Genomic DNA, 144,179 nt, shown 5'->3' with positions numbered 1-144,179 from the left:
GCGGACGTCGGCAGCGCTGGATTATAATATAAAGGTGAGGACATCGGCAGCGCTGGATTATAATATAAAGGTGCGGACGTCGGCAGCGCTGGATTATAATATAAAAGGTGAGGACGTCGGCAGCGCTGGATTATAATATAAAGGTGCGGACGTCGGCAGCGCTGGATTATAATATAAAGGTGCGGACGTCGGCAGCGCTGGATTATAATATAAAAGGTGAGGACGTCGGCAGCGCTGGATTATAATATAAAAGGTGCGGACGTCGGCAGCGCTGGATTATAATATAAAAGGTGAGGACGTCGGCAGCGCTGGATTATAATATAAAGGTGAGGACGTCGGCAGCGCTGGATTATAATATAAAGGTGAGGACGTCGGCAGCGCTGGATTATAATATAAAGGTGCGGACGTTGGCAGCGCTGGATTATAATATAAAGGTGCGGACGTCGGCAGCGCTGGATTATAATATAAAGGTGCGGACGTCGGCAGCGCTGGATTATAATATAAAGGTGCGGACGTCGGCAGCGCTGGATTATATTATAAAAGGTGAGGACGTCGGCAGCGCTGGATTATAATATAAAGGTGCGGACGTCGGCAGCGCTGGATTATAATATAAAGGTGCGGACGTCGGCAGCGCTGGATTATAATATAAAGGTGCGGACGTCGGCAGCGCTGGATTATAATATAAAAGGTGCGGACGTCGGCAGCGCTGGATTATAATATAAAGGTGCGGATGGCGGCAGCGCTGGATTATAATATAAAGGTGCGGATGGCGGCAGCGCTGGATTATAATATAAAGGTGCGGATGGCGGCAGCGCTGGATTATAATATAAAGGTGTGGACCTCGGCAGCGCTGGATTATAATATAAAGGTGCGGACGTCGGCAGCGCTGGATTATAATATAAAGGTGTGGACGTCGGCAGCGCTGGATTATAATATAAAGGTGCGGACAGCGGCAGCGCTGGATTATAATATAAAGGTGTGGACGTCGGCAGCGCTGGATCAGTACAGGATAAGTAATGTAATGTATGTACACAATGACTCCACCAGTAGATCAAATAATTCGTCAGTTGTCTTGTACTGATCCTGAGTTACATCCTGTATTATACTCCAGAGCTGCACTCACTGTTCTGCTGGTGCAGTCACTGTGTACATACATTACTTATCCTGTACTGATCCCGAGTTTTACAGCAAGACACGGAGGCTTCATATTGCTTTCTCCTTCTTTACTGAACCACCAATAGCAGCAAAGAGAAAAAATTTACATACAGGGAACCATAGCAACCAAGGTCCCTCCCCACTGGCCCCTATAATAGGCCGCTCTTAACTTCCTCTTTCTTTGCTGCTGCCACCAAGTTAAGTACATCTTCTTCTATGCATGCGTCATTGATGTTTGGTGTCTTTTGCGCTGTTTACCCAGGGTGACTAACCCTGCTTGCTCGCAGCGCTCCCTTTGCTTTATGCGTTCTGCCTATTGCTGGGGCGGATAGTTTTAATTTCCCTGCGCTTATCACCGCGCTTGATTGCTCCCGTTGCCGCCTACCCGCGTCTTCCCCCCTTCATTTCCCTTCTCCCTTATCCCAGAGAGGTTTCGCCGCCCCAATCCACTTCTTTTGGGCCCAGATGGTCCTACCTGTTTGTTAGTGCGGTTCCCGGTGTTCGGTGGGCGGGTCCTCCGTCCCTTCTAGCTACCGCACCGTCTCTGACACTTCCTGATCAGTGGGGCCGCGAGATCTCGGCGGCCATCTTGGGGTTGGCTGCCGCGATTCGCGGGCTTCTGGGGGGGCGGAGCTTCTGCGTCTCCTGTTCATTCCGGTCATTCGCTTCCTGCTCACAGCACGGTCGGCGGCTCCTGCTCCCTCTGTCAGCTAGCGTCCAGCGCTTCTCCCAGGCATCTCTGCTCTACCCAGTGAGTTGCATATTTGTCCGGTTTGCACCGTAGCCATTCCAGATTACAGATATGTCTGTACCTACTTCCCCTCAAACTGCCAGTAGGCCCCCCTCCCCCCCTGAGGGATCCAACTCCACTCATGTGGATGCACAGGCGCTGGCCCTGCAGCGCTCTGTATCGGATGCGATCATGTCAGCCATGGGCTCCATGTCATCCATACTTTCACAGACCATTACTCAGGCCCTGTCCGTCCCACCTTCCAATGTTCCTTTGCAGGACCCCATTACCACACCGCAGCCTACCTCCAATGACTCTCCCATTACTGAGGAGGTTTTGACTGGTGCGCATCTTGCCACCCCAGAGACCGTGCTTAGATCACGGAAAAGGGACTCTTCCCGCCAGGCAGAACGGGCGCGGACATGGAAATGCGCTAGAGCGCAGTCACCGGAATTGTCTGACTCTGACAGAGCTTCAGACGAGGAGGCATTTGCGGATATGGATTATGAGGCAGAGGAGGAGGTCACCCCCCCAGTTCAGGGCCCCTCGGCTGCCGCTGCGGCGACCTCCTCTGCCAAGGATGTGGTGTCCCCTTTTAACGCTACCCACTCTGTGGCGGTGCTAGATGATTCAGGAGAACCTATGTTCGACCCTGAATCTTTACATCACCCGCGTTCGGCGGAATGGCTCCCCTCCCCTCATGTGGGGGCTTATTTGGAACACTGGGTGCGTCACACGCTTTCCCGCGATTCACGCAACAAACTCAGAGCTGAGTGTCCCAGGCCATTGGTACCCAATAAGGTGTGCGAGACCCCAATAGTGGATCCCAAAATGGCTCAATTTCTGGCCAAAACTGTCTGGAACTCAAAAAAGGGACTGGATTCAGCGCTCCGCAGCTGCCAGGACAAGATTTTAGATGTCCTTGGTCCACTGACCAAGATCTTGGAGATGGCCGAGTCAGCTAGGAATGAGGGATCCCCGATAGACCCCGAGGAATTACGGGGCTGGACCCAGAGGGCCATATGCCTTACAGGTAACGCCAATACAGCAGTGGCGATTGAGAGGCGCAAGTCTATCTTATTTAAAATAGACCCTAAGCTAGCTAATTTGGCGCTCACTGAGGCGGGAAAGGAAGCCCAGGGCCTCCTTTTCGGCGAGTCCTTCATCAAGGACATGAGCCGCTTTGTGGGCACCTTTACTGCGCTTGACAAAGCCCAAAGTTCGTTGCGCAGAGTATTTCAGGGACGGGTCTCTCATTGGGCCGGCAGTGGTAGGGGCCGCCTGTCCGGCCGTGCTAGTTTCCAGGCCCGCGGAGCGAATAGAGGTTCCGGTGGACAACGTCCATCTTTCCAGGACCAACGTAATCCGTCTCCCTTCTTCGCCTCCAGAGGAAATCAGTGGCGGTCTCGCTCCTTCCGGGGCAACCCCAACCATCGCAGACCCTTGGGTAAGTCTTCCCCAGATTGGGGATTCTATAGTACCTTGTGTAGGGGGCAGACTCCAACTCTTTTTTCATGCTTGGAGTCTCATCACCTCAGACCCGTGGGTGCTGTCCACGGTCAGGGGATTTCACATAGAGCTCACGGGGTCTCCCTACCTTATTCCCTCCCCCCCGCCTGTCCCCCTGTCACACCCAGATTGCGCTCTGGTGGACGCGGAGCTGTGCTCCCTCAGACAGAAGCGGGCAATAGAACGAGCGTCCCCTGCGTGGGGGACTGTGATCAGCAATATATTTCTCGTTCAGAAGAAGGGCGGGCAGATGAGGCCAGTCATCAATCTTCGAGCGCTGAATGCGGTAGTTCGCTACCGTCATTTCAAGATGGAGGGGATCCACCTTCTGCGGGACTTGCTAGTTCCTGGGGACTGGATGGTAAAGCTGGACCTGAAGGATGCTTACCTGACGGTCCCAGTGGCCACTCGTTCCAGGGACTTGCTCCAGTTCAGGTGGAATGGCGAGGTCTGGAGGTTCACCTGTCTGCCATTCGGACTGTCTTCAGGTCCTTGGTGCTTCACCAAGTTGCTGCGTCCAGTCGTGTCATGGCTAAGGACTCGGGGCGTCCGCCTCATCATTTACCTGGACGACATCCTTCTGATGCACGAGTCCAGGGTGGGATTACTGGAACATCTCCAGTGGACATCGGATTTGCTTTCGGAGCTCGGATTCCTCCTCAACATAGAGAAGTCCTGCCTCATCCTGGCTCAGAGGATGGAGTTCTTAGGATTCACGGTGGACTCTCTCTCGGAGTCCCTCAGTCTGCCGACGGCAAAGTTGCGGGCAATCCGCAAAGAATTGAGACATGCACTCCTCATACCCCATCTCTCATTGCGCCACCTGGCCCGCATCATCGGGCTGTTGGCCTCGTCCATTCAGGCGGTGTTTCCAGCCCCGTTACATTACCGGGCGCTTCAGCGACTGAAGATCGCCCATCTTCGGACCGGTGCTTCCTTTGCGGATGAGGTGGTTCTGGACGCGGAGGCCCGAGAGGAGTTGAGTTGGTGGATTGCCAATCTGGAGGCGTGGAACGGCAGAGCGATCTTCGGGTTCTTGCCGGAATTGACGATAGAATCAGATGCGAGCCTCCAGGGTTGGGGTGCCCATTGCAATGGCGTTTCCACGGGGGGCCCCTGGTCAGCGGAGGAGTCCCTCCTGCACATCAATGCGTTGGAGCTCCTTGCGGGATCTTTTGCGGTGAGGAGTTTCTCCAACGGGATCGCCAGCGCGTGCATCAAGTTACGGATGGACAATATATCGGCAGTCCAGTATGTCAACCGGTTGGGGGGTACCCGCTCGGCAACTTTGGCTCGCTTGGCCAAAGACTTTTGGTCCTTTTGCCTGTCCAGGGACATCATGGTGCAGGCGGAGTACTTACCGGGGCTGAACAACGTTCAGGCGGATTGGAATTCGCACTACCTGTCGGATGGCAGCGATTGGCAGTTGGATCCTCGGGTCTTCTCAGCAATTTCGGAATTGTGGGGTCCGTTGTCCATCGATCTGTTCGCATCTCGTCTGAACAGACAGCTCACCCGGTTTTACAGCTGGCGTCCGGATCCGGAGGCATTAGCAGTGGATGCGTTTCTTCAGGATTGGTCGGTATCCCGCCTGTACGCGTTTCCTCCATTCTCGATGATTCCGAGGACACTCCTGCAGGTGATTCGTCATCGGGCGGACCTGGTTCTGGTGGTCCCATTCTGGGGGTCTCAGGTATGGTTCCCCTCGTTGCTGAGGATTCTAGTGGAGATTCCTGTTCTTCTCTCGACCCGGTCGGATCTCCTCCGCAACCCTCTGGGTCTACAACACCCTCTTCTACTAGACGGATCCCTACGGCTGCTGGCATGCCGGATCTCCGGACACCTGGATCGTTCGAGGGAGTTTCGGCAGCAACTCGACAGCTATTGGACAGTGCATGGGCTCCCGGCACCAGGAAGTCGTACCGGGCAGCCTGGAGAACTTGGGCTAACTGGTGCGTGGAACGGGACTTGGATCCCGTTTCGGCACCTGTAGCCCACTTGCTAGAATTTCTCACCTCTCTATTTGAGGCGGGGAAGGCACATCGGACCATTAACCTTTTCAGGTCCGCTATTTCTTCTACCCACGCGGGCTTCGAGGGTGTCGCGGCTGGCCAACATCCTTCGGTGTCCCGCCTCTTAAGGGGGGCTCGTTTGTCTCGTCCCCCGCGACCTCGTTTTTCTACTACATGGGACGTCTCCCTGGTTCTTACCTTCTTGGCCTCTTGGCCCGGGAATTCTGACCTCACAATTAGGCAATTGTCAGCTAAATTGTTGACGTTATTTTGCCTTATCTCATGCAAGAGGGTCTCGGATGTGAGGGCGCTTGATCATGATGCACGCTCCTTTACCCCGGAGGGGGTTACCTTTAACATCTCGCGTCGCACCAAGACTAGCATCCGTTTCGTATTCTATCCCAGTTTTCCTGCCTCTCCGGTCTTATGTCCCGTGGCGTGCCTGAAGGAATATGAGTCCAGGACGCTGGCGCATCGGTCGCCGGCCAGCTCTCAGTTGTTCATTTCTATTCGTCATCCTTTTGGACCGGTTTCTAGCCCTACGTTAGCACGCTGGCCTAAATGGGTCATGTCATTAGCGGGTGTTGACACTTCTGTCTTCACAGCCCATTCTGCGCGTGGGGCCTCTGCCACCGCCTTGGCGGTTTCGGGGGCCAGGTTGGAGGATGTTATGCGTCTGGCTGATTGGTCCAATGTTACCACGTTTAGGGAGTTCTATTTCCGTCCTCCACCTAATTTGTTTTCTTCTATCATAGACGGGCTTTGAACATGCAATACGAAGCCTCCGTGTCTTGCTGTAAAACTAAATGATTTTCCTATTTCATGACGTAAAGTCATAGTTTTATTAAAGACACGGAGGCGAGTATTGCCCACCCTTTTCCCTCCCTTGGGGTTTGTTTCTCGCGGTTTTGTGTTACAGGGGTCATGTATCATTACCTCTATGTATTACTAACCTTTTAAGTTATTTTGCTTTAGGTGTTTATTGTCCTATTGTTTGTTTCATTGCCATTGTTTGCATGTTATTTATTACAATTGTTATTGTTTTCTGTCATTTTACACCTGTTGAGTCAGGTGCGTAGATGGCTTCCGGACATTCTGTCCTGACATGTTGGTTTCACCTAGACCTATGGTCTGTTTTATTTTCCAGGATGAAGCTATTTCCGTTATCAGATGCCGTGTTACCGGTTGAGGTCTTCTACAGTTTAGCCAGGTTGGCTTGTTGGTTGCGCTACATGGGCGTTGGACTTTCCGTTCCAGTTTAAAGTTCGGAGTTATCGTTGGGATATTCGGGATGTCAGCATCAGTTGTCAAAGAAAGAGGAAGTTACAGAGGAAGAGCGGCCTATTATAGGGGCCAGTGGGGAGGGATCTTGGTTGCTATGGTTCCCTGTATGTAAATTTTTTCTCTTTGCTGCTATTGGTGGTTCAGTAAAGAAGGAGAAAGCAATACTCGCCTCCGTGTCTTTAATAAAACTATGACTTTACGTCATGAAATAGGAAAATCATTTAGTTACATTCTATATTATACTCCAGAGCTGCACTCACTATTCTGCTGGTGCAGTCACTGTCTACATACATTACTTATCCTGTACTGATCCTGAGTTACATCCTGTATTATACTCCAGAGCGGCACTCACTATTCTGCTGGTGCAGTCACTTTGTACATACATTACATTACTTATCCTGTACTGATCCCGAGTTACATCCTGTATTATACTCCAGAGCTGCACTCACTATTCTGCTGGTGCAGTCACTGTGTACATACATTACTTATCCTGCACTGATCCTGAGTTAGATCCTGTATTATACTCCAGAGCTGCACTCACTATTCTGCTGGTGCAGTCACTGTGTACATACATTACTTATTCTGTACTGATCCTGAGTTACAGCCTGTATTATACTCCAGAGCTGCGCTCACTATTCTGCTGGTGGAGTCACTGTGTACATACATTACTTATCCTGTACTGATCCTGAGTTACATCCTGTATTATACTCCAGAGCTGCACTCACTATTCTGCTGGTGCAGTCACTGTGTACATACATTACATTACTTATCCTGTACTGATCCTGTGTTACATCTGCAGCAAGCCGGGGCTCCCTATGGAGGATGTGCGCGAGCGCACTAGTGATAAGGTGCCGAGGATAGTACAGGTGAAACTCGAAAAATTTTAATATTGTGCAAAAGTCCATTTATTTCAGTAATGCAAATTAAAATTAGAATTTTGTGAAATGGTTCAATATTCTAGGCTCAAAGTCTCACACTCTAGTGAGCTAATTAATCCATATCCGCTGAGCAAAGGGGACCTCAAAATTTAGACTTTGGGGTTTCATAAGCTGTAAGCCATAATCATCCAAATTATAACAAATAAAGGCTTGAAATCTCTCACTTTGCCTGTAATGAGTCTCATATGTTAGTTTCACCTTTTAAGTTGCATTACTGAAATAAATGAACTTTGCACAATATTCTAATTTTTCGAGTTTCACCTGTAGTACTCACGGTTTAGTTGTCCCTTGGGGCCGGCAGTGCAGTGGATGGGAAGACAGCACGAAATCCTCCGGGGCACTCTCGGTTGCAGGGAACTCCAGCCAGATGTTGGTTGAGATGCCCTTGATGGTGATTGGTGTAAAGTGCTTTTGCGGCTGGGCCCCTGATTCATGACGCCAGCACCATTAGGTGCAATGAGGAGGAGAAGTGGAATGATGAGAGAGGCAGTAGTTGAACCAGGCAGAAACTTTACTTGTCAGATGTAGTAAGGCTTCCAATAACATCACTTTGTCTTTCATACAGATGGCAAAAAGGGCAGAGCTGCAAAATCCTAATTAGCAGGCTACTTATGGTGAAGTGCATAGGTCACCTCCAGCCCACTTGAGTGAAGGCGATGTTCTTACTTGTGCTTGGTTCCTGGTCTTGCTCTGATCCCTCAACCTTTCGCTATTAGTTTAGATCCTCTGTAAAGGAGTTTTCTGACAGATGGCCTTTCTGTCCTTGATTATGGTGGAGCTGCTGGAAGCTTAGAATCTCTCCACCTGATACAAAGGAGTCTGGAGTCTGATAAATGACAGTTATCTTCCTTCGCCTATAGTCTTTAGTTCAATGAGCCAACAACCCAAGGGCGATCTCCCTCATGGCAGGCAAACACTCTGCTTCATTATTTGAAAAGGTTGTGGTCTTCAGAGTAATAATCTACTTGATACCCCAGAAGGGTACTCTACAGCGTAGGATCCTACAGTCCTAATCTTTGGACTCAATGGTTGAAACCAGTTAGTTCTCCTGGGCTAGGCCCAGGAGTACAGAGACAAGACTGTCTCCTCTCCTGCCTCCTAACTCCTCCATTCCTATTCTCTACTCCCCTCTCACTTCCTGCGTCTGCGCTATATAAGTAGTGTGTTAGAGACCCCTAGTGATGAAAAGTATGTAGTGCAGGTTACCAGCCTGAAATATGGATTTAGCAGCATAGACAAAGAAATAGTGTAAAATTACACAACAATTTGGAGTGGACCATACACACAGGAGTGGGACACTACACATCCTGTATTGTACTCCAGATTATTATACTCACTATTCTGCTGGTGGAGTCACTGTGTACATACATTACTTATCCTGTACTGATCCTGAGTTACATCCTGTATTATACTCCAGAGCTGCACTCACTATTCTGCTGGTGGAGTCACTGTGTACATACATTACTTATCCTGTACTGATCCTGAGTTACATCCTGTATTAAACTCCAGAGCTGCACTCACTATTCTGCTGGTGCAATCACTGTGTACATACATTACTTATCCTGTACTGATCCTGAGTTACATCCTGTATTATACTCCAGAGCTGCACTCACTATTCTGCTGGTGGAGTCACTGTGTACATACATTACATTACTTATCCTGTACTGATCCTGAGTTACATCCTGTATTATACTCCAGAGCTGTATTCACTATTCTGCTGGTGGAGTCACTGTGTACATACATTACATTACTTATCCTGTACTGATCCTGAGTTAAATCCTGTATTATACTCCAGAGCTGCACTCACTATTCTGCTGGTGGAGTCACTGTGTACATACATTACTTATCCTGTACTGATCCTGAGTTACCTCCTGTATTATACTCCAGAGCTGCACTCACTATTCTGCTGGTGGAGTCACTGTGTACATACATTACTTATCCAGTACTGATCCTGAGTTACATCCTGTATTATACTCCAGAGCTGCACTCACTATTCTGCTGGTGCAATCACTGTGTACATACAGTACAGACCAAAAGTTTGGACACACCTTCTCATTCAAAGAGTTTTCTTTATTTTCATGACTATGAAAATTATAGATTCACACTGAAGGCATCAAAACTATGAATTAACACATGTGGAATTATATACATAACAAACAAGTGTGAAACAACTGAAAATATGTCATATTTTAGGTTCTTCAAAGTAGCCACCTTTTGCTTTGATTACTGCTTTGCACACTCTTGGCATTCTCTTGATGAGCTTCAAGAGGTAGTCCCCTGAAATGGTTTTCACTTCACAGGTGTGCCCTGTCAGGTTTAACAAGTGGGATTTCTTGCCTTATAAATGGGGTTGGGACCATCAGTGGCGTTGAGGAGAAGTCAGGTGGATACACAGCTGATAGTCCTACTGAATAGACTGTTAGAATTGGTATTATGGCAAGAAAAAAGCAGCTAAGTAAAGAAAAACGAGTGGCCATCATTACTTTAAGAAATGAAGGTCAGTCAGTCAGCCGAAAAATTGGGAAAACTTTGAAAGTAAGGGCTATTTGACCATGAAGGAGAGTGATGGGGTGCTGCGCCAGATGACCTGGCCTCCACAGTCACCGGACCTGAACCCAATCGAGATGGTTTGGGGTGAGATGGACCGCAGAGTGAGGGCAAAAGGGCCAACAAGTGCTAAGCATCTCTGGGAACTCCTTCAAGACTGTTGGAAGACCATTTCAGGGGACTACCTCTTGAAGCTCATCAAGAGAATGCCAAGAGTGTGCAAAGCAGTAATCAAAGCAAAAGGTGGCTACTTTGAAGAACCTAGAATATGACATATTTTCAGTTGTTTCACACTTTTTTGTTATGTATATAATTCCACATGTGTTAATTCATAGTTTTGATGCCTTCATAGTCATGAAAATAAAGAAAACTCTTTGAATGAGAAGGTGTGTCCAAACTTTTGGTCTGTACTGTACATTACATTACTTACCCTGTACTGATCCTGAGTTACATCCTGTATGATACTCCAGAGCTGCACTCACTATTCTGCTGGTGCAGTCACTGTGTACATACATTACTTACCCTGTACTGATCCTGAGTTACATCCTGCATTATACTCCAGAGCTGTACTCACTATTCTGCTGGTGGAGTCACTGTGTACATACATTACTTATCCTGTACTGATCCAGAGTTACATCCTGTATTATACTCCAGAGCTGCACTCACTATTCTGCTGGTGCAGTCACTGTGTACATACATTACTTATCCTGTACTGATCCTGAGTTACATCCTGTATTATACTCCAGAGCTGCACTCACTATTCTGCTGGTGGAGTCACTGTGTACATACATTACATTACTTATCCTGTACTGATCCTGAGTTACATCCTGTATTATACAGGGAGTGCAGAATTATTAGGCAAGTTGTATTTTTGAGGATTAATTTTATTATTGAACAACAACCATGTTCTCAATGAACCCAAAAAACTCATTAATATCAAAGCTGAATATTTTTGGATGTAGTTTTTAGTTTGTTTTTAGTTTTAGCTATTTTAGGGGGATATCTGTGTGTGCAGGTGACTATGACTGTGCATAATTATTAGGCAACTTAACAAAAAACAAATATATACCCATTTCAATTATTTATTTTTACCAGTGAAACCAATATAACATCTCAACATTCACAAATATACATTTCTGACATTCAAAAACAAAACAAAAACAAATCAGTGACCAATATAGCCACCTTTCTTTGCAAGGACACTCAAAAGCCTGCCATCCATGGATTCTGTCAGTGTTTTGATCTGTTCACCATCAACATTGCGTGCAGCAGCAACCACAGCCTCCCAGACACTGTTCAGAGAGGTGTACTGTTTTCCCTCCTTGTAAATCTCACATTTGATGATGGACCACAGGTTCTCAATGGGGTTCAGATCAGGTGAACAAGGAGGCTATGTCATTAGATTTTCTTCTTTTATACCCTTTCTTGCCAGCCACGCTGTGGAGTACTTGGACGCGTGTGATGGAGCATTGTCCTGCATGAAAATCATGTTTTTCTTGAAGGATGCAGACTTCTTCCTGTACCACTGCTTGAAGAAGGTGTCTTCCAGAAACTGGCAGTAGGACTGGGAGTTGAGCTTGACTCCATCCTCAACCCAAAAAGGCCCCACAAGCTCATCTTTGATGATACCAGCCCAAACCAGTACTCCACCTCCACCTTGCTGGCGTCTGAGTCGGACTGGAGCTCTCTGCCCTTTACCAATCCAGCCACGGGCCCATCCATCTGGCCCATCAAGACTCACTCTCATTTCATCAGTCCATAAAACCTTAGAAAAATCAGTCTTGAGATATTTCTTGGCCCAGTCTTGACGTTTCAGCTTGTGTGTCTTGTTCAGTGGTGGTCGTCTTTCAGCCTTTCTTACCTTGGCCAAGTCTCTGAGTATTGCACACCTTGTGCTTTTGGGCACTCCAGTGATGTTGCAGCTCTGAAATATGGCCAAACTGGTGGCAAGTGGCATCTTGGCAGCTGCACGCTTGACTTTTCTCAGTTCATGGGCAGTTATTTTGCGCCTTGGTTTTTCCACACGCTTCTTGCGACCCTGTTGACTATTTTGAATGAAATGCTTGATTGTTCGATGATCACGCTTCAGAAGCTTTGCAATTTTAAGAGTGCTGCATCCCTCTGCAAGATATCTCACTATTTTTGACTTTTCTGAGCCTGTCAAGTCCTTCTTTTGACCCATTTTGCCAAAGGAAAGGAAGTTGCCTAATAATTATGCACACCTAATATAGGGTGTTGATGTCATTAGACCACACCCCTTCTCATTACAGAGATGCACATCACCTAATATGCTTAATTGGTAGTAGGCTTTCGAGCCTATACAGCTTGGAGTAAGACAACATGCATAAAGAGGATGATGTGGTCAAAATACTCATTTGCCTAATAATTCTGCACTCCCTGTACTCCAGAGCTGTATTCACTATTCTGCTGGTGCAGTCACTGTGTACATATATTACATTACTTATCCTGTACTGATCCTGAGTTAAATCCTGTATTATACTCCAGAGCTGCACTCACTATTCTGCTGGTGGAGTCACTGTGTACATACATTACTTATCCTGTACTGATCCTGAGTTACCTCCTGTATTATACTCCAGAGCTGCACTCACTATTCTGCTGGTGGAGTCACTGTGTACATACATTACTTATCCAGTACTGATCCTGAGTTACATCCTGTATTATACTCCAGAGCTGCACTCACTATTCTGCTGGTGCAATCACTGTGTACATACATTACATTACTTACCCTGTACTGATCCTGAGTTACATCCTGTATGATACTCCAGAGCTGCACTCACTATTCGGCTGGTGCAGTCACTGTGTACATACATTACTTACCCTGTACTGATCCTGAGTTACATCCTGCATTATACTCCAGAGCTGTACTCACTTTTCTGCTGGTGCAATCACTGTGTACATACATTACATTACTTATCCTGTACTGATCCAGAGTTACATCCTGTATTATACTCCAGAGTTGCACTCACTATTCTGCTGGTGCAATCACTGTGTACATACATTACTTATTCTGTACTGATCCTGAGTTACCTCCTGTATTATACTCCAGAGCTGCACTCACTATTCTGCTGGTGGAGTCACTGTGTACATACATTACTTATCCTGTACTGATCCTGAGTTACATCCTGTATGATACTCCAGAGCTGCACTCACTATTCTGCTGGTGCAGTCACTGTGTACATACATTACTTATCCTGTACTGATCCTGAGTTACAAACTGTAATTGATCCAGAGCTGCACTCACTATTCTGCTGGTGGAATCACTGTGTACATACATTACTTATCCTGTACTGATCCTGAGTTACCTCCTGTATTATACTCCAGAGCTGCACTCACTATTCTGCTGGTGGAGTCACTGTGTACATACATTACTTATCCAGTACTGATCCTGAGTTACATCCTGTATTATACTCCAGAGCTGCACTCACTATTCTGCTGGTGCAATCACTGTGTACATACATTACATTACTTACCCTGTACTGATCCTGAGTTACATCCTGTATGATACTCCAGAGCTGCACTCACTATTCGGCTGGTGCAGTCACTGTGTACATACATTACTTATCCTGTACTGATCCTGAGTTACAAACTGTAATTGATCCAGAGCTGCACTCTCCCAGCATTCTCTGCTGTGTGCAGCTTCACTCAGCTAAAGAGCTGCGCCTGACAATAAATCTACTGACTGGTTCTATCTCTTCAACAACCATCTGTTAATCCAGAATATTTGATAATCTGACACCTACCAGATCCCATTGCTGTTGGATTATAGAAACATTATTACTGATTATATTGTTATCATTACGGTTGATGTTTTTTATCCTGTAGTGGGGGCGTCCGGCGGTGAGTCGCGGGGGTTGATCACAGGTATCTCTCGGGTTCACGCCCCCATGATGCCGGGTCTCAGTCACTAAGTTTACGGATATAAGGAATTTCATTCCTCTCCGTGAAATTCTTTGTTAAACAGATTTTGTCAGCACTGTAGTGAGAGTGCGCTCAGCGCGGGGACGGAGCAGGCTCGCTGCTGTCTGTGAAAGTGGGGGGCGTGCGAGACGGCGGCTGAAATGCTGGCGCCAGCTGCGCCTGCCAGCCACTTCTGATTTAAAGGGCACTGTCACCAGCAATAGATACAACAGCTCAGCAGACAGGATCATACATGATAGGTTTACATACACTCACTTGGGACACTTAGATACACTGGCTTACCAAACGGTATCACACATAACAGGCTTAGATACACTGGTTCAGTAATGATGATCATACATGATGGGTCTAGATATACTGGCTTGGTAAACAGTATTGAGCATGATATACTTAGATACACTGGCTTAGCAATCAGAATTACAGATAAAAAAAACTGTATCCCACATGATAAGCTTAGATACACTGTCTCAGCAAAGATTATCATACGTTATAGGTCCGGATATATCGGTTTAGTAAACCGTATCACACAGGATAGACTTAGATACACTGGGTTAGCAAACGGAATTACACGTGATAAGATTGGATACACTGGCTCAGCATACTGTACCACACATGATAGGCTTAGATACACTAGCTCAGCAGAGATTATCATACATTATAGGTCTAGATATATTGGCATAGTAAACCGTATCACACATGATAGATTTAGATACACAGGCTTAGCAAACAGAATTACACATGATAGGCTTAGATACATCAGCTCTGCAGAGAATATCACACATGTATGCTTAGATACACTGATTTAGCAAACAGTATTTAGGCTTAGATAAACCAGCTCAGCAGAGTGTATCACACACGATAGGCTTAGATACACTGGCTCAGCAGGGTGATTTGCCAACTCTTCCATAAGTATGGAAGGTCTCTTCCTTTCTCCGGGAGCCTCCCGTATGTTCAACAGGAGGGTTAGGCCTTTTTCACACAAAAGAATTGGTTCCGTTCTGCGCATTTGGCACCGGGACAGATTCAGACCCATTCAACTTGAATGTGTCCGTAATCCGTCCGTTCCGCGAAAAAAAAGATCGAACAAGTTCTATTTTTTGCGGAACAGAAGCATGGATCGGAACCCACGGAAGCACTCTGTAGAGCTTCCGTGGGGTTCCGTTCAGTGCTTCCGTTCCGCACCGCACCTCCGGATTTGCAGATTCATTCAAGTGAGTGGGTCCGTATCCGTGTATTGCAGAACCGCCCGCAATACGGCCACGGGAGCACTACGGCCGTGTGAAAGAGGCCTTAGTAAGTATGGGGGCATGGGGATCCACACGCTTTTGTACACTTTCTGCAGATGATTCTAGAGAATAGACAGTAACAAGTCTGTATGCGGGGGGCTCCCGATGGAGGAAGGTCACCGGAGTCACAGGGATTCAGGCCTCGTGATCTAACACCACAGTGAAAAGAAGCTGCGGAGCAGTGGTAACGTGTGAGTCATTTACTCAGCCTTGAATTCCTTAATCGGCAAAGTGCGAGCAGCGGGTCAGAAGCTTATCAGAAACGGAGAGAAAAACACCCCACAGCCTGATCCAGTTATGGCGCTTAGGGCTCATGCACACGACCATGGTTTTGGTCCGCATCCGATCCGCATTTTTTTGCCGATCAGATGTGGACCCATTCATCTCAATGGGGCCGCAAAAGATGCATCTGTAAGTCGGTTGCACGGCCCCGCAAAAAAAAAAGTGCAAGCAGCGGGGCATCTCCTATTCTTGGGGGACAAGGATAGAACATCAGTGAAAGAGTGGGGGGGGGGGAAACTACGCTGTTTTTAGAAACAATCCCTAGTATGTAATATGTAGCTCCCCTTTAAGGCCTTTTGCACACGACCATGTGCCGCCCCCGTGGCCGTATTGCGGCCCGCATACGGCGGGTCCGCAATACACGGGGCACCGGCCATGTGCATTCCGCATCACGGATGCGGACCCATTCACTTGAATGGGTCAGCGGAACAGAAGCACGGAACGGAACCCTACGGAGTGCTTTCGTGGGGTTCCGTTCCGTGCTTCCGTTCCGCAAAAAGATAGAACATGTCCTATCTTTTTGCTGGAAGGACGGATCGCTGACCCCATTCAAGTGAATGGGATCGCGATCCGCAATGCAGTTGGCCCACGGTCAGTGCCGCAGCAATTGTGGTTCGCAGCACGGCCACGGGCAGCACACGTTCGTGTTCAAGAGGCCTAACAACCGCACTAAAAAGAAGCGAATACTATCCAGTTCATTCTCTCTCTGTCAGCTTAATTACAATGCACAAAAAGTTTTTTTTTCCAGCGCTCACAGCTGCCTGCAGAGCATAATGAGGCAGAGGAAAACATTCGCTACGGATCTCACTTCACTCAAACACCTTTCCCCTATTAAAAGAATTTGCTTACGCTGCAGCAAGCACGATACAGGATAATATGGCTGAAAGCGAGATGAGAAGATCTGTATCCCGGCCAGATGCCAAATAATGGTGCAATCAGAAGACGGGCGGTGCCTGCCCCCCCCCTTATCCTCCTCGTGACATCACTAATAACCAACTGCCCACAATCAGGTCACAATCAGGACCTTCCTGATGGAAAGGAATCTTATGAATGTAGAGAATGGATTTTTAAAGAGGAAGTGCCCCCAAAAATAAAATCGAAAAAGTGAATTAAAAAATAAATTGATTCAGTGCCGTACAATAAGAACATCAGGCGGCGGACAGAAATTGGCATCACAAATGGGACTGGTGCTGAGTGGATAACTAGAAAAACATGGCTGCCCTCTTTCAGGGGCACAGCCACAGCTGTCCGTGGACTGGGTTTGATGCAATTCCACATGGTACTATTTTTGGAAGAAAGCTGCCAGTTTTTTCTAGACAATTGCTTTACAATTGCCTAGAAAAATCAATACATCGTGTGCACAATTATCAGGCATATTGTATATCTGAAGATAAATTTATTCAACAACTACAGTGATGTCAATCCAAAAAGTTATTAAACCTCCATCCTGAATATTTAAGAAAGTAAGGTTCGGGCTTTCTTAAGAGAATATCAACCATATTCTTGAGACTATAAGACGCACCCCATCAGTGCGTCTTATAGTCCGAATGGTAATGAATGCTTTCTTTATTGAAGCGGTCATCAGCATGCGGGAGGCGCGGGGAGCGGTGGGGGAAATGCTGGCTGTACTCACTCTCCCTGGTCTTCTTTCAGGCCCCGCTCTGCAGTGTGTCCTGACTGCGCACAGCGCCTGGACGTAGTGCACGTAGGCGCACACTAGGATTTGACTTTGTGCGATGTCAAGTCACAGTGCAGCACGGGCCGGAAGAAGACCAGGTTCATCTGGAGCAAGCGAAATAAGATTTTTTTAGTCTGATAGGGTTCTGATCTGAGGCTGATGGTGGTTGGGGGGGTCTGATCTGAGGCTGATGGGGGTCTGATCTGATGGTGGTTGGGGGGGGTCTGATCTGAGGCTGATGGGGGTCTGATCTGAAGCTGATGGTGGTTTGGGGGGTCTGATCTGAGGCTGATGGGGGTCTGATCTGAAGCTGATGGTGGTTGGGAGGGTCTGATCTGAGGCTGATGGGGGTCTGATCTGAAGCTGATGGTGGTTGGGAGGGTCTGATCTGAGGCTGATGGGGGTCTGATCTGAAGCTGATGGTGGTTGGGGGGGTCTGATCTGAGGCTGATGGGGGTCTGATCTGAAGCTGATGGTGGTTGGGGGGGTCTGATCTGAGGCTGATGGTGGTTGGGGGGGTCTGATCTGAGGCTGATAGGGGTCTGATCTGAAGCTGATGGGGGTTGGGGGGTCTGATCTGAGGCTGATGGGGGTCTGATCTGAAGCTGATAGTGGTTGGGGGGGTCTGATCTGAGGCTGATGGGGGTTGGGGGGGTCTGATCTGAGGCTGATGGAACTTGGGGGTCTGATGAGGGTCTGATCTGAGGTCTGATGGAGCTTGGGGGTCTGATTTGAGGTCTGATGAAGAATGGGGGTCTGATGAGGATTGGATGTTTGATCTCAGGTGTGATAAAAACATATTTTTTTCATTTTCCTTCTCTAAATCCTAGTTGCGTCTTGTAGTCCGGTGAGACTTATAGTCTGAAAAATACTGTTTATAATTATTGGGAAGCTATTGGTGTGCAAAATTATTTTGTAACTAAATGAAAAAGGGAAATGTTTCCATCTCATTTATTAATTTCCATCTGTTAAAGTGAGAATAATTTACAATTAAACATTTCTGACAACTCCAAAATAAAAAAAAATCAGTGGCCAGTATAGCCCCCCTTCTTTTCAATACCAGTCATAAGCCTTCTATCCATGGAGTCTGTCAGTTTCTTCCTCTGTTGTGCAGCGACCACAGCTTCCCAGACACTGTTTTCCTTCACCGTAAATCTCCTGTTTAAGAAGGGTCCACAAGTTCTCAGTAGGGTTTGGGTCAGATGAAGAAGGGGGCCATTTATCTTTAAAAGGCTTTCCTGAGATTTTTATACTGATGACCTATCCTCTAGATCAGGGGTACTTAACTGGCGGACCGCGATCCGAAACCTGATCGTGGTTGCCAGCTGTCCAGACCCCTGCATGCACCCAGGTGCCACCTCTCAGGGGGTGCCACAGTCCAGAAGCAATGAGCGCTTCCATCAATACAGATGGAAGCACCCATTGCTGGAGCGCTGGGAGCTGCGGCCCTGTCCCTCACCGCTCAGCTCCCCGCGCTGCTCCCCTCCTTCAGGCCGGCGGCGCTCTGAATGGTGAAGCAGGAAGACTTCTCCCCGCTCCACCATTCAGCCTGCAGGCACGGATTAGCATTATTACTGTGAAGGGGCATAATGGACATTATTACTGTGAATGGGCACAGTGGGCATTACTACTATTAAGGGGGCGCAATGGGCATTATTACTATTAAGGGGGCACAATGGGCATTATTACCTTGAAGGGGGTACAATCGGCATTACTAGCACCGAAGCCATTACTACTATTAAGGGGGCACAATGGGGATTTCTACTATGGAGGGGGCACAGAGGGCATTATTACTGTAAAGGGGCACAATGGGCATTATTACTGTGAAGGGGGCACAATGGGCATCATTACTGTGAAGGGGGCACAGTGAGCATTACTATTATTAAGGGGCAAAAGGGGCAATAATACTATTAAGGGGGCACAATGGACATTATTACCTTGAAGGGGGTACAATCGGCATTACTAGCACCGAAGCCATTACTACTATTAAGGGGGCACAATGGGGATTTCTACTATGGAGGGGGCACAGAGGGCATTATTACTGTAAAGGGGCACAATGGACATTATTACTGTGAAGGGGGCACAATGGGCATCATTACTGTGAAGGGGGCACAGTGAGCATTACTATTATTAAGGGAGCACAGTGAGCATTACTATTATTAAGGGGGCACAAGGGGCATTAATACTATTAAGGGGGCACAATGGGCATTATTACTTTGAAGGGGGCACAATGGGCATTACTACTATGAAGGGGGCACAAAGAGGGCATTACTACTGTGAAAGGGGCAAAGAGAGGGCATTACTACTATGAGGGGGAACTTAGGGTATTCATACTCTGTGGGGAGGAACTAGGGAGGCATCGCAATGTGTCAGGGGCACTAAGGAGCATCATAATGTGCAGGGGCACGAAGGGATCACCCTGCTGTGAGGGTGCACTTAGGGGAATCACACTCTGTGGAGCACTAAAGGGATATCATACTGTGTAAGGGGCATCATTATTGTTAGGGGGCACGGAAAGGACATTCTTACTGTTTGGTCGGCAGAAAGGCGATTAGGTGGGCTCGGAGGTGTGGATTATTGTAAAAAATAATAATAATACAGCGCTACACGCCAATGGTGTTGTCCCTCCTTATATATATTTTTTTTGTTTTGCAGCTCGGACCTTCATCCTACGGCAGACTCGGGTATGTGGACCTTTACAAAAAGTACTTGAGTACCCCTGCTCTAGATAAAACATTAATATCTGATCTGTAGGGTCTGACACCCGGGACCCCCTGTGAGTGCCGCAGCCTTCTCTCTGCTTTTCCTAGGCTACTGACATCACGTTCATCGTTCCCGTGGCCTAGGAGTAGCTCAGCCCCATAGAAGTAAATAGGGCTCAGCTGAAGTACCAAGCACGGCCACTATACAATGTACGGCTCTGTGCTTGATTAGCTGTGAGAAGTCTGCGGTGCTCACAGGAGCGCTGTCACAGTGGGGAGTGGGGGAAACTGCCACCACATGCCATAACACTGCCACCACATGCCATAACACTGCCACCACATGCCATAACAGCAACACGTTGCCACCGGCAACCGCAAGCATGGTACAAGTGTCACGGCGCACACAGCAAAGGCCGTGACAAGCGCTGCTGCCGTGTCAAAACAGCTGATCCTCGTCCCCTGCCGATCGGCCATAGAATCTCTATGCACCAACCCCCCCCCCCCCCTAGTGGCAGCTAATGGAAAATACAGTATATCTACAGTATGTTGGGAACAGGAGGAGCAGTTCAGACCTCATGGGTTTGGCCGCACTCACCGGTGATTAGTGTATACAGGTTACACAAAATTCAACTAAAGAAAAAGCCCCAAACCAATGTTGGACAGCGTTATGAACCCTCAATAAGCCCACTCATGTCAACACAAAAGAAAAAAGGCTCCAAATATATAGTACATTTTATTCAAAAACGTATACAAAGCGTTATTAAAATAGAGACAAAAGACATCAAGAATAAAGTGCGGTATACGCCTGAGGTGATTGTATAATAAATATACATATCGTATGAGAGAATTAACAGGTAGTTAAGTATGTCTGGTAAATATCAATGCATATACACTGTGTATAAGGTTTACATATAGTTTGACCAGATGCAGACCAATGGTCGTGAAAAATCATATGTATGGTAGTTAGTGACCGTATGATAGATGCTAATGCATCACAGAGTAACCATACACTAATAAAATAATGTTCAGTATCCCCGCACCAATGGTCCGCATATGGTCAAAGTGTACCAAATAAACGTAGGCATATCGCAAAATACATGCCAAATGGCATAAAACACCCTTCATACTGACTGTAACAAGTACAACATACCCATAAAAGTGGGAGACTCACTTCAGGGGAACCGCACACCTCGACGCGCGTTTTTGCAACACCTTCCTCTGGGGGTACGGCTCTCCTTGAAAGTGTGCTCCATTTAAATCCACTAAGAACCAATCAATGATCATCAATTTGTTTGGCATAATTACATCCCTATGTGTGTGCTCATAATAAATTCCACATTGCACCTGTATAATATGGCGCCATCCACTTCCATCGAGCACCCGATCGTCCGCATAGCTCAATTTCCGTGACGTACGGCGGACACGTGATGGCCAATTACGCGACCGCCAACGTCACAAACAAAAGCTCAAGTAAGCACTTAGGTGAATGAAATGCGCAGCGGTCACGTGGCCGATGTAGCGATCACGTGACCAAAACGAATCACGATCGCAAGCGGCAGGATGGAAAGCGCATATCTCGTAGTATTAGAACAGGTGCGATATTAGAATGAATGGCATTGGATATAATGTAAAAATATAGATGGAAATATACAAAAGGCGACATAACATAAAAATCTAAATCAAAATAATACACCATGATTTATTTGTTATAAACATATAAAAAGATATATTGAAAACTAACAAAAAAAAACATGTTCCTGAAATACCAAATAAATAAATGAACAATAAAATATAAATGCATCGTCAGTGAATATGGGTGAGGAAATAGAAAATGAACACATAATTATGTGGATTATATGAAAAAATAATAAACATAAAAATCTGTGGATATAGGTGAAAAATAAAAATCTAAAATACAAAATTAACAAATAAAAAATAAATAATAAATGATAAAAGCATGATTTTTGAATTTTAGAAATAAATAAACAAACACATGATTGTACGAATTATGAGAATAAATGAAAAAATACACTACAACTATATATGTGTACTAATTAATTAAGTGTGAGTTTACACATGATGTGAATAAATAAATAAATACATATAAAAAAACATGATGTGGATGAAAGTGAATATATGAATGATTGCATGTCAAACCCTCCCAAAAAAATAGATAAAATAGACAATTCATGAACTACATAAATATTCAAAAGAAAAGGGCAGTTTCATAGGTCGTCTCCCAGAAGTTCCATTCTAAGATAAAGTCAATGTCCGTATTCGAAGCAAGAAAAAAGCGCACAATGTACATGGAGATGAAAAGATGAAAAACACAAATGCGATGTAAGTATGGACAATAACCAGAACATAAACAGCACAAAAACAAGGATAAAAATTAAGATAAAAATTAAATAATGAATCCACATATTTAAAAATAATATAAATATTCAATGGTGCGAAACTCAGAACATCATTTAGGCCTTTGGGTTGCATCGTATCCAGGGGCCAAATCCACTTTGTTTCTCGCTGCGCTAACAGCTTAATAATATTGCCCCCTTGCATTCCCAGATCTACATGGTCAATTCCGCGAACACTAAAAAAGGGAGGGGTTCCCTTCGTGACAAGTCCTAAAATGTTTGGGGATTGCTTTCAAATTAACCAGGTCATCATTTTCCATAGCTTTCACTATGTCACGAACATGTTCCCTGACCCGTACCTTTAACTCCCTAGTAGTTAGACCAATGTAGATCTTTGGGCATGGACAGGTCGTGTAATAGATCACAGCTTTAGTTGTACATGAAATATTGTGGGTGATCCAGTATTTTCTAGTCTGGGAGGAATTAGTAAAAATTCTGTGGCCTTCTCAATGTTTGGACATACAACACATTTCCCACATGGGGAACATCCCCACCTCGATCTTTTGATCCCAAAAGGTACTGTCAGTCCCCGGGGGGAATAGTAGGATCTAACAAGACAATCCCTCAAGTTCCTTTACCTCCTAGCCACTAACGCTGTGTGGGGGGTCAGGAATTTCGCCAAAATAGAGTCAGTTTTTAGAATGGGCCTGAATCTCTCCATCAAGTTACGCATATTTTCCCATTGTGAATGGTAATTGGTAATATATCTTACCATATCTCCTTTTTAGGTTTAGGATGGATCAGACTTTCACGTGTTGTATTCTTAGCTCTGTTATAGGCTCTCTTTATAGATCTCTTACTGTATCCCCTCTCGAGAAAGCGTTTTCTCAGGAGATCCACTTGACGTTCAAAGTCAACGTTCTCTGAACAAATCCGTCTGATTCGAATAAATTGGCCAATCGGGATCCCCCTGATTGTTTGTTTAGGATGTGAAGATGTTGCGCGTAGTAGTGCATTCACCGATGTCTCCTTGTGATAGACAACCATCTGTAGAAAGCCAAGTTCATCACATTTAATTGTGACATCCAAGAAATCAATACACTTAAGATCGGAATTAAAGGTCAGATGACTGTTATATTCATTATCATTGAGATCCTTCATGAATCTCTGAAGAATTTCCAACGTGCCATCAAGATCAAAAAAATGTCGTCGATGTACCGGGCCCAAAAAATTACCCGATCCATCGACACATTCCGACCTGACATGAAAAGCTCCCTCTCCCAGAGCCCCAGGAACAAATTAGCATACGAAGGCACAAAAGCAGCCCCCATAGCTGTCCCCTGAGCTGCAGGTAGAAGGAACCACTGAAAGTAAAAAAATTATGTGTGAGCACAAAACGCAGCAAGTCAACGAGACACTTTGACATTTGCTCATCAATGTCACTCATAGATAGAAAATAGAAGACTGCTTTGATCCCATCCTCATGTCTAATGTTGGTGTAAAGTGACTCAACGTCACGTCGCCAACATCATCACTGGGTCCAAGTGTATACCTTCTATCTTTTGGAGTAAGTCCACAGTGTCCCGAATGTAAGATGGTAAGCATTCGACTAAAGGTTTCAATTTATAATCCAAAAACTTACAAACATTTTCAAAAAGTCCCCCCCAGCCAGATATTATAGGCCTACCTGTTGTTTTTTTTCACATTCTTATGTATTTTGGGTAGTACATACAGTATTGTTGGATTCGTAACGGTCAGTGCTTCCTGTAGTTGTTGGGATATTATTCCATCTCTTCTAGCTCCAGTCAAAAAGTCATTTAGCAGTTTGCTGTAAGGCGAGGGGGTTATAGGTAAGTTTCTTGTAACAAGACACATTTATCAACTGGCAATAAGCCTCCATCTCATACATCTTGAGTGGCCAAAGCACCACATTACCGCCTCTATTTGCCGGTTTATAGATTACGTCATTCAAGGACTGTAATTTTTTCAGGCTCTGACGCTGATCAAATGTCAAATTATCCTGTGCCCTGTTCTTTGACATCACCAAAAATTCATTAGCAACAGATTTAACAAAAAGATCCACTGCTGGACAGATGGACAAGGGGGGGGGGCGGATCCTGAGCACCATGGGGACCTTACCTGATTCATCCACACGTTGCTCCTGTAACAGATCTTACAAGAACTCTAAAGCTTCCCTTTCCGCAGGCGTATTCAAATCATTGTCTCCATCAGGTTTGTAAAACCATTTCTTAAAAATTAAGGACCGTCCAAAAAGATGTAGGTCCTTTATTGCTGTGAAGACATCAAAAGGGGCACATGGTGAAAAGGTAAGTCCCTTTTGTAGAACAGAAATATCCGTGTCAGAGAGCTGGTGTTCAGACAGATTTATTACCTTTAAATTATTAGAGTCCTGGTGTCCACCACTTCTCCCCTCTTGTCTCTTTTTGTTGGGTTGTCCCCCATAATCCCATCTTCTCTTATTTTTGCCTCTCCATCTTGTCATTACACCTGTACTTGTCTGATGACCAGTATAACTGCTGGTGTCACTTGCTGCTGATAATAAAGACACAGAAGACGTACGAGCTGTTGTATTTGTCTGTTGTATATGTCTCCATCGGTGCACCCTCTTCAGTTGTACATTATTCAGGTCCCTATCAAACTTCTTCGTTTTTAGCTATTGTATCTCTTTTTCCCATGTGACTCCAACTGACAATTAAAAGAGCTCCATTCATCATTTGTCATTAGTTCCTTCAATTGGCCCTGTGTGGATTCAATGTCTTTATCTAATGTTGACAACATATCGGAATTTAAGCCTACAAGCAACTCCATAAATTTCAACAAACTCTTAGTGCAGACATCCTCCCATTTCTCTATGAATGTTTCATCCGAAATTGGAAATGACGGGAACACCTGGATACGTAAACCCCTAGGGATCAAACCCTGCTGTATATAATTTTCTAAAAAGGCCTTCTTCCACCATATTTTTATTCTACGGTGGAAAGGCAATTTTAGTGTGTTCCGAAGCTCGCTCACATTCCTCCGAATATTAAAATCATCTGATGAGTTTGCATCTCTAAATACTTACGCAAGGCGAGATTGCCAGGTACGTTCTCTTGCCTTTAAATCCAATGGGGTCCGTAACCAGGAAAATCTGTGGGAACCACAGCAACAGCAATGATTAGTGTATACAGGTTACACAAAATTCAACTAAAGAAAAAGCCCCAAACCAATGTTGGACAGCGTTATGAAAAACAGACATGTCAACACAAAAGAAAAAAGGCTGAGTCTAAAAATTTTATTCAAAAACGTATACAAAGCGTTATTAAAATAGAGACAAAAGACTTAAAGAATAAAGTGCGGTATACGCCTGAGGTGATTGTATAAAAAATATACATATCGTATGAGAGAATGTGTATGTCTGGTAAATATCAATGCATATACACTGATATAGTTTGACCAGATGCAGACCAATGGTTGTGAAAAATCATATGGGTATGTTGTTTATGCCATTTGGCATGTATTTTGCGATATGCCTAAGTTTGTTTGGTACACTTTGACCATATGCGGACCATTGGTGCGGGGATACTGAACATTATTTTATGATGCATTAGCATCTATCGTACGGTCACTAACTAGCATACATATGATTTTTCACGACCATTGGTCTTTCTGGTCGGTGGAGTGGGGTTGGGTGTCCGTACTGCTGGGGAGACCCGATCTAAAAAAGAGTCTTCGGTCAAATTGGATGGAAGGGCTAGAAATTGGTCAGAATTGGATGGCGATAATGAGTAAGTGGAGATATTGAGATTGTCCTCTGATAATATTGTGATAGGTGTGTCCGGACTAGGACTAGGGGAGGGCTGTGCAATGTGAGTCCCCCTTGTTTGGAATTCCTTCTCATTCTGATCTTCAGTATTTGTTAGGCCTCTTTCACACGGGCGTTGCAGAAAAATGTGCGGGTGCGTTTCGGGAACACCCGCGATTTTTCCGCACGAGTGCAAAACATTGTAATGCGTTTTGCACTCGCGTGAGAAAAATCGTGCGTGTTTGGTACCCAAACCCGAACTTCTTCACAGAAGTTCGGGCTTGGGATCGGTGTTCTGTGGATTGTATTATTTTCCCTTATAACATGGTTATAAGGGAAAATAATAGCATTCTGAATACAGAATGCAAAGTAAAATAGCACTGGAGGGGTTAAAAAAAAATCAAAAATCATTGAACTCACCTTAATCCACTTGCTCGCGTAGCCCGGCATCTCCTTGTGTCTCCTTTGATGAAGGACCTGTGATGACGTCACTCCGGTCATCACAAGGTACGTCACATGATCTTTTACCATGGTGATTCACCAAAGGAGACACAAGGAGATGCCGGGCTACGCGAGCAAGTGGATTAAGGTGAGTTCAATGATTTTTTATTTTTTTTTAACCCCTCCAGTGCTATTTTACTTTGCATTCTGTATTCAGAATGCTATTATTTTCCCTTATAACCATGTTATAAGGGAAAATAATAATGATCGGGTCTCCATCCCGATCGTCTCCTAGCAACCGTGCGTGAAAATCGCACCGCATCCGCACTTGCTTGCGGATGCTTGCGATTTTCACGCAACCCCATTCACTTCTATGGGGCCTGCGTTGCGTGAAAAACGCAGAATATAGAACATGCTGCGATTTTCACGCAACGCATAAGTGATGCGTGAAAATCACCGCTCATGTGAACAGCCCCATAGAAATGAATGGGTCCGGATTCAGTGCGGGTGCAATGCGTTCACCTCCCGCATTGCACCCGCGCGGAAAACTCGCCCGTGTGAAAGGGGCCTTAGTGTTCCAATGGCATGGATGATGTCGGTGCTAACGTTGTGGCTAGATTCTCTGGGGATCGTTTTCGGGGATGTAGAGGACCCTGTTGTTTCTATCTTAGTCGTGGAAGTGGAGGTATAGAGATGTATTCGTAAATCTCCTAGAGTCGGGCTCCTTATTATGGAAGATCCAGTAATTGTAGGTGGAAGATTATAGTGTGTGTGATTCACTGTGCGGATAGGATGTTTTACACACTGTTTAGTTAGTTGAGGGACGGCTGGAGACGTCCTATTAGGATTATTATATGGGATGTTTTTTATGGGTGTTGCTATTGTGGAAAGTCACCTGGTACCTGTGAGTCCCCTTTCCCTTAAACCTGTTTTCATCAAACTATTCCAATTACGCTCCTAATCCATGTATTGAATATGCTATGCCTAAGGCCTCATGCACACAACAGTATTTTTTCACAGTCCGCAAAACGGGGTTGCGTTGTTCCGTGATCCGTTTCCGTTTTTTTTTCCGTGTGTCTTCCTTGATTTTTGGAGGATCACCAGACATGAAAAGTGAAAAAAAAAATCTAAGTCAAGTTTGCCTTGAAAATGATAGGAAAAAAACGGACGCGGATCACGGACACGGATGACAATCTTTTGTGCCTCCGTGTTTTTTCACGGACCCATTGACTTGAATGGGTCCGCGAACTGTTGTCCGTGAAAAAAATAGGACAGGTCATATTTTTTGGACGGACTGGAAACAATGATCACGGACGCGGATGACAAACGGTGCATTTTCCGAGTTTTCAACGGACCCATTGAAAGTCAATGGGTCCGCAGAAAATCACGGAAAACGGAACAACGGACACGGAACCCAACAACGGTCGCGTGCATGAGGCCTAATACTAAGGGAGTGGCGCTAATCACCTCTTATCTCACGGACACTTACCGTCAGACTGGTGAGACTGCATCACGATACGGCGGTCTCTGTCACATTTTCTAACTACTGACGTTCAGGTGTTTGACTCTATCAAACACTCTCATTATCAGCTGCCTTCTCTGACCCAATTGTACAGTTTCTTCAGCCTTCACTATCCCACCTCTGCCGGCGCCTATATCATCTTCATACCCTGTGGGATTTCACGATCAGTGATGGCCAGTTCGCAGTGTTCACCAGCGAACACATGCGGGCTTCCATCTTGACTCACAAGTCCGGCGATGCACAGGTAAGCCCTTACCTGTGCCTGTGCCGGTCTGAAACAAATGCGGCGGCTGTTCTCGGAACTGCCTGCTCCCAGTGACCGCATTTGATTTGAGACCGGCTCGCGACACAGGTAAGGACTTACCTGTGCCTCGCCAGACTTGTGAGTCAAGATGGCAGCCTGCATGTGTTCGCTGGCGAACACTGCGAACTGGCCATCACTGTTCACGATCCCTTACGATTGGAATAACTTCCTTTTTTTCTGTTTTTCACTGTCACAACAATGTGAAACATACAAGTGGTACACGTACATTTTATATAGGTGTGGAAAGAAGAACATATCACAGAGGGCATTAACCTGAAACTTAACTTTTAATACATCTAATCCTAAAAAGGGGTCAAGATCAAAGCCCAAAGAGAACCAAAGTGCAACACCGCTAAATAAATCCAATACAAAGTAGGCACAGAAGTACGTGGGGGTAGGTAAGGACATGGGGAGATAACATTGGAATACTATCCCTATGCTTGCCCTTAATCTTAGGGTACTTTCACACTAGCGTTATTCTTTTCCGGCATTGAGTTCCGTCCTAGGGGCTCAATACCAGAAAAAAACTGATCAGTTTTAACCCTATGCATTCTGAATGGAGAGCCCATCCTGCTATCGTGTGTACATCAAATACAAATAACACTTCCCAAACTATAAGAAGAAGGTTCATCAGGGGACAAAATAGATAGGATGGTAAGTAATGGTGAGTATTGATATAAGAGTCCTCAATGATGCACCTGTGTCCTATGTGGAACTAGCATATAGCCATACGAGCGCAAGCTAAGTACATTGATAATAGCCAGTTAATCGGCAAAAAATAACGGTTAATGTCCTCTGTGATATATTTTTTGTTTGCATTATCTCCTCTCAGATCATCGATTATTACGTTGAGTGTAGAAAGAAGAACCCATGAGTGTCTGCGACTCATATCATGTCCTTGACAAGGATGTGACAGACCTTGCAGTGGACTGACACCTAAGTGGTTAAAGAAGGGGAGGGGGGCTCCCTCAATGGGATCACGGTGTTCCCATGGGTCGATAGTCCCCATTCACACGAGCTCGCGGGTGCAATGTGTGACGTGAACGCATAGCCCCCGCACTGAATCCTGGCCCATTCATTTCCATGGGTCTGTGTACATGAGCGTTGTTTTTCACGCATCAGTTCTGCATTGCGTGAAAATCGCAGCATGTTCTATATTCTGCGTTTTTCACGCATCCCTGACCCCATAGAAGTGAATGGGGCTTCAGTGAAAAACGCATTGTATCCGATAGTAGGTGCGGATGTGATGCGCTTTTCACTGATGGTTGCTAAGAGATGTTGTTTGTAAACCTTCTGTTTTTTTATCACGGGCGTGAAAAACGCATCAAAACGCATTGCACCCGCGCGGAAAAAACTGAACGCAATCGCAGACAAAACTGACCGAACTTGCTTGCGACATGGTGCGAGATTCACTGAACGCACCCTGAACGCATCTGGACCTAATCCTTCACACTCGTGTGGAAGGGGCCTAAGGCAGCCCAAATCCTAAAACTATTGACTACAGGGCTGCCAGGTAGGACCTAATATCCTGCCTGTCAGTTTGACACTCATAGGCAGTGCCATGCAGAGGTATTACAGTCCATTCTATTGTAAAAGTAAAAAAAAAAAAATGAACTTAAAGGGAACCTGTCACCTGGAAAAGACAATTTACACTAATCACAGTACCTTAAAGTATCTCTCATAGTGTGCCCAAAGATGTATTCATATCTTCTTTCTGCGTTGTGCTGTCTCATAAAATCGACTTATAAAACTGTGTTTGGCACCTTTTTGAAGTCGTGCTGAAGTCACGGGGGCAGCGGCCTCCTTGACTCAACCGTCGGATAAGCCCGCCCCTATGCCGCTCCTCCGCATAATGATGGACATTTTTCCCTGTAGCCGTGACAGCGCTCTTCTCGCGCATGCGTCGTGCGTGTGCTGCCACAGCATGTTCTCCTAATATTATCCGAGGTGGATCTTCCCGGCATAAATCCTGATTGATCAGAGTGGATCACTGAGGTTATCGCCTTATTGAGTCTGTTGGCTAATATTCTAGTCAGGATTTTATAATCCAAGTTCAGCAACGAAATTGGACGATAAGATCCACAGTCCAGCGGATCCTTGCCAGGCTTCAAAATCAAAACAATGGAGGCATCATACATAGAAACTGGCAATGAGCCGCCGGAGTGCACCGCCCCATACAGCTTTACTAGTTGTGGCGCCAGTACCTCCTTATACTTTGCATACACTTCCACCGGAATGCCATCAGGACCCGGGGCTTTCCCAGCGGGGAGATCCGAAATGGCTCTCTCCACTTCCTCCAAGGTGATGTCCTCTTCCATAATACCCCTATCCAGGTCGCTAAGTCGGGGATAGGTGACCTCAGTGAGGTACGCCTCCAGGTCCTGCTCAGTATAATTTGCCGCTGACTTATATACGTCCGCATAGAAAGTGTGTATACAATTTAATATATCACGAACCGTCTTGACTATGCGACCATCGGTCTCCCTAAGTCCCCCATACATAGTAATCGAGCACTGGGATAGTGAGTTACAAAGCCCACAACTGACTGCAATAGGGAGACAGAGGCAGGGGGTGAGTTATACAGGTTAACTATCACATAAGGGACACAATCAACATGAGCAAATAAGAAAATGTATTGACCTCCTGGATCAATCATTGAATGATGGATCTCGCATCGCAAGCTTCTGTGAAGCAAGAGCGCCACTCCCCTAGAGTGCGAGCTACCATAGGCATTAAATAGGTGCTGGACCCAGGGTTTTTTAAGCCTATGTCCCGTTTCCGGGGTGAGATGAGTCTCCTGGAGACCTAGAATGTGGGGACTAAAGGACCGTATCTGAGAGAACACAGCTATCCGCTTCTTTGGGTCACCCAGTCCCCTGACATTCCATGACATAAGTCTCAAGGAGGCCATAAGGGCGTAGCATCTATATCCAGGCTAGGTAACCCCTTAATCACTCCATTCCTCAACATAATTTGCATCTGCTTAGAACAATACATCAATCCTACTACAGGAAGGTAATAGACATTAGGCCATGCTTGATACGAGTGTGCATATGCGTGAAATAAAAGAACATATAACATCAACTTGAAAGACCTGAGGTTATCAGGTACAGGACCATAAAACGTAATGGTCCTAAACTCGGGGACCTGTATGGTGTAAATGGTTGGTATTACCACACAGGTGCCGCTCCAACCCTCATTACAATATAATCGTGAAAACTGCCACCTTTGGCTTAAAGGAGCCGAGCTCAATGACACAGTGTCCCGTCTAGCGATCCTGAAGCTCCACTCCAGGAGAGGCGCTAACATATAATGTCCAGATCGTCATGGACTGCATGACACAACACTGAAGCTGTAATACTTGCAAAAACGTCATTAAGCTCTAATATCGCTCCTCTCACAAGGGGGGAACAAATTATACTTGCTGTGTCCCTAGGAACCCGCTCATCGCTGAGGCGGGCGAGCCGCCACTCTCGAGGCCCAATCCTCAGCCTCTCTGGGGTCGCTGAAGAAGATGGTCTTTTCACCGTCTATCACTCTAAGGCGGGCAGGGTATGCCATAGAGTATTGCAGGTTCAACTCCCTTAAACGGCGCTTCACCGCCACGAATGTAGCCCTTCTCTTCTGAAGGTCCGCCGAAAAGTCAGGGAAAAGAGAGATCCTGATGTTGTCATGCCTGATATCTTGTTTTTGTCTGGCTTGACTGAGGAGTAGATCTCGATCTCTCCAATTCAGGAGACGAGCCAGAAGAGGCCTCGGTGGAGCACCCGGTGGAGGTGGCCTGGCAGGGACACGGTGGGCCCTCTCCACAGCATATGCTGATGTGAACGGCGCTTCAGGAAACTGCTCCTTGAACCAAGTCTCCAGGAACGCTGCCGGATCTCTTCCCTCCGTCCTCTCAGGTAGGCCCAGAATTCTTACATTATTACGGCGCGACCTGTTTTCTAGGTCGTCGCATTTCTGCTGCCAATGACCCATCGCCCTCTCCAGATCTTGCACTCTCCCCTCTATTGGTCTTGTCAGGTCTTCTAGGGCTGAGACGCGATCCTCAGTGGTTTTAACCCGGTCACGCAGCTGCTGCATGTCATGGCGGAGTAAGCTGACGTCCACTCTTACCTCCTCCAGCTTCCCGGTCAGCGAGGACTGGCACGAGGAGATCGCCACTAGTAGCTGGTCATAAGCTGCCTTTAGGGTGAACTCAGGTTCGGTTGGCTCGTCCGCCTCCGCTTGTTGAGCAGACTGACCTCTTGTGCCCGCAGCGCGCGACGGTGAAGCAGACGCGGCGCCATGCTGGGCCTCAGATCTGGCAAATTCCTTTAGCCTCTCCGCCGCGTTCTGAGCTTTGCTGGGCCCCATCGTCGGTGTGCGGGGTCTTCTCTTGCGTCTGCACACCTTCCAGTCGGTGTCTGTGGTAGACAGTTTGTCAGGATGAAGTAGGATTTCAGAGGGTTATCGGAGCTGCTCTCAAACGCGTGCTCTCATGCCGGCAGTTGGCCATGCCCCCCAGCCTCCTCCCTTTTACCTGCTTCAGTTAATGATATAGGACTCGGTTAGTTAGTTCAAGAACTTGTATTGATATAATGGAAATAACAAAAAACATAACATAATATATTTTACTATAATAACATAACATGGGTAGGGAATCCAGTGCCGTTGTGGAGGCTATTGGAAAATCCAATTACCGGTAAGAGTAATCGTCTCTTTTCCCCGGCGCCTCCACAACGGCACTCCAGGAGGATTAATAGAGAAATAAACTCTAGGGTGGGACTACTGCAGACAGCACTTTTCTGCCATATAATAAATCACGATTTTGCAATACATCTAATTTATAATGTTTAAAGAAGGTATTTGGGTTCTTCCACGTGGCTGCTCTGCATATTTGTTCCACCGAGGCAGAGGCATTTTCTGCCCATGAGGCCGAGACGGCTCTAGTAGAATGTGCTTTGATCCCTTCAGGGGGGGTCAGGCCTTTTTGGAGGTAACAGAACTCGATGGTGCTTCGGATCCATCTGGAAATGGTGCTCTTGCTTGCCGCCAATCCCTTATGCTGGCCTTGATACTGAAGGAGGAGATGTTCTTGCAAGTAAGTTAACAGGCATCTTCTGACATCCAAGTTATGGAATTTTCTTTCCAAGTCGGAAGCTGGATTTTCACAGAAGGATGGAAGCGACACCTCCTGTTGGCGGTGGAATCTTGAGGCTACCTTGGGTAGGAACATTGGGGTGTGTCTAAGGACAATACAGTCCTCCAACACCGTGAGATAGGGTGCTTTGCAGGAAAAAGCCTGAATCTCCCCTACTCTTCTAGCAGATGTTATTTCTAGTAAAAAGGTAGTTTTTAGGGTTAGAAGTTCAAGAGGGATTTCCTGCAAAGGCTCAAATGGTGCGTCCATTAGAACTTCTAATACTAGATTCAAGTCCCATGGAGGAATGGTAGAATGGACAAATGGACATACTCTGAATGCTCCTTTTATAAACCGTTTTATCAACGGTAAGTCTGCCAATTTCACTTCAAGAAAGTTACTCAAAGCTGAGACCTGTAGTTTTATGGTATCTGGCCTGAGACCCTTGTCAAGGCCTGCCTGGAGAAAATCTAGTATGAGAGGAATATTAGCTTCCTGACTATAGTACAGTCTGTCCCCGGCAAATTCCAAAAATGCTTTCCATGTTCTTCTATAGATCCGAGAGGTAGAGTCTTTATTGGAATAAAGCAAAGTGGATATTACCGACTCGGATAGGCCTCTTTGTTGTAAGTGGACCCGTTCACTTTCCAGGCTGTTAAATGTAGTTTCATTACATCTGGATGGAACACTGGAACCTGGTGTAGTAGTCCCGGATACGATGGGAGAGACCAGAATTGACCTGCCAACAGATTGTAGAGGAGGGGAAACCAGGATCTTTTTGGCCAAAATGGAGCTATCAGTATTAACTGTGCCTCTTCTTCTATTGTCTTTACTAATACCCTTGGAATTATGTTGTAAGGGGGAAAGGCATACAAGAGATCCTTGGGCCAAGGACAGGACAGACCGTCTACCATTAGTCGGTGATCGCTGCTGGATAGGGAACCGAATAGATTGAGTTGTTTGTTCTTCTGATTTGCGAAGAGATCTACTTTTGGTAACCCCCATCTGAGAGAGATTTGTTTGAACATTTTGGGATCCAGTGACCACTCTCCCACCTTCACCTGTTTTCTTCACCCTTTAGATGGACAGCTACCAGGGACTTTATATTTTTTTCTGCCCAATTGAAAATCTTCCCTGATAAATGTTGTAGTTCTCTGCTTCTTGTACCTCCTTGTCGGTTTAAGTAGGCTACTGTGGTTGCGTTGTCGGACAATATTTTTATGTGATGAGAGGTTACATACGGCAGAAGGCGTGTAAGAACCTTTAGAACTGCTGACAATTCTCTCACGTTTGAAGAGGCTGATGACATTCCTGGGCTCCAGGTGCCCTGTACCACCTGATTTCCTGAGTGACCTCCCCATCCTTTGCTGCTGGCATCTGTCGTTATAACGGTCTGATCTGTTGATCGCCAAAAAAAAACTCTTTGGAGATTCTTTTTTATCTTCCACCAGAAGAGAGACATTTTGACTTTTTCCAGAATTTTTACTTTCCTGTTTAAAGAGCTTTGGTTCCCATCCCAGCATTCCAGAAGGAATTTCTGAAATGTCCTTGTATGATGCTGGGCCCATCAGACTGCAGGAATAGTAGATGTTAGATGTCCCAACAGTCTCATGATGTCCCTGATGGCCACTCTTCTGGAATCGCAGAACTGGGAGATTTTTTGACTTATAACTGTTTTTCTGGCGGTAAAAAGGACATTAGACTGTGTGAATCTAGGAGGGTTCCTAAGAATTTCTTTTGTTGACTGGGAACTAGATCGTACTTCTGGGTATTTATTAGCCAGCCTAATTCGATCAGCTTTCCCTGCACCGTCTTCAGATGCCCCTGGAGGTCTTGAAGGGAAGAACTTGCTATTAACAGGTCGTCTAGATATAGGACCACAATTATACCTTGGAGATGTAAATAACCTGTCACCTCGGCCATAATCTTCGAAAATATTCTTGGGGCTGAAGACAGCCCGAAGGGTAGTGCTTGAAACTAAAAGTGGTACTCCTGATCTCCTAGGAATATTGCGAACCTGAGATATTTTTGGTATGCTCTGTGTATGGGAACGTGGTAATATGCGTCCGAGAGGTCTATAGTTACCATGTAACAATTGTGAGATAGGAGATTCACTGTGGATCTGATTGATTCCATCTTGAATCTTTTGTAGGCCATATATTTGTTCAGCTTTCTTAAATTGAATATTAGTCTGTAGGATTCGTTTGGTTTCTGAATAAAGAATATGGGAGAATAAAATCCTTGCCTTTTTTGATCTTGTGGGACTGGAACAACTACGCCTTTATTTATTTTTTTAGGAGAGATAATATTTTCCATTCTAAGGCTTGGTGTTTTTCTGAACCCTTTAATGGCCTGTTTATGGTGAAAAATTCCGGAGGAAGCGTGACGAACTCCAGTTTGTACCCCATGCATATGGTGTTTATGACCCACGGGGAGGAGGAAATTTCTTCCCAAGCCACGGAGAACATTTTTAACCTGCCCCCTACTTGAGGCCTGGCATCATTGGCCAGGTTTAGAAGTGGATTCAGGGTTGAATAGGAATCCCTTTCCTCTTCCTCTGGAGGGCTGCCATTTCCTAGTACCATCTTTTCTCTTCTGGTCGGGTCTATTTCTTCTTTAATTCCGAAAGGATTGACGCTGCTGATAGAACCTTGATTCCGAAGGGAATCCTTTTTTCTTGTCCGATGCTTTATCTAGAATGTCCTCCAGGACTGACCCGAACAACTTATCCCCCTCGCACGGAATGGAGCATAGCCGACTCTTCGAACTAGCATCACCGGACCAGGATCTGAGCCATATCGCTCTTCTTATAGAATTTGAGAGGGCTGAGGATCTGGCAGAGAGTTTTACTAAGTCTGCGGATGCATCCGACAAGAAATGACATGCCTGTTTTAAGATAGGAATTGAGGCCAGGATTTCCTCCCTTGGAGTCCCTGCCGCCAAGTGTTCCTCAAGCTGCATCAACCAGACTGACAGGGATCTTGAAGTGCAGGTAGCGGCTATGCTGGGTCTAAGCATGGCTGTGTTTGTTTCCCATGCACGTTTTAGCAGGCCCTCACATTTTTTATCCATGGGATCTTTTAAGAGGCCCATGTCTTCAAAAGGGAGAGAAGTCTTTTTAGAAATCCGGGCTACAGTCGCATCAATCCTAGGTGTTTTGTCCCACAAAACCGAGTCTTCCTCCGTAAATGGATACTTCCTCTTAAAGGAGGTGGGAATTACGTTCTTTTTTTCCGGTTCTTTCCATTCTTTTTTAATCAGCATCTTTATATTGCTATGCACTGGAAAGACCTTTCTTTTCTTTTCTCCTAGCCCCTGGAACATCCTGTCTTGAATGGACTGAGGTTCCTTAGTTTCTTCTATTTTCATTGTAGCCCTAATGGTTTTTAATTAACCTTTCTGTATCTTCTGGGCTGCAAAGGGGTCTCCCTTATTCATCGTCAGAGGATTCCGATTCTTCCAGAGATAATACCTCTCCCTCCTCAGAGTCAGGCTCCAACTGCAGATCCGACACCTGAGATTTTTGAGAGGTAGAGGGCTGAGGAGAATGCGGAGGCAATCTTGTATCAATTGCTGATTGGACCTCTTCCTTGATCATGCTTCTTGTTTCAAGAAAGGAGGGTGCTTCCTCTGAAACTATTTTGTCCGTACATCTTGGACATAAAGTTTTTTGGGATTTAGAGGGTGGGGTCTTTTTATAGACTGCACACTTCCTATTAGTTATAGAATCCTCAGATCTTCTGGTGCTGATGTCCCTGCCCCAGAAGGTAATACAGGGAGTGCAGAATTATTAGGCAAGTTGTATTTTTGAGGATTAATTTTATTATTGAACAAGAACCATGCTCTAAATGAACCCAAAAAACTCATTAATATCAAAGCTGAATATTTTTGGAAGTAGTTTTTAGTTTGTTTTTAGTTTTAGCTATTTTAGGGGGATATCTGTGTGTGCAGGTGACTATTACTGTGCATAATTATTACGCAACTTAACAAAAAACAAATATATACCCATTTCAATTATTTATTTTTACCAGTGAAACCAATATAACATCTCAACATTCACAAATATACATTTCTGACATTCAAAAACAAAACAAAAACAAATCAGTGACCAATATAGCCACCTTTCTTTGCAAGGACACTCAAAAGCCTGCCATCCATGGATTCTATCAGTGTTTTGATCTGTTCACCATCAACATTGCGTGCAGCAGCAACCACAGCCTCCCAGACACTGTTCAGAGAGGTGTACTGTTTTCCCTCCTTGTAAATCTCACATTTGATGATGGACCACAGGTTCTCAATGGGGTTCAGATCAGGTGAACAAGGAGGCCATGTCATTAGATTTTCTTCTTTTATACCCTTTCTTGCCAGCCACGCTGTGGAGTACTTGGACGCGTGTGATGGAGCATTGTCCTGCATGAAAATCATGTTTTTCTTGAAGGATGCAGACTTCTTCCTGTACCACTGCTTGAAGAAGGTGTCTTCCAGAAACTGGCAGTAGGACTGGGAGTTGAGCTTGACTCCATCCTCAACCCGAAAAGGCCCCACAAGCTCATCTTTGATGATACCAGCCCAAACCAGTACTCCACCTCCACCTTGCTGGCGTCTGAGTCGGACTGGAGCTCTCTGCCCTTTACCAATCCAGCCATGGGCCAATCAAGACTCACTCTCATTTCATGAGTCCATAAAACCTTAGAAAAATCAGTCTTGAGATATTTCTTGGCCCAGTCTTGACGTTTCAGCTTGTGTGTCTTGTTCAGTGGTGGTCATCTTTCAGCCTTTCTTACCTTGGCCATGTCTCTGAGTATTGCACACCTTGTGCTTTTGGGCACTCCAGTGATGTTGCAGCTCTGAAATATGGCCAAACTGGTGGCAAGTGGCATCTTGGCAGCTGCACGCTTGACTTTTCTCAGTTCATGGGCAGTTATTTTGCGCCTTGGTTTTTCCACACGCTTCTTGCGACCCTGTTGACTATTTTGAATGAAACGCTTGATTGTTCGATGATCACGCTTCAGAAGCTTTGCAATTTTAAGAGTGTTGCATCCCTCTGCAAGATATCTCACTATTTTTGACTTTTCTGAGCCTGTCAAGTCCTTCTTTTGACCCATTTTGCCAAAGGAAAGGAAGTTGCCTAATAATTATGTACACCTGATATAGGGTGTTGATGTCATTAGACCACACCCCTTCTCATTACAGAGATGCACATCACCTAATATGCTTAATTGGTAGGAGGCTTTCGAGCCTATACAGCTTGGAGTAAGACAACATGCATAAAGAGGATGATGTGGTCAAAATACTCATTTGCCTAATAATTCTGTACAGGGTGTATTGGAGAATTTTTAGGGCTCTGTCTGCAATGAAACTCTATTTTACACCAGCACCGCACCAGTGAGGGATATTAACCACTTCAGCCCCCCTAGCTTAAACACCCTTAATGACCAGACCACTTTTTACACTTCTGACCTACCCTACTTTCACCATTTATTGCTCGGTCATGCAACTTACCACCCAAATGAATTTTACCTCCTTTTCTTCTCACTAATAGAGCTTTCATTTGGTGGTATTTCATTGCTGCTGACATTTTTACTTTTTTTGTTATTAATCGAAATTTAACTTTTTTTTGCAAAAAAAATGACATTTTTCACTTTCAGTTGTAAAATTTTGCAAAAAAAAACGACATCCATATATCAATTTTTCTATAAATTTATTGTTCTACATGTCTTTGATAAAAAAAAAATGTTTGGGTAAAAAAAAAAAATGGTTTGGGTAAAAGTTTCAGCGTTTACAAACTATGGTACAAAAATGTGAATTTCCGCTTTTTGAAGCAGCTCTGACTTTCTGAGCACCTGTCATGTTTCCTGAGGTTCTACAATGCCCAGACAGTATAAACACCCCACAAATGACCCCATTTCGGAAAGTAGACACCCTAAGGTATTCGCTGATGGGCATAGTGAGTTCATAGAACTTTTTATTTTTTGTCACAAGTTAGCGGAATATGATGATTTTATTTTTTTTTTTTCTTACAAAGTCTCATATTCCACTAACTTGTGACAAAAAATAAAAAATTCCATGAACTCACTATGCCCATCACGAAATACCTTGGGGAGTCTTCTTTCCAAAATGGGGTCACTTGTGGGGTAGTTATACTGCCCTGGCATTTTAGGGGCCCAAATGCGTGCGAAGTAGTTTGAAATCAAAATCTGTAAAAAATGGCCGGTGAAATCCGAAAGGTGCTCTTTGGAATGTGGGCCCCTTTGTCCACCTAGGCTGCAAGAAAGTGTCACACATCTGGTATTGCCGTACTCAGGAGAAGTTGGGCAATGTGTTTTGGGGTGTCATTTTATATATACCCATGCTGGGTGAGAGAAATATCTTGGCAAAAGACAACTTTTCCCATTTTTTTATACAAAGTTGGCATTTGACCGAGATATTTCTCTCACCCAGCATGGGTATATGTAAAATGACACCCCAAAACACATTGCCCAACTTCTCCTGAGTACGGCGATACCAGATGTGTGACACTTTTTTGCAGCCTAGATGCGCAAAGGGGCCCACATTCCTTTTAGGAGGGCATTTTTAGACATTTGAATCCCAGACTTCTTCTCACGCTTTAGGGCCCCTAAAATGCCAGGGCAGTATAACTACCCCACATGTGACCCCATTTTGGAAAGAAGACACCCCAAGGTATTCAATGAGGGGCATGGCGAGTTCATCGGAAAAAAAAAAATTGCCACAAGTTAGCGGAAATTTATATATTTTTTTCTCACAAAGTCTCCCTTTCCGCTAACTTGGGACAAAAATTTCAATCTTTCATGGACTCAATATGCCCCTCAGCGAATACCTTGGGGTGTCTACTTTCCGAAATGGGGTCACATGTGGGGTATTTATACTGCCCTGGCATTTTAGGGGCCCTAAAGCGTGAGAAGAAGTCTGGAATATAAATGTCTAAAAATTTTTCCGCATTTGGATTCCGTGAGGGGTATAGTGAGTTCATGTGAGATTTTATTTTTTGACAGAAGTTAGTGGAATATGAGACTTTGTAAGAAAAAAATAAATAAATCCGCTAACTTGGGCCAAAAAAATGTCTGAATGGAGCCTTACAGGGGGGTGATCAATGACAGGGGGGTGATCAATGACAGGGGGGTGATCAGCGAGTCTATATGGGGTGATCACCCCCCTGTCATTGATCACCCTCCTGTAAGGCTCCATTCAGACGTCCGTATGTTTTTTACGGATCCACGGATACATGGATCGGATCCGCAAAACACATATGGACATCTGAATGGAGCCTTATAGGGGTGTGAACAATGACAGGGGGGTGATCACCCCATATAGACTCCCTGATCACCCCCCTGTCATTGATCACCCTCCTGTCATTGATCACCCCCCTGTAAGGCTCCATTCAGATGTCCGTATGTTTTTTACGGATCCACGGATACATGGATCGGATCCGCAAAACACGTACGGAAATCTGAATGGAGCCTTACAGGGGGGTGATCAATGACAGGGGGGTGATCAATGACAGGGGGGTGATCAGGGAGTCTATATGGGGTGATCACCCCCTGTCATTGATCACCCCCCGTAAGGCTCCATTCAGATGTCCGTACGTGTTTTGCGGATCCGATCCATGTATCCGTGGATCCGTAAAAAACATACGGACATCTGAATGGAGCCTTACAGGGGGGTGATCAATGACAGGGAGTCTATATGGGGTGATCACCCCCCTGTCATTGATCACCCCCCTGTAAGGCTCCATTCAGATGTCCGTACGTGTTTTGCGGATCCGATCCATGTATCCGTGGATCCGTAAAATCATACCGACATCTGAATGGAGCCTTACAGGGGGGTGATCAATGACAGGGGGGTGATCAGGGAGTCTATATGGGGTGATCACCCCCCTGTCATTGATCACCCCCCTGTAAGGCTCCATTCAGATGTCCGTATGTGTTTTGCGGATCCGATCCATGTGTCCGTGGATCCGTAAAAAACATACGGACGTCTGAATGGAGCCTTACAGGGGGGTGATCAATGACAGGGGGGTGATCAGGGAGTCTATATGGGGTGATCACCCCCTTGTAAGGCTCTAGTCAGACGTCTGTATGTGTTTTGCGGATCCGATCCATGTATCCGTGGATCCGTAAAAAACATACGGACGTCTGAATGGAGCCTTACAGGGGGGGTGATCAATGACAGGGGGGTGATCAATGACAGGGGGGTGATCAGGGAGTCTATATGGGGTGATCACCCCCGTCATTGATCACCCCGCTGTAAGGCTCCATTCAGACGTCCGTATGTGTTTTGCAGATCCGATCCATGTATCAGTGGATCCGTAAAAAACTTACGGACGTCTGAATGGAGCCTTACAAGGGGGTGAGCAATGACAGGGGGGTGATCAATGACAGGGGGGTGATCAGGGAGTCTATATGGGGTGATCAGGGGTGAATAAGGGGTTAATAAGTGACGGGGGGGGTGTAGTGTAGTGTGGTGCTTGGTGCTACTTATTACTGAGCTGCCTGTGTCCTCTGGTGGTCGATCCAAACAAAAGGGACCACCAGAGGACCAGGTAGCAGGTATATTAGACGCTGTTATCAAAACAGTGTCTAATATACCTGTTAGGGGTTAAAAAAATCGCATCTCCAGCCTGCCAGCGAACGATCGCCGCTGGCAGGCTGGAGATCCACTCGCTTACCTTCCGATCCTGTGAACGCGAGCGCCTGTGTGCGCGCGTTCACAGGAAATCTCGCCTCTCGCGAGATGACGCGTATATGCGTCCACCCAGAATAGCACGGCCGCCGCCAGGACGCAATCCTGCGTACGGCGGTCCTGAGGCGGTTAATAAGTGATTTCCACCCCCCAACTTAGCAGGATTTAATACTATAAGGAAAGGAGGAGGTTTACCGGGCTCTGGGCAGCAGGATCTACAGGCTTACGGGGCTCTGGAGATTCCAAAGGGGCCGACATGATCACCGGAGAACGCTGCAAGACGCCGAAGCCCTGCTCCCGACTCATATCCGTCAGTTCTCTGACGTCACCCGCCACCGGAAGTGACGCCGAGAACTGGCATTACTACTTCCGGCATGTGCGCACGCGCGCGAGATCCCTCGTTCCCGGAGAGTAAGGGAACGGAAGCCCGGGGCTTGCCTTCAGCGAAGGACTTATGCCAAAGAACGGGAATGAACCAGCGAACCCCCGCCTCTGCACGGCCCTCCCGGGTGGGGCAATTTACGTCCAGGCCGTGCGATACGAATCCCCTGACCTAGCAGGAGCGGCTTCCACGCTATTCCCGAGGACAGGAAACAACAAACTGAAGCAGGTAAAAGGGAGGGGGCTTTTAAAGATTGAGCTTCTACGTTGTTTCCTGTCCTGGGGAGGCGGGGACATCCTACTGGAGTGCCGTTGTGGAGGCGCCGGGGAAAATACACTTTTCACATAAAAACTTCTAAAAAAAATAAAAAATAATACCTATAATTGGTATCACCAGGTCTGTAATGACCTGTACAATAAAGTAATCACATTATGTAACCAACATGTTTAACATAAAAAAGGGGAAAAAAGGCCAAAATTATTTATTTTTCTTTCATTACCGTTTTAAAGATCTCTGATAGCTGGCAGTCAATATAAACATGTCTGTTTACCTTCAAAAGCGTTTAATAACCCATTCTCTCCCTTGTCTAATGGATGTGATCAGAATAGATGTACAAATTAAATTAATTTAAAGGGGCCTGTTTCCTTTAAATCCTGGTGCTAAGATTTGGAAGCTCCACCCAACAAATTAAGCCCATCCCACGTCTAGACTCCTCCCATCAGATGTTGCTTTTTATTGTTATTTAATTTTTTTATCCGGAAATCTAATACAGGAAGATGCCAAAAGCGCCCCGGGATCCACAGATTACCGTCACATTCTCTGCTGAAACAGAAATAATAGTCTTATTCTGAAGTTTGCTTTGGTTTAATTAATAACCAGCAAGTCCGGGGATCGGCGCGGCGTAGATGTGTTTAATTAATCATCTCTAGAATCTGAAGATGGAAGTCAGAGGTGCTGATGGTTTCTCGAGTACCCACAGCCTAATTAAACTGCCGGAAAGGTCCTTTCAATTTCCACAAGCACATTATTTTTTAGTTTTTATTAGTTTTTTTCACCTCTTTGGACCAAAATGATTCCTCTTCGGGAAAGGCTCGATGCAGAATAAACTACTCAACTGACCTTTGTGGATTTAGATTTCTGATTATGCCGGAGACTTATTAAATAATGCAGGAAGATGTTTGCTATTTACTCCAAGAGGAGAGCAGCAGATCTGGAGAATTGTGAAAGTTCTTGGGGACTTTTCTTAAAGGGGTTTTCCATTTTATAGTGCTCACACAGTATTTACCACTGGGGGTGGGGGGATTTATCAAAATATTCTCAAACTGGTGCAAAGAAAAAATGGCTTAGTTGTTCATATCGCAACCAATCAGATTCCATCTTTCATTTTTCAGAGCTCCTTTGGAAAATGAATGGTAGAATCTGATTGGTTGCTATGGGAAACAGAGCCAGTTTTCCTTTGTACCAGTTTTGATGAAAACTTACCTAGGGAAGAGATGGCACCAGGCACACTATGGTAAGAAGGCAGTCTGGTGTGATAAATCATGTTACCTCACGTGGACGGCTGGGTGCGTGTGAGTCATTTACCTGGGGAAGAGATGGCACCAGTTACACTATGGGAAGAAGGCAGCCTGGTCTGATGAATCACATTACATCATGTGGACGGCCAGGTGTGTCTGAGTCACTTACCTGGGGAAGAGATGGCACCAGTTACATTATGGTAAAAAAGGTGGCCTGGTCTGATGAATTACATTACATCATGTTGATCGCTGGATGATTGTGAGTCATTTACCTGGGGAAGACATGGCACCAGTTACACTATGGGAAGAAGGCAGCCTGGTCTGATGAGTCATGTTACATCATGTGGATGGTTGGGTGCATGTGAGTCACTTATCTGGAGAAGAGATGGCATCAAATGCACTATGGGAAGTAGGCGGCCTGGTCTGATGAATCACGTTACATCATGTGGATGGTTGGGTGCATGTGAGTCACTTACCTGGAGAAGAGATGGCATCAAATGCACTATGGGAAGAAGGCGGCCTGGTCTGATGAATTACTTCATGTGGACGACCAGGTGCGTCTGAGTCACTTACCTGGGGAAGAGATGACACCAGATACACTATGGAAAGAAGGTGGCCTGGTCTGATGAATCACATTACATCATGTGGACAGCTGGGTGCGAGTGAGTCACTTATCTGGGGAAGAGATGGCACCAGTTACACTATGGGAAGAAGGTGGCCTGGTCTGATGAATCACATTACATCATGTGGATGGCCAGGTGCATGCATGTCACTTACCTGGGGAAGAGATGGCACCAGTTACACTATGGGAAGCAGGTGGCCTGGTCTGATGAATCACATTACATGATGTGGACGGCCAGGTGCATGAACGTCACTTACCTGGGGAAGAGATGGCACCAGTTACACTATGGGAAGCAGGTGGCCTGGTCTGATGAATCACATTACATGATGTGGACGGCCAGGGGCGTCTGAGTCACTTACCTGGGGATAAGATGGCACCAGGTGCACTATGGGAAGAAGGCAGTCTGGTCTGATGAATCACGTTACATCATGTGGATGGTTGGGTGCATGTGAGTCACTTACCTGGAGAAGAGATGGCACCAGATCCACTATGAGAAAGAGGGGGCCTGGTCTGATAAATTATTTTACATCATCTGGACGGCTGGGTGCGTCTGAGTCACTTACCTGGGGAAGAGATGACACCAGGTACACTATGAAAAGAAGGCACCCTGGTCTGATGAATCACGTTACATCATGTGGACGGCCGGGTGCATGTGAGTAATTTACCTAGGGTAGAGATGCCACCAGTAACACTATGGGAAGAAGGCAGCCTGGTCTGATGGATCACTTAACATCACTTGGATGGTGCATGTGAGTCACTTACCTGGAGAAAAGATGGCACCAAGTGTACTATTAGAAGAAGGCAGCCTGGTCTGATGAATCATGTTGCATCATGTGGAAACCTTGAATTCTGTGGATGTTACATGTATCACCTACCTAATCATTGTGCAAACAAGTAACCTCTTCAAAGCCGCGGTGCCCCCTAATGGCAGTAGCAGGATGCTGTGGCCACACTACAAAAACTGTCTAAGAATGAGGAACATGATAAAGAGATGAAGGTGATGACTTGTTCCTAAATTCCAAGATCTCAATCCAATCTTCACCTGCTGGAAAAATGAGTCTGATCCATGAAGGATAAGGTGCCAGATCACAGGACACCTTGGATGTCTTGTGGAGTCCATGCTTTGACAGGTCAGAACTGTTTGGAGGCACACGGGGGACCTTGACCATATATTTACCAGGCGGCTTTATATACAGTATTTTATAGTGTTTTTTGGTCCATTTATTCTTAGTTATTCTGGTCCATGGCGGGGTGTTCCCTCAGCTCGTTGCACACATTGCTCAGTGCAGTTTAATATATTTTGGTTTATAACACAGCCTCTAAACACTCGTCTGTGGGGAGGATTTATAGATATAATTAGCACAAAACATTAGTGTGAAGCCAATAAAACTCTGGCAGTCATATACTGTATAGTAAGTGTTGCTGCTCCGACCACCACTGATCGAACACAGTCCCTCGCAGGCAGCTCCCATTTATCTGTATTAAATGGTTCAGAGTACAGAGCTGGTGCCTGCCAGGCGGACTACATGCAAATCCGCTATATATTACAGCAAAATCCAAAAGAAAACATGTAAACTAATACATTATTAAAAAAATTACAAAGATCTTTATTGAATGAATATACCAGTAAAATACATACAATTAAAAAAGCTCCAGACAAAAAATGTAAGATAAGACAACAGAGAGACTCAGATTCCCAGAGGAAGAAACAGCTAAATGCATTGGCAGTGGGACATTACCGGTGGTCGGAGTCCTTTATCCTGGTATTATGCCTTATTAGCTGCATTTTGCACTTTGAATTACATGAGGTTTCCTCCTAGTTTGATGTGACTAGCGGAATTCTCCACTTTGGACACTCTTTAGGTGGGCTTTGAGCGATTTTTGTATGTAATTTGCTTGGCACGTTCATTGGGAGGTGGGCGCTTGTCACGAACCAGCGGGTGTGAACCCACTGTGCCACGTGTCCTACCTCCCCTAAGGGAGTTGTCTAAGTGAACCCCTCGATTCTTCATCAGTACCCCTGATGGTGGGGATAGACTTTACCGAGGGGAACATCAGGTCGCTACCTCTTGAGGAGGGTAGGCACACGAGGCAGCTGGTCCAGGCGGACCAGGAGGTACCTGAGAAAGGTACCAGAAGTACAAGCGTAGCCAGGCAGGCGGAGTTGTTACCAGGAGCAACAGTGCAGGACAGAAGGATGAGGCAGAGGCATAGTCAGACAGGCAAAAGGTCAGGGCAAGGTGGCACAGGTACAGGTCAGGCAATCCAGGTCGGCAACAGGAGAGTCAAGGCAAGCAGGCAGGGATCAGACGGTTAGCAGAATCCAGGAACGAAGTACAATTCACGAACACAAGTCAGTATCAGGATCTTTAGCAAAACACAAGGACCTTGACACTGAGGCATCTGGGAAGGGGGCCGAGCCACTTATATATGCTTATAAGGGCCAGGATTGGTCAGCGAGGTCACATGACCTAACCCATAAAACCGAGGAAGTGACGCGCGCCGGCCCTTAAGGAAGTGCTGCAAAAAAACTGTAGCAAGCATGCTGTGGCAGGGGCTGAGGTGAAACTGTGGAGCGGATCCTCAGAACCACAGCACCTACACAAACAGAGCCCAGACCTGCAGTGGTGAATGGGAAGCTCCGCCACAGATCACCGCTGAGCACGGCGCCCGGAACCGCGGTGGTAAACAGGGGAACAGCGGCGCACAGCAGCCGCTGTTACAGCTTTAGTCCTCCTGGTGTCCCTTTTGTTTTATCTTCCATTTTTTTTTATGTGCTAGCTATTAGTTGAGACCCTTACAGGATGGAGAACAGGGGGATGCATCGATAGCAGCATTTGAATTAACCTCTGTAAGGCCGGACCATTTTTTTGGGTTCCAGAATCACAATATATAATTTTGTTTTCTATCTCTTCCTGAAATATACTTTTTGTTGTTGTAGAGAAACGAAATATGTGGGGGCTATTATATGGTCTCTATTAAATGAAATCCATACTTTTAAAAGGTGAGTTTGTTTTTCTAATTTCCTACAGCCTCCTTTATTCTGCCACTTAAAAAAAAAAAAGTGGAAAACTCCCCATTATCACCCCGGCAGCCCCCCTGATTTGAGCACCGGAGCAGTTCATGCTCCAATGCTCTCCTTTGCCCTGCGCTAGATCGCGCAGGGCACGGGCTCTTTTGTTTACAATAGCACACTGCCAGGCGGAGGCTTCCGCCCGGCAGTGTGTTTGGTGACATCACCGGCTCTGATGGGTGCGTTTTAGCGCTGCCCTAGCCGTTTTACTGGCTAGAGCAGCACTAAAGCCCGCCTATCAGTGACGGTGACGTCACCGGGCTTCCCGGCAGCCCCATGGAGAGCCCGGTTCATCACCGTCACTCTTGAAAATGCCTTTGCCCTGCACGATTTAGCGCAGGGCAAAGGAGAGCATCAGAGCATGAACTGCTCCGATGCTCAAGTCAGGGGGGCTGCCTGGGTGAAAATGGAGGTATATCCGGGTTTAGACAACCCCTTCAAATGATTAAATTGTGTCTGCTTGCAACCACCACTAGGGGGAGCTCACTGTATACCAACCTACACACCTCCAATCAAACTCAATAGTAAATAAGTCTTCAGTTACCTCCTAAGCTCCCCCCAGTGCTGGAGGTAGGCAGTCAGAATTTCTTTGGTTGTATGGTAGCAAAAATGATTTTCAGAGCTCTGTAATAGAAAGAAACCCACAAAGCTCTTGTCCTTGTATTACTGGTCATATTGGTCACTCAGCTTGTAAGGGGATGCCCCGATGAGGACTGTTGGAGCACCTAATCACCCCTTCCAGCAGACAGTATCTCAAACTTCTGGAAGCCTAGTTTTCAGGAGATATTAGTTTTTTTTGTTTGTTTGTCCGTTTTTTGTTTCCATCTCCACACCCATTTTCCATCCCCCAGCCCTTTTTTAAAGGGCGTCCTGTCCCCTCAACGCTCTTTGGACACCAGGGCTGCTTCTAAAGATGCAATATCTCAGCACCACATACAGTTAAAGTATAGGAGCTGATTTCCAGGAGAAAGCTCTGTCCATAAGTGGGCAGCCCTGAGTGTGTTCGGGGGCTACCCAGTTGCGGGGCTTCACGAGCTGTGTTTTGGCTGCACTGTACCCTTAACACTGTAGAGGTGGGCACGCGGTTTGACTGAGGTCAGGGGTCAGGTTGCATCTTAGGTGGGGCCAGGAGATAGGTGGAGCTGGAGCCCCTCGTGGGCAGTTACAGACCGCTGCCTACGCCATGGACCTCCCCTGCCACCAACCTTCTATGCCCAGCAAACGTCAGCTGTGTGCGTACTGACGACTGTGAGTAATGGGCCGTTGCTGTGTCCCGCGAGACGCTGTGAGGACTGTGGCTGGTGGTGACCACCTGAAGGGCCTGTTGTGAGTACGCTGTGAGCATGGGAAGATTCTGCCCTACCGCTAGGGGAAAGCAGCTGGTACAAGTGGCCTGGTGGCGGGTGGAGTTCTTATTTTTGGGGCAATTGCTCATTAATGACCCAGAGATATAGGCGGACGCTTGAGCCTGGGATCCGGTTATCACAGACATTATTTCAGCTTTCTCCTCCAGGCTCAGGTGCACCGATCGATGACTACTCATAACCTCTCCCATCATTCTCATTATCAGACCGTTCCCTTGGCTCCTTGGTAGAGATTTGGAGGAAATCTATTTCCTGTGAAATCTTCAGCTTATGTGGCATCACGAAAGTCATCAGAAAGATGTATTTTCACCCCAACTTGCTTCCTATGATTAGTTCACAACAAGCCTGTGCCGCTTCTCATTGTCTCCATTTTCATGAGGCTTCCTATGAAGCCGTCTTCCCCGATGACTTGTAAAGAGATAAGACGAGGGTTGTGGTTACTAAACATTTACAGTGCTGGAAATAGGAAAACGCCTCCGCATGTAAAAGAACAGGTACCCCCACAAAAATCTATTCAGTTGGTTCTGTTGTTTGTAAAAGTGCAGCATCGGACTGATAACCACCCGTAGAATAAACCTGGAAAAATAAGTATGAATTATTATCAGTAAAAAAAAAATTATTAGTGAAAAAATATTTATTTCAGTATAATTTATCCATTTATTTAAAATGAGTGTGTTGGCTGCTGCTGAACATCATCATATACACCTCAGCTGCTGCAGAACCTCATAATACACACCTCAGCTGCTGCAGAACATCATAATACACACCTCAGCTGCTGCAGAACCTCATAATACACACCTCAGCTGCTGCAGAACCTCATAATCCACACCTGAGGTGCTGCAGAACCTCATAATACACACCTCAGCTGCTGCAGAACCTCATAATCCACACCTCAGCTGCTGCTGAACATCATAATACACACCTCATCTGCTGCAGAACCTCATAATACACACCTCATGTGCTGCAGAACCTCATAATACACACCTCATCTGCTGCAGAACCTCATAATACACACCTCATCTGCTGCAGAACCTCATAATACACACCTCATGTGCTGCAGAACCTCATAATACACATCTCAGCTGCTGCAGAACCTCATAATACACACCTCAGCTGCTGCAGAACCTCATAATACATACCTCATCTGCTGCAGAACCTCATAATACACACCTCATGTGCTGCAGAACCTCATAATACACATCTCAGCTGCTGCAGAACCTCATAATACACACCTCATCTGCTGCAGAACCTCATAATACACACCTCAACTGCTGCAGAACAGCATAATACACACCTCAGCTGCTGCAGAACCTCATAATACATACCTCAGCTGCTGCAGAACCTCCTAATACACACCTCAGCTGCTGCAGAACCCCATAATACACACCTCAGCTGCTGCAGAACCTCCTAATACACACCTCAGCTGCTGCAGTACCTCATAATACACACCTCATCTGCTGCAGAACCTCATAATACACACCTCATGTGCTGCAGAACCTCATAATACACATCTCAGCTGCTGCAGAACCTCATAATACACACCTCAGCTGCTGCAGAACCTCATAATACACACCTCAGCTGCTACAGAACCTCATTATACACACCTCATCTGCTGCAGAACCTCATAATACACAATTCTGCTGCTGCAGAACAGCTTAATACACACCTCAGCTGCTGCAGAACCTCATAATACACACCTCAGCTGCTGCAGAACCTCATAATACACACCTCAGCTGCTGCAGAACCTCATAATACACACCTCAGCTGTCTACAGAACCTCATTATACACACCTCATCTGCTGCAGAACCTCATAATACACAATTCTGCTGCTGCAGAACAGCTTAATACACACCTCAGCTGCTGCAGAACATCATAATACACACCTCAGCTGCTGCAGAACCTCATAATACGTACCTCAGCTGCTGCAGAACCCCATAATACACACCTCAGCTGCTGCAGAACCTCCTAATACACACCTCAGCTGCTGCAGAACCACATAATACACACCTCTGCTGCTGCAGAACCTCATAATACACACCTCAGTTGCTGCAGAACCTCCTAATACACACCTCAGCTGCTGCAGAATCTCCTAATACACACCTCTGCTGCTGCAGAACCTCATAATACACACCTCAGCTGCTGCAGAACCTCATAATACACACCTCAGCTGCTGCAATCTTTCTTTAAAAAAATTAGGAATCACCTCAGAGATCCATGACCTGCATCTATGTAGTCGGCCTGTGGCCTAACACTTTTATGTGGACAGGGGTCTCCTTGGTGACTTCTCATATTCTTATAATTCACAGATACAGCAGAAAAGATGGCCGTTGGGCTCCTCCCTGTATGACGAGTGACTTGTGTCCTCATTTTACCGTCCTACTGTACACCGACGTACAAGTTTACTTCTAGAATCAGCAACAATGGGCACTTTGAACCCGGCCGGCCTCACGTTCTGATTGGTTCTATTCCGGGGGTGTGAGCCTTTTTCTGCTACAAAGTATCAGAGCAGAGTAAAGTTCTCACATCATCACTGGGATTATCAGTCGCTGGAAGTCTTACGGAATGAAAATAGATATTCACAGTCACATTCTGCCCAAGGAGTGGCCTGACCTCAAGCAGGTAAGTGTCGTATATACCATGCATTAATACTTTCCTGTTTTAGGAAGCCCTCCCACAAAAATGTTTATTCTCTGGCCCGTTACAAAGGTGCAGGATCCAGACTGGCGGTATTCATGAGTTCCCGCTACCTTCTGGTCCTCAGCTGTGTCATGTGACATTGACTATCTACCTGACGCGGCGTCATATGTCTGGGCAGCAGTCGTAGTATCCACATTTTTAACAGGTTCTCTACCCAACATAACATGACGTCCACCCCCCCACCATTACATGATCAGCGCAGCGCCTGCATCTGGGCAAAATGAAAAGTGTCTCATTCAGTCAGTTCAGAAGGAGAAGTACAGTGAGCTGCTGGGGTGTAGATCAGGGGCACAAGCCTCAAGGTATATTTCCCCTCCCCACCCACACAAAAAAATTATGCACATGCATATATCATTATTAAATTACACCACAACCAAATATTACCGCCATATTCTTACCAAACAAAGAATATTACCCATGATACCACTGCGCAAGGCCCAAATAATACCGCCACCCAATGACTGCTATGTAGTGACTAAGTAATACCACTAGACTGTCACCGAATAGAAACTGTTATACAAAGACCATGCAAAGGCCAATACTACCAGTGATATCACTATTCAACCAATAATTACCGGACAGAAATAATCTCAAAAAAACGACCCACAGGGAGCCGCAATTGTCGCCAAAAAATGAACGTGACTTTCACAGTTATGAAATTCAAAAAGCTTTATTAATAATATACAGTACATACATATCTGATAATAAAAGGCAGCACAAAGGCGGGACACACAGATAAGGAACAGGACCCAAGGAGAGGCCGGGAGATCAGCACACCAGAAAACAGGGAAAAAGTATGAAAACTGGAAAAGCACCAAGGCGCCTCATGGCAAAAAAAACTAAACACAATACAATGGAGGCAAATGTGACGACAGTGAGGCTGGTGAAAAAACAAGATAAGCATACCCTGGGTGGTGTTTCGATCTCTCGGCCGCCTCCTGACCAAACGCCGTTTCGCCAGTAACCTGGCTTACCACTTCTGCACCTTGCTACTTTCATTAACATTAATAGTGCCCCTAATCATTAATAGGGCCCGCTCATAATTAATAGTGCCCCCTAATCATTAATAGTGCCTTCTCATTATAAACAATGTCCCCTCATCATTAGCAGTGCCCCCTCATCATTAATAGTGCCCCCTCATCATTAATAGTGCCCATGTCTAAGTAACAGTGCCCCATCATCACGAATAGCACACCCTAACCATTAAAAGTGTCCATGCCTAATTAATAGTGCCCCCTCATCACTAATAGTGCCGCTCATTATTAATAGTGCCACTTATCATTAATAGTGCCCCCTTATCATTAGTAGTGCCCCTTATCATTAATAGTGCCCCCATATCATTAATAGTGCCCCCTCATCTTTAATAGTGCCCCCTCATCATTAATAGTGCCCCCTCATCATTAGTACTGCCCCTCATCATTAATAGTGCCCCCTCATCATTAGTACTGCCCCTCATCATTAATAGTGCCCCATCATCATTAGTACTGCCCCTCATCATTAATAGTGCCCCCTCATCTTTAATAGTGCCCACTCATCATTAATAGTTCCCCCTTATCATTAATAGTGCCCCCTTATCATTAATAGTGCCTACTCATCATTGATAGTTCCCCCTTATCATTAATAGTGCCCCCTTATCATTAATAGTGCCCCCTCATCATTAATAGTGCCCATGTCTAAGTAACAGTGCCCCATCATCACGAATAGCACACCCTAACCATTAAAAGTGTCCATGCCTAATTAATAGTGCCCCCTCATCACTAATAGTGCCGCTCATTATTAAAAGTGCCACTTATCATTAATAGTGCCCCCTTATCATTAGTAGTGCCCCTTATCATTAATTATGCCCCTTATCATTAATAGTGCCCCCTCATCTTTAATAGTGCCCCCTCATCATTAATAGTGCCCCCTCATCATTAATAGTGCCCCCTCATCATTAGTACTGGCCCTCATCATTAATAGTGCCCCCTCATCATTAGTACTGCCCCTCATCATTAATAGTGCCCCATCATCATTAGTACTGCCCCTCATCATTAATAGTGCCCCCTCATCTTTAATAGTGCCCACTCATCATTAATAGTTCCCCCTTATCATTAATAGTGCCCCCTTATCATTAATAGTGCCCCCTCATCATTAGTACTGCCCCTCATCATTAATAGTGCCCCATCATCATTAGTAATGCCCCTCATCATTAATAGTGCCCCCTCATCTTTAATAGTGCCCACTCATCATTAATAGTTCCCCTTTATCATTAATAGTGCCCCCTTATCATTAATAGTGCCTACTCATCATTAATAGTTCCCCCTTATCATTAATAGTGCCCCCTTATCATTAATAGTGCCCCCTCATCATTAATAGTGCCCATGTCTAAGTAACAGTGCCCCATCATCACGAATAGCACACCCTAACCATTAAAAGTGTCCATGCCTAATTAATAGTGCCCCCTCATCACTAATAGTGCCGCTCATTATTAATAGTGCCACTTATCATTAATAGTGCCCCCTTATCATTAGTAGTGCCCCTTATCATTAATAGTGCCCCCTTATCATTAATAGTGCCCCCTCATCTTTAATAGTGCCCCCTCATCATTAATAGTGCCCCCTCATCATTAATAGTGCCCCCTCATCATTAGTACTGCCCCTCATCATTAATAGTGCCCCTCATCATTAATAGTGCCCCCTCATCATTAATAGTGCCCCATCATCATTAGTACTGCCCCTCATCATTAATAGTGCCCCCTCATCTTTAATAGTGCCCACTCATCATTAATAGTTCCCCCTTATCATTAATAGTTCCCCCTTATCATTAATAGTGCCCCCTTATCATTAGTAGTGCCCCTCATCATTAATAGTGCCCCCTCATCATTAATAGTGCCCCTTCATCAATAGTACTGCCCCTCATCATTAATAGTTCCCCCTTATCATTAATAGTGCCCACTTATCATTAGTAGTGCCCCTCATCATTAATAGTGCCCCCTTATCATTAATAGTGCCCCCTCATCTTTAATAGTGCCCCCTCATCATTAGTACTGCCCCCTTATCATTAATAGTTCCCCCTTATCATTAGTAGTGCCCCCTTATCATTAGTAGTGCCCCCTTATCATTAATAGTGCCCCCTCATCTTTAATAGTGCCCCCTCATCATTAGTACTGCCCCCTTATCATTAATAGTGCCCCCTCATCATTAATAGTGCCCCCTCATCATTAATAGTGCCCCTTCATCAATAGTACTGCCCCTCATCATTAATAGTTCCCCCTTATCATTAATAGGGCCCACTTATCATTAGTAGTGCCCCTCATCATTAATAGTGCCCCCTTATCATTAATAGTGCCCCCTCATCATTAGTACTGCCCCTCATCATTAATAGTGCCCCCTCATCATTAGTACTGCCCCCTTATCATTAATAGTGCCCCCTCATCTTTAATAGTGCACCCTCATCATTAGTACTGCCCCCTTATCATTAATAGTGCCCCCTTATCATTAATAGTTCTCCCTCACCCTTTATAGTCTCCTCTTGGTACTTCTAATGCCCTTAACAGAAAATAATAATTCCTTACTCATCTTACCTTGATCCCCTGACAGGTGGCACAGCTCTCCAGCCTCTGGCACAGGTGGCCTGCAGTGCATTGCCTGTGCCAGGTCGCTGATGTCTTCTAGGCCAAAGGTCTAAACTGACTGTCACCAAGAGAATGGTAGTGTAGGGACTCTATAGCTCCATGCACTGCCATAGCGTCCTGAGGTGCTCCCACCGCCCGTTACCTGAAGGTGGGGATTCAGGTTGGCATCCTGCCTCTCCCCGCTTCTCCAGAGTGACTGCTGTTTTTAGGGAAACAGGATGGATCCCACCCCTGGTGGCTAGGAAGTCATTTTCTCAATTTTTTCCAATGAGACTGACATGGAGGCTCCGATAGGAATAAACAGAGTGAGACTGTCCACACATAAGACGCTGTGTCAGGTGTAGAGTCACAGAGTCCGCCCAGGATAACTCATAAATACCGTCACCAGTAACAAGGTTACCTTCATTGCAGTTTTCATCATGCACTATTCTAACGTGCCAGAGAACATTTTGGTGAGAGTGCTTCTTTAAGGCTGGTTTCACACTAGCATTACAGTAAAACCCTTTAGCTAATTGTACCCCATTGACCATACTGGGGCCCAGCAGGGAAACGGTCTTGTTTCCAGCATTAGTGCCGGACGAAAACTGGTACAAGAAATCTGCAGCATGTCAATTGTTTGTGCGATTTTTGGTTTGGATTTCACTACTGTTGATTGAGCTCCAAAGTGCTCGGGTGCTCGGGCCGAAGACATCAGGATGCTCGGGTGCTCTACTGAGCACCCGAACACAATGGAAGTCAATGGGAGCATTAAACCAGACACCCCCTGCTCTGAAGAGGGGAGGGTGTCTGGTTCATAGGAAAAGGTCAGAAATTGATGGAAACACCACCGAAATGATTCGGGAACAGCATAGGGAGGATGTCTGGATGCATCTTGGACTCCCAGGTCGCTGCTGGGAACAATGTTGTCCGAGTAGTACGCCACTTTTACATACTGACAATAATAAGCACCAAACCGAAGATAAAATCGATTTTAGAGGAAAAAATTGTTAGGAAACATTATTTTCTCTATATTAAGGGTCCATTCACACGTCCGCAATTTCGTTCCGCATTTTGCGGAACGGAATGGCGGACCCATTCTTTTTTATGGGACAGCAAGATGTGCTGCCCGGATCCAGAATTGCGGATCCGCACTTCCGGGTCTGCAATTCCGATCCCGGAAAAAATAGAACATGTCCTATTCTTGTCCGCAATTGCGGACAAGAATAGGCATTTTCTATTAAGTGCAGGCGATGTGCGGTCCGCAAAATGCGGAACGCACATCGCCGATGTCCGTGTTTTGCAGATCCACGGATCAGTGGATCCGCAAAACCCACACGGACGTGTGAATGAACTCTTACTTGTATATAAAGTGCAAGTGCTGCCAAAAATTACAAGGAAGAGGCACTCCGATACAACCATAAGGATGACGTAGGGGCCCACCAATATAGCGGTCTACAAGCGCTTCGATCGGATTGAGTTCCTCTAGAGCGCTATACAAGGACTTAGTAACATAACATAACATAATGGAGGGTCTCATTCACATTGTGGTACAATTGTTCAGGTAGTGGGACTCCTACACTCATAATGCCTATGCACTAAGGGAAAGGGCTGCCAAAAATTACAAGGAACCGGCACTCCAATACACCCTTTATTACACATAAAGGAGGGCATCATACACCCTTGAAAATTATGATTGATGGCCTGCTGGTGACGCTCAAAAACATTAGGAGCAAGGGCCTGCTGGTGACCCTCTAAAACATTACGGGTGAGGGGCTGCTGCTGAGCTGACCATCTAAAACATTAGGGGTGAAGGTCTGCTGCAGAGCTGACTCTCTAAAACATTAGGGGCGACTGCCTACTGCTGATCTGAGCATCAAAAAAAATTATGGGCGAGTGCCTGCTGCTGAGCTGACCATTGAAAAAATTATGGGCGAGGGCCTGCTGCTGAGCTGACCATGTAAAACATTATGGTTGAGGGCCTGCTGGTGAGCTGACCCTCTAAAACATTACATGCAAGGGCCTGCAGGTGAGCTGACCCTCGTAAAAGATTGTAGGTGAGAACCTGCTGGTGAGCTGACCCTCTAAAACATTATATCCGTTGGCCTGCAGGTGAGCTGACCCTCTAAAAGATTGTAGGTAAGGTCCTGCTGGTGAGTTGACCCTCTAAAAGATTGTAGGTGAGGGGCTGCTGGGGAACTGACCCTCTAAAAGATTGTAGGTGAGGGCCTGCTGGTGAGCTGACCCTCTAAAACATTACATTAGAGGGCCTGCTGGTGAGCTGACCAACTAAAACATTACATGCGAGGGCCTGCAGGTGAGCTGACCCTCTACAACATTAGGAGCGAGGGCAGACTAATAAGCATGTTGATATGATGGAAGAGGAGGAGGAGGAGGACGAGAAAAGGAAGATTGAACCATATACCCTTTTTTGTGGTGGAAGGGGTGCATGGGAATACAGTGTATTCAGAACATTATAAATAACACATTTAGAGTGCCTTTGTTCAGCCGCTTTCCTCTGGTGGAGTAGAGAAGTCCGGGGTAATCCAGGCCTTGTTCATTTTTATAAGAATCAACCTGTCAGCATTTTCAGTTGACAGGCAGATGCGCTTATCAGTTATTATGCCCCCAGCAGCACTAAATACCCGCTCTGACAAAACGCTGGCGGCAGGGCAGGCCAGCACCTCCAAGCGTAGAGCGCCAGTTCGTGCCACATGTCCAGCTTGGACACCCAGTAGTTGTAAGGCACAGGGGGATCATTAAGGACGCTGATATGGTCTGCTACGTACTCCTTCACCATCTTCCAAAACGTTTCCCTCCTTGTGACACTAGGCCGCGCATCAGGGTAAGGGTGCTGGCGGGGTGTCATGAAACTGTCCCAGGCCTTGGAGAGTGTTGCCCTGCCTCTGTTGGAACTGCTTTGTGTTCCCCTCGTCTCCCCTCCTTGGTTGCCCAAGAAACTATGGACTATGCCACCAGCGTTGTCAGCTGGAAATTTTTGGAGCAATTTTTCAACAAGTACCTTCTGGTATTGCACCATTTTGCTTGTCCTCTCCACCACAGGAATGAGAGATGAGAAGTTCTCTTTGAAGCGGGGGTCAAGAAGGGTGAACAACCAGTAATCGGTGTTGTCCAAAATGCGTAAAACGCGTGGATCACAGGAAAGGCAGCCTAACATAAAGTAAGCCATGTGTGCCAGAGTCCCAACAGGCAAGACTTTGCTGTCGTCATCAGGAGGATAATTCTCAATCTCCTCATCCTCTTCCTCCTCTTCTGGCCATCCACGCTGAACAGATGGAATTAAACTTCCATGGGTACTACCCTCTGTAGCGGAGGCAACCGTCTCCTGCTCCTCCCCATCATCATCCAATTTGCGCTGAGAAGATGAACTGAGGGTGGTCTGGCTATCACCCTGTGTACTGTCTTCCCCCATTTCCACCTCTTCCACTTGCAAAGCGTAGGTCTTAATTGTGAGCAGCGAGCGTTTGAGTAGACACAGAAGTGGGATGGTTACGCTGATAATAGCGTTATCGACGCTCACCCTCTGTGTTGATTCCTAAAAGTTACTTAAAACCTCACAGAGGTCAGACATCCATGCCCACTCCTCACTTGTGAAGAGCGGACGCAGACTGGAAAGGCGACGACCATGTTGCAGCTGGTATTCCACTACTGCCCTCTGCTGCTCACAAAGCCTGGCCAACATGTGGAATATGGAGTTCCAGCGCGTGCTCAAGTCGCACAACAGTCAGTGAGCTGGCAATTGTAACAGACCGGCGGAAGCTGCCGATGACTTGCGGAAATGTGCACACACGCGGCAAACCTTCACCAGTAGCTCAGGCAAATTGGGGTAGGTTTTGAGAAACCGCTGAACTACTAAGTTGAAGACGTGGGCTAGGCATGGGATGTGTGTGAGCTTCCCGAGCTCCAAAGCCGCCACCAAGTTACGGCCATTATCAGACACAACCGAGGCGAGAGCCCCAGCTCAGTCTGTTCCCTTATCCCCTGCCACAGCTCTGCGGCGGGTGCTGTTTGTCACCTAAGCAGATCATCTTCAGCACGGCCTGTTGCCGCTTCCCCACTGCAGTGCTACACTGCTTCCAGCTATCGACTGATGGCTGACAGGTGCTGCAAGAGAATAATTCTGAGGTGGAAGTGGAGGAGGAGGTTGAGGAGAAGTGGTGGTTGGAGCCACTAACGTAAGTGGTGGCGGAAACCCTGATGGAATTAGGGCCCGCAATCCTTGGCGTCAGTAGCACCTGTGCCATCCCAGGGTACGACTCGCTCCCGGCCTCCACAACGTTCACCCAGTGTGCCGTCAGGGAAATGTAGCGTCCCTGGCCGAAAGCACTTGTCCATGTGTCAGTGGTTAAGTGGACCTTCCCAGTAACTGCGTTGGTCAGGGCACGGGTGACGTTACGGGACACATGCTGGTGTAAGGCGGGCACGGCACACTGTGAAAAATAGTGGCGGCTGGGGACTGCGTAAAGAGGGACAGCCGCCGACATCAGGCTGCGGAAGGTCTCAGTGTCCACAAGTCTAAATGGCAACATTTCCAGGGCCAGTAATTTGGAAAGTTGCACATTTAGGCCTCTTTCACACGGGCGTTGCGGGAAAATATGCGGGTGCGTTGCGGGAACACCCGCGATTTTTCCGCGCGAGTGCAAAACATTGTAATGCGTTTTGCACTCGCGTGAGAAAAATCACGCATGTTTGGTACCCAAACCCGAACTTCTTCACAGAAGTTCGGGCTTGGGTTAGGTGTTCTGTAGATTGTATTATTTTCCCTTATAACATGGTTATAAGGGAAAATAATAGCATTCTGAATACAGAATGCTTAGTAGGTGATCAATTGAGGGTTAAAAAAAATAAAAAAAATTAACTCACCTTCTCCTCTTGTTCGCGTAGCTCCCGGTCTCTTCTTTACTTCTTTAATGACCTATGGGCTAAAGGACCTTTGGTGACGTCAGATCACATGCTCCGATCACATGGTACATCACCGTGGTGATGGACCATGTGATTGGAGCATGTGATCTGACGTAACCACAGGTCCTAGCCGATAGTTCATCTTTTGAGAAGTAAAGAAGAGACCGGGAGCTACGCGAACAAGAGGAGAAGGTGAGTTAATTTTTTTATTTTTTTTAACCCTCAATTGATCACCTACTAAGCATTCTGTATTCAGAATGCTATTATTTTCCCTTATAACCATGTTATAAGGGAAAATAGTACAGTGAATAGACTGTCACCTAGCAACCATGCGTGAAAATCGCACCGCATCCGCACTTGCTTGCGATTTTCACGCAACCCCATTCATTTCTGGGGGGCCTGCGTTACGTGGAAAACGCACAAAGAGGAGCATGCTGCTATTTTCACGCAACGCACAAGTGATGCGTGAAAATCACCGCTCGTGTGCACAGCCCTATAGAAATGAATGGGTCGGTATTCAGTGCGGGTGCAATGCGTTCAACTCCCGCATCGCATCCGCGCGGAATACTCGCTCGTGTGAAAGGGGCCTTAGTGCTATGGCCTGTGGGTGGCTGGGTATTTGCGCTTGCGTTCAAATGCCTGGGGCAAGGACATTTGTACACTGCAGCGGGACACGGAAGTGGATGTGGTCGTTGATGGTGCTTGCGAAGGTCCAGGTGCAGGGCGGGAGGCATCCAGGCCTGCGCCTTCAACAGTGAAATGGCCAGCACGTAACACAGGGGAAGAGGAGGCAGTGGTGTGACCCGCAGACACAGATTGTGGACCCAGGCGTTCGCCCCACCTATTACGGTGCTTTGATGCCATGTGGCGGACCATGCTGGTAGTGGTGAGGTTGCTATTGTTCACGCCCCTGCTCATTTTTGTATGGCACAGGTTGCAAATTACAATTCTTTTGTCGTCCGCACTTTCCTCAAAAAAGCGCCAGACTGCGGAGCACCTACCCCTTGGCAAGGGAGATTTCCGCAAGGGTGTGCTACGGGGAACAGTTGCAGGCCTGTTTGGTGTGGCCTGCCTTCTCCCTTTTGCCACCCCACTGCCTCTTCCAGCCTGTTGCGGTGCTGCGAATACCCTCCCCCTCTGTACTGCTGCCCTCACTCGGCTTGCCCCCTTCCCAGGTTGGGTCAGTGACTTCATCGTCCACCACCTCCTCTGCTCATCCTCCTGACTTGCTGACCTAACAACAACCTCAGTTCTTGACAACTGTGTCTCATCCTCATCATCAACCTCTTGAGACACTAATTGCCGTTGACTTATTGGCAACTGTGTCTCATCATCATCATCATCCATCTGGTGAAACACTAATTGCCATTCCCTACCGTCATCTTCTTGTGACTGTGGATGCTCAAGAGTTTGGGAATCAGGGCACAAGATCTCATGTCCCTCTTCAAGTGGGCTTGTCAAGATGCCCAAATGAAGAAATGTCGCTGAAAAGAGCTCTTCGGAATATCCGAGTGTGGGATCACTTATTTGGCAAGACTCTCCATGGTGGGAGGAAGGAGGATCAGGGTGAGGATTGTGTTGACCACACTCTTGGCTACTGAGACTAGACTTGGTGTAATGAAAGGGTGATGCTTAACCGACTGGAAGCATTATCTGCTGCGATCCAACCGACCACCTGGTCGCACTGGTCTGACTTCGAGAGCGTTGTCCTGCGCCGCCCTGCAAACTAGGATATGAAGCTAGGTATCGTGGATGATTGTTTTTCTTGTGCTCTGGCAGCAGGCACAGTTTCAACGCGCTCAGGGACACGGCCTCTGCGTGCACCATCAGCATCACGGCCACTGCCCCATCCCTTACTGCTCACCTTTTTCATATTAAATGTTATATATGCTTGAAAGTATGTCACACGTACAGTAGCGTAGGATTTGTAAGTGTATGCGCAAAAAAATTAAAAAAGGTATTTGGGATGTGGAAACGTCACACAGGAGATATCCCGCAGATAATGTCGCTGATGTCAGCAGCGGCTAATACAAATTACAGGGAATGTCACAGGTATTTGGAATGTGGAAATGTTACACAGGAGATGTACCCTAGGTAATGTCACTGTCCGCAACGGACACCGTCTACGAAAAAAGTACACTGGATGTCACTGATATTTTTGGGATGTGCACACGTTACACAGGAGATGTAGCGCAGCTAATGTCACTGTCTGCAGCGGAGACCGTCTATGTAAAAAGTACACTGGATGTCACAGATATTTTTGGGATGCGCACACTTTACACTGGAGAAATACCGCAGATAATGTCGCTGATGTCGGCAGCAGCTAATATAAAATTACAGGGAATGTCATAGGTATTTGGGATGCACACACGTTACACGGGAGATGTAGCGCAGCTAATGTCCCTGTCCGCAGCGGACACCGTCTACGGAAAAAGTACACTGGATGTCACAGATATTTTTGGGATGCGCACACGTTACACAGGAGAAATCCCGCAGATAATGTCGCGGATGTCAGCAGCGGCTAATATGAAATTACAGGGAATGTCACAGGTATTTGGGATGTGGAAACACAGGAGATGTACCCCAGGTAATGTCACTGTCCAGAGCGGACACCGTCTACGGAAAAAGTACACTGGATGTCACAGATATTTTTTGGATGTGCACACGTTACGTTCAGCCGAATACCGCCAACTGGTGTTCGGCCTAGCATGCTCGATCAACACTAGATTTCACCCTTTTCCAGGGTGAAACCACAAATAACACATGCGGTTTCTTGTGCACAGAAATCCGCACAAAAAAAAACACAAGGGTTTCCTGCCTTTGATCCTGCACCCATGTGAGGTACCCTTATGCAATTTTTGTGCGGATTGTAGCAAGTCTTCTGCACACTATATCTGGACCATTAATCTGGCTGTTTCTCTCGAGCATGTGCAGTCTGGAAATCAGGCTCCGTGTGTGAGCATGATTCTTCGTTCTGGACACTGCTCGTCTTGCAGGAGCGCTGGGCATTATACTGATTTATAATGCTGTGTGCCTCTGCATGAATTTTTGCTACAGAATCATAGTGACATCTTTATGTCAGTATGATCCTGTAGAAGAAAGGTCATGCAGAGGCACACAGCATTATAAATCAGTAGGATGCCAAGCGCTCCTGCAAGACGAGCAGTGTCCAGAACGGAGAATCATGCTCACACACGGAGCCTGATTTTCAGACTGCACACGCTCGATGCACGCTCTGTGCTATGGGTTGGGGGCTAAAAGGGGGATTTTATAAGTGGGGGCACAAGGGGGGGCATTATCTATGCCAGGGGGCACAAGGGGGGGCATTATCTATACAAATCTATGACAAAATCAATCTCATTGTTTCCATTGTCCTAAATGGGGTAAATACAGCTCACATCAGAGAATCAGCAAACTGGCTATATTTTTTATTTATTTTTTCACAGAGGATCGTTACTGTTTAATTAGTAAACTCAGAAAACTTTCACTTGTGAACTTTCCAACTGACTCAGCAAAGTCCGAGCCTCTCCGTTCTGCCCGCTTATAACCCTGCAAGCACATTACGCCCAACACCAGCAGTGCACTAGAGGGCAAAATATATTGCTAGTAATGAAATATAATGTAATGAAATGTTCGGATTTTTTTTCTTATACTTTGTGTTTCGATTTCTCCCAGATCTATGTTTGCTGTCAGTGACTGGAAACATGGTAAAAAAAAAATAATAATAATAATAATCTGGTCCTGACAATGTGCTGCTGACACAAGAGCACAGCTCGAAACAAGAGAGGGCTGTTGTGTAAAGAATAAATGTTTCTATTCAACTACAGCAAGCAGAAATGTTTAAAATTGTGAGGAGTTGAAAAACAAAGTATATTGGGCTTTGTTCATATTACGTTTGGTCAGTATGTTCACTGAGGACATTTGACGACTGCTCTGAACGTGTATGCCATAGCGGCACACAGCTGTTTGTCTATATGGTTTCATAGGTCTGTAATTGACTCCCATTATAAAAAATAAATAAAATAATATTTATTAAACAGAATACAGTGTAGTCATCTCCCGTCTCACTCACACGTCAGTGTTTGGTCAGTGATTTCCATCAGTGATTGTGAGCCAAAACCAAAATTGGAGCCTCGACAAAGATAAGGTAGAAGGGCTCACGCACATGAACATATTTTGTTTCCGTGTCCATTCCGTTTAGGTTTTTTTTCGCGGATAAAATGCGGACCCATTCATTTCAATGGGTCCGCAAAAAATGCAGGCAGCACACCATGTGCTGTCCGCATCCGTGTGTCCGTTCTGTAGCCCCGCAAAAAAAAAGATAGAACATGTCCTATTCTTGTCCGTTTTGTGAACAAGGATAGGCATTGTTAGAATGGATCCACATGGACGTCATCTGTATTTTTTGTGGATCCGTGTTTTGCAGAGCTCAAAATACATACGGTCGTGTGCATGAGCCCTAAGGGAAAGATCTGCTCCTGTTCCCTGTTCAGAGCCATACCTGGTTTTACCTCACAATCACTGATGGAAATCACTGACCGAACACTGACGTGTGAATGAGGCAAAAAGTCTAATGCTGTAGTGGGGCCGAATATATGGCAAAACGTAGGACAGCCTGGCTAAGGGTACTTTCACACTAGCGTTTTTCTTTTCCGGCGCTGAGTTCCGTCCTAGGGGCTCAATACCGGAAAAGAACTGATCAGTTTTATTATAATGCATTCTGAATGGAGAGCGATCCGTTCAGGATGCATCAGGACGTCTTCAGTTCAGTCATTCTGCCTTTTCAGGATGGAGATAATACCGCAGCATGCTACGGTTTTATCTCCGTCCAAAATTCCGGAACACTTGCCGGAATGTCGGATCTGGCATTTTTTCCCATTGACATGCATTAATGCCGGATCCAGAGTGTTCTGTCAAAACGGATCCGGCATTGCGGTCTGCGCATGCTCAGACTGCAAAATATGTGAAAAAAAAAAAATGGCGGATCCGTTTTTCCGGATGACACCGGAGAGACAGATCCGGCATTTCAATGCATTTGTCATACGGATCCGTCTGACAAATGCCATCAGTTTGCACACGTTTTGACGGATCTGGCGACAGAATCCTCTGGCGCAAGTGTGAAAGTACCCTAAGGCCTCTTTCACACTACAGTATGTTGATTTCAGTGTTTTGCGTTCCGTTTTTCACGGATCTGTTGTTCCGTTTTTTTGTTTCCATTTTTCCGTTCTGTTTTTCCGTATGGCATATACAGTATACAGTGATTACATAGAGAAAATTGGGCTGGGCATAACATTTTCAATAGATGGTTCCGCAAAAAACGGGACGGATACGGAAGACATACGGATGCATTTCCGTATGCATTCCTTTTTTTTTGCGGAACCATTGACTTTAATGGAGCCACGGAACGTGATTTGCGGCCAAATATAGGACATGTTCTATCTTTCAACAGAACGGAAAAACGGAAACGGAAAGCATACGGAGTACATTCCGGTTTTTTTGCGGAATCATTGAAATGAATGGTTCCGTATACGGAACGCTAAAAATGGCCCGCAAAACGGAAAAAAAAAAACAGTAGTGTGAAAGAGGCCTTATATGTGTGTACGTCAGCAAGGGCTCCCAATGTATCCGCCAAACCTAGAGCCCAAATATAATTTGATCAAAGCCGCAGAAATCTTAGAAATGATACAAAGAATAAACTTTTTTTAGTTGTTTTTTTTTTGCATAGGAGCTAAAAATGGGAACATTTGAATCAACACTATTTGCACAGTTGGCATCATGGGCACAACAACTTTAATCTCAGGGATTTCAATAATCAGTCATTATCGGTAATAGATTTATTGAATATGGTTCCCTCCCCCCTCCTCAGGGGATGAATACTGTATGAATGGGTCATTGCACCTTGTTAACAAATCAATAGATCGCGCGAGGGGGAGGACAGGGGAGCGGGCAGTCATTTGTAGCAAGATGTACACCACCCCTGACTTTCTATGCTCTTCAAATATTAATGGAGAGGGTGAGGTGACCTTTACTTCACTGCTGCAGACTCAGGAGCAGTAAACAACACGATCCATATACTTTCCCCTATAGAAATCATTAACCAGATCCCCATGGCATCAGACTCGGTGTCCTGGGATTTTGTAGATTTTTCAACTTCTTTACAGAAACAGCGAATAATATATTTACGTACAATAGTTATAGACAGAGCAGAGCAGAAACACAAGGGTGGAAATTTAAAAAAGTAACAAACTAAACAAATTGGAACAAAAGTAACAAATGAAAAATTCACAAAAAATAAATAAAAAACATTGTAATTCCAAAAATAAATAAAGAAAGGGTTGCCTCACTTCCGACATTGATGGATCGGATAAGTGCGGCTACCACCGCTGGGACCCACTCCTATCTCCTGAATGGGACCCCTGAAGTAAACAGAGAGCAGCAGCAGCAGCAGCGCAATGTGTGAATTTACCCCTGTACAGGTTTGTCCTGATTAGAAAACCCGTTCTCACACAATCGAGGAGGGTATTTTGAGAGCGGAGAGTGTTCGGACCAGAGTGAAAAGTGTCTCTCACCCTGGAGGACATGTCCTGTGCTGCCTTAGGGCTCATGCACACGGCCGTTGGATGTTTTGCAGCCTACAAATTGCAGATCAGCAAAACACGGATACCGGCCGTGTGCATTCCGTATTTTGCGGAACGGAACAGCCGGCCCCTAAAAGAACAGCCCTGCCCTTGTCCGTAATGCGGAAAATAATAGGATGTGTTCTATTTTGTTGCGGAGCAGCCATGTGGACATATAATGGAATGCACACTGAGTCCTAAAAATTATTGAAGTGAATGGTTCCGCATATGGACCGCAAAAAAAACTGAATGCACACGGACCAAAAATATGTGCCCTTAGGCCTCTTTCACACGAACGATACGGATTGGCTCCGGATGCGTTCAGTGAAACTCGCACCATTTTGCAAGCAAGTTCAGTCAGTTTTGTTGGCGATTGCGTTCAGTTGTTCAGTTTTTTCCGCGCGGGTGCAATGCGTTTTGATGCGTTTTTCACACGCGTGATAAAAAAACTGAATGTATACAAACAACATCTCTTAGCAACAATCAGTGAAAAGCTCATCGCATCCGCACTTGCTTCCGGATGCAATGCGTTTTTCACTGAAGCCCCATTCACTTCTATGGGGCCACGGCTGCGTGAAAAACGCAGAATATAGAACATGCTGCGTTTTTCAGACAACGCAGAACTGGTGCGTGAAAAAAAAAAACGCTCATGTGCACAGACCCATTGAAATGAATGGGTCAGGATTCAGTGCGGGTGCTATGCGTTCACGCCACGCACTGCACCCGCGCGGAAAACTCACTCGTGTGAAAGAAGCCTTACACAGACACTGCATTGATATGAATGGACACTGTGTAATATTTCATTTCTCCTGTGGTGGCGCTGCAGGGCAATAAAGCACTGACAGATTTATTCATAGAGTACAGTTGATCGTTGGAGGGCAAAGGTTTTCTTAATTCTGATTTCAAAATCGTTAAATATTTATTACCAATTTCGTTTTTTTACGCATCTGAAACTATTGTCACGTCTTTTTACAAAATTTCTTAAGATTGTCAACAGACTTTATAGTAAAAAAAAAAAAAAAAGACCCTCCAAATCACTTTTAACATGATTTATGGGAGATCCATGGTTGATAATCTACAGCACGCGTGGGAAATCAATACAGACACGTACTCGTTGAACAGCAGATACTTAGAGAAAGATTAGTGTAAGATATGTGTTACATTTTAACTGTTTTGGGGTCAAATGTGTAAAACAGTCCAAATAATAAATAAATATCACAAATTAATAAAGGGTACTATCCCTTAACGGTCCCTAAAGCTAATATAATCCTGCCATATACAGGACACATAATAATACTACTACATAGTGTGGATATAACACTGCCACATACAAGTCACATAATACCACCATATAATGCTAACATAATACTGCCATATAGTTCTAACATAATACTGCAATATACAGGACACTACACAGTGCCAAAATAATACTGTCACACATAATACAACCATATAGTGCTAACATAATACTGCCATGGGAGTACTTGGGGCAACCCTTTTAATTTGCCCGATTAAAGGGATTTTTAACAATTTTCTTTGCAGTCTGATGTACCGGTAATTAATCTGTTAAAACATGATCAACATTTATTTCTTTTTTCCTCAGAGATATGGCTACGGAGGATGGGTCCAGATGGAACATTCATGCAAGGTTTGATAGTCTCTTTTTATTTGTAATATATATGTATATATATAGAGCAGCACTCCAAGATTGCGGTAAAAAAAATATGTATTTATTCACCCATAAGTGACGCGACGTTTCGGCACTAACAGTAGCTTGTCATGCGGACAGACGGATCAGTTTTTATTTTTTTTCACATTTTCACGGATCCGGTATTTTGAATGCCTGATCTGGCACTAATACATTCCTATGGGGAAAAATCCGGCATTCAGGCAAGTCTTCAGTTTTTTTCGCCGGAGATAAAACCGTAGCATGCTACGGTTTTATCTTTTGCCTGATCAGTCAAAACGACTGAACTGAAGACATCCTGATGCATCCTGAACGGATTACTCTCCAATCAGAATGCATGGGGATAAAACTGATCAGTTCTTTTCCGGTATTGAGCCCCTAGGACGGAACTCAATGCCGGAAAAGAAAAACGCTAGTGTGAAAGTACGCTAAGAGGAGTGTGCCTCTTTCTCCACCAGACTGCTTACTAAGACACAGAGATGCAGTTTGTAGCAACTCTCTGCTCCGACTAAAGCCAGGGCTACAGTGTAACTGTGGTCACATGATCAAGATGTGATTGCAGCCTGTGACCCGCTGTGGCCGCATTGTAAGCTGCAAGTCGCATGTAATTTCGGATTTGGAAGAACCATTAGGTTGCTCCTATTATAGTGAATGCTGCAGATCTGTCCACCGCACAAGGGACAGAGCTGTGTAGTTCCGGAGCCAGAAATACTGCAGAACAACTGATTGGTGGGGGCCCTGCCGATCAGATACTTATGGCCTATCCAGAAGAAGGGGTTGGACCAGCCCCTTTAATAAAGGCGTTTAGCTGAAGCTGACATATATAGGTACTCGTACTACAAAAAAAGGAACAGCATGAATCATATTCAGGTGCGACCATATTGAAGATGATGGTTGCCAAGGTAACAATGTCATATTTTATAAATATCCTGCCAAGGACATTTCTGTCAATGCACACTTTTGTTTTACACAATGTTACACGGTGTTTGGTGAAATAATGAGCTATCCCAATCTCACCGCATCTCCAGGCAACAGCTCAGAAAAAATCTGAAGAAAACTACTGAAAAATATGGAATATCATTTACAAATACAGTATGTGTTCTAGAGAGGCAGTATTATAGTAATTATATTCTTGTATATGGGGCAGTATTATAGTAGTTATATTCTTGTACATAGGAGGCAGTATTATAGTAGTTATATTCTTGTACATAGGAGGCAGTATTATAGTAGTTATATTCTTGTACATAGGAGCAGTATTATAGTAGTTATATTCTTGTACATAGGAGCAGTTTTATAGTAGTTATATTCTTGTACATAGGAGCAGTATTATAGTAGTTATATTCTTGTACATAGGAGGCAGTATTATAGTAGTTATATTCTTGTACATAGGAGCAGTATTATAGTAGTTATATTCTTGTACATAGGAGGCAGTATTATAGTAGTTATATTGTTGTACATAGGAGAAGTATTATAGTAGTCATATTCTTGTACATAGGAGCAGTATTATAGTAGTTATATTCTTGTACATAGGAGCAGTATTATAGTAGTTATATTCTTGTACATAGGAGCAGTATTATAGTAGTTATATTCTTGTACATAGGAGCAGTATTACAGTAGTTATATTCTTGTACATAGGAGCAGTATTATAGTAGTTATATTCTTGTACATAGGAGCAGTATTATAGTAGTTATATTCTTGTACATAGGAGGCAGTATTATAGTAGTTATATTCTTGTACATAGGAGGCAGTATTATAGTAGTTATATTCTTGTACATAGGGGCAGTTATATAGTAGTGATATTCTTGTACATAGGAGGCAGTATTATAGTAGTTATATTCTTGTACATAGGGGCAGTATTATAGTAGTTATATTCTTGTACATAGGAGCAGTATTATAGTAGTTATATTCTTGTACATAGGAGGCAGTATTATAGTAGTTATATTCTAGTACATAGGAGGCGGTATTATAGTAGTTATATTCTAGTACATAGGAGGCAGTATTATAGTAGTTATATTCTTGTACATAGGAGGCAGTATTATAGTAGTTATATTCTTGTACATAGGAGGCAGTATTATAGTAGTTATATTCTTGTACATAGGAGCAGTATTATAGTAGTTATATTCTTGTACATAGGAGCAGTATTATAGTAGCTATATTCTTGTACATAGGAGCAATATTATAGTAGTTATATTCTTGTACATAGGAGCAGTATTATAGTAGTTATATTCTTGTACATAGAAGCAGTATTATAGTAGTTATATTCTTGTACATAGGAACAGTATTATAGTAGTTATATTCTTGTACATAGGAGCAGTATTATAGTAGTTATATTCTTGTACATAGGAACAGTATTATAGTAGTTATATTCTTGTACATAGGAGGCAGTATTATAGTAGTTATATTCTTGTACATAGGAGCAGTATTATAGTAGTTATATTCTTGTACATAGGAGCAGTATTATAGTAGTTATATTCTTGTACATAGGAGCAGTGTTATAGTAGTTATATTCTTGTACATAGGAGCAGTATTATAGTAGTTATATTCTTGTACATAGGAGCAGTATTATAGTAGTTATATTCTTGTACATAGGAGCAGTGTTATAGTAGTTATATTCTTGTACATAGGAGCAGTATTATAGTAGTTATATTCTTGTACATAGGAGCAGTATTATAGTAGTTATATTCTTGTACATAGGAGCAGTATTATAGTAGTTATATTCTTGTACAGAGGAGTCAGTATTATAGTAGTTATATTCTTGTACATAGGAGCAGTATTATAGTAGTTATATTCTTGTACATAGGAACAGTATTATAGTAGTTATATTCTTGTACATAGGAGGCAGAATTATAGTAGTTATATTCTTGTATATAGTAGCAGTATTATAGTAGTTATATTCTTCTACATAGGAGCAGTATTATAGTAGTTATATTCTTGTACATAGGAGCAGCATTATAGTAGTTATATTCTTGTATATAGTAGCAGTATTATAGTAGTTATATTCTTGTATATAGGAGCAGTATTATAGTAGTAGTTATATTCTTGTATATAGGAGCAATATTATAGTAGTTATTTTCTTGTACATAGGAGCAGTTTTATAGTAGTTATATTCTTGTACATAGGAGCAGTATTATAGTAGTTATATTCTTGTACATAGGAGCAGTATTATAGTAGTTATATTCTTGTACACAGGAGCAGAATTATAGTAGTTATATTGTTGTACATAGGAGGCAGTATTATAGTAGTTATATTCTTGTATATAGGAGGCAGCATTATAGTAGTTATATTCTTGTACATAGGAGGCAGTATTATAGTAGTTATATTCTTGTACACAGGAGCAGAATTATAGTAGTTATATTCTTGTACATAGGAGGCAGTATTATAGTAGTTATATTCTTGTACATAGGAGCAATATTATAGTAGTTATATTCTTGTACATAGGAGCAGTATTATAGTAGTTATATTCTTGTACATAGGAGCAGTGTTATAGTAGTTATATTCTTGTACATAGGAGCAGTATTATAGTAGTTATATTCTTGTACATAGGAGCAGTATTATAGTAGTTATATTCTTGTACATAGGAGCAGTATTATAGTAGTTATATTCTTGTACAGAGGAGTCAGTATTATAGTAGTTATATTCTTGTACATAGGAGCAGTATTATAGTAGTTATATTCTTGTACATAGGAACAGTATTATAGTAGTTATATTCTTGTACATAGGAGGCAGAATTATAGTAGTTATATTCTTGTATATAGTAGCAGTATTATAGTAGTTATATTCTTCTACATAGGAGCAGTATTATAGTAGTTATATTCTTGTACATAGGAGCAGCATTATAGTAGTTATATTCTTGTACATAGGAGGCAGTATTATAGTAGTTATATTCTTGTACATAGTAGCAGTATTATAGTAGTTATATTCTTGTATATAGGAGCAGTATTATAGTAGTAGTTATATTCTTGTATATAGGAGCAATATTATAGTAGTTATTTTCTTGTACATAGGAGCAGAATTATAGTAGTTATATTCTTGTACATAGGAGCAGTATTATAGTAGTCATATTCTTGTACATAGGAGCAGTATTATAGTAGTTATATTCTTGTACATAGGAGCAGTATTATAGTAGTTATATTCTTGTACACAGGAGCAGAATTATAGTAGTTATATTGTTGTACATAGGAGGCAGTATTATAGTAGTTATATTCTTGTACATAGGAGCAGTATTATAGTAGTTATATTCTTGTACATAGGAGCAGTATTATAGTAGTTATATTCTTGTACATAGGAGGCAGTATTATAGTAGTTATATTCTTGTACACAGGAGCAGAATTATAGTAGTTATATTCTTGTACATAGGAGCAGTATTATAGTAGTTATATTCTTGTACATAGGAGCAGTATTATAGTAGTTATATTCTTGTACATAGGAGGCAGTATTATAGTAGTTATATTCTTGTACATAGGAGCAGTATTATAGTAGTTATATTCTTGTACATAGGAGCAGTATTATAGTAGTTATATTCTTCTACATAGGAGCAGTATTATAGTAGTTATATTCTTGTACATAGGAGCAGCATTATAGTAGTTATATTCTTGTATATAGTAGCAGTATTATAGTAGTTATATTCTTGTATATAGGAGCAGTATTATAGTAGTTATATTCTTGTATATAGGAGCAATATTATAGTAGTTATATTCTTGTATATAGTAGCAGTATTATAGTAGTTATATTCTTGTATATAGGAGCAGTATTATAGTAGTTATATTCTTGTACATAGGGGGCAGTATTATAGTAGTTATATTCTTGTACATAGGAGCAGTATTATAGTAGGTATATTCTTGTACATAGGAGCAGTATTATAGATGTTATATTCTTGTACATAGGAGGCAGAATTATAGTAGTTATATTCTTGTATATAGTAGCAGTATTATAGTAGTTATATTCTTCTACATAGGAGCAGTATTATAGTAGTTATATTCTTGTACATAGGAGCAGCATTATAGTAGTTATATTCTTGTACATAGGAGGCAGTATTATAGTAGTTATATTCTTGTACATAGTAGCAGTATTATAGTAGTTATATTCTTGTATATAGGAGCAGTATTATAGTAGTAGTTATATTCTTGTATATAGGAGCAATATTATAGTAGTTATTTTCTTGTACATAGGAGCAGAATTATAGTAGTTATATTCTTGTACATAGGAGCAGTATTATAGTAGTCATATTCTTGTACATAGGAGCAGTATTATAGTAGTTATATTCTTGTACATAGGAGCAGTATTATAGTAGTTATATTCTTGTACACAGGAGCAGAATTATAGTAGTTATATTGTTGTACATAGGAGGCAGTATTATAGTAGTTATATTCTTGTACATAGGAGCAGTATTATAGTAGTTATATTCTTGTACATAGGAGCAGTATTATAGTAGTTATATTCTTGTACATAGGAGCAGTATTATAGTAGTCATATTCTTGTACATAGGAGCAGTATTATAGTAGTTATATTCTTGTACATAGGAGCAGTATTATAGTAGTTATATTCTTGTACACAGGAGCAGAATTATAGTAGTTATATTGTTGTACATAGGAGGCAGTATTATAGTAGTTATATTCTTGTACATAGGAGCAGTATTATAGTAGTTATATTCTTGTACATAGGAGCAGTATTATAGTAGTTATATTCTTGTACATAGGAGGCAGTATTATAGTAGTTATATTCTTGTACACAGGAGCAGAATTATAGTAGTTATATTCTTGTACATAGGAGCAGTATTATAGTAGTTATATTCTTGTACATAGGAGCAGTATTATAGTAGTTATATTCTTGTACATAGGAGGCAGTATTATAGTAGTTATATTCTTGTACATAGGAGCAGTATTATAGTAGTTATATTCTTGTACATAGGAGCAGTATTATAGTAGTTATATTCTTCTACATAGGAGCAGTATTATAGTAGTTATATTCTTGTACATAGGAGCAGCATTATAGTAGTTATATTCTTGTATATAGTAGCAGTATTATAGTAGTTATATTCTTGTATATAGGAGCAGTATTATAGTAGTTATATTCTTGTATATAGGAGCAATATTATAGTAGTTATATTCTTGTATATAGTAGCAGTATTATAGTAGTTATATTCTTGTATATAGGAGCAGTATTATAGTAGTTATATTCTTGTACATAGGGGGCAGTATTATAGTAGTTATATTCTTGTACATAGGAGCAGTATTATAGTAGGTATATTCTTGTACATAGGAGCAGTATTATAGTAGTTATATTCTTGTACATAGGAGGCAGAATTATAGTAGTTATATTCTTGTATATAGTAGCAGTATTATAGTAGTTATATTCTTCTACATAGGAGCAGTATTATAGTAGTTATATTCTTGTACATAGGAGCAGCATTATAGTAGTTATATTCTTGTACATAGGAGGCAGTATTATAGTAGTTATATTCTTGTACATAGTAGCAGTATTATAGTAGTTATATTCTTGTATATAGGAGCAGTATTATAGTAGTAGTTATATTCTTGTATATAGGAGCAATATTATAGTAGTTATTTTCTTGTACATAGGAGCAGAATTATAGTAGTTATATTCTTGTACATAGGAGCAGTATTATAGTAGTCATATTCTTGTACATAGGAGCAGTATTATAGTAGTTATATTCTTGTACATAGGAGCAGTATTATAGTAGTTATATTCTTGTACACAGGAGCAGAATTATAGTAGTTATATTGTTGTACATAGGAGGCAGTATTATAGTAGTTATATTCTTGTACATAGGAGCAGTATTATAGTAGTTATATTCTTGTACATAGGAGCAGTATTATAGTAGTTATATTCTTGTACATAGGAGGCAGTATTATAGTAGTTATATTCTTGTACACAGGAGCAGAATTATAGTAGTTATATTCTTGTACATAGGAGCAGTATTATAGTAGTTATATTCTTGTACATAGGAGCAGTATTATAGTAGTTATATTCTTGTACATAGGAGGCAGTATTATAGTAGTTATATTCTTGTACATAGGAGCAGTATTATAGTAGTTATATTCTTGTACATAGGAGCAGTATTATAGTAGTTATATTCTTCTACATAGGAGCAGTATTATAGTAGTTATATTCTTGTACATAGGAGCAGCATTATAGTAGTTATATTCTTGTATATAGTAGCAGTATTATAGTAGTTATATTCTTGTATATAGGAGCAGTATTATAGTAGTTATATTCTTGTATATAGGAGCAATATTATAGTAGTTATATTCTTGTATATAGTAGCAGTATTATAGTAGTTATATTCTTGTATATAGGAGCAGTATTATAGTAGTTATATTCTTGTATATAGGAGCAGCATTATAGTAGTTATATTCTTGTACATAGGAGCAGTATTATAGTAGTTATATTCTTGTACATAGGAGCAGTATTATAGTAGTTATATACTTGTACATAGGAGCAGTATTATAGTAGTTATATTCTTGTACATAGGAGCAGTATTATAGTAGTTATATTCTTGTACATAGGAGCAGTATTATAGTAGTTATATTCTTGTACATAGGAGCAGTATTATAGTAGTTATATTCTTGTACACAGGAGCAGAATTATAGTAGTTATATTCTTGTACATAGGAGCAGTATTATAGTAGTTATATTCTTGTACATAGGAGGCAGTATTATAGTAGTTATATTCTTGTACATAGGAGCAGTATTATAGTAGTTATATTCTTGTACATAGGAGCAGTATTATAGTAGTTATATTCTTGTACACAGGAGCAGAATTATAGTAGTTATATTGTTGTACATAGGAGGCAGTATTATAGTAGTTATATTCTTGTACATAGGAGCAGTATTATAGTAGTTATATTCTTGTATATAGGAGCAGTATTATAGTAGTTATATTCTTGTACATAGGAGGCAGTATTATAGTAGTTATATTCTTGTACACAGGAGCAGAATTATAGTAGTTATATTCTTGTACATAGGAGCAGTATTATAGTAGTTATATTCTTGTACACAGGAGTAGTATTATAGTAGTTATATTCTTGTACACAGGAGCAGAATTATAGTAGTTATATTGTTGTACATAGGAGGCAGTATTATAGTAGTTATATTCTTGTACATAGGAGCAGTATTATAGTAGTTATATTCTTGTATATAGGAGCAGTATTATAGTAGTTATATTCTTGTACATAGGAGGCAGTATTATAGTAGTTATATTCTTGTACACAGGAGCAGAATTATAGTAGTTATATTCTTGTACATAGGAGCAGTATTATAGTAGTTATATTCTTGTACATAGGAGCAGTATTATAGTAATTATATTCTTGTACACAGGAGCAGAATTATAGTAGTTATATTCTTGTACATAGGAGCAGTATTATAGTAGTTATATTCTTGTACTTAGGAGCAGTATTATAGTAGTTATATTCTTGTACATAGGAGCAGTATTATAGCAGTTATATTCTTGTACATAGGAGGCAGTATTATAGTAGTTATATTCTTGTACATAGGAGCAGTATTATAGTAGTTATATTCCTGTACATAGGAGGCAGTATTATAGTAGTTATATTCTTGTACATAGGAGCAGTATTATAGTAGTTATATTCTTGTACATAGGAGCAGTATTATAGTAGTTATATTCTTGTACATAGGAGCAGTATTATAGTAGTTATATTCTTGTACACAGGAGCAGAATTATAGTAGTTATATTCTTGTACATAGGAGCAGTATTATAGTAGTTATATTCTTGTACATAGGAGCAGTATTATAGTAGTTATATTCTTGTACATAGGAGCAGTATTATAATAGTTATATTCTTGTATATAGGAGGCAGTATTATAGTAGTTATATTCTTGTACATAGGAGCAGTATTATAGTAGTTATATTCTTGTACATAGGAGCAGTATTATAGTAGTTATATTCTTGTACATAGGAGACAGTATTATAGTAGTTATATTCTTGTACATAGGAGGCAGTATTATAGTAGTTATATTCTTGTACATAGGAGGCAGTATTATAGTAGTTATATTCTTGTACATAGGAGGCAGTATTATAGTAGTTATATTCTTGTACATAGGAGCAGTATTATAGTAGTTATATTCTTGTACATAGGAGCAGTATTATAGTAGTTATATTCTTGTACATAGGAGACAGTATTATAGTAGTTATATTCTTGTACATAGGAGCAGTATTATAGTAGTTATATTCTTGTACATAGGAGGCAGTATTATAGTAGTTATATTCTTGTACACAGGAGCAGAATTATAGTAGTTATATTCTTGTACATAGGAGCAGTATTATAGTAGTTATATTCTTGTACATAGGAGCAGTATTATAGTAATTATATTCTTGTACACAGGAGCAGAATTATAGTAGTTATATTCTTGTACATAGGAGCAGTATTATAGTAGTTATATTCTTGTACTTAGGAGCAGTATTATAGTAGTTATATTCTTGTACATAGGAGCAGTATTATAGTAGTTATATTCTTGTACATAGGAGCAGTATTATAGTAGTTATATTCTTGTACATAGGAGGCAGTATTATAGTAGTTATATTCTTGTACATAGGAGACAGTATTATAGTAGTTATATTCTTGTACATAGGAGCAGAATTATAGTAGTTATATTGTTGTATATATATTTAGGTAGCAGTGACCTCGTAATTCTAAACTTTCCAATTTGGGAACAGTATTATAGATGTTTTTTTCAAATTGCTTCATAGCATTCTCATACTGTGCTTGTTATACATACTTAGTATTTTAGATAATTTGCTCAATCATTCTGAATAGGATTGTAAAGTGACTTTGGGATGAAAGTTCCTCCAGGGCAAACAGAGTAATTCATCCTGAGGTATAATATATAATAAATATTCACATGCATTGATCACAACATTTGTCTGTTTTTACTGTTTGATTTGTGGAACATGGTGGTTATATTTAGAGATGAGCGAATTTCATATTTTGAAATTCGTTCACGCTTTATTTGGTGGTAAAAGATGAACTGCGTTATGGATTACCGTTAACACGGGCCATAACGTAATTCTATGACGGAATGCATAACGGAATGCCTTATATATTCCGTCATAATAGAAGTCTATGGGTTGCAAAATGGATCCGTTCTGTTCCCATTATGAAGGGGAGTCCTTCCGTCATAGAATTGCGTTATGGTCCGTGGTAACGGAATCCATAACGCAATTCACCTTTTACCAGTAAATGAAGCGTGAACGAATTTAATAACCTGAAATTCGCTCATCTCTAGTTATATTGATATAATGTGTATCGTGAATTGTTGTAATGTCACATTTTTTGCATTTTTATCTTATTCTCTAATCATACCGAGCATATATATACCTCTTTCAGAATCTCACAGAAAAGAGAGATAAATAAACTACTTGGAGGAAGAAGCTTTATAAATCGATTGCTTTTGATTTTTATTTCCCAGTCTTGTATCTTGGTCTCCTCATCCTTAAGTGTGGACTGCAGTAAAACTAGGCCGAGGGTGCGCTAAAAATAGGCCTTTGATTTTTGCTTTGATTGTGCTCCTCTCAGATACCAGGCAGAGAAGCTTTGTTTCCCGAAATTCAGCCTCTTGACCTACTGAAAACATCCTTTTTACAGATTCTAACAAAACCCTAACCTCTCAATAGGAAGGAATTTTTCATTTTGCTTTCAAAGAAAACTGCATTATACAGCTGACATGCTGTGCTCGTGGTCGGAACCAAGATGTGCAACCCTTTAGATGCTGCGGTCAATGCTGACCGGGAAATTCAAGTGGTTAGACGGATGCGGTGGTTTGCTATGCTTAAGACCTATCTATGAACCAGCACCTCCATAATGTATAAAAATAAGAACACAGGTGCACGCTATCTTGGCTAAAACACAATACATAGAACTACAAGTAATAGCACACTGCTTGTTAAATGCACAAAGATATAAGCAAATGATGACTACAAAATAAACTGCTTGGTGTCTATACTTATGCTCTTTGCGCATACACGTAACATGCTTGGCTCGGCCGAAGATGTCTGCAGATGCTATGGGGAGAGAGGAGAAAGCCGCTGCCAGATGCCTCTGGTTACGGCTTATCTCCCCAGAGAACAAAAGGATCGGGCGAAAATATAAATTTCGCCCTATCCTTGTCTCTCCCAACATCCTCTGTCAGGGGGAGAGTCGGGAGCTCCCCACACACTTTACTGTGTCGGCTGAACCCACCGTTCTCGGCAGGTTTGGCTGACAAAAGTATATGTATGGCCAGCTTTAGGCCCTAAGGAAGGGCCTAGTAGGTTGCCTGTCAGTTTTACACATAATGCACTGCAATACATAAGTATATTGCAGTGTACTGTATCAGAGATCAGGAATGGGACTAAGATAAAGAATGAAAAAAGTAGAAAAAAATTTTAGAAAAACAAAAATGATAAAATTGTTATTTTTCCAGTAAAATACCCTTTATTAAAAAAAAAAAAAAAAAAAGATACATAATTGGTATATTTGTAGCAACCTGTCCCATGAAAAGAATACATTGGTCAGTCTTAACAAGAAGTGCGTTGAATAAGTGCGTTGAATTTATTGTCACAGACTCAATTAAATTGGCCCATCTTCTGGCCGTCCATGCTTATAGCTGGCATAGATTTGCATTATAATTTGTGCCACGCCCTTTCCTACTAAGCCCCACCCATTTTCTCAAACGTGGCAATAATGGTGTAAAACATATAACTTATACTGTAAAATTAAAGCTCAAAAAATCATGGCAGAATTGCTGTTTTCCACCCCCATCCCCCAACCAAAACAACACACTATATGTCCCCCAAAATGGTAATGGAAATTAAAAAATACAACTCATTCCACAAAATAAAGACACCACAGGCCACGGGCAGCCATGTGTGACTCTAACCTCCCACAATGCTCTGCACGCTGATGAATTTAGATTTTAGAATTCAGATTTCTGTCTGAAAAGAGAATAATGCATCATACTGTATTATTAAATAACAGAACAAATAAAGAAAATTATCAGCAAATAGATTTAACAATGCGATTGTGGAATGCTGTAGATACTAGATGCCGAGCTTTCCTTTTAGTTTAGGACCTGGTAGCTGGGAACAGCCATCGATCAATCTTATAAAAACACCAGCTATGGACATATTTACTCTGGGGAGAGCAGAATATTGTATTATAGCTGCAGCTTTGTCAGCAACTTATAAATCATGTTATAGGACCCAGCGTAGGAATGAAGGTTAAAGAATGATGAGTCTCATAGACACTAAGTTACTATTGTTTAGGAATTTCTAAGGTCTACACAGAGGAAAAGCATGACATTTCTAGTTCTGATCGGGTCATGTTTAAATATACTGTAAATATATATATATTTATACAGTACAAAGAGAGAGTAAGACTTGCTTTGCACACGTTACATTATGTATCCTGTACTGATCCTGAGTTATATCCTGTATTATACTCCAGAGCTGCACTCACTATTCTGCTGGTGCAGTCACTGTGTACATACATTACATTATTTATCCTGTACTGATCCTGAGTTACATCCTGTATTATACTCCAGAGCTGCACTCGCTATTCTGCTGGTGGGGTCACTGTGTACATACATTACTTATGCTGTACTGATCCTGAGTTACATCCTGTATTATACTCCAGAGCTGCACTCACTATTCTGCTGGTGGGGTCACTGTGTACATACATTACATTACTTATCCTGTACTGATCCTGAGTTATATCCTGTATTATACTCCAGAGCTGCACTCACTAGTCTGCTGGTGCAGTCACTGTGTACATACATTACATTATTTATCCTGTACTGATCCTGAGTTACATCCTGTATTATACTCCAGAGCTGCACTCACTATTCTGCTGGTGGAGTCACTGTGTACATACATTGCATTAATTATTCTGTACTGATCCTGAGTTACATCCTGTATTATACTCCAGAGCTGCACTCGCTATTCTGCTGGTGGGGTCACTGTGTACATACATTACTTATCCTGTACTGATCTTGAGTTACATCCTGTATTATACTCCAGAGCTGCACTCACTATTCTGCTGGTGGGGTCACTGTGTACATACATTACATTACTTATCCTGTACTGATCCTGAGTTATATCCTGTATTATACTCCAGAGCTGCACTCGCTATTCTGCTGATGGGGTCACTGTGTACATACATTACTTATCCTGTACTGATCCCGAGTTACATCCTGTATTATACTCCAGAGCTGCAATCACTATTCTGCTGGTGAAGTCACTGCGTACATACATTACTTACCCTGTATTGATCCTGATTTACATCCTGTATTATACTCCAGAGCTGCACTCACTATTCTGCTGGTGCAGTCACTGTGTACATACATTACATTACTTATCCTGTACTGATCCTGATTTACATCCTGTATTATACTCCAGAGCTGCACTCACTATTCTGCTGGTGCAGTCACTGTGTATGTTACTTTTCCCCAATTAATCTACTTCTTTCCCCAGGGAGAGGCAAAACTGATGAAGGATGGAAATATTTTCAGGGTTGTTCAATCCAATTGCTGGGATCCAGAAGTGCGGTTAAAAGAGATGGATCAGTCAGGTAAAAGGAATGTCTAATATTACATTGTAGTGACAATAGCTGGATGTAAGTCTTTAGAAGAAAAATAATATGGGACATTTATGAAGATATTTTACACACCGGCCTTAATCTCTCCGCTGCTGGCTTCAGATGCACCAAACTTACTGGTGCACACCTCTTAGTAACTATGGCACACTTCTGTATATCTGAGCCCCAGGAGTGATATCAAGGTCAGCCTGAAGATGGTGTAGATTTCAGTTAAAAGTTATGACAAACTATTGGCACAAATTCTGATAAATGTTCCAGGCTAGCGAGGCCCAGCCCTGCACCGCCCGCTCCCCACCATGTGCCGCCCGCTTCTTTGTAAAATGACGAGCAAACTGCAAAGCACATAAAAATTTGCTACTTTTTTATGCCAGAAAACTGGCACAGGGGAATGACCAATGTGCCTAATGTGGTTATCATTTTTTATTTGCTTCTTTTCTTTTAAAAACCTCCCTAGGGGTCACAGTTTTGGAGGCACACACTCCCTGTATTGTCTGTACAGACATTTGGGGGGTGATTTACAGCAGCTGCAACCATCGGAGTTAATGAACAAAAATATCAAGAGACGAACAGTGAATAGGAAGTGAGGGAGTGCCCCAATAATATCCCTGGGGGTGACAGGGGAACTGCATACATTTGCATTCTGTGTGTGTAGTATAAGCATTTAATATATTGCCCCTTATCTAGGCCTCTAGCAGTACAATAGAACTGTCTAATTATCATGAAAGGACTCTGCAGGTTCTGCACCAGTGAACACAGCAAAGCTGAAGTGTGAGCTGCAGAAGACAGGAGGTGGCCGTCTATTGTGTGTGCTGTTCCTAGCACTATGGAAACTGGAATATTTCAAGATATTTCATTACATGAATAGTCCCAATTCAAATGCAGTACAGTACCATGGACAGAGCCAATAGAATAGACATTACAAAGAGTTATTTTCAGTTTAATAAACAATTGGGTAGGTATTGGTATGATCATATAGGGTCAGTATAGGTATAATCATATAGGGTCAGTATAGGTCTAATCATATAGTGTCAGCATAGGTATGATCATATAGTGTCAGCATAGGTATGATCATATAGTGTCAGCATAGGTATGATCATATAGGGTCAGCATAGATATAATCATATAGGGTCAGCATAGATATAATCATATAGGGTCAGTATAGGTATAATCATATAGGGTCAGTATAGGTATAATCATATAGGGTCAGCATAGGTATAATTATATAGGGTCAGCATAGGTATAATTATATAGGGTCAGCATAGATATAATCACATAGGATCAGCATAGATATAATCACATAGGATCAGCATAGATATAATCATATAGGGTCAGCATAGGTATAATCATATAGGGTCAGTATAGATATAATCACATAGGGTCAGCATAGATATAAATATATAGGGTCAGCATAGGTATAATCATATAGGGTCAGTATAGATATAATCACATAGGATCAGCATAGATATGATCATATAGGGTCAGCATAGGTATGATCATATAGGGTCAGCATAGGTATGATCATATAGGGTCAGCATAGGTATGATCATATAGGGTCAGCATAGGTATGATCATATAGTGTCAGCATAGATATAATCATATAGGGTCAGCATAGGTATAATCATATAGGGTCAGTATAGATAGAATCATATAGGGTCAGCATAGGTATAATCATATAGGGTCAGTATAGGTATAATTATATAGGGTCAGCATAGGTATGATCATATAGGGTCAGCATAGGTATGATCATATAGGGTCAGCATAGGTATGATCATATAGGGTCAGCATAGGTATAATCATATAGGGTCAGTATAGATATAATCATATAGGGTCAGCATAGATATAATCACATAGGGTCAGCATAGATATAATCATATAGGGTCAGCATAGATATAAATATATAGGGTCAGCATAGGTATAATCATATAGGGTCAGCATAGGTATAATCATATAGTGTCAGCATAGGTATAATCATATAGGGTCAGTATAGGTATAATTATATAGGGTCAGCATAGGTATGATCATATAGGGTCAGCATAGGTATGATCATATAGGGTCAGCATAGGTATAATCATATAGGGTCAGCATAGATATAATCATATAGGGTCAGCATAGGTATAATCATATAGGGTCAGCATAGATATAATCATATAGGGTCAGCATAGGTATAATCATATAGGGTCAGCATAGGTATAATCATATAGGGTCAGCATAGATATAAATATATAGGGTCAGCATAGGTATAATCATATAGGGTCAGTATAGATATAATCACATAGGATCAGCATAGATATGATCATATAGGGTCAGCATAGATATGATCATATAGGGTCAGCATAGGTATGATCATATAGGGTCAGCATAGGTATGATCATATAGGGTCAGCATAGGTATGATCATATAGGGTCAGCATAGGTATGATCATATAGGGTCAGCATAGGTATAATCATATAGGGTCAGCATAGATATAATCACATAGTGTCAGCATAGGTATAATCATATAGGGTCAGCATAGATATAATCACATAGTGTCAGCATAGGTATAATCATATAGGGTCAGTATAGGTATAATCATATAGGGTCAGCATAGGTATAATCATATAGGGTCAGTATAGGTATAATCATATAGTGTCAGCATAGGTATAATCATATAGGGTCAGTATAGGTATAATTATATAGGGTCAGCATAGGTATGATCATATAGGGTCAGCATTGGTATGATCATATAGGGTCAGCATAGGTATAATCACATAGGATCAGCATAGATATAATCATATAGGGTCAGCATAGATATAATCATATAGGGTCAGCATAGGTATAATCATATAGGGTCAGCATAGATATAAATATATAGGGTCAGCATAGGTATAATCATATAGGGTCAGTATAGATATAATCACATAGGATCAGCATAGATATGATCATATAGGGTCAGCATTGGTATGATCATATAGGGTCAGCATAGGTATAATCACATAGGGTCAGCATAGATATAATCACATAGGGTCAGCATAGATATAATCATATAGGGTCAGCATAGATATAAATATATAGGGTCAGTATAGATATAATCACATAGGATCAGCATAGATATAATCACATAGGATCAGCATAGATATGATCATATAGGGTCAGCATAGGTATGATCATATAGGGTCAGCATAGATATGATCATATAGGGTCAGCATAGGTATAATCATATAGGGTCAGCATAGGTATGATTACATACAGTAGGGTCAGTATAGGTATGATCATATAGGGTCAGCATAGACATTAACCTATGGAGCCAGTACGATCAGCTCGCTCCCCAGTGGCTCCCATTTACAGCAATAACTGACCACAGACATACATAGTGAGGGGGTTCTGGTGACAATGTCAGGTCTCCGGGGTGACATGTCCATTGTCAGAGAAAGTGATTGGCCAGGTCGGCCTTCAACCCACCGGATCCTATCGCTTCAATGAGATATCAGGCACTGGGCGTTCCTATCCCCCTCTACCCCCAGTATCAGCATGCAGGGCACAGTATGGGGCATGTCCTTTTGGAAACCTTGTGAGAACTTTCTACCAACGAGACTCTTTTTCTTGAACAGGGGTGACCATACAAGCTCTGTCCACCGTTCCAGTAATGTTCAGCTACTGGGTAAGTGCTATTCAAAAAATACTGGAAATGGCTCAATAACTAAGATCTCTTCCAGAGGACCCGCCAGTTATCCGGACATGATAATTATAGTATACACTAGTATTTTTCATTGTATTGCTATAGGTCTGCTTTGTGCTGTTCCTCTGTTATTCCTCCTGGGCGTGTCTTTACCTACTGACACTGTCCAATCAGTGCTGACCACAGCGGCGAGCGCAGGGACACACCCCTCTCACAAGGGAAAAAGGTCACACCCAGTTGTCAATTTATTCAAAAATTTCCAGGCGAAACAACAAAGGAACGCCGCACAGAATTATAAGAAAAGTTATCCAAGAAGTATTTACTAACAGAGACACGTCAGGAAAAGGGAGAGATTCACTTTAAAGGGGGGGGGGGGTTAGTTTCAGCAATAATCGCTAATTCACGGTCTAAAGCAAAACTCTAGATATCTGTGTATTAATTTCTTGCTGTTTTCAAGATCTTTGTTTGCTGTAAGCAAATGGAAATCTCCCATCATTTAATTCCAGTGGATAAAAATCTGTCCTGGATGCAATCGATGACAACAAGCAGAGATCTTGAAAACAAAGTGTATGACAAAACCGCATATTTATACGATAACTAAACTATATTGACATAAAACTAGAAAACCCTGTGCCCATTGCATACCCTTCAATGGCACCTACCGACTACTGCAGACCTGTGCGGAAGAAAAATTAGAGATTTTTTTTAACCTTCTGCTGCGCCTTTAAGAAATCCTAAATTGTAAATTTAAAGGGCAAGGATGTCACTTTCAGGTTTTGTGGTATCTCTTACCAGGCCAAGCCTCAAGACACCTTAGACCTGTCCCAATACCTCAATGATGACTTGGCAGCTGTGGTCAAGAAGCATCCAAAGAGATTTGTTGGCCTCGGAACGCTACCAATGCAGAGCCCGGACCTGGCGGTGCAAGAAATGTATCGCTGTGTGAATGAGCTGGGCTTCCCGGGGGTTCAGATTGGCTCTCATGTAAATCAATATGAACTTGACTCGCCAGATCTCTACCCAGTATATGCTGTAAGTAGTCCTAAAAAAGACACTGGAACGTAGATAATCTACCGGCTGCTACTGGAAACCGCCAACAGCTTGTCGACAGACGCGACGCTAACAGCGTAGCTGACCTCCTATAAGGATATTATCTTGGTTGCACTGCATTCTGGTTGAATGCGCGTTTCTACATCAAAAGACTGCGGTGTCTAGTATACAGTATATAGATATCGGGTATATGCATGTAACCCCACAGAGGGACAGACCCCCTCAGATCAGAGGACCCCTGCAGAGAGTTACACACAGTCAGGAAAGCGCAATGCGACCAGTTGCTGCAGAAAAAAAATGTGCAGCCACCCGGCTGTTATCTGCTGATCGCCGGTAGGTTTGCATTTAGAAAAGCAGTTGTTCTTCAGGAGAAATAAATGGTGACTGTTTTAAGGGTTTACTGATTTTCAAAGCGTTCGCCATGTGCTTAACCAGTACAAAACATTGAGAATGTAAGTCCAGGTATATCTAGATGTAGAGTAAAGGTTTGGGACCTACGCAGGTACTGAATAAGGAAATGCTGCCCCTTTTCCATGAAGAGAACAATGTAGAGCTTTGTAACTCATCTAGCTTCAGTACATTTACTGCAGTACCCCCATTCTACCTCCAGGTGTCACACTTGCTAAGATTTATTTATTTTTTAAACAAAAAACAAAACACTGTCTCAACTTTTGTACATTTCTCCGCATAGCAATAGCGACATCTAGTGGCAAAACAAATGCTGCTCAGGCTGAGTTCACATCAGCGTTCAGCCTTTCTGTTCTCCTGCTCTGTTATAGCAGGAGAAGAAGAATGGAAAGGAGGGATTCGGCAGATAACTGAGCCGAACGGACCCCGTTATAGTCCATGGGGTCCGCAGGCTCCGTCGGGCTCAGTTATGTGGCCGAATCCGTCCTTTCCTATAACGGAGCAGGAGAACGGAAAGGCTGAACGCTGATGTGAACTCAGAATATAGATCACTAGATCAATACAGAAACCTTAAATATCTTTAAAAATATTATTCCGGGAAAAAAAAACACAATAACCAATTTGTTACAAAAAAAAGCTACCATATAACAATCCATGGTACAAAAAAAATTCAGGAAATATGCAGTAAGACCAGCAATGGCCTAAATGGGTTATTTATTTTATGCACTTATCTAGTGCTACTATATTCCGAGGAGCTTTACAGACATTAGCATCAATGAACTAAGAAGAAAAAAATCTGAATTAACACATACCATTACTTTGACTGTATCAAGGCAAGGGGGAAAAAAACACGCTGCTCTCTAGTGTCATTTTTTGCCTTTTTTGTTGTTCTTACCTTTCTGCAGATCTGGTCTCTTTCCTTTTTGTGGGTGGGCAGCAGCTCTTCACATGTGGCCACCAACCATCTTGATATCCACTTTGTCCCCTGCACCTCCCATCCAGCCCAGTGATCCCACTAATATACAGCACTAGGGTACAGTGGTGATTTAAAGTCTGTGAATTCCTTCAGAATTTTCTCTAATTCTGCATAAAATGTGAGCTAAAACTACATCACACTTTCACACAAGCCCTAAAAGTAGATAAAGATACCCAAATCCAACAAATGAGTAAAGAAAATTAGACCTGGTCATTTATTTATTGTGGAAAATTATCCAATATCACATGTCTGTGAGTGTAAAAGTATGTGAACCTTCTCTTTCACTAACTTCCGCTAATTGTTGATCAGTCCTGCACATCAGCGTGGAGGAATTTTAGCCCATTCCTCTGTACAGAACAGCTTCAGCTCTGCTATGTTGGCGGACTCCCATGAACTACTCGCTTCAAGTCCTTCCACAACATTTCTACTGGATTAAAGGGGTCCTCTCACATTCAGCAGGTGGCATTTGTTATGTAGAGAAAGTTAATACAAGACACTTACTAATGTATTGTGATTGTCCTTGTTGTCTCCTTTGCTGGATGGATTCATTTTTCCATCACATTATTCACTGCTCGTTTCCATGGGTACGACCACACTTCAATCCAGCAGTGGTGGTCGTGCTTGCGCACTATACGTACTGGAGAGCAGCTTGTATAGTAACTTTCTCTACATGATAACTTAAGTGAGACAACCCCTTTAAGGTCAGGACTATTACTTGGCCATTCCAAAACGTTACCTTTCTTCTTTAAAGGAGTTTGTAGAGTCTGTAAATGCTCCCCCATATGCCCGGGACCCTCACACTGATTCTACTTACCTGGCTCCCCACTCTCTGCGCCGCTCCTGGTCCCCGCACGGCTCCGTGATGCTAGGAATGCCTGGCTTGTCCATGTGATCGTTAGCAAACTGCAGATGGGCAGCAGTGTGCTTTTACAGAGAGCAGAGTCTTTCTTCTTGAAGTCCTGCCGTGCACACCATTGTTGTTCAGTGCTCTACTGATGGTGCACTCATTATAGCTAATGCGAGAAAGGCATTTAGTTGCTTAAAGGTTACCTCGGGTTTCTTTCTGACCTTGCTATTACACATGTTGTTCTTGGCATGTTCTTTGATCGACCATTCCTGGGGTGGGTAATAATGATCTTGAATTTCCTCCATTTGTACACAATCTGACTGTGGATTGCTGGAGTTCAAACTCTTTACAGAGGGTTTTGTAAGGTTTTCCATCCTGATGAGCATTAACAACTTTCCCTCTGAGGTCCTCAGAAATCTCCTATGTTCGTGACATGATACACTTCCACAAACGTGTGAAACTTTCATAGATTCCTGTTCTTTGCATAAAACAGGTTGCCCACTCACACCTGATTGTCACCCTATTGACTGAAAACGTCTAGTTTCACCTTCAAATTATGTGCTAATCCTGAAGGTTTACATACTTCTGCTAGTTAAAAACATCTGATATTGGATGATCTTTCTCAATAAATCAATTACCTAATGACCCAAAAGTGTAATATTTTTGCCTCCCTTGTTTTATTTGGATATATTTATCTACTTTTAGGACTTGTATGAAAATTTGATTTAGTTTTAGGTCAAATTTATGTAGACATATAGAAAATTCTGAAGGGTTCACAAACTTTCCGGCACCACTGTATGTAACATCCCCACAATTTCCTTCTCCACTGTCTAGACAGGGATACAGCTATATATTTTTATGAATTTAGATGTAGGGATGAATGAATTAAAGGGGTCTGAGATCAACAGAGGAGGAAGATAGCAAGGAAGCTACTGAGCATGTCAGTCCAGCGCTGAATGCAGGAGAAGGTGGACCAGAAGGAGAAACAGCAGGGGGCGCCACCAGAGAGGAAAATGTAATGCAGAAAAAAAGAACAATATTTCTATTGTGTGTATATTGCAGTAATACTTCAATGGATTGCCCGTTCATTGCATAGTAATACTTTTTATGGGATAAACACTTTAAAGTTAGAAATTTACTATGGTGGTGCTGACGAACATCAGCTTTATCTGTTTCAGGCTGCAGAAGAATTAAATTGCTCCATTTTTGTTCACCCCTGGGACATGCAGATGGATGGGAGGATGTCAAAATACTGGCTTCCCTGGCTGGTAGGTTAGTATGTGTAGCTTCTGGGTCTTCTGATTGTTCATAGTCTTCTGCAGCACATTTAAAGGGGTTGTCTCACTTCAGCAAATGGCATTTATCATGTAGAGAAAGTTAAAGGGGTATTCAAGTTACATTAAGTTATCCATCACCCACAGCGGTAGGACCCCCACCGATCTAATAGTTATCCCCTACCCTGTGAATTAGGGATAATTAATGTAACTGGAATAACCCTTTAATACAAGTCACTTACTAATGTATTGTGATTCTCCATATTGCCTCCTTTGCTGGCTGGATTCATTTTTCCATCACATTATACACTGCTCATTTGCAGGGGTTATGACCACCACTGAATCGGATAGGCCGGCGCTTTTTCCTATAGTGTGCAAGCACAACCACCACTGCTGGATTACAGGGCGGCCGTAACACTTGGAAATGAGCCGTGTACAATGTGGAGTACAGATATTCTAAATTCTCTACTGGGATTATCTCTACAGCAAGTAGTTGAGGAGCCAACCCGGATGGAGGCCATTTTAGATTTAGTATTCACAAATGGGAATTTGGTATATGATATTACTGTAGGGGAAAGCTTGGGATCTAGTGATCACCAGTCAGTGTGGTTTACTATAAGTACAGTGACTGAGTCACACCACACAAAAACAAAAGTTTTAGATTTTAGAAAAACTGACTTTTCTAAAATTAGATTAGTGGTATACGAGTCTCTATCAGATTGGAACAGTTTCATTGGAGTCCAGGAGAAATGGGATACTTAAAAGAGGCACTATTGAAGGCAACAGATAATTGCATTAGGCTTGTCAGTAAAAGCAAAAAAAGGAAGAGACCACTGTGGTACTCAGCAGAAGTGGCCAAAATAATTAAAAACAAAAAGATAGCATTTAGTAATTATAAAAAAAACAAAAAAAAAACGAGGATGACAGGCAAATTTATAAGATTAGGCAGAGAGAGGCCAAACAAGTTATAAGAGCTTCTAAAGCACAGGCAGAAAAGAAATTAGCTCAGTCAGGGAAAAAAGGCGATAAGGCATTCTTCAGATACATAAATAAAAAAAGGAAACTAAAACAAGGAATTACCAAATTAAAAACAAAAGAAGGAAGGTATATGGAAGAAGATAAAGAACTAGCTGACTGCCTCAATGAATACTTCTGTTCAGTTTTTACAAAGGAAAATGAAGGAAAATAACCTCAGTTAGGAAGGAAGACTACTGAATCTATTGATGCATGTGTCTTTACAGAGGAAGAGGTTCTAAGTCAGCTGTCTAAAATTAATACAAATAAGTCACAGGGGCCTGATGGGATACACCCAAAGCTATTAAAAGAGCTCAGCGGTGAACTAGCAAAACCATTAACAGATTTATTTAACCAATCACTGGTAACAGGAGTCGTCCCAGAAGATTGGAAATTAGCAAATGTTGTGCCCATTCACAAGAAAGGTAGTAGGGAGGAATCTGGCAACTATAGGCCAGTAAGCCTGACATCAATAGTGGGGAAATTAATGGAAACCATACTTAAGGAGAGGATTGTGGAACATCTAAAATCCCATGGATTGAAAGCTGAAAAACAGCATGGGTTTACTTCAGGGAGATCATGTCAAACTAATCCTATTGATTTTTTTGATTGGGTGACTAAAATAATAGACGGTGGAGGTGCAGTAGACATCGCTTATCTAGACTTCAGTAAGGCTTTTGATACTTTCCCACATAGAAGGCTTATCAATAAATTGCAGTCTTTGTGCGTGGACTCCCATATTGTTGAATGGATTAGGCAGTGGCTGAGGGACAGGCAACAGAGGGTTGTAGTCAATGGAGTATATTCAGACCAAGGGCGGATGGGCCATAGACCTTACAGGGAAATTTCCTGGTGGGCCTTCCTCAGGCCAGCTAGTGGAATTTTTTGGGGATGTATTTTGTTTCTGCTGACAGTATTTTATGATGTACTGTGGTATTTGGCTCTGTTAGGGTGGTATAATGTGCCACAATATGGTATTGCTGGCTCTGCCTTCCCACTTTTAGTATTTTTTCCAGGGCCGCTTTAAGTTCCCAGTCCGCCGCTGATTCAGACCATGGTCTTGTTACCAGTGGGGTACCTCAGGGATCTGTTCTGGGACCCATATTGTTTAATATCTTTATCAGCGAAATTGCAGAAGGCCTCGATGGTAAGGTGTGTCTTTTTGCTGATGACACAAAGATTTGTAACAGGGTTGATGTTCCTGGAGGAATACACCAAATGGAAAAGGATTTAGGAAAACTAGAGGAATGGTCAAAAATCTGGCAACTAAAATTTAATGTTGATAAGTGCAAGATAATGCACCTGGGGCGTAAAAACCCAAGAGCAGAATATAAAATCAGTGACACAGTCCTAACCTCAGTATCTGAGGAAAGGGATTTAGGGGTCATTATTTCAGAAGACTTAAAAGCAGGCAGACAATGTCCTAGAGCAGCAGGAAATGCTAGCAGAATGCTTGGGTGTATAGGAAGAGGCATTACCAGTAGACAGAGGGGGGTGCTCATGCCGCTCTACAGAGCACTAGTGAGACCTCATCTGGAGTATTGTGCGCAGTACTGGAGGCCATATCTCCAGAAGGATACTGATACTTTGGAGAGAGTTCAGAGAAGAGCTACTAAACTGGTACATGGATTGCAGGATAAAACTTACCAGGAAAGATTAAAGGACCTTAACATGTATAGCTTGGAAGAAAGACGAGACAGAGGGGATATGAGAGAAACTGCTAAATACATAAAGGGAATCAACAAGGTAAAAGAGGAGAGAATATTTAAAAGAAGAAAAACTGCTACAAGAGGACATCGTTTTAAATTAGAGGGGCAAAGGTTTAAAAGTAATATCAGGAAGTATTACTTTACTGAGAGAGTAGTGGATGCATGGAATAGCCTTCCTGCAGAAGTGGTAGCTGCAAATACAGTGAAGGAGTTTAAGCATGCATGGGATAGGCATAAGGCCATCCTTCATATAAGATAGGGCCAGGGGCTATCCATAGTATTCAGTATATTGGGCAGACTAGATGGGCCAAATGGTTCTTATCGGCCGACACATTCTATGTTTCTATGTGGTGGAAAAATGAATCCAGCCAGCAAAGGAGGCAATATGGAGAATCACAATACATTAGTAAGTGCCTTGTATTCACTTTCTCTACATGATAAATGCCATTTGCTGAAGTGAGAAAATCCCGGTAAGGAAGGACTACTACCCCTTCAATCCTGCTTGATGTGAACTGCATTAGGTTAGCTCTGGGTGAAACTTGCACCATTATTCCTTGTAACGCAGTTGTGCCACTTTGTAGGATGAAATAACGGAGCGCGTCACACAATCTCTTTATATTGGGGCTCTTTACTACTTCAGACATGTATGGGGTGCGATGGTCGCTGCAGTTGATGGTTACAGAAGAGTCCACCTCCCAAGATACAGATGCCATGATAAGTCCGGGCCACAAAAGCAGCAGAAAACCTGAATCTGAAGCTGTGGAGCAGATCGTTTGAAAGCAGACATGCACCCCTGTATATCTGGCAGGTGGACATGAGGCACCCCAGTCCAGGACTGCACCCAGTGGCGTGCCTAGGGTGTTTGGCACCCGTGGCGGGTTCTTTATCTGGCACCCCCTCCCAATACTTGACCACAAACCTCTTACATCCAGGGGCATCTCCTGTCATGTAGACCTTCTCTTTCCTCTTCTCTTGCGTCTGACCCAGACCCCCATGACTAATTCTTTCAGCCGCATCTCGTCTCTACAGTTTGTAACACAGACACGTTAGATTTCTCAGTTTTTACATCAACCTCCCCATCCTGGTGTCCCCACAGTGTCATCCTGCTGCCACCCCCAATACTGTGCCCGTTGTGCCCCCCAATGTCCCAGGTACTATACTGCTGAAAAAATAGTGACCCTAATAGACATAATTGGGGTAATGTATCAAACTGGTGTAAAGTAGAACTGGATTTCCAAAGGAGCTGTCAAATATGAAAGGTGGAATCTGATTGGTTGCTATGGGCAACTAAGCCAGTTCTGCTTTGCACCAGTCTGATAAATTACCCCAAATGTCCCTATAGTGTCTACAGCAGCTATAATGTCCCCTAGAGTGCCCCGAGTAATAATAACATTACTCTATTGTGCTCCAGGTAATAATCCCTGTATAGTGTCCCCAGAAATAATAGAATTGCCCCTACAGTGTCTCCCCAATAGAAAGGCCCCCACCCTGCCCCTCACAGTAATTTGCCCCCCCCCCCGCACACAGTAATTTCCCCCACACTGCCCCCATATAGTAATTTGCCCCCACACAGTATCCCACCATAATATTTTTCCCCATGTCCTCCTGTGTGTCCCATCCCCATGTCCCCCAAAGTTGGCACATAAAATAAAAAATAAATAAAAGCTAAATACTCACCTGCACTTGCTCGCAGAGAAAGGCGAGCACACTTCACTGTGCTGCTGCGTCCCGGCATAGGCGCGTGCAATGATGTCATCACGCACGCCTGCGCCGGGATTTTACTACCGCATAGGCTTGAAGCCTATGGCGGTGATCGGCAGCGGGGCAGGGAACTATGCGCTCCCGTTCCCCGCCGCAGTATGTGGGCATCAGCACTCTGGCAATGATCGCTTCCATCTGTATTGATGGAAGCGCTCATTGCTTCTGGCACCCCCCTGAGAGCCAGCACCCGAGGCGGATCGCACCCCCCGCTAGGCAAGCCGCACCATATTGAATGTTCTAGGTCTGGATATGAGACTCCCATGTGTGATCCCTGGACTCATTTCAGAATCTGAATTATTTTCAGGACACAAGCATTTTATATAGACCGCTATAAAGAACGGAAATCTCTGATGTCATCACAATAACCTCGTTCTCCGCTGCTTCTTGTTAGGGATGCCGGCGGAGACCACGATTGCCATCTGCTGTATGATTATGGGTGGGATATTCGAGAAGTTTCCAAAACTAAAAGTTTGCTTTGCTCATGGAGGTAGGTTACAGAGTTATACTACAGTCCTAATAGACTGTCAGGGACTAATAATATTCTTTAGCACCAAGATAAACCTGCCTAAAAAGATGTGCCTGCCTAAAGGGGTTAATGTAAAAATTGCAAATCAGACATCATATAGGACAACATGACAATCTCTTTCTAACAAAGCAAGTACCAGCCCTGTACCTGACATGGACCCAGAGATCTCCATGTTCACTGCTGGTAGCTGAGGGACATGTCCTTTCTGCTGCAGAACATACGGCTGGTGGCAGTTAAAGGATTTAAACTGAGTACCTTGGACCAGCTCTGTGAAACGGATAAAAAAAAATAAGGAAAAGAACAAACAGCAGGTGGCGCCATACAGGTAGATGGCATTGAATAGCTCAGTGGCCGTACGAAATGTTTAAATACATCCAAATACAAAAGTATTCAGATCCAGGTTTGAAAAATGTAGAATATGCTTCACGACAAAACCCCTGCCTTTCTGGGGCTATAACTTTTTTATTTTTCCGTTGACATAGCCCTATTAGGGCTTGTTTTTTGTGGAACAAGTTGCACTTCCTAATTCCACTATTTAATACTGCATATGATATAATAGGGAGCTGGAAAAAAAAATCCAATTGGGGTGAAATTGGAAGAAAAAAATAGCAATTCTGCCATGGTTTTACTTTCATTCCCTAGGTCAGTATGATTACGACGATACGACATATGTATAGTCTTTCTTGAGTTTTTATACTAAATGAAAAAATAAAAACTTGTGTTTTTTTCTTTTTGTTGCCATATTCTGACCCCTGTAACTTTTTTCTAATTATTTGTACAGAGCCGTCTGAGGGCTCATTTCTTGCGGGGCATTCTGTACTTTTCATTGATACCATTTTGGGGTGTCTAAGACTTTTTGATCACTTTTCATAAAAGTTTTTGGTAGGAGGAGGAGAAGCAACCAAAATCGTTTTACATTTTAATAGTATGGGTGTTTTTGCGGCGATGCCAATTATGTGCATTTTTTTATTCATTTTGGGGAAAGAGGGGTGATTTGAATTTTTATATATTTTTTTATTTTAAAAAACTTTTTTTTTTTTTTTTTATAGTTCATAGGGAATTCATTGGGGATTATACCAAGTTCCTATGGAGCCCTGCCACAGGTAGGGCTTCCATAGGAACAAATGTACAAAAGCCTCCTGTCACACAGGAGGACAGGGGCTGCCGCACACTACATCCGGCAACCCCGATCCTCGCTGGGAGGAGCAGAAGGACATCTAGAAGCGTGCGCTTCAGGGTTTTGGCGCGTCAAGATGCCGTGGTCACATTTGACCACGGCATCTTTAGGGTTAAAAGTCTGCGACCAGCATTCCCGCCGGTCTTAGACATTAGCTGCGGGTGTCTGCTGTATGAAACAGCAGGCACCCTGCAGCTAAGGCGCCTGCCCCGCTCGCGACTGGGCGCCATCTTTAAAGTCCCGGCCAGCGCCGTAGATGTTGGGGAAGCAGTTAAAACTGTGGATGTTGGGAATTACTCTGATTGTCCAGGGTAGCCCATTCCAGAGAAATAGTGCAGCACAGAGAGAAGTCTTGGAGACGGGAGTGAGAGGTTCAGACTATAGAGGGCGTTAGATTGCGGTAGAACATAGCGCACGGACAGTATGGTAGACTGAGAACAGTGAGTTGAGTTAGGCAGCTGCGTGGATGAGAGGGGTGCATTCTAATTGTAAGGTAAAGTGAATGAGCAACCAGTGCAGAGACTGATGAGAGTTGTAGTTTTGCAGCAACATGAGGCCTGCAGTTTGGAGTCCACTGCTATTCGGTATTCGGACTTACAATGTTGGCTCCACAGCATGGTTGCGAAATATATATTTTAGGACAAGGTGTCGCCATGGGTTTTAACACATTTTTGTGCTTTATAGGTGGAGCCTTCCCATTTACTGTTGGCCGCATTAATCATGGCTTCAACGTGCGACCTGATCTCTGCGCTGTACACAACATAGCACCTCCTCGGAAATATCTTGGTGCGTTCTACACTGATTCTTTAGTACATGATCCTCGGGCCCTGGAACTCCTTGTAGATATAATAGGAGAGGTGAGTTACTGGCGGGGACCCTACGTCAGCTTCACTTTAGTCAAACCGCCATATATAACGGCTTAGGCAGAGACAAAAAGGGCATGTAACGAGAGTTCACACAGTCCCATAGCATACGTGACCGCCACTCCATTGAGGATTTAGGACCCCCCCTTCTTCTCATGATCAGGGGTACATTGTGTGGATATGTTGCTGGTGGGACAACACCTAAAAATATATATATATTTGTACTTACAGGACAAAGTGCTGCTGGGTACTGACTACCCCTTCCCCCTTGGAGAGTATACACCTGGATCGCTGATTGAGTCAATGAAAGACTTCAACAGATGTTTAAAGGTTGGAAAATGGATTACATTTGATTAGAAGGCATGCAAGGTTGAAAAGAGACATGAGCAAAAAACAAAGTCCACCCTGAATTATATGGTTTTACGTATCAGGACATGATTAAAAAAAAAACAAAAAAAAAAAAACACATCCTTAGAAGGTCTGAAAATTAGGTAAATCCAACCTGAAACGAACAACTAAATATGACAAAATTACATTGTGTCATTATTTAATTAGCAAAAACTACGCCAAGGGGAAGAAGCTGTGTGTGAAAAAATAAGTGCACCCTTACTGCTTCCATAGGAATTAAGAAGGTAAGTAGCAGTCAGAACCTGCCAATCAAATGCCCTTGATTAACTGATCATCAGCAAGTGTGACCACCAGAAGATTTGGCAGATTGCTGGTCTGGAGCATTCAGGTGTGTTACCGCAATGCCAAGGAGGAGAAGCCTCGGCAGTGATTTCAGAGAAGCAGTTGTTGCTGCACATCGTTCTGGGAAGGTTTATAAGGCCATTTCCTAACAAACTGAAGTATGTTATTCTACAGTCAGAAAGATTATTCACAAGTGGAAAACATTCAAGACAGCTGACAGTCTTCCTAGCAAATTAACCCAGAGGTCAAACCGTTCATTGCTCAGGGAAATTGGAAAAAAAAAACAGGAGTTACATCTAAAGGTCCCTTTACACGGGACGTTGTACAAGCAGATTGTTGGGAAGAAAGCGTTCCTTCCCAACAATCTGCTGATCGCTAGCGGAGGAAACCGGTGCATTTACATGCAGCGTTCTCCTCCACAGTATGGGGAGAAGTGATCACTAATGCCATCGCTCATCCCCATACAGACTGGTTATTTCCCGGCAGCAGATTGATCGTGTTTACACAGCACAATCTACCACCGGGAAATGAGGATTTTTTGTGCTGCACAAACGATCCAATTATCCGATGAACGAGCGTAATTGGCGGTACATTTACACCACCAGATCATTACTATGAACGCTTGTGAACGATGATCTGTTCATTTCTCAGTGTCACGGACAATTTATGTTGACCGTGGCGCTGTTGCGTGCAGACTGGTTGCCGGGGGCAACGTGTAGTTTTCTGTTTGCACGTACACTTTCCTTTATTTGGTGCATTCCCCGTTTTGGTGGTCACGGGGTTAATTTAGGTGTGTCTGCTAGGTGTGACCTCAGGCCTCTTTATATGATGGTGTGTTGGAGCCTGTGGTCAGTCTTATTTTGTTGTCTGCCTGAGTAGGAGCTCTGCTACCCGGCGGTATGTCTTTGTGTCTGTGCGAGTCACCCTTATTTATTATATTGATTCCTTGCCCTGGCTGTGTGTCCCCTCCGGTGTGTCTCTGTTTTCCTCCCCCACCTGGTGTATGTTGTATTGGTGTGGTTGGTGTATGGAGGTTTTCTGGTGGTGTCTGGGCTCCGCAAGGGGCGTGCTTTCCCGGAGGGGTTTAAGCGAAGACAAGACTGTGGGTTTCCCAGCCTGGAGGCGCATTCCATCTTGGCTATGGCAGGTAAGTGTGGATTGCATAGTTATATTGCTGTGTAACTTACCTGCCGTACTGTTTATCCCATGGTCTTGCTTCCTGTCTGCCACTGGGTCTCTGGAGACACCTTTTCATCCATGGTGTAGGATGAATGGGTGGTCTCTGCCCTGTCGTTTGGCCTAGGGCATTACAGGGATAGTAGGGTCCTAGGTTTGTGAGCATGAGCCCCCTTACCATCTGAGGCGGCTCATGCGCTAGGAGTCCAGGGAGAGCTCAGGGTTACTTTAGGTGGTGACCAGCTCCTTGTGCCCTGCTATCTTGCGTTGCAGCCACTGCCATTGCACGGTGGGGGGGTTTTCCCCGCTCCCCGCCGTGACACTCAGCCTGTGTAAAGGTGGATTTATACCTTGCTATAATAGGGCACGAACGTTCCTACGAACACTTGTTCCCGACAATCTACTGGTGTAAATGTGCTGCAGATCACCTGATAAACGAACGAAACGCTAATTCATCGGGGGATCCTGTCGTTCGTGTAGGCACCTAAATTCTAGTTTCTGGGCAGCAGATTGTGTGGTCTAAACAGTGATATGCAGCCCAAAAACAATGCAGCTGTATTAGGACGAGCGATTGCAATAGTGATCCCTCGTTCTCACACTGTCAAGGAGACCACTGCGCGAGTAGCCAGCTGTAGAGAAGGAAGCGTTCTGCTCATTGTAAAGTGTTAATAAACCGTAAGACTCTGCAGGCCTCAGCGTGTTAAATGTTCATATTCATGACAGTACAATTTGAAAAAGTATGGCTTGTTTGGAAGCCTCTTCTTTCTAAAAAAAAAAAAAAAAGATCATGGCAGAACAGCTTAAGTCTGCAAAGTTGCATCTGAACGAGACAAGACATCTGGAACAATGTTTGTTGGACAGAGGAGACCAAAGTGGAGATATTTGGCCATAATGTATCTAAATTCAAATGTGATGCCATCTATCCAACAGCTAAAGTTTGGGTGAAACTGGGTCATGCAAATAATCCCAAGGACACCAGCAAATCTACAACAGAATGGCTGAAAAAGAAAAGAATCAAGGTGTTACAATGCCCAAAAGTCCAGACCTCAACCCAATTAAAATGCTTTGACGGGATCTTAAGAGAGCTGTGTATAAACTCGCAAACCTCAATGAACTGAAGCAACGTTGTAAAGAAGAGTCCAGAAGATGTGAGAGGCTGATAAAGTCATCCATAAAACCATGATTTTTAAGTTATCGCTGGGAAAGGTGGTACTACAAGCTATTCATTTATGGGGTGGACTTAGTTTTTCACACATTGCTTTTCAGTTTTGGCTTAATTTTTGCTGAACCAATAAGTACCCGGTGGAATCTGTTGTGTGCTGAGCTTTATCCGAGATTGGATTTACCTCATTTTGAAACCTTCTGACCTTCGAATGTTTTTTTCCCCGTTATGTTCTCATTTTGTTGCTGCTATTTTTATTATAACTATTTTTTATCTATTTCATGTTATGTCTGTGTTTTTTTTTTTTTAGGAGAAGCTGTTGTCTGAAAATGCTTTGAATTTCCTTGGACTTGACAAAACCAAGTTTCAATGAAGACGGATGCCAGTTCTCACGTGGCGCGAGACCACAGCTCGTATTATAATGGATAACGAGTCATCAGGATAAGTTGTGTCAGACCTAGTTCTGCTACATCATGGAAAACCCTCTACATGCCGATGGTTAGGAAGATGCCTACAGCGATGAAACTAGACTGAGACCCCCAGGGCTTGTTTCTCTGGTTTCTTTCATACGTTTGTTTTAAGAACAATGCTAAAAATGAGATTGAAACATGATGCGGGCGAGAGTGAAAAACAGAACATGTAAATTTAGATGTAAGGATCTAGCCCATTGTTTCCCAGTTTATTTATGAGATTAAAGCATCCCTCCAGACCCAAAACTGAAACTTGGATAGACAGTGGGGGGCACGCTATATCAGACCACTAATGGACAGCAAATAAAACAAATGACTAATGGACAGTAAATAAAACGATTTATTCTAAATTGTATAAAACTAGGAAATGCGTAGATAAGAAATCGATAAAATGTACAGATATGTCCTCAAAAAAATAGCAGCATAAACACTTTCAAATATGATCTTTACATATGTTGGCATGTGTCATTCACTCTCATATGTCCCTCTGTATCAATCCTCAACGGGGCTATATTGTAACCTCAATCCAAGTTCAGAGGTCCCCCTATTGATATGGGGTGTGACCCTCACACACAAAAAACACAGAAAAAAACAAAGTCCACCTAAATAACGCTTGGAGAAGAAAACGGTAAAATCAAGGTAGTCTTCCAGTATATAGGTGTCTGCAATATAGATTACTTCCATCAGCAGGGTTAAATAAAGTTTAAAACTGAAATTTGACTACACTTTGGAAATGTACAGTCATCATACCTGGGGCCTTTCGCTTGAATCCTGGTGCCTCCATTCCCGAGATCTGGTCCCCCTATCTGGAGATTTAGACTTGCCAGTAGAGACGCTCTATAAAAGTCTAAGACCCCTTCCACCCACTGCCCTGGATGAGCAAGCATCAGTGGTCAATGACACTGAAGGCGAGTCCATCCTACCTGTGTCTTCCCCTGCAGATATTGGTCATCAATATCAGATCCATGAGGATCCAACACCCGGCATTCCCACCGATCAGCGATTTTCGGCAGCTGCTGGAAACAAAAGAGTAGGGGGAACTGAGAGAAGAAGGCTCCATCCAGGTTTGGACTGGCCCATTAGAATACCAGAGGATCCTCCAGTGGACCCAAGCTCTGACAATAAAGGATCCCTAATAAAACAAGGCCCTTAAGGTTCTATATACACAAGTGGGCCCTCAGAATAATTTCCTCTGGTGGGCCCAAAGGACTTCATTTGTTACGCTGGCTCCATCTAGTGCTGGAGTACTGCAGCTCATCTCCCATTCACTTGAATAAGTGCTGCAGGAACCCAGCATGGCCATCACACCATGGATGGAGCCTTTTGCTTTCGTCCACCATTTTGTTTCCAGTTGGGGTGCTGGACCCTCATCGATCTGATATTGATGACCTATCCTGAAGATAGGTCATCAATAAGGGCTCAGGCACACAAATGCCAGACCGGCAAATTGCGGTCCGCAATGCACGGGCACCAAACGTAGGGCCGCTATATGCGGACACAGGACCCATTCACTTGAATGGGGTCCGCGATCTACACTTCAAAAAAGTATTGCATGCACTACTTTTTTTGCGGTGCAGAGGCACGGACAGAAACTTGTGCTGCCGTGGTTGTCCGTGCCTCCGCCTCAGTCTTTTGGATTGCGGACCCATTCAAGTCAATTTGCAAGTCACGTTCATCGGTCACATGGCCTGGGCACAGCTCATCCTCAATGAAGTGAATGGGGCTGAGCAGTGATACCAAGCACAGCCGCTATTATTATTTGAAAGCACCATTAATTCCATGGCGCTGTACATCAAGAAGGGGTAACAAATACATAATATAAAAATACAATAAACAATTAACTGTTAACAGACTGGTACAGAGGGGGGAGAGGATCCTGCCCGGAAGAGCTTACAATCTACAAGAATCAAATGGACGGCGCTGTTGTTGGTGAGCAGAGAGAAGACCGTGGCGATACTGTGAGCACCGATGCCTGCTCAAACAGCTGATTGGCGGGGGTCCCAGGTCATCAGTAGAAAAAAGATGGAAAATACATTATGGACAGATACATTATATATAGTGACATCGGGGGGGAGGGTAATAAATACTTTTTTTTGTACTAAAGGCATCCAGTTTAGGGAGAAAAATAAATAAATAAAAAACTTTTCAAGGATCCATTATGAAATTAAGTTGCCATATTGTCTGCGATGTTTACCCAACTACAACTGGTCATCTGCATTAGAAAAGTCCTTGTGTGATGTGATGTCACATAGGGGTCAGCACTGAGCAGACTCCGGGGCAGGGGCAGATAGGCCAGGTCTAAATAAGTACACAAGATAAGGCATCGATCAATGCACAGCAGAAAAACAGCGCAGCTTAAGGGCTACTGCGATTTACAGGCACCGGCCGTAAGTAATCCTCATCACGGATGATGGCCCATTCACTTGAGTGGGCTTTCGGGTTCATGCCTCCGCACCACAAAAAAAAAAAAAAAAAATCGAACATGTTCTATATATTGTTTCAGTGTGGACTGAATCTTGCAGATCGTGGACACATTCAAGTGAATGGCGGGCACATAGCCGGTACCCGTGCATTGCAGAGCACTATTTGTAGGCCGCAGCACGGGCACGAGGCACACGCGTTCGTGCACATGAGCCCCAATTGTAATTTTTAGTCGGTGAATAAATTAAAAATAACTAAATAAATCTAAAAGTTTTGAAACTGAGATGTATGGGTCATCTAATAATAAAAAAAATGGTGTAAGGCCCCTTGCAGACGAGCGTTCCTCCCGCAGCGAGTCCGCATCGCAGCACCCGGCCTGACGGGATTCACATAGCATTATATTGATTTATGATGCTATGTAACCCTTACAGTTCTGGAATGTATTGCATAACACTGGCAGCATTATGTCAGTGTTATCCAATACATTCTAGAACTGTAAGGGTTACATAGCATCATAAATCAATATAATGCTATGTGAATCTCCGGCGGCCCTGGGAGGTCAGGCCGGGAGCTGCGTTGCGGACTCGCTGCGGGAGGAACGTTCGTCTGCAAGGGGCCTGTAATTAAGGAGAAACTCTAGCAGTGTGATTAATCTTCATGTGCCCCCAATCTACCCATCTCCCCCTTATAAAGGGGATGTTCAAACGCGCCAGATTTGTTGTAGAAATCTCTGTGACTGAAAACCAGTTCTATTCATCCCAATGGGGTTCTGTTGGCGGTAAATACATGGATATCTGCAGCCTCCATTCAGGCTGCAGCAAATTTCTGTGAAAAATCTGCCCATATGCTGCTCTTCTTTTTTCATAAGAAAAATGGACCCATTTTGGGCTCATGCACACGGCTAAAGGATACGGTGTGGTGCGGTTGGAAGCCCTACGGAGTGCTTCCGTGGGTTTTCTGTCCGTGCCTCCACACTGCAAAAAAGTACCGCATACATTACTTTTTTTGTGGTGAGGACCCCATTCAAGTGAATGGGTCTGCGTCCACAGACGGTGGGCACACAATTGGTGCCCGTGCGTTGCAGACTGCAATTTGTGGTCGGTAGCACAGGCCTGCCCGGCACACGTTCCAGCCGCCATATTGCTCAGTTTTCCACAACTGCAGCCAAGTCGTTACTTTGTGCCTATCCTCCGGTCGGAGAGAGGTGAGGAAAAAGGACTCCCATCTACAAAAGAAACGGGAACCTCTTGGTGACAACTACAGATCATAAAGGGTGATGGCGGTCCGCTGTTGTCACCCATGAACATTTCCTATGCAGCCACTTGGGCTAGCATTCTATATTGCATAAAGTTTAAAAGGCAGTACTGGCTTCAGACACCACGGTAACAGAGAACTCACATGAAGTTCTCCTTTAAATGAACATTTCCTTTAAATGAATACTCCTAGTTACAGCTTGGTAATTTTCAGCAGCATCTAAACCAATCTGACCGCTTCACCAGAAATGAAAATCATTACAAGGAATGGGTTCAACCTTTGCACAAATCTGTCTAAAATAAATAAAAAAGATGAAGCAACTTTGCATCTCCCATTATGGGTACACAGCTCTTATGCACATCTATGTATTACCATAACAAACCATGGGTGTAATCATAGTGTATTTTTAGGGTGCTGAAAAAATCTGATGCAGAATCAGTTTCAGGATTCCTCATGGATGTTTCCCCCCCCCCCCTCCCCGATGCGGTTTTTCACCTGCCCATTTCAAGGGGAACTCTGGACTTGGATTCCGCACAGAATCAGTGTCAAGAAATCACATATCACTTTTTTTTTTTTCTGTGGTGCATTTTTTTTTTAAACCGCAGTTTCCCAATTTAAATAAATGGAGATGAATCACAAGTGTTTTCGGAGCAAAATCCACATAAAAAGCCATGTTGAAAAAAAATAAAATAAAAAATTTAAAACTCTGTTCTGAACCCACCCCAATCCTGCAGCCATGGATTTCTACCCTCATCAAGAAGCATAGAGCGGCCTAGGTTTGCACTATAATTAATGGCGGCATAAGTTATAGTAAAATACATTGGCCCGCACAACGAACCGTTGCTAAGCCCGCACACTTTATTTCAAAAAGTGCAAAAAAAAAAACAACTCAAAAAGACGCAACTTTTTTTGTGTGCAAAAAATGCTCGTTTTCTGATGGTAAACGGCCATAAGAAAGTTTATGAACATCTTCGAGATTTGGGTGTCCGTGGTCTGGTCACAAAGAGAACTTTAACCCGTTTTCCATTCACTTGGGCGCTCGGTACGTGCGGGTTTGTCGCGCCTCATACAATGACAGCTGCTGTGATGTTTTCATACATCTGTCGTATTTATCCCACATCAGCAATTACGTCTCCAAATCGTGCACATTTTTTCCCCATTGAAAGGTTAAATAAACAGCATTTGGGCGCCTTGCCTTGATTGGCGCTATTATTTCTTATAATGAAGCCAGCAATCCTTACTCACAATTAACGTAATTGTGCCGTGCAGTCCCTTTGCATTATCACATTACCGCGATGGCTGAGACTCTGCTGGCAGCAGTGACATTTCACATGGCGAGACAGGCTCCCATTCTGGAGGACTCAACGAGTCTTTGTATTACAAGATGATTATTTATCTGAATGGACACAGCGTAATACCACATATCCCCTGCAGTGGCCGCTGTAAGAGAAGTACCTGGCTGCTACAGATCAGCCAGTGTGGACCCACTGTGCCCACCACCCAGTCTGGCTTTGGGCTAAACCCTGAGGAGGTTATTCTGGCGATCCACTGGTTTTCACCCTTTAACGCCTGTACAGGTATCTGGCCTTCGCTGCAGAGAAGCAACCAAACTGCTGCCTCCTGGGATATTCCCGATATGGTTGACAGCTTACCCGCCACAGGGGTGAAAGCACCAGAAGCTCACAATACAGCAGGTATAGTCTGAACAGTCACTAAGACTTGAATGCATGTTTCAGAGATCCAGACAACACGCTAGAAGAGTAGATGGTGGGAGACAAAGGATAAACTGGCAGACAGGGTGATCGTGGAGACGTAGATGAGGCAGATGGACAGGGTCAACTTAAACTGGAGGTGCTGGAACATAAAGGCGGGGCAGGTAAAAGCTGGAACAAACGCAGGTAAATCGCAATAGCACAAGACTATATCCGCACACCTTTGCAGGTCACCAGGGAACCTAAAGCTCAGGCACCCTCTAGCTGAAGGGGGCATCTTAAATATCCAAGGACCCCCAAATAATTTGCAGGGGAACAATTTGGAAGTACACACACTGGCGCTGTAAGAGCCTGGAGGTGAGCTATCTCACAACCTAAGAAGAGAGTGTCTGAAGCACAAGGCAGAAGCATCCCCGCAGGGGAAAGCAGGGCAGCGGCGGACATGAGGCGAATTAGAGGCACTACCAATCGTCGAGATTATCAGGAACGACCGTTCCCGATCACCTGGCCGCCTAAATGTGCCGCCGATCACCCAATGAACAAGCGAAACACTCATTCATCTGGTGATCCTGCCGCTTGCGCAGGCACCACTGACCGTTTCCGGGCGTCAGATCGTGCGGTCTAAACAGCGAGCTACTCGCCAGAAACAATGCAGCTGTATGAGGACAAGCGATCGCTATAGCCTCCCCCATCCTCTTACTGTGAAGATCGCTGCGTGTAAATGCGCAGAGACCATGCACTTGCCCTCTGCGAGGACGCTCCTTGCAGAGGCGCCATCCGAAGGCCGACGGTGGAGCTGTGAGAGAAGGGGGCCCCACAGAGAAGGCCTTTGTACCACCCTTGCCTTCCCCCATCTCTGTATATACAGATCAGGAAGAGACAATGCCACCACTGCCTGCTCCGATCCTGGCGATCATACGATCACTGGGGGCCCAGGGTCTGCATGAGCTGCCGGGTCCTAGCACCACCAGATCAGCTCTGCAGTGAGGACTTCTCTGAGGGCTGTATTAATGTCAGCCCTGGTTACAGGAGAAATAGGCAAGAAAAATATAATAATAATAAGTAAACTGTAATATTAGGGAGACTCCTTATGTGCCAGTCATGGAGAGGGCAGCCAAGGACACACAGCCGCCCCCCGACTGCGGGCGCACAATGGCCGACCAGCTGGAGCGCAGACAGCACGCGGCTGACAATGGGGACAGGATGAAGAAGCTGCGGCCTGCGCTCAGTCAGGCACATGGAAGTGCTTTCTTATGTAAACGAGAAGGCGTAAAGCCCTCCCAGTAGGCGTGGTCACCCCGACTGTTGCTAGGGGTTGCTATGTATCCGGGCAGTCAGGCAGCGCCGCGCACTACACGCACGGAGAAAGGGGCTGACGCGCGGGTTACGTGAGGGGAAGCGCTTCCGGCTCAGGCTTACGTCAGTTCCGGTGATTGTGACGCACTGGGGTTCGGCGGCAGACGGTGATGGCGGACTGCCGAGCGCCGAGTCCTCGCTGGTTCTTCACCCGGGAGCAGCTGGAGAACAGCCCGTCGAGGCGCTGCGGGATGGAGGCCGACAAGGAGCTGTCGTATCGGCAGCAAGCTGCCAATCTCGTCCAGGACATGGGGCAGCGCCTCAACGTGTATCCTTCTCGTCAGTCACCTGCGGCCTAGTGCCGGCCGGGAAGCCTAGCCATGCCGGGCGCTGAGGAGACGGCGGCTCAGGGGGGATCGAGGAGGGAGAGGGGTGAGGCCTGCTGCTGTCATGTAGCCGGGGCGGCTGCCTGTGTCCTCCGCGGGGAGGAGGAGGCCTCGGGCGGCTCTTTGTCTGCGGCTTGGGCCGCTGGGAACATGGCAGAGTGTGCCGGCAACTGCGGCCTCCCCCCTGCGGGTCCCTCGGGGGAGCTCCGCACCTGCTCCTCCCCAGGGGCCGCCTCTGAGGTTTTATCTCCGCAAAAAAAGGGATATTTAGTTGTTTTCTTTCTTTTTAGTTTTATTTTTATTTTAAAAAAAATCTAAATTTTACCATTGGCTTCTAGGTTTTTATTTTCTGCTGTATTGTCAACTTGAATTCACAATATATATATATTTTTATATACGTGTCTTTTAGACATTTTAAATTTTAGTGTTTTTGTTTCCACTGTAGTTTTGTTCACTGCTTCTGCTGTAGTTGCCCCTGTATTCATACAGCAGAGGAATTCCAGTTTTATTTATTGGGGGCTCTGATCCTCCCCCCGATCCTTGTGTAGATCCCATACAAAGGATTGGGGGGGGGGGGGTCCTTGAGTCGCCCCAGTAGTAGTTTAAGGCTGGCACCGTAAATGGTCCGACATCCAGTATTTGTTCTTGTTTTGCTTTTTTTTTATTTTTATGTGAAGTCGGAAGCCTCACAGCTGCTTTCTTTCAGAACCAGCGCCCCTCTTGTCTGTAGGTGATGTGTGGTGTTGCAGCTCGGCCCAATTCATAACCAGACGTGATGCGCTTTCTAGAGGATAGCAGGCATGTTTTTTTTTTAACCTGAGGGAACCCCTCCCCCACCTAATACTATAGTTAGTTCCCCCTACCCTCTATTGGTAATTTCATGCTATCATATGTACATCATAGACCAGACATGTCTGTCTCTGTTTATCATGGAGGAAAATGGGGGAGCGGACGCTGTATCCTCTTTTGGAATATTTTTAGGATGCTCTGTTGTTCACACGTTCATAGTTTCGGTCCCCATCCGAACCGCAAAAGATGATTTAGTACCCGGTAATTTCGATACGGTCACAAAGAAATATCGGCGCATGTCCTATCCTTCTCCAATAGGCATTGTTCCAATGGGTCTGCAAAAAATGTACCCAGAGGTAGAAGGTTGTGATTTTTTTTCTGGAAATAGCGCCCCCTTTGTTTATTGGTTGCATCTAGTATTGCAGCTGATCCGCGTGACGATTGAACGTCAGGCCTGGTCTCAGCTGCGATGTACAAATGCACGACGTGTCCGTTGTTAGACGATGATCAACGCTGTCTGTGTGTCCCCTGAGGGGGAGTTATTCGACTAGTCTTCTGATCCCTTTATAATGATTTTCAAGTCTATGGCGGTAACAGTGATGGTTAATGGGATTAATAGTCAGATTTTTGGAACATTTTAATGTATTGTTTACTGGTATCAGCCCAGAAAATTATCTGACACCCCCCCCCCCCCCCTTACTGGTCTTACTGGGGCTCCTTGCTGTAGAAGGGGCATCTTCTGAATGTCAGTATTGTTGGTTCCTATGGTTGTCATAGCATGCTGGGACTTGTAGTGAAGCCGCAGATCAGAGACCACTACTAAAGGATCAGACTTGTCAGCTGTGCGGATCTAACTTATTCTCGGAAATGGCTGAGCTCTCTACTCAGTTGTCGCTGGCATTCCCTTGAAGGAATGGAGTGGCAGCGCGAGCGTGTCCCATATCTCTGTTTATTTAATGGCATTCTCATGATCATTGGGGGTCCCAGCGGTCAGACTCCCACTGATCCGATGCGTAGCCCCTAGACAGGCGATGCTTTAAAAGCTTGACCTAATCCCTTTAAATGGGTTGTGTCATATCAGACTTTGATGGCATATCTCTAGGACAGGGATCAGCGACCTCCGGTGTTCCAGCTGTTCTAAAACTACAACTCCCAGAATCCTCCTTTCACTTCTATGGGAGTTACAAGAACAGTCGAGTAAGTGTGCATGCTGGGAGTTGTAGTTGCACAGCAGCTGGAGTGCCGGAGGCTGCTGATCCCTGCTCTAGGATAGGTCATCAAAGTCAGATAGGTGTGGGTCCCACCTGTAAGGGCCCATTCACACGAAGTATTTTCTTTCTGTGTCCGTTCCATGCTTTATTCATTTTAAAATGCATACGTTCGTGAGCATGAGCCCTAAGAGTGAGGGACAGAGCCCTATACGCAGCATGCTCTCCATTTTTTCTATGGGAGTTCGGAAAATAGCTCAGTGAGGACTCTTGGTTATTTTTAGTGGTGACATGGAAATGAATGGAGTGCGAACTGCGAAAGCGCAGCCACCGCTTCATTCACTTCTATGGGACTGCTGGAGACAGTCGAGCTCTCTGCTAAGTTTTGGGGCACTTGTTTTGGTGAGAGGTGTGGGACTTATCCCTATCTGATATTGGTGTCATATCCTAGTGATTTAAAGGGAACCTGTCACCGGGATTTTGTGTATAGAGCTGAGGGCACGGGTTGCTAGATGGCTGCTAGCACATCCGCAATATCCAGTCCCCGTAGCTCTGTGTGCTTTTATTGCGTTAAAAAACATATTTGATACATATGCAAATTAACCTGAGATGAGTCCTGTCCCGGAGATGAGCCCAGCACCGCCCCGCATCCTCAGAATCTCCTCCTTGCCCCCCGACGTCAGAAAGCTAGAGTGCCGTAATCTCGCAATGCGCGAGCTAGCGCATGCACCGTTCCCTGAGGCTGATGCCAGCACAGGGAAGGAACACTATGTTGACACTGCATGCGCTAGCTCGTGCATCGCGAGATTACGGAGCTCTAGCTTTCTGATTGGGAGCAAGGAGGAGATTCTGAGGATGTGGGGCGGTGCTGGACTCCTCTCTGGGACAGGACTCATCTCAGGTTAATTTGCATATGTATCAAATCGTTTTTTTTTTACACAATTAAAGCACACAGAGCTATGGGGACTGGGTATTGCGGATGTGCTAGCGGCCATGTAGCAACCCATGTCCTCAGCTCTGTACACAAAATCCCGGTGACAGGTTCCCTTTAAAATATGCTCAACAAATGTATATTTGTCTCTGACATTCTGTTAGTTATTTCATACATGGATGAGGAGACAGAGCGGAGAGTGAGGTCTGTACAGGCGCCTCCTTGATAGCAGGGAAAGGAGGATACAAGACGTAGCTCTTACCCTGATCCTTGATCTTGCAGAGTGCATCAAATAGCAGGAACATTATCGGGAGGTTGTTGTCCGGAGGTATTTTCCTTTTATATTTGGCTCACAGTGGGTCAGCAATGCTTGTCCTCACTGATCCCTGCTGCTGCTTCAGCGCTTACTGATCCCTGCCATTCTCCACTATTTGGTCCCAGCTCGACACACACACAATGCCAGAAAGACGCGCTCCACCGGTCACTCCTGCGCCCATTGATTGTCTAATCAGGTCTTTCCTGCTTGTCAAGTCGGGACCAGGAAGTGGAGAGCGTCTGCCGATCGGTGAGGACGTCTTCTTTTATTTCTAACCCACTGGGAGCAGTATACAAAAAATTGAATACCGCTGGACAACCCCTTTAAAACTAGTGCAAGTGATATGACGGTGGTTGATCTTAGCGACTGATCAGATCTCTTCTTTCATTATACAAAGAGCTTGTGAGAAATGTGAGCGGAGACCTGCCGGTAAGTGCTCGCCCCATGATGTATCCTTTACAGCATTGCTGTGGTCACCAATAGGAACATTAGTGTCCCAATCTGTCCCTGGTCCACGCTGTTGTAGCTAATGTCGTTTGCAAGGCGTCCGTGTATAAATCAGTCAGTCGTGACTTGGTTGTAGTTTCCAAGAGTCGTGGAGTTCTCAGCTGTGGGTATGACTTCCTTAAAGGGAACCTGTCACCGGGATTTTGGGTATAGAGCTGAGGACATGGGTTGCTAGATGGCCGCTAGCACATCCGCAATACCCAGTCCCCATAGCTCTGTGTGCTTTTATTGTGTAAAAAAAACGATTTGATACATATGCAAATTAACCTGAGATGAGTCCTGTATGTGAGATGAGTCAGGGACAGGACTCATCTCAGGTTAATTTGCATATGTATCAAATCGGGTTTTTTACACAATAAAAGCACACAGAGCTATGGGGACTGGGTATAGCGGATGTGCTAGCGGCCATCTAGCAACCCATGTCCTCAGCTCTATACCCAAAATCCCGGTGACAGGTTCCCTAACTGTTTTGCCCGAGTCCAGCTTGGGCCGTGGGAAAAGTAGCTAACTGGAGGGAGAGGGCTGCTTTAGATGCTGCTATCTCCTGAATGGTAGCAGCTAGAAACATACAACTGGTCTTGTTTGAAAGCTGACAGTCCAGGCTTTCATACAAGACCAAAATGACATCAGCAACAGAGGAGAAAGCACTGTTAGAAATCGAGTCGGGTATAATCGCAGGTAAAAAACTGCGTTCACAGCATCCCGATTTCTATCAGTGATATCTTCCCCTGAACTGAACATATTGCTGGCATTCTGGTGTTGTCTGAAAGCCTGGAATGTCAGCTTTCAAACAAGACCGGGAGATAGCAGCATCTAAAGCAGCCCTCCCCCCTCCAGTTAGCTACTTTTCCCACTGCTGAAGCTGGACTGGGGCAAAACAGTTAGGTGGTTAAACTACAATGGGTCACAACTCTCCCTGACCAATGTCAGATAGGTCCAGGTCCCGGAGGTGGGGCCACCAAAGTGAAGGAGGGGATGCACCACACAAGTGTGACATGCTCTACATTCAATTCTAATGGAGTTCTGAAGCGACAGCGCTCAGTTGTTTTCGGCAATCCTATAGAACGGGCATCCTTAACCTGCGGCCCTCCAGCTGTTGCAAAACTACAACTCCCAGCATGCCCGAACAGCCTACAGGTATCGGCCTACAGCAGGGCATTGTGGGAGTTTTAGTTTTAAAACAGCTGGAGGGCCGCAGTTTGAGGATGCCTGCTATAGAAGTTAATGAGGGGTGGCCGTGCTTGCTTACTTTGGGGGCCCTGGGCTGGAGATAGGTGCCGATCCCAGAGGTCACATTGGTGACGTATCCTAGTGAGATGGGACAACCCCTCTAAAGTGATCCTAGGGTTGAGCGGCTGCCATCCTCTGTGGGGGCTGAACTCCATTTTAATGTGCTCTGTTCTCGGGTACATAAACAGACACAACTGGAGAAATTCTGTGTGCACCCCTGAACCCCAATGTGTTCCCTGAACCCCAATGTGTTAGTCGCTCTTAGGCAGCTATCCTATAAGTCAATATTCAGCTCTTAAATAAGCCTTGAGACTTGACTTGGATATTAAATAAGCCAGCACCTCATCTGCAGACAGCTGTTTCAGACTCAGGCCTCCTACCCAGTTAAGCCAGTACTATCTGCTCTGCACTGATGAGGGGCAATCACCCCGAAACAGCTGTCTGCAGATGAGATGCTGGCTTATTTAATATCCAAGTCATGTCTCAAGGCTTATTTAAGAGCTGAATATTGACTTGATAGGACAGCTGCCTTACATCTGGTGGCATTAGAGGCAAAGCTTGTTAAGAGCTCATTTGCATTTCTTCCCTCCCATTGTGAATGGATTAATGGAATTTATTTACCAAAAAAGTTAAACATATACAGCCTTATTCTACATAATTAAAAAACTAATCTTTATTTCATGATGGAATAACCTTTGGATGGTAATATATTTTCCTCAAAAAGCATTTTATATATAAAAAAAAATCAGATTTAAATAAAAAAATATCAGATTTTTTTTATTTTTATTTTAAAAAATCATAGATTTTTATCCACCCTCCGCTTTCCGCATATATTTCCAGGTGTTTGTACTATGTTATTGCTCTGTTTGATAGAACAGGAACATGCGCTGAGGCCCCACTGGTGCCTGACGTCTACATAGCTAACGAGAAATGATTAATGCGGATTGTTTTTAGTGACTCGTCTTCATGCTCCCTGTTCACACTATGCACACTAGGAAGGTGTGTGAGGTTCCTTTGTTATTCATGTTTCCTTCCAAGACGGCGATTGCTTTCCTTAATCCGATGCTCCAGATCCCAGCTCACCATCAACACTGCCATTGTTTACATGCACCGCTTCTATATGCATCATTCTTTTACCAAATACAACAGAAATGTAAGTACCCTCGCCAGCCTTTCTGCTGATGGTAATGTGAGTGAATTAAGGGAAACCATGATGTGTCATAGAAGTATGATCAGTGGGGGGGCTCGGGCTGCACCCCGATATGTGGGTTACCTCTTCCTCCAACAGTTTCATCCAGTGTCCTAAAAAACATGCTGATAGGTTATTGTTTTTCTGTAAAAATAACCCACTGGGAACCAGAGGTGATGACTCTGTACGTTTTATAGAATGCCCGGTGTACTCCTCTATTCCACTGGAAAGAGAACTCGCCTGTCCGACTGCGGCTCGAGAAGGACCTTTCTCAGATCTTCATCTTGTATGATGTCTCTTGAAAAGCACTGGTGGTCAGGCAATAAATGTGTGAAATACTTCATGTTCATCTTTGTCTTGTTTTCCCTTGCAGGGATGGGGTCCATCTTGTGCCGATGGTGTCTGTCATCTGGATAGATCATCAGTATCTGATTGGTGGGGGTCCGACTATCACAGAGCAGAACCTGTCGTCACTGGCCTAGGAAAAAATGGAGAAGGCCGCAGCTCTACTCTGGGCGATGCTGCCTTCTCAAACACTTGTTTGGCGGGGGTCCCGAGTGTCGGACCGATCAGATACTGATGACCCATCCAGAGGATAGGTCATAAGCAAGGCTACTTTCTCAGCAAAAATGCTTCCGTTACTGATAATACAACCATCTTCATCCGTTCAGAATGGATCCGGTTGTATTATCTTTAACATACCCAAGACGGCTCCGTCATGAACTCCATTGAAAGTTAATGGGGGACGGATCCATTTTCTATTGTTAGATTGTGTCAGAGAAAACGGATCCATCCCCATTGACTTGCATGTGGGTCTGCGCATACCATGACAGAAAGAAAACCGCAGCATGCTGCTCTCCGCTATGAGGATGGAACGGAATGCATTTTGGAGCTTTCCATTCTGTTCATTTACGTTTTGTCCCCATTGACAATGAATGGGGACAAAACGGAAGCTTTTTTTCTGCTATTGAGACCCTATGATGAATCTTAATATTGGAAAATATTAACGCTAGTGTGAAAGTAGCCTAAAAAACACTTGGAAAACCCATTTAAGGGACCATACACCGTTCAAAAGCTATCAGTTGTTCTTCCAGACTCTGCTGAACACATGCACATTCAGTTTGACTGAGTGCATGCATTTCCAAATGGGAGTAAGCCCATGGGCAGACTCATATTGCAGGGGCTTATTTAACTTGGGAACTAGGGATCAAGCATGTTGAAATCCAGTGATTTCAGCGGGATATTGGCGGCACCTTTACACTTCCAGATAATCGATAACGAGTCTTCCTATGGACGCTTGTGAACAATTATCTGTCCGAGAATCAGCCAGTGTAAAGCGTCCTTACGTGTATACAGAGATAGCTGTCCGTCACTGACATCAACTCCCGTAATGAAGTCAGAAGTAGCTGAGATTTCAATGGATAAATGACAACTGTTGCTGAGTCTTTTCCCACAAAACTGTATCGGTCTGCTCAGCTCTTCCTGCTCTATAACTGCTGCCTGCAGATTGTGCTGCATTTCGTGGTGACAGGTCCTCTTTAAAGGGGTTGTCCAGTTTCCTATATTGATGACTTATCCTCAGGGTAGGGTCGTCAATATCAGATCGGTGGAGGTCTGGTTCACGACACCCCTGCCAATTAGGCGCAGCATTGTCGCCACTGTTTACCTGCTCGCTGTTGATATCGCAGAGGCGAGCGGTGGAATTACAGCTCTGCCGTCCCATTCACCTGAATGGGACAGAACGTAACCACAACTGCTCCTTCCCAGGTAAACCGTGAAAAGTGGTATGTTCTCAAGCAGCTGATCAGGTGTGCGGGCAGTGGGACCCCCGCTTATTTGATATTGATGACCCTCCCTGAGGATACGTCATCAATATAAGAAACTGGACAACCCCTTTAAAGAGGACCTTTCACCGATCCTGACATTGTGAACTAAGTATCATGACATATACAGCGGCGCCCGGGGATCTCACTGCACTTACTATTATCCCTGGGCGCCGCTCCGTTCTCCCGTTATGTCCTCCGGTATGTTCGGGGACTTGGTTATAGTAGGCGGAGTCTGCCCTTGTTCTGCTGGGCGTCTCCTTCTCCTAGTCTGTAGCGCTGGCCAATCGCAGCGCAGAGCTCACAGACTGGGAGAAAAAAAACTCCCAGGCTGTGAGCTCTGCGCTGCGATTGGCCAGCGCTACAGCCTAGGAGAAGGAGACGCCCGCAGAACAAGGGCAGACTCCGCCTACTATAACCAAGTCCCCGAACGTACCGGAGGACATAGCGGGAGAACGGAGCGGCGCCCAGGGATAATAGTAAGTGCAGTGAGATCCCCGGGCGCCGCTGTATATGTCATGATACTTGGTTCACAATGTCAGGATCGGTGAAAGGTCCTCTTTAAGCCCACCAACACCTTGAGTTGTCCTTGTTTTAGGGGTATATACAGAAGTTAAGTAAATTGCCCATATGGCGGGTCTACTCCTTCACATTGTAATCTTCTACCTTCTTAAATGTGCCTTTATTCAAAAGAAAGCAGCCATCAAAAGAGGTTTCCTGCTGAGAGGTAGGGGGCCGTTTACTGCTGAGAGGTAGGGGCCGTTTCCTGCTGAGGTAGGGGGCCGTTTACTGCTGTATACCTCCCAGCAATTAGTGTCCTCAAAAGACAGCTGCAATGATATGTATAGCCGGCATTGAGACGCGCTCTGCCTTGTGTGATCCGATGATGTAACTCTTGCACAAAATTGATAAGGTATTGTAAGACTTTTTTTTTTTTTTTTGACCAATATTTTTATTTATAATGTTTGTGTCCATTTTTTAATGCAATGAATCAGTGAAAAACGGACCACCGAGGGATGGCATCCTCATGCAGACTGTGGTTTTCACAGACCCGTTGAACAGATGCATATGAGGCCTGGTGGGATAGTTGTGGATTCTGCGCTGCATGGATTACAATTGTAGAACGGTATCGGTGGATGGGGTTTTCAAAAAGAAGCCGAGAGAATCTGTGAGGCTTTCCGGGCGTGCCGAGGCCGTGATTGGCTGCAGTGGCCCATCCCCCACATGATGGACAGAGCTGTGTAGTTCTGGAGCTTTGGAACTGTTGATTGGCAGGGGGGTTGCAATGTGTAAAACCCCCACCTAGTGGGTATTAAAGACCTATGCTGAGAATGGGCCATCAATGTACATTGACCGGAAAACCCCTTTAAAGGGGTTGTCCAGGTTCAGAGCTGAATCCGGACATAATCTCTTGAATGAGTGGGGCATTTCTAGCTCCGATGCTCCACCTTGCCCTGTGCGTTGTGACGCAGGTCATGGGCTTTTTCTTCATTACCGGTGATGTACCTGGCTTCTCACAGTATGATAGGCAGAGGCTTTCACCTAGCAGTGATCCTGGTGATGTCTCTGGCACTAATGGGCAGTCTATAGCGCCTCTCTCTGTTGTTTTACAGGCTAGGGCAGCGCTCTAGACCTCCCATTAGGGCCGGTGACGTCACCAGGCTCACTGCTAGGTGAAAGCCTCTGCCTATCGTACTGCGTGGGGAGCATCGGAGCAAGAAATGCTCCACTCATTCATGCTGGATGAGTAAAGGGGCTATGTCCGGGTTCAGCTCCGACCCTGGACAACCCCTTTAACTTTTAGTAGTGCAATGAGCATTGAACAAATGATTCGGGAATCTTTTTAGCTCTTGAAATATTTTCTGTAATCGTTTTAAGATTGCAAATCCAGATTTTCTGTGTGAATGCTATTATTCAGTAGGGAGGCTGCCAGACTCCCCGGGGAGTTGGGTCGGCTACCTGGTAACAGGTGCAGCTATCGGAAGCGTCCGTACGAGACCTTTACGTATGTAGAGAAATAACAGTGAAGGGTGGCGCTAACGAGATAAGGGGATGTCTCATAAAGGCAACCCCTGTCCTTTTTCCTTTTAGGCCCTTTGCGCATCATAGCGGGCTCCCCCGACGACTCTGGGCCAGAATGGAGAGCTGCTCTAGGAGTTGTCACATGTCATGTAAAACTACCTTTCTCGCCCAGTTTCCTTGGGGGACACAGAAGACCTTGGGTATAGCTCATCTCCATAAAAGGCGTGACACTAAGTGAAAGCTGTTAAGCCCCTCCTCCACAGCTATACCCTCAGCCTGGAGAGAGAGGCAGCCAGTTTTTGCTTAGTGTCCAAGGAGGCAAGACACTCCCTGCTCTGCAGGGCTGTTTTCTCCTGGTTTAAATTTTGATTTTTACTTTTTTCTTTTTTTTTTTGTTCCAGACCATCAGGGACAGCAGAGACGCACTAGACCTCTCTGTTTCTCCCGGGGTTGAGCTGCGCCAGTGCCGGTCACCCGCACTGCTGCCTCCCCCACAGAAGACAAGGTGGATCAGGGCAGCCTAGCTCCCCTACATCCCGCCAGCGCAAGGGTCGCCCGCACGCCAAGTCCCTCTTCCAGCGTCCTGCCACTACAGTGCCAGTAGCTGAAGGGGCGACCCTGCTGGAACGGACCGAGGGTGAAGACGGCTGTGGTAAGAGAGAGGCTTCTCCAGCCCTACGTCCCCGTTCCCCCTGGTCTCCTGCGTGCCTGACCCTATACTGGGCCTTTGGACCCTTCTGTCCCTGCTAGACCTAGGCTGGCCCCTGGGCTGCCGCAGGGCGACATTCTGCTCCCTCTCTCCTGGCCTCCATAGGTCATTGGCACCCTTCTCCCTACAAGAAGAATGCCTGGGGAGCTGCAGAGGTCCGCAACTAGCTGCCCCTGACAGAGGGGTTATGCAGGCGTCCCACCCTCACAGGCACCCGGTCTCAGGGTCCCCCTCCCTCTTACCGGCTACTGCTTTAGGGCCAGAGCCTTGCTGCCCCTGACCCTCCTCTGCCCTCACGGGCACCGGCCCAAGGGCAAGGTGGTTGTGGCTGTCGGCCACATGGTGCGCTGTTACAAGCCAGGGCCCGCTCCATGGGTGAATTGGCTGCCGAGCCAGGGCCCGCTCCATGGGTGAATTGGCTGCCGAGCGCAGGGTCCTCGCTTCCGGGCAGCGGGTTGGGCACCCGCGGCCTGCAATATGACCGCTATGCTTCAACAGCCCCCGGCCGACCGTCGGAACATTCTGGTCGGCCGGGCACCGCAGGCTTCGCGTGCGCCGGCCGGTACTTGAATACTGTGCGGCCCCGGTCAGCCGGGCGCCGCTAAAAATTTAGGCCCCGGCTTCACGGCCTACTAGGCCGCAAAATTCCGGCCTCTGTTGCAGGGGGCTGGAACTTCTCCAGGCGCGAATTCTTCCTGCCGGGAGGTTCCTCCGCCCCCAGAGGTTCCCCCGCCCTTTGGGTACAGGCCGGCTTCAGATGGGCCTGTATGGCTGCCAACCCCTTCCCCCCTTTCTGCCTCAGTGAGGCTGTGTTATATATATATAAGAAAAAAATATATATATTTTTTATTCTCTCTCTCTCTCTCTCTCTCTCTCTCTCTCTCTCTCTCTCTCTATATCTATATCTATATCTATATCTATATCTATATCTATATCTATATCTATATCTATATCTATCTCTCTCTCTCTCTCTCTCTCTCTCTCTCTCTATCTATCTATATATATATATATATATATATATATATATATATACATACTCTGTCTCTGTATCTCTGTCTCTGTATCTCTGTCTCTGTATCTCTGTCTCTGTATCTCTGTCTCTGTATCTCTGTCTCTGTATCTCTGTCTCTGTATCTCTGTCTCTGTATCTCTATCTCTGTCTCTCTCTCTCCTCATTTCAGTACATGCCCCCCTTCCGTAGGCGGCATGTTGCGCTGCCACGGTCATTTTCCCCTTCTAGGCGGTTACTTGCCCTCTCCCACGATACGACGCTGGTCAAGTGCATGCGGCCCTTTCTGTAGGCAGCATTCGTCACCCTCTCCAGTTATGGTGCCTGCCATGTGCAGGACCCCCTCCTGGGCGGGATACTGTACTCTCCCTGGCTGCGGGTTGGCCTTGTGCATGACCCCCTTTCTTAGGCGGAATACTGCACTCTCTCCGGATACGGTGCTGGCCATGTGCACGAGCCCCCCCCTTTTTCTGGGCGGCATACTACACTCTCACCGGATGTGTTGCTGGCCTTGAGCATGGCCCTCTAACATGGGTGGAACGCTTGCGCTCCCATTGGATACGGTGCTGGCCTTGTGCGTGACCACCCCTCATTCCATGGGCGGAATTTTGCACGCTCACGAGATTCAAGGCTGTCCTTGTATGTGCCGTATTGGACTTGCACATGTTCCCCTTCATTGGCGGAGTAGTTACAATCTCACGAAATTTCGGTGTTGGGTGAATTGTTGCACACTCACTTAATGCGAGGATAGCCCTGTGCATGTCCCCCTTTCACTAGGTGGACCTCCTGCATTCCTGCTGGATACTGTGTGGCCATGTGCATGGCGCCCTTCGGGGCGAAGTATGGTATGCCCTACTTCTCTGACGTAGGTACGGCCTTGGGCATTCCCCCCTTTTTTGGGGCGGGCCTTGGCACCCTTGCCGACTGCAGTTTTCCAGGTACATTTCCCCCCTTTCGGGGCGGTCAGTTTTGCGTTCCATCGCATACCATACTAGTCTTGTACATAACTCACTTTCAGTTTGCACTTTGCACTTCCGTAGATACTGTGGCACTCTGTGGCTGGCCCTCTTCGCTGAGTGATATTTTTGCAGTGAGCGGACGTTCTTGTGCGTTGTTTGGGCCGTGTATACCTTCTCGTCCCGTAGGTGGGTTGGCCTTCTCACTGCTTACGGGGCTACTCGTACGTATGCCTCTTTTCCTCCTGCGACATATTTTTTCTCTTGGGAGACAGTGTTTGCAGCAAGCCTTGCACTATTCTCTAAAGAGATCATTCTGTCCACCTGTGTAAGCCTAAGGTGTTGTCCAACAAACAACAAATGAATGCCTTATATATAAGTAGACGGGCTCTACCTGCTCGCTACTGCACCGAGCTGGGCGGTGCTCATTCATTTCGTTGGCCCTTCCGCCGGGGAGTGTTCGTGGTTCCTAAATACATACCCATTCGTCTTCCCACAGCATTGTTTCCCTGCGCTAGTGGTCACATGGTCGAGAGTGCTGTCTGCAGCGCCCTTCGCATTCTATGTTGGCTCTGGCGGGACTACGGTCCCCTCGCCTACTACTATTTCCTCCTACCAGGTTCGGGCCGCTCTTCTTGGGAAGGTCACCCAACTTCTCTTGGGTGCTCGCTTACCCAGGTCCGGAGGACCTCCACCTTGGGTTCTTCAGGGTATTCGCCTTCTGCGAGGCGGTGAACCGGGCGTCTCAGTGTAGCGGGGTTCTGCTTTTGAGCTGTCCTATGGCTTCTCTGTTGCCCACTCCTCCTTTCTTTTGGAGGGTGTTATGCCGGCCTCTGTCTCGACTGCCTTTTCTCGCCAGTTCTGTTTGGCTCCCACTCGGTACGGATCTCTCCGATGTGGCTTCTGTTCCGGCCACGCTTCAGAGGCTGTTCCTTCTCTGCCCTCCCCTCTGGGGAGAGCATGGTTGTTCATGTGGATGGTTCTGGTGTTCCTTTTGGCCACGTACTGTTCCCCTTGTCCACACTGACTGTACTAGCCGTGTGCCTATTTACCGGGTCTACCGCGTTCTGTCCTCCCGCTGGGTGCAGATTGCGTTTTTTCCATTCTAGGCAATGTTTCTGCTATGGATTTACCTTCTCGGTAACTTGGGAGGACTACCATTTAGTCCGTCTTCCTGTGGTTGCTACATCGGCTTGGGCTTTAGCCTGTCTTGTCCTGGCATCGGGCTGTTGCTGGGCAGACCCTTCGGTTCCTGTCCGTCTGCTCCCCCACTCCGGGTGGATACGGGACAACTTTGCTCGGGGCTGACGGGACCAGTTCTACCGACCGTTCTGCCCGTGTTACTGATCATTGGGTTTTCACCCGCTTGCCCAGGCGACTCTAGTGGTCTTGCTAGTTTTCGCTTCTAGCCGAGTTTTCGTCCAGGATCTGTGGTAGGACTTAGGGCCTTACCTGGGGTTCTGTGGGAAGCTGGGCGTTCCCCCACTCTGCCTTTCTCTCTCCATGGTTCTGTCTTTCTCCAGTCCGGCCTGGACCTGGGGCTAGGACTCTGTTGCTTGAAGTATCAAGTGTTGTTCCTGTCCTCCCTCTTTCAGCGTTCCCCGACCCTCTGGGCCTGTCAGGACCTTCTTCCATGGAGCGGCTCTTGGGTTCCTTTGTACTGCCCTCCGGTACCGCCCTGGGAACTACATACTGGGCTCTTGGCGCTCCAATTTTTCTTTGGAGCCGTTACAGAAGTTCTCTCTACTCCTTCTGTCCTGTACGGTTGTGTTTCTGTAGCCATCGTGTCTCTGACGGGTGCCTGAGTGGCGGCCCTTCTTGTTCCGAGCCTTCTGTCTTCCCCCAGGACAGGGCTGTTTTCCATTCCGTCTCTTCCTTCCTTCGGAAGATGGTGTTTGTCCTTCATTTCATTGAGGCAGTCGTCCTCCCCTTCCCACCCCCGGGAACGGACACTTCACCGTTTTGGACGTTGTTTGGGCCTTGCAGTTTTTGCTTGGAGATCTCCGACTCTTGTCGACGTTCGGTCTCTTGTGTTTCCAGGAGGTCCGCGCAAAAGGTTGACCTCCCTCCAGGGTAGGGTTGGGCGATATACCGGTATCACGATATACCGCGGTATTAAAAAAACGGCGATATGGCGATATCGCCCTTTCCTAAATACCGCGGTATTTCGTGACGTCATAGAAGCGGTCATGTGCGCTGACCGCTTCTAAATCTGCGGCCGCCCGCCCCAGCATGAACCGATACGGGACATTTGCAGAGTACTTGTACTCGTGCAAATGTCCCCGATACCTGCTGACCGCTTGCGGCGGCTCTCTCAGCAGTTCGGCCGGCGTGGGGGAGGGAAGGAATTCTGTGACTCGCATTCCCGACACCCGACCTCTGAGAGGACGCTGTGATCCGCGCAATTAACCCCTCAGGTGATCACAGCGTCCTCCCAGAGGTCGGGTGTCGGGAATGTTCTTAAGTCCCTGCATTGGTGGCAGTGGGCCCCCCTCCTCCCTCCCTCCCCAGTATTAATCATTGGAGGCCACAGGGTCCCCCTCCCCCCCATCATTGGTGGCAGTTTGCAGTTCCGATCGGAGTCCCAGCAGTGTAATGCTGGGGCTCCGATCGGTTACCATGGTAGCCAGGACGCTACTGAAGCCCTGGCTGCGATGGTATGTTAGTGAGCAGCATTATACTCACGTGAGTCGTGGCCGCCGGGCGCTCCATCTTCTGTCTGTGCGGCGCATTGCTAAGGCTTATAGCATTAGCAATGCGCCGCACAGACAGAAGATGGAGCGCCCGGCGGCCACGACTCACGTGAGTATAATGCTGCTCACTAACATACCATCGCAGCCAGGGCTTCAGTAGCGTCCTGGCTACCATGGTAACCGATCGGAGCCCCAGCATTACACTGCTGGGACTCCGATCGGAACTGCAAACTGCCACCAATGATGGGGGGGAGGGGGACCCTGTGGCCTCCAATGATTAATACTGGGGAGGGAGGGAGGAGGGGGGCCCACTGCCACCAATGATGGGGGGTCGACCCTGTGGCCTCCAATGATTAATACTGGGGAGGGGGGGGCCCACTGCCACCAATGATGGGAGGGGGGGGCCCACTGCCACCAATGATGGGAGGGGGACCCTGTGGCCACTGCCACCAATGATTAATACTAGGGGGTGGGGGTGGAGTTACCAGAGGGGGCTGATAAGAGGGAGAGGCTGGGAGGCACATGAGGGGCTGATCAGAGGCTGGGGGCTGTTTTTTGGACTTTTGGTCAGTGGTCACAAAATGTGTTATTTATTTAATTGTTATAATTGGTATCAGTGAGTACTTAAATAAGAGTATCGGTACTCGGTCTAAAAAAAAATTGTATCGGGACATCCCTACTATAAACCACTCGTTCTGGTACAGAATTAACCCTGTAATGTTTTTGTTGTTACTAGAAGTCAATTGACTAGTTACAGATACCCAAAATGGTGAAAAATGACATATAAAAGTATAACAATTAACGTCTCCTTGTGGCTGCCCCCATACAGTATACGGTAACGTCTCCTTGTGGCTGCCTGGCTGCCCCATACAGTATAACGTCTCCTTGTGGCTGCCCCATACAGTATAACGGCTCCTTGTGGCTGCCCCATACAGTATAACGGCTCCTTGTGGCCCCAAGTGTTTTTTTCTTCTAAATGGGCATTTATCGCGATATATATCGTTATCGCGATAAATTTCTTAATATCGTTATCGTGGGAATATTTTTGATATCGTCCAACCCTACTCCAGGGTGGTTTTCCTCCGCTTTCTCAGAGTGGCTCTTGCTGTGGTTGCCGCACCAAGGGCAGGGTTCTGCTTTTGGTGTCACCATTCATTTTGCCAGAGCTGTCGGTTTTTCCTGAGCCGGAGGCATTGGGCTTCGGCCATGCATTTGTGCGAGGCGGTCACTGGTCTTCCTTGCACACCTTACCGAGTTCTACAGGGTGCATACTCGGGCTTCGGCGTATGCTGCCTTGGGCCGCCTGGTCTGCAGGTGGTGGTTTTTTGATGCCTTCGGGTGCTTCGCCTTGGTGCCGTGTGTGGTCCCTCCCCTTTTGGACTGCTTTTGAACGTCCCAAGGTCTTCTGTGTCCCCCAAGGAAACTGGGCGAGAAAACGAGATTTTTGTATAACTTACCAGTAAAATCTCTTTCTCGCTCTTTCCTTGGGGGACACAGCACCCACCCATTCTTTGTTCTTCTCTGACGGTTTCCAAGTTTGTTTTACCCTTTGGGTAGTTGGCTTGTTGGTTCCACTTTTTGGACTTTGCCTTTTCTCACTACTTGGACACGCAACTAGCAGTCTCTCTCTCCAGGCTGAGGGTATAGCTGTGGAGGAGGGGCTTAACAGTTTTCACTTAGTGTCACGTCTCCTATGGAGATGAGCTATACCAAGGGCTTCTGTGTCCCCCAAGGAAAGAGCGAGAAAGAGATTTTACTGGTAAGTTATACAAAAATCTTGTTTTCCTCTCCAGCGACTGCTGCAGGGAATATGCAGTAGGAGGGCTTGTTTTTTGGGTCAACTTGTAGTTTTTAATGACGTAATTTTGGGGTACATATAACTTTATCTATTAAAGGGGGTTGTCCAAGTTGTTCGTTGTATGTTTCTAACTAACCAAATGTAAGCAGGGTTTCAATTCACTTCCTACAGCGGCTTAGTTCTCCTACTTAGCATCACATGACCTGTGACGTCAGCTTCTGTCCCTGCTCTCATGTTGCGTGCACAAGCCTGAGGGAGTGGGAGGAGCAGGTCGGCCTCTGTGCACGGAACGTCCCTGTGAAGGCTGTGCTGCTTGGAGGAGCAAGAGCAGACACAGAGCTGACAGACTGGAGGAGGCCTCTCCTCTGTAGTCTTCTGCTAGGGGGACGATCCTTTGTGTATCAGTAATGTCACTGTATTGCTGGGACTTGTAGTCCCACACGAGTATCCCAGCACTCAGACTGCAGGCAGGGAAGCAATTTTATTCACTCTTTGCAGAGCAGGGGGAGGGGAAAGGATGTCTTTGACACACAAATATTCATGAGGAAAACCTCAGAGATTGTTACGCGCCCCGACAGCTCTGCAACTGCATGTCAACAAAGGGGCCAGAACAAAACTAGGGAAATAAGGAAATGTTTTGTTTTTGCCTAAAACTTGCTTAGCTCATGTATATAGCGCTGACCATCCGATTAACAGTGCCTTATAACTTATTTTTTGGCATGCGGTAATGGAAAAAAACAAGCTATTCCAACATCGTCTTCTGCATTTTTTATTTTTTTTTTTTCATTTTTATAGAAAGGTTTATTTTTTTATATTAACTTTATTGTTCTTTATTTTTTTTTTACTCTCACTATGGAATGTAGATTTTATAATGCATCGGTATACATTTTCTTCACGGGGAACCAATGGTTATAGGAAGCTTCTATGTAACTGTCTAGATGCCACGGTCGGTATGACCCGCGGCATCTAGGGAGTTAAACGGCCTTGGTTGGAGTTGCCTCCTATCCGGCCGTTTCAGTGGGAGCCATAAGACAAAAACGTGATGTGAATCCAGCGTTACTGTGTTCTGTGAATTTTAAAGGGAACCTGTCACCTGCAAAACGCATATTAAACCGACCACAGTACCTTACAGTATCCCCCAGTGTGTTGCTAATCATATTTTTCTTTGCGTTTCTTCATACTTGTTAAAAACATTGTTTTAATGTCGGTTGGCGCTGTCTCCGAGTCAGGCTTGAAGTCAAGGGGGCAGCGGCCTCCTTGCTTCTAGTAAAGCTAAGCCCGCCCCTTACCCCTCCTCTACAATTAGATGGACATGCTGCCGGGATCGCGCTCTTCTAGCGCATGCGCGGTACGCTGCCTGTTACAGCGTGACGGACGGGCGCGTGCGCAATCAAACTGTCCGGAGCATGCGCAGTCAGCAAAATGTAGGCGGGTGAGGGAGGATCGCACTGTAACAAGCAGCGTACCGCGCATGCGCTAGAAGAGCGCGTTCCCGGCAGCATGTCCATCTAATTGTAGAGGAGGGGTAAGGGGTGGGCTTAGCTTTACTAGAAGCAAGGAGGCCGCTGCCCCCTTGACTTCAAGCCTGACTCGGAGACAGCGCCAACCGACATTAAAACAACGTTTTTAACAAGTATGAAGAAACGCAAAGAGCAAAGAAAAATATGATTAGCAACACACTGGGGGATACTGTAAGGTACTGTGGTCGGTTTAATATGCGTTTTGCAGGTGACAGGTTCCCTTTAAGCTATTTAAAGGGTACATTAAATTAGCCCATCGAGTGTTGGGGTGAAGGCGGTTGTCCATTCCTTTTTATGATGTGGCTTAGGCTCCATTTACACGTCCGCATTTTGCGGAACAGAATTGTGGACCCATTCATTTCTATGGGGCCACGCTAGGTCCGCAATTCCGTTCCCGAAAACAATAGAACATGTCCTAGGCATTTTCTATTATAGTGCCGGAGATGTGCGGTCCGCAAAATGCGGGACGCACATTGCCGGTGTCCGTGTTTTGTGGATCCGCAAAACACATACGGATGTGTGAATGGACCCTTATCCCGAGGCTAGACCAGCAGTTTCTGATCGCTGTCCTGCTGATCAGCTGTTTAGAAGTAGCTCTGCCGTCCACTACACAATGGACAGACCTGTATAGCTCTGGAGCTACTTGTAAACAGCTGATCTGTGCGATAGCGATGGCCTATCCTGAGGATACATCATCAGTATAAAATATACTAATATAAGAGTCTTATCTGTAATACATAACTCTGTGCGGTGCAGATCTGTCAATCTGAATACTATTTCCTCTTCATTTTGTGCTCGCTGAGAATATTATCTCTTCTGTGATTGATAATGAGGGATAGGCTAATCGCTCGTTTGTGTGCCGTAAAGAGAGGCCGTCATTTATTCCATCCTTATTCTTCTCCGCAGATAATCTCTCCTACTGCATTGTTCCTGGCTGCTAAAGTGGAGGAACAGCCTCGTAAACTTGAACATGTCATTAAAGTATGTCATGCTTGTCTTAATCCAGTCGATCCACTGCTGGATGCAAAAAGCGATGTAAGTGGAGCTCCTGAATGCGTGTCTACAGCAGCGGTAACGTCTGTGGTCTGACAACATACGTAATTGATAAGCCTTTAATTTTTACCAGTCTCTCTGCTGCCAATTTGTCACTAATGTAGAGTCTGGTGGAGATGCGTCTGTAAGCTCAGGATAGGTCATCGGTATCTGATCGGTGGGGGGTCTGACACCTGGGACCCCCACAGATCAGCTGTTTGAGAAGCCCCTGTGAGCACCACGGCGTGGAAGTCTTATGACCGGCCTTCTCAGCTTGATAAAGGCCACCAAATTGGGCCCAAATGTCACTATGAGATTGTACCACTGGTAAAATAAATACTGAATTGAAGCTATATGCTGTCCTTGGTGTGCGGTCTCCAAACTACTGATACAAGTTATTTACAGACACCTTGGGTGGAAGGGGTCTGAAAGGGGACATGCACCCACAAAAGCCGCTGATAAGACGTGTGCTGAGGTCTTGCTGTGACTAGAAGCTACTGCTCGCATCTCGGCCTCCTTGTATCTCTGCTGCATTGGTGGCCTTGGAAAACCCTTAATCTGCCCTCCCTGGTGCACCACAAAGCAGCGGCAGCTCTGCTCATTTTGTGTTTGATGTTAGAAAATCTGTGCTTTGTGTTGATTTCACACAGTTATTGCTTCATGAGTGATTGGATATGCTTGTCGTTGGTTTTTAGGCTTACCTACAGCAAGCTCAAGAGCTGGTTATACTTGAAACTGTCCTGCTGCAGACCTTAGGTATTTACACCTCCCTGACTGTACTGATTCACCCATTTGATTACAGAGACTCTCGTATCCCACCTAAAATTTCAATCAAGAGCACGTCAAGCACTGTATGTGTGTTGGATAATGACAGCGGGGGTTGCATAGTGTATACGACCCTGGGCACCCTGTCTGCTATGGAAATGGCGTAGTAATGCATGTACCCCTGGCTGTTGGACGGCTCCTCAGCAGCAATGTAATCCTAGTTGCTGTTAGAGTATTGGTTCCAGTAATTTATTTTTCTAAAGTCGCCCTTATCTGTCTTCCACAGGCTTCGAGATCACTATTGAACATCCCCACACAGATGTCGTTAAGTGCACCCAATTAGTGAGAGGTTTGTGATCCTGATTAGTACTATGCTGTTTTTTTTTTTTTCTATTTATGGCACTGGTATTTGTGATGTTCATCGCCACGTCTGTGCCCTCCCGATATATAACCCCTGTTTTGTTTTCTTTTGCAGCAAGCAAGGACTTGGCACAGACCTCCTATTTCATGGCTACCAACAGGTGGTTATCCGAACCTTTGTTGCACTGTCATAGCACACTATACCTTTCTTTACTGCAGGGTCCCCTTCCTGTGTCTTACTAGCCTACGTGCACGGGGGGGGGGGGTCTGGGCTGCCTCCATGGCCCGGTCTCTTCCCTGTGTCTGACACTCGCGCTGTGTTCTGGCCTTTGACACACAGGGGAGGATTGCACAAGAAGAAAACGTAGTGTCGCTTTCTGATCAGTTTCTTGATTCTGAGTGCATTTACTAAACTGGTAGCCCCGAATAGCATCTAAAGAACTAAAATTACCCTAGAGCATCTTGGTAAGTATAACGATACTTGAATTTCTACCTAAAAACCACATCACACGATAAACTCTCTAAATTTTAACTGGCGATACTTTCTCAAGATGCAATTGCTAAGTGCTATGTATTGAGATTCTTTTCAAACCAACTATACAGCAAAGATGAAGCGTTTAAAAGTCCGATATTCATCTTTTACATATTTCATATTGAGACTCAGAATCCAGATTCAGAAAAATGTGTGAACGTCCTGCAGCATGTACTCCTCGAGGTTAATAATAACTCTTCTTTCTTTTTCCAGGAGATTGGCTATATGTTAAACAGCGGCCATTTCTGTATTTTTATTTTTTATTTTTTTTAAGCAGTGACCGATTTCATATTCTCATTGGATGGTGTCGCCATTTTGCTTTGATTTCCCAGAGGATGAGAATCTCCCACATTGCTCCTGCACGATGGGCCTTAGGATTTATCATTGGCGTCTTTCGTGCCCTGTGCCCATCCTGCAGCAGCTTGTCGGGGGGTGTCAGCACGCTGTTGTTTTTTTGACCTTGCATTTTAATCTTTTGCCTTTGAAAGCTCCTTATCTACGTTCTGTTCTCTTGGTGGTTTATTTTAATAGTTGTATGTGGAAGTGTCCAGAAATATGTTGACTGATATTTGGTTTAGTTGGTTTGAAATGGCTTCATGTACATTCTCTTTGCCTTTTTTTTTTGTATTACTACTTTACAGGTCGATTTGCTAGGCATAGAAATTAGAGTGAAAATTTGTCATAATTAATGGCTTTGCATTTTCTTAGGTTCATAAGTAGGTTGTCTTCTTACAGGAGGCACCTGTAATATAGGAGCTTTACAGTAATATTACTACATGGCCGACCTGAATCTACTAGAGTGAGAGCCACTTATTGTTAGCAGCTCTGGGGCTCGTAGGCCATATAGACAGGGCTTGTCTTGATGGAGCCACCAATTTAAATTGGTGTTCCTCAGGCCCCACCTGCCGTCATGATTTGAGAATATCCCATAGAATGAATACCCGTGTTAAGTCCTGATGCATAGACAAAAATTATATCACCCGCTGAATACTAAGGAAATCCTGAAAACATGACCAACAGGTGGGCCCTGAGGACCAGAGTTGAGGAACACTTTTTTTTTTTTTTTTTTTAAGGAATGTTTAAAGAGGACCTGTCCCCTCTCCTGACATGCCTGTTTTAATAGCTCCATGCATTCCTCATGTAATGACAGTTCTGGAGCATCTATTCTTATGGCTCTCTGTTGTGTCGTTCCTTTATTATTTCTACTAGAAGTTATGAATGAATTGCTTTCAGTCTGCAGTAAGGGTACAGAGGGGAGGTAACCAGTTGGGGGTGTACCTGCACAGTCTGAAAATGGCAGCATAGATTGGATAGCGTGAGTCTGTGCTGGTACACCTCCCCCAACTGGTTACCTCCCCTCTCTACCCTTACTGCAGTGTCGGGAAGTAAAAATTCAATCAAGAATTATTAATTATGGTCATAAAAATAATTAACCATAAAAAAAAGAAATGGTCATAAATTCTTAAAATCATGACCTGGTAAATTGTAGACAACCTAATTGATACAATTCACATCTGAGTCCGACTATTTCCTCAGATAAATAAGTTCTTTTTGACGTGAGATGACGTTAATGATAAACATGTAGTTCTCCATTATACAATAATACACAGGTTTATTGGTACGGCTACTTTCACACTTGAGGCAGTGTGATCTGGCCGATCTGCCGCTGACTGAAAGCATTGAGACGGATCCGGATCCGTCTCACAAATTCATTGCAAGGACGGATCCGTCTCTCCGCTTGTCATGCGGACAGACGGATCCGTCTTGTTTTTTTCCCCACATTTTTACCGGTCTGCACATGCGCAGGCCGGAAGGACGCATCCGGCATTCCGGTATTTTGAATGCCGGATCCGGCACTAATACATTCCTATGGGGAAAAATGCCGGATCCGGCATTCAGGCAAGTCTTCAGTTTTTTTCGCCGGAGATAAAACCGTAGCATGCTACGGTTTTATCTTTTGCCTGATCAGTCAAAAACGACTGAACTGAAGACATCCTGATGCAAACTGAACAGATTACTTTCCATTCAGAATGCATGGGGATATGCCTGATCAGTTCTTTTCCGGTATAGAGCCCCTGTGACGGAACTCTATGCCGGAAAAGAAAAACGCAAGTGTGAAAGTAGCCTTACAATGTTATAAACATATATAAGTAAATAAACACAATGACACATGCAAATGAATATATATAGCGTTAATATAAAGCATTACAAGCTTAACAATACATGTGAGTGGAAATAACTTGTCACATTATAACAAAGCTACTATTTGGTTAGGATATCAAAGTAGGAACATAAGTTATATACATCACTTCTGTTCAGAGGAAACCTTATGATATCAGGATGGGCATGTCTAATCCTAGACATCAAATTGGAATGCTAAATACATTCCGCCCCCCTCTAACCAACTACACATCACATGACTTCAAGGATGGGCATATCCATCCAAGGAGATAACTGTATCCTTCCGCCCCATCCTAGACTATTTTCACACACAACTTTTGTAAGGCTATTAAGACAAATAACAGGGATCTAGGATCTTTGCTAGATCATATCTTAAATGGGAAGGACTTGAAATAAGTATTTCCTGTGGGAACCCATCATTTAGCTAGGCGATATCTATATCTCTATCCAAGCAATCCTTTAATGCTTTGCTAGATTATGAGTCTTGATTCTTCTACAGGTAGAATGAAGCCTCACAATATCCTAAGACTACATCTCAATATGGAGATGATCGATTAATTTATTTGCCAATCTAGATGGTATAATTTTACCCACACTATCAAATTAGTCTTAATAAAATGAAATATCATTCTCTGGGTCTCTTACCAAGTCCTAGTAGGAATCTCACTTCTGCTCCTAGGAAAGCTGGGTGGTCCATCATAGCGCATCTCACCATGGCTTTCATCTTGATAGACCCCTCTTGTCTCCTTGAGAGCTCCACTTGTCTTCCCTTTGTGTTGTTTATGACCACAAATTTATCAGTTAGACGCACCTTCCTAGTTTGGAACTTTCCAATCATTGTCGGATGGGCGTGACCGTTGATAAAACAAAGTGTGACATCATAACCTTACCCAGAATGCACTTTTGCTTCTGTTGTAATGTCGCCTACTCATACCTAGGTGGCACTGTTGTATAAGCTATTTGCATCATAGTATGAAGGGTTAACTTATGTAAGTCTGAATAAAACGTATTCTATACATTTGACCTTTAGAAGCTTTAATTCAAAGCTATAGGGATTAATTCTGACACTTGTAGCAATTAGAGACAGACCTCTAGGCGTCTCTCTGAATGTTTCTCACGCTGTTGATCTATGGACCGTAATGATATGAATGGCCTTGTTTTCTCACAAAGATATCAGTACCTCCTGTCATACCAAAGATGTGATTAATTGTTACAAAACACATCTTCACAGACACTCTTTTAGAGACGAATATTCTCCTAATGAGAAATATATATAATATACTGGATACATGTTGTCTTCATAACATATAACAATATTATAAATATATAAAAATTGATAAACTCCACGGCACATCCAGAAGTAGAAAAAGTAACAAAAATGGTTATTCACCAGACATACAGCAACGTTTCAATCCTCTCAGTGGGATCTGGTGAATAAACATTTTTGTTACTTTTTCTACTTCTGGATGTGCCGTGGAGTTTATCAATTTTTGTAAGTAAGGTGGGTGGATCACCCCCACAGCTGCTGGCACCCAACTACATCAAAAAAATTTTTTGTCTGCTTTTCTGCTGTGCTGCCCTTGTTTTGTTCATATATATATATATCTCTATCTCCTACTGATTGTCTTATGCTAAGGACTAAGGCTCATTAAATGAATACATGAACATTCTATATTTTGCTTAATTAATAAATACCTAATTGTATAGGTAATTATCACCAGCTGCATAGAGCTTATCTTTATCTCCCGTCATAAATTTATAAGTAGACAAGGAGAGGCCTCTTCTCAGACTCGTACATTCATGAGAAGAATAACACTAAGAGTAGAAACCTTTGTGCGACCTTACTTCGGCCTACTGGAGACATACAAAATTGTAACTATAGTCGAGCATGGCTCCTAAAGGCAATGAACATCCATGTTGACTAGAATGAATTGGATATCAATGCATTTACCTATGAAAAGGCACAACAGCAGACTGCTAGCAATTCATTCATAAGGCTACTTTCACACCTGCGTTTGGTGCGGATCCGTCTTGTATCTGCACAGACGGATCCGCACCGATAATGCAAACGCTTGTATCCGTTCATAACTGATCCGTTTGCATTATTCTTAAAAAAAAAATAGTCTAAGTCAAAACGGATCCGTCAATGGGGGACGAAGCCGTTTTCAATTGCACCATATTGTGTCAGTGAAAACAGATCCGTCCCCATTGACTTAGATTGTAAGTCAGGACGGATCCGTTTGGTTTTGAATCGTCAGGCGGACACAAACGCTGCAAGCAGCGTTTTGGTGTCCGCCTCCAGAGTAGAATGGAGGCTGAACGGAGGCAAACTGATGCATTCTGAGCGGATTCTTATCCATTCAGAATGCATTGGGGCTGAACTGATCCTTTTTGGGCCGCTTGTGAGAGCCTTGAAACGGATCTCACAAACTGACACCGAAACGCCAGTGTGAAAGTAGCCTAAGTTCTAGGTGAAATAATAAAGGAATGGCACAACATAAAGCCATAAGAATAGATGCTCCAGAATTGTTATTACATTGGGAACACACATACCTATTAAAACAAGCGTGTCAGGAGTGGTGACATGTCTTCTTTAAAATAGGGTTTTCCCCATCTTGTAAAGTGATGGCCTATCGCTAGAAGCGGTCATCAGTTAATGATCTGTAGGGGTGTGATGACTGGGATCCCCACGGATCCTGAGGATGAAGGGGTGGCAGCACTGATTTAGCTCTCCCTGCTCGGTGGCGCCCCAGCCACCTCCTGTGCAGGGTCCTGCAGCCGGCCTCATTCACTTGGTGCAGGAAAATAATGGTGATGGGGTTGCACCGTTAAGGCCTCATGCACACAACCATATTTTGTATCTGTGTCAGTCTGCATTTTTTGCAGATTGCACACAGACCCGTTCTTTTCTATTGGGTACAAAAAAACGGACAGCACACCAATGTCATCCGTGTGCTGTCTGCATCTGTATGTCTATTCTGCAAAAAAATAGACCATGTCCTATTCTTGAAGTCAGTTGGCCCGCCAGACGTCTTCCATGTTTTGCAGGTCCTTGTTTTGTGGACCATAAAACAGATACGGTCGTGTGCATCAGTCCTAAACCATCAGGACAGCGCCTTCATTCTCGAGGTCATTGGAAGTCCCAGGAGTCAGACTCCCACAGACCATGTGGTTGCCATCAAAACATCCTCATTCAGATGTATGGAACGGTTTTTCAGTTCTGCTTGTGTTTTAACCCTGATTGTGACGGGGCTCATTAATGGAATATGGATCTATTCGGAATCGGACACTTGTACCACAGCGGCCTTATCAAATGACTGACCTTACACTTTAATCCAGACGTATAGGGAATTCCGTCTGTACTAGAAAGATCACTGTGTCCCAGATGGCGGCTAATACCTATGTCTTATGGTATTTATCATTGCTGTTTTTCTGATTCACAGGACCTGGAGACCTCTTGCTTCTCTTTATACAAGCTCAGTTATTTCTCACTGACACTGTTTGTATCTTGCAATGTCAATTTCTCCATTTTGCTTTGCATTTTAAGGGGACACTATCATCAAGGATGGATCAGATTTGGGAGACAGTAATTTGTGTAGTCAGCAAATTCATTTTCTTATGTGCTAGATTGCAGAGCCTGTAAACCCCTTTTTCTAAATACCGGTCAGATGATCGCTGCCGCCGGTCCTTCGGCTGAAGCTCTCAGCGAGCGCATATTTCCAGTGCTGGTGGCTTCCTTATGTAGCCGAAACTATGGACCTCAGTCATTTTGGGCTCAGATGCCCCTTTTCAGCAGGGACAGCAGTCAGCGTTTTACAGTCTGTACTCTGCGGATAGGTAGCAGAGAACCCAGGTGGAAATTGAGTTTCTAGTCTTATCTACTTTCATGTTGAGATTCATGAATTTTGCATAAATTGTGCGCTCTCAGCCACCTCCTCCTGTATTATGACCCTGGTAATGAATGATAGTGTCCCTTTAAATTCTATTTTATGTTGTTTAATTGGATTTAGGGGGTGTGTAAACTAATGATTTTCTTTCCTTTTTTCTTTTTTTCTCTATTCCCTCCCCCCATTTTTGTCGCTTGCAGTCTGCACCTCACAACTTTCTGCCTTCAGTACAAGCCCACGGTAATCGCCTGTGTGTGCATCCACCTGGCCTGCAAGTGGTCCAACTGGGAGATACCTGTATCTACAGATGGGAAGCATTGGTGGGAGTATGTGGACCAGACGGTGACACTGGAATTGCTGGATGGTACGAATGTAGCCCTTCCTAGTGAAGCTGACCTATTAAAAGGGGTTGAGTCACTTCAACGGCATTTATCATGTAGAGAAAGTTAATACACGACACTTACTAATGTATTGTCATTGTCCACATTGTCCCCTTTGCTGGCTTGATTTATTTGTACATCACATTGTACACTGCTTGTATCCAGGGGTTATGACCACCCTGCTGTCCAGCAGCTGTGGTCGTACTTGCACACTTTAGGGAAAGGCTTCTGCCTCTGGTGGCCGGGACTATGGGAGCGCACATAGCCATGCATGCTCAGCAGTTCCTGTCCTGGCCACCTCGTATCTGCACTGAAGCGGTGGCAGTGACCCCTGCGTGTGAGCAGTGTATATTGTAATGGAAAACCGAATCCAGCCAGCAGAGGAGGCAGTAAGGACAGTCACAATACATTAGTAAGTGCCTTGTATTAACTTCTTCTACATAATGCCACCTGCTGAAGTTAGACAACCCCTTTAAATTGATTTGACAGGGTTTTCACAGAGTAGCTGCCCAGTGAATATTAACTGTATGTACAGTGTCACAATTCTTGATGTAGAAGCGTACTTACCTTGCTATGATGCTCTTAATGATCACCTGTCACCTCTCCTGACAATTGTATTCCAATGAAACAACAATTCTGCAGCATCTTTTTGTAGGCTGTTCTGCATTGTGTATTTCCTGGAAATATGTGAATAAATTGACAACTGGGTGTTACAAGGCTGGAGTTTTTCCCTACCTAGTCACTGTCCAGCAAGCGCTGATGGGGGCACACCCCTAATTGGAGACACCCGGTGTATTTATACATTTCTGGGAGGGATAACCGTGTAACAGCGCAATGCTGAATTCTTTGTTTTAAGGGTACTTTCACACTAGCGGTTTTGTTTTCTGGTAATGAGTTCCGTCCTAGGAGCTCAATACTAGGGAAAAAACTGATCAGTTTTATCCTAATGCATTCTGAATTGAGAGCGATCCTTTCAGGATGCATCAGTTCAGTCCCTCTTACGTTTTTTGGACGGAGAAAATATCGCAGCATGCTGCAGTTTTCTCTCCGGCCAAAAATACTAAACACTTGCCAGAATGCCGGATACGGCATTAATTTACATTGAAGTGTATTAGTGCCGGATTCGGCATTAAATGTTACGGTAACACGGATGCGCAGACCTTTTAAAAAATGCTAAAAAATTAATTTTGTACGTTTTTCTGGATGACACCGGAGAGACGGATCCGGTATTTCAAAGCATTTGTCAGACGGATCCGGGTCCGTTTGACAAATGCCATCCGTTTGCATCCGGATTGCTGGATCCGGCAGGCAGTTCCGTCGCCGGAATTCTCTGCCGCAAGTGTGGAAGTACACTAAGGGGAATTAAATATACACAGGCCAGGGATGGTGGCAGGTCCTCTATAACGGGTTACTTGAGGCTCCCGGCTGCATCTTTAACGCAAGTGTTTCCTCTTTCCAGAACTGACGCATGAATTTCTGCAAATTCTTGAGAAGACACCCAACCGGTTGAAGAAGATTCGAAACTGGAGGGTAAAGATGTTAAATAATGCTGCCGTGTAATACAATTCGTCCCTTGTGGGATTAGTTGTTCATTTATTTAACTTACAATGAGGCCTAAAGATTTGTCATGTTTTACTTGTTCAGTGTGATCGAGCTCATGTCCGGAGTAATAATAAGAATCCTAAGCTGGCATTATTAAACTCGTTGAGCGTTCAGCGAAGCCGCTGCCAGGAGTCTGCGGCGCATCAGGCTGAGCCCAGTGCGCAGGTGCGGGATCTGGCAGAGGGACGGGTAGGATTGCGGAGGCCGCGCTGAGCTAGGGAAGGTGGTGCTGGGCACCGGACGGCGAGGGGTGCTGCCGGGCACTCTGTATTAACAGACCTCCCTTTGGGCACCTTAAGTGAGTGATTGACAGGATATAAAAACCAGTTTTTTGTGCAAATAGAGCCACAGTGAAGTTTAATAATGCCAGCTTAGGATTCTTATTATTACTCCGGACATGAGCATATGTTTAGGTTATAGGGGTAAAATCTCGTGACAGAATCCCTTTAAAATGATAGTATGGTTGGAAAAAGACACAACATCAAAATCAAACTTATGTTTTATACCACCAATTATTTATATTCAACAGGGTATTTTGTACTATTTTTTTTTTTGTATTTTTTTTTTCAGGCCAGTCAGGCGGCTACAAGAAAACCCAAGTCTGATGGTCAACTCGACAGTGCTCTGCTTAATTCGTCACTTGCCCCGAACTCCATTTTGGTGGACCCCGTAGCTGGTATTGCCACAGGCGCCAGTTTTCCAAAGGCATCCACGTCTGTGTTTCCTGCACCGGTAGCTCTGAACTCAGGAAGCATGCCAATTCAGGCGGCCCATAACACGGAGGAACTGGCCTTATTGGGAATGCCTGGTACATCCTATACAATGGCATCTCATCACGAATGGCCTCAGCATCCGGATCAGCCTAGGACAGACCAAGTGTATGGCCAGAAAACGGATAGTTCTCTCCCATCTGCTCAGTATAACCTGACTGCTGTTCAACTCCACCCTGGCTTACATCATCGCTCCGAAAAGGTTTCCGAGCACTCGGCTAAGCTGGAGCATGCTCATAAGTCATCTGGCGGCAAACACTATGGACAAATTTATGCTCCTCCAGTAACTATGTCTCATAAAATGTCTTTGGACAAGTACCGGGAAAAACGCAAACTTGAAACTGTCGATATAGATATTAGAGATCAAATTCTGACAGTTCACGCGGACCAACAGCAGCAACATAAAAAACATAGCCAAGCCTCCGGCAGCAGCTCTGTGACGTCTCCCATCAAAATGAAAATTCCACTTTCCAGTAGTGAAAAGACAGAAAAACATTCTTCCGAGAAGAAAGATAAGAGCGGTTCCCTGAAGCTGCGCATACCCATCCCGCCCACGGAGAGAACCTCCAGCAAAGATGACTTGAAAATGAAAATTAAGGTCTCTTCCGGGGAGAGACACAGCTCATCGGACGAGGGCAGCGGAAAGAGCAAGCACTCGAGTCCGCACATGAGCAAAGAACACAAGGACAAGCACAATTCTTCCAGCCGGCACCACGGTAGCAGCCACAAGCATTCACATTCACACTACAGCAGTGCGAGCAGCAACAACAACAGCAATAAGCTTAGTATGGACGGACTGCCTACAACTGTTTTACGGAGTCCCGTTGGTGTGCCCAACGATGGTGGTACCTCGAGCTCCAGCTCTTCAAGAAAGAGGCCGCATTCCAATGACGCCTCTTACAACCACCACCCCAAAATGAGCAAAAGTTCCAAAAGTTCAGGTACTAGTTCTTCCTCTGTTAAGCAGTATATATCCTCTCACAACACTGTTCTTAACCATCCCTTACTCCCTCCTCCCCCTGTCACATACCAGGTGGGCTACGGGCATCTCAGCACCCTCGTGAAACTGGACAAGAAGGCAGTGGAGAGCAACGGCCCTGATACCAGTCACGAGTACGGTGCAAACAGCCAGCACATGGACTACAAAGATACTTTAGACATGCTCGATTCGCTGTTAAGCGCCCAAGGAATGAACATGTGATTAGCGCTCTTAATTTTAACCCCCCCTCCCGCCATTTAATGTGTATATATATTATATATTTTTTAATTTAAAACAAAAAAAAAAGTTAGTATGGAAAAACTTCCTTATCTAACTGGTGGTGACACCCGTGGCCACAGTTTCAATACATTTATAAGTGCTGCTTTTATCCCTCGCTCTGAAAAAGAAGAGGTCTAGTGAAATGTCTCTCTCCACATACAATAGTGTTATGAAAAAAATACTGTAAATCGCATGGAAGGTGCAAAATCTCAGTATTTCTACCATTCTATGAACAGAAGAACGGATGTTTGTTTCAAAACTTGTAGATTGCTTCAAGCCTTGTCTGATCGGCCTTGCAAGAGGCGCAGCCAGAGGTCGTTTGACGCTTAGGTTTTCCTGGACGAGTGTAAATCTTATTTCAGAATTTTTTTATTTTTTTTCCTTTGTATATTTAAACTGTATGTATGATATGCATGTCTCATAGATAAAGGGATGAAAACGGATTCTACAGACAACTGTTTACAATGACGGTGGAGAAGAAAATGTACATACATTTTTGTATGTTTAGATATAACCATACAATACTCAGGTTTGGAGCTGCTCGTAAGAATAACAATATACAGATTAACTTTATTTTATCTTTTGGCAAAAGTCCATCGATCTACTAAACGAAAGCAAAAGATGGCTTTGTCGACGTCTCCTAAAAATCCTTTCTGTGCTACAGCGGTCTGCACGCGGTGTTGCCGGGCTTTGTCGCACTAGAAACTGTAGGCCTTAATGGGGATCAGCAGAAAAAAAAGACAAACAAACCACTAAAAGAGGAAATTTTATGGTGGACCGGGGGAGGCAGCAGTCCCCTGTACCAGTCACTAGAATGGCAATAGAAGGGGGAATTCTGTGCCTCACACTTTCATTTGGTGACCGCCTGCCCCCCCTCCCCCCCATGCGTTTGGTCCTCAGGGTTGCGAAGGTAATGCGAAAGTAAAAAAAAAAAGATAAAAAAAAAACGTTTACATAATCTTTTGCTGTGAAGTGCATTTAAGTGTTCATTGGCTTGATGCAGTAATATAGACAGAAAGTTGCTACTTAACGGTAATTGTAGATTCATGTCGTTTAAAATTCTCAAATTTGTAAAAGGAAAAGAAAAAAAAAACTATGATAAAAAAAAACTTCAAAAAAACCTTGTAGTGAGCGATTTTAAGTTTTATTTTTTGTTTTACGACACCATAAGTTATTTTAATAGCTGACGGGATCACTGTTTCTATTAGCGTGTCCGAATGTACATGTCTTCATGCCAATTTATTTAATTTTTTTTCCCCTGTCCAAATAAATGCAGTCTTCGCGCAAAGAGTACGAACCGTGGGCGCCCGATGTTCTCTTTATTCCAACTGGAAAATATTTGTCACTGTTTAAAAGTGGGGGAAGGGAAAAATATATATATATATATATTTTTTTTTTGTTAGATTGGGTTGTGAAACGGAGGGATGCTATTTTGCAAAGTGCTTTAAAAACCTAAGGCCCCCCCCCCCCTCTGCTCCTCATCTTATGTCCGCTGTCCTCATGATATCGCTTGTACATATAGTATGTGCCGTCTTTCCTGTTTCACAAAGCAACCGCAGAATTTTTTATTTTTTATTTTCTATGAAAATCCTTTTGCCTCCTGAACATTCTCGAGCGTATTCACAGTAACACGTCCTCCTGTATACTGTATATGTACTCAATGCTGACAGACCAGAAAATAAAGGGTATATTTTTATTCATGACTTTGTATTTGGAACGTACTGTATGCACTGTTGTAAGTCACTTTTGTTAGGGGGGGGGAGAAACTGCATTTGTGCCCTGTTCAATTTTCTCAGTAGGGTGCTGGGCAGTTTTACCTGCTGGACACGTTACAATAATACCATGTTATTTCTGCAGTCATGTTGCCCCGGATGCCAGTGAGTGGCGCTATTGTTGCAACTCGTTGCAATCACAAGAATTCTACTTGGCATTGAATTCTTGCGAATGTCGGATAATACTGTGACTCGCGGACGTCCCGGAGTCGCAGTGTCATCCTGTTCTTGTAATGTTAGAGTAATAATTTGGAAGAGTCTCCTATGGTGGTGGTATAACGAGGGCGAATGGTTGCAGGGCCTGCCCCTAGCTCGCTATAAGGTGGAATTGCTTTTTTTTTTTTGTTTTGTTTTTTTTTTAATCCCAAAAAAGTAGGAAAAGCATAAAAAGACTGAGCAAAACACACGAGCGAATATAAAAGTATCAAAAACTGTGTGGCTGTATATTTTATGAAGAAATGGCACATTACTAGGATACGTACTCAAACAGGAATGCCACTTTGTGGGGGAGGGGGAACAGTTTTTGAAGGTTTGCAGTCTATGAAATTGCTAGCAAAAGGTGTAGATGTAATATACTGTTTGTCTGTTCCTTGAGAGCTCGTTCCCACGGGGCGTTATCAGGGGATTGTCCTTTTGGCATCTGATCCCAAAATTTTTGGCAAACAATCCCAAAGGGAGAATAGACAGAGCTGCACGGTAAGCACTATACTGCTATTCCGAGAACATGAGATCAGCCCACAAAGCGGCAAGTTTTTATTTTTTGTTTCCTGGGTAGAACTTCAAAAATCTCCTGGACTGTATCACTGTACGTGGAGGTTCTCGTGCTCCACTTTAATGCCGGACTTTGACTTTCATTGCTTGTGATGGGCTACAAGATGGGAATATATAATGGTGGTCCATTGCCATCATTTTATTTATTTATTTTTAACCTTTTTATGCCAGATTTGCAACCGGTCTAATTTTCCCGTTTTGGCATTGGTGGCTATGAACCAATGACTACTCCAGCCTTAGGCCCCTTGCAGACGAGCCAGAATTCCGCACGGGTGCAGTGCATGATGCAAACTCATTGCGCCCGCACGGAATCCGGACCCATTCATTTAAATGGGGCTGTGTACTTGTGCAATGTTTTTTTTCATGCATCAGTTGTGCGTTGCGTGAAAATTGCAGCATTTTCTATATTCAGCGATTTTCACACATCGCCGGCCCCATAGAAGTGAATGGGGCTGCGTGAAAATCGCCTCCACGAGCAAGTGCGGATGCAATGCGATTTTCACGGATGGTTGCTAAGAGATGTTGTTTGTAAACATTCCGTATTTTATTACACGCATTGCACCCGCGCGATAGAAACTGAACAGTTGAACCGCGATCGCAAACAAAACTGAATGGCTTTGTTTGCGAAATCGCGCGGTTTTCACTGAACGTATCTGGACCTAATTTGTACACACTCGTCTGCAAGGGGCCTTAGTGTGCTATCCATAATGTTAAAAATAAATGAACACATTGCGCCATGACCTTTCACCTGTATTGTGAACGCTTTATTATTATTATTTTTTTTTTTTTTTTAAATTATACTTTGCTTTTACAGTTTGGAATCACTTGTAAAAAGAAAATTGTAAAAAGAGTTGTGAAAAGAAAAAAAAGTTCTCCTGAAGCAGCTTTCTCTTTTTCCTAGGGTGCTTCTCTTAAGGTGCATTCACACGACCGTATGTATTTTGCAGTCCGCAAAACGCAGACCTACAAAAAATACAGATGACGTCCATGTTGCATACTGTTCTTTGGCGGGTCCATTATAACTGTGCCTATCCTTGTCTGCAAAACAGAGAAGAATGGGACAAGTTTTGTCTTTTTTGCGGTGCTACGGATGTGTTAGCATTTTTTGTGGACCTATGGAAATGAATGGGTCCGCATCCTATCTGCAAATTGGATGCGAACCAAAAGTACGGTTGTGTGAATGGGGCGTATGTACATTTTAGAAAACTTAAAGGGGCTGTAGATGTTTGGAAATGCATGGCTGCCTTCTATCTGAAACAGTGCCTCGTCTGTCCAAAGGTTGTGTGTGGTATTGCTGCTCAGCCGCATTCACTTCCTAACAGCGGAGGTGCAGAACCAGACACAACCCATGGACAGGGCTGTTTCTGGGCAAAAGCAGCCATGTTCTTCAAACCCTCTACACCCCCTTTGCATTGAAGAAAATAGCTGCATTTACAGTCAATCACCTTTGCAAATCATTAAAAATCTTCAACCGGCATGTGTCTACAGCTCCTATGCAGATTTATGCATCTCCATGGTAACAGACTGCAAACCCTGTGTAGTCTGATCCTGCAGCCATACTCCCTGCCATCTATCCCGTTACATCCAGTAGTATAAGACGACGTAATGAACAGGTAGACTACCGACTGCAGGATCAGACTACAGTGTTTGTTGTCTGTCGCCAAGGAGACACATTTGCTATAGACACCAAATTGTTGGAGCTTTTTAATAAAACCCATTTAAGTTGCTTAGTTTTTCACTTCAGATGCATTGCAGTAATGAAAATTGGGTGTAAAGTTGTGTATATCTTTTTATATAGCCTTTTAGGTAATTCTGGCTCCTGGGGTTTTGGACACAGTATTGTAATTATACAGCCGGCCAGTGTCATTGACCGAGAGGTGCCGTTAATGGGATCCAGTGCCTGCTTTTGAGTTGCACCCTAAATGCCCTTTTGGGCTGCCGTTCGCTTGGTA

General features: G+C 44.3%; 2 protein-coding genes across 7 annotated transcripts in view; both read left to right on the top strand.

Moving 5' to 3' along the window:
• The first annotated feature begins 51,831 nt into the window (after positions 1–51,831).
• ACMSD (aminocarboxymuconate semialdehyde decarboxylase) lies at positions 51,832–101,442 on the top strand. Its single transcript, XM_040440485.1, has 10 exons — positions 51,832–51,888; positions 68,699–68,743; positions 82,267–82,363; positions 85,978–86,027; positions 86,841–87,077; positions 90,505–90,598; positions 95,476–95,571; positions 97,472–97,644; positions 97,882–97,980; positions 100,989–101,442. The coding sequence occupies exons 1-10, from the start codon at positions 51,832–51,834 to the stop codon at positions 101,049–101,051; spliced, it is 1,011 nt and encodes a 336-aa protein (XP_040296419.1). The 3' UTR covers positions 101,052–101,442.
• A 6,526-nt stretch (positions 101,443–107,968) lies between these two features.
• CCNT2 (cyclin T2) overlaps positions 107,969–144,179 on the top strand; it is a 73,686-nt gene continuing 37,475 nt past the window's right edge. For 2 of the 6 annotated variants that reach the window (XM_040440551.1, XM_040440549.1), the window contains exons 1-9: positions 107,969–108,159; positions 114,270–114,351; positions 127,824–127,952; positions 128,645–128,705; positions 129,001–129,063; positions 129,190–129,235; positions 135,875–136,038; positions 137,514–137,584; positions 138,227–139,367. In XM_040440551.1, coding sequence (XP_040296485.1) covers positions 108,002–108,159; positions 114,270–114,351; positions 127,824–127,952; positions 128,645–128,705; positions 129,001–129,063; positions 129,190–129,235; positions 135,875–136,038; positions 137,514–137,584; positions 138,227–139,367 — 1,915 coding nt within the window. In that variant the 5' untranslated portion in view covers positions 107,969–108,001. Of the gene's footprint in view, positions 108,160–114,269; positions 114,352–127,823; positions 127,953–128,644; positions 128,706–129,000; positions 129,064–129,189; positions 129,540–135,874; positions 136,039–137,513; positions 137,585–138,226; positions 140,627–144,179 lie in introns of those variants that run through there. The other 4 variants (XM_040440550.1, XM_040440548.1, XR_005780523.1 and 1 more) reach the window with 4 other exon arrangements.

The sequence above is a fragment of the Bufo bufo genome, chromosome 7, assembly GCF_905171765.1.
Source record: "Bufo bufo chromosome 7, aBufBuf1.1, whole genome shotgun sequence".
Taxonomy (NCBI): domain Eukaryota; kingdom Metazoa; phylum Chordata; class Amphibia; order Anura; family Bufonidae; genus Bufo; species Bufo bufo.
The sequence above is the reverse complement of the archived record's forward strand: the minus strand, read 5'-3'. Positions and strand labels throughout refer to the sequence as shown.

Bases quoted from the DNA above. Each gene is read 5' to 3' on its own strand.
- ACMSD (XM_040440485.1), top strand. From the start codon at position 51,832: ATGAAAATAGATATTCACAGTCACATTCTGCCCAAGGAGTGGCCTGAC. The intron at 86,028-86,840 runs GTAAGTGCTATT...ATCTCTTACCAG, and splicing joins CAGTAATGTTCAGCTACTGG to GCCAAGCCTCAAGACACCTT. The intron at 90,599-95,475 runs GTTAGTATGTGT...GCTTCTTGTTAG, and splicing joins CTGGCTTCCCTGGCTGGTAG to GGATGCCGGCGGAGACCACG.